Source organism: Artibeus jamaicensis, unplaced genomic scaffold, assembly GCF_021234435.1.
Source record: "Artibeus jamaicensis isolate MK-2021 breed Jamaican fruit bat unplaced genomic scaffold, CSHL_Jam_final scaffold_1019, whole genome shotgun sequence".
In the NCBI taxonomy this organism is placed as follows: Eukaryota; Metazoa; Chordata; class Mammalia; order Chiroptera; family Phyllostomidae; genus Artibeus; species Artibeus jamaicensis.
The window spans coordinates 30,369,886-30,487,141 of NW_026522025.1; the positions used below are offsets into that span (position 1 = coordinate 30,369,886).

Below are 117,256 nucleotides of genomic sequence, written 5' to 3' on the forward strand. Positions count from 1 at the left end.
GATAGCCAGAGGGGGACACCACAGGGTTTCTGTGCTATTCCAGCCAGAAATGCATAACCTGAACCTATTCACTAGGAAAGATCAATAAACTCAAATTAAAGAGTTCTATGTAAAATAATGACCAGTATTTTCCAAAAATCTCGGTGTCATAAAGTAAAAGAAAGGCTGAAGACGTGTTCCAGATGAAAGGAAAGTAAGGATGTGTGACCTGTTCCTGGTTCAAGTGCTGTACCGGGGAGGAAAGAATGCTATAAAGAGAGTTACTGAGACCATCGAAGAAATCGGATTGTGGGCTGTAGATGTGACCCCCCCAAAAAGCATTGTATCAATAGTAAATTCCCTAAATTTGATTATTGTGCTGTAATTTTATAACAGACTTTTTTTTTTGCACAAATCCCCATAAGGGAAGAATTCTCTTTTATTGAATTTATTGGGGCAACATCAGTTAATAAAATTATGTAAGTTTCAGGTATACACTTCTATAATAAATCATCTGTACACTGGATTGTGTGTTCGCCACCCCAAGTCAAGTTTTCTTCCATCACCATTTACCCCACTGACTCTCTTCTACCCTCTTTCTCTTGTGTAATCACCATACCATCTGTGTCTTGATCTTAGAAGATACAAACAGAAGTATTAAAGCATAAAGGAGTATAATATTCTCCACCTGGTCTCAAGTGGTTCATTAAAAAATTAAATAAATCAGAGAGTCAGAAAATGTGAAGGGCGTTTTCCAAAAGGTACACTAATTGAGGTGGGCGTACAACTGCTGACTTCGTCGATGATCAAACACTGCATGGAGGCATGAAAAGTACATGGGCGATATTAAAACACGTTACGTAACACCCACTCTCCTGACTTCTGGGCAGCGAGCTGGAAGAGGTGCTGCACTGAGGTTTTATGGGATGGCTATCTGTTTTCAATCACAACTATTTGGTGATTCATTATCGCTCGTGCCAGAAACTCCACCCCAGTGGATGCATTATCTGTTTTCTTTTTCTTTTCTTTTAAGAAGTAGGCTAGATAAGAGTCTAATTGTGGGCACGCTGACTCTGCGTCATTAATCAGTGCGACCATACTGGTTTACATAAACATGGAGGCAGGAGGGATGACCAGTCTGCCAGTGGACATTTAAGCTACAGAAATTAAAAATCGATATTAGGTCAAGAAGGACACACCCAGGCATCTGAGATGTCCCTCTCAAGCTCTTACTTTCACAATTCTTGCATCAAAATAAAACTCAGGCTTATAATTTTATCTCCATTCACCAATATGTCCCATGTATCCTTTTCAAAGCTTGCTTACATCCATTGTCTCCTAGGCATTAATCAGCCTTGTGAACTATCCAGCTCTGAAAAGGGGCTGCCTGGGTCTGAGCCTAGCTCTGGTAGCTATTATCGTGTGACCTTGGACAAGTTACTTCACTCCTCTGTACTCTCAACTTTATCATCCCTGTATTACAGATAAGGATTCAGGGGCTTGGAGCAGCTTAACTAACAACTTGTCTAAATCACTTAGCAATTTAGTGTTAGAGCTGGGACCTTCTATGGAGTTTTCAACTCCCCCAGGAAGATACGGATTCTTCTTCATTAGCACCAGCATTGTGTGAGCTCAAGGAATGTTGCTTTACAAGGTGTTGTTTGAAAACGCAAGTCACATTTCTCATTAACTAGGTCAAACATTTTTTTACTGACATTTAATTCTATTCAGTCAGTATTATTTAGAAGGCAGACAACAGAAAGGGAAAGTGGGGGAGGGCTTTGGGGTCACAAGCGTTGGAGTTGAAGCCAGGTTCTGCCGCCTACTCTGTGCCCAGTTTTTTTTTTTTCCTTTGGCAAACGGAATCCTGATACGTACATTGTGAGTCTGTTGAGATGGGTAGCAATAATACATGTGTATAGTAGGCACTCAACCAAATAAGCTTTAAAAAGATACAACTGTGAGTGCTTGCTACACCTAATTTGCTACGGGTGTGAGATGCAGACACAAAATTCAGTCCTTGCCATTGGGGGCAGCCCACCAGGACTCCGTGATGGTTCCGAGAATGTAGTGAAAATACGGAGCCAGGCGTTTGCCTGCCTTCTTAATTCTCCAAATTTTTTCATTTTTACATAGTAAATCTGATTGTTCTTTGATGGTTTATTTGTAGCTTTAAACTCAGAAAACCCTTCTCTACTTCTTGGATCAGATCAATATTCATCTATAGGTTTATCTGGTTCTTTTACAGGTTTAGTGTTTTACATTTAAATTTTCAATTCATCTGCAATTGATTTGGCTGCATGGTTGTGAGGTGGTAAATGGTTATCTTTTTAACACACATTCCTGATGATAGGGCTGGTGACACTAGTCCGTGTGGCCTGCACCCATTGCTATCCCAGTAACTTACCCTCTGAGCCACCTGCTGTTAGCAGGAATGGCCATTCTTTAAAACGGTCAATGGGGAAGAAACGTATGTCTATGGGTTTCATCTTATGTAGTTGCTTCAGCTTAATAAATGTCTATTCTTTTGTCTCAATCAATAAATGTGGGAACTTTGACAGAATATATTGCTTAAGGACTAAAGGCCAGGGCCTCTCCTCTCTAAGGAGAAAAGTGTGAGGGAGGTGAAGTCCTGCCATCACCCAATTAGCCACGGCCACACCTCCCTCATCTGCCTTCTGCGCACCTGTTCCAGATGGACTACAGAGCCGTTTGTGCAAGGGGGACAAAAGTCTAGTCGACCAATCCTCACTGACCCACCCACCTCTTCCTCAGTCTGTATATGTGGCTCCTTAAAGGCTATTCTAGGAGCTTGACCTTCTGCAGAACAGACACGGAAGCAGTCTGCAGGCTGGCCGGCTGGAAACGCTCTTGCATTTTCCTCAGAGATAGGACTCTGGGCGATGGGGGGATGAGAGACCAAACTGGGCTGCCTCACTGCCCAGAAATGATTGCGGACCTGATTGCTTTCCCACATTGTGTCCGGCTGGCCAACCAGAGTGACAGCACTGGCGTGGATCGCCCTAAGGCCATGGCTTGGCCCTCTGAGTACAGGGAGAGGGTGACCCCCAGCGGCCTGCAGGAGGCTACCCACTGCGCTCCTCAAGGCTCAGATCAGTCCCCTGCTCTGCGGTCGGTCACCACCGATGCACCAACCCCAACCTGGCTCCCCTGCCCTGCTGCTTTGAGAGGTGAGGAAACCCCCAATGAGACTTCGGCTCCCCACTCCACCCCCCCATGGTACCCTCCCACGGTCCCCACAGCAAGGGAGTGTTTAGAGTTTACCACCTCTGATCCTCATGGGGTGAGTTTCCCAGAGGCAGGTAAAGCTCGAAAGGAGACATCTCTGGGTTGGTCTTGGCACAAGGCGCTGGCCTTCCCCGCAGGGCTCTTGAAGTAAAGAGGCAGATCAGCTCACATGCACTCAGGCACTTGCAGTATTTCATGTTTGTTTGTTTTTTTTTCCCCATTTGTGAGGTGGGACCCTGCCACCCTCTCTGTGCTGACCCCGACCTGGGTCCACCTTGGCAGGAACGTTCCTCTAACATGACTACGTTCACCACCACCCTCCATATCAAGGCTGTGGGGGTGGACTCAACACAATCCCTTCTCAGAGTCCCTACATTGATTAACGTCCCTGTCCCTAACCCTCAACCTCGCCACACACTGCCCCAGACTTAGGGAGGCATACAGACATGGCACCTCTGTGCTCTTCCTTGCAACCTTCCTTTCCCAGGTGGCCACAGGCAGCTCTGAGCCTCTGCGATCACTTACCCATGGGGAGGGAGCAGGGGATGGAATCTTCAGGAAGTCTCAGTGCAATCTGTAAGCTTCAGACGCAGATGTCAGGCTTCGTTAGCAGTGACACCACAAGTCTTGCTGCCTTTATAGACACGAGTTGCAGTTGGCAGGGGGCAGAGCACTTCAGAATGTGTGCGTGTGTAGGGCACTTGGGGAGGGAGGGTGCAGAATCAGGACGCTTCTTGGAAATATGCCGATGGAGAACCGCTCACGTCACAGAAATGCACATGTAATCCACTGGTTCCAGTGAGTGTGATTCTCCACAATAAAAGTGATAAAGACAGACCCTCCCCTCTAAATGCATAGTCCAAAAGCATGAACTCCCAAGAAAATGACTGGGCATTTAGCAGAAAAGTCTTTCAATAAAGAAAAAAATACATGTGGTGATAGATAAAACATATATGTGAGATCTGGTATATTCCCTTGGGACAGTTTTCAGGCAAGTTTTCATTGTGTTTGCTGTGTTTCATTACAGAATTACAATATCACCTTTAAAAAAAACCAGGGTGATCACAGCTTGTCCCATTCTACCCCTATCCATCCTTCACAGCTGTGCCTCTTCCGGCTCGGCAGCTCCCAGGTCTAAAGCCCTCCCACAGATTCGCAGCCGCGTGGCCTTCTCTTGTCACTTCTCTATCAGTTTTCTATTATTTTCCCAAGTTATAATAACCTATATCCTAACCGTCCCACAACATGGTTTTCCTAACCAACTGGATTCTCTCTCAGATGTCCAAGCCTTGGCCCCGGTATTCCCTTTATCCAGAAAGCCCTACCTCCACCCCACACCTTGGCCATCTGGCCAAATACAATAGAGTATTCAAGTCTTGCTTCCGGTACTGTCTAATTCTCTTCAAGGTGCCTTAATTTATACTTCAGGAAGGCAGGAACTATCTAATTTCCCCCCCAAAGCAACCAGAAGCTAAGACCCAACTCACCATCCTGTTGCCAGAGACAGTTCATGCAAGATGAACTATCAGCACAACCCCCCAGTACTAAGAGTGAAAGTCACTATAACTCCCCTCCTTCTGCAGACCTAGCAGGGCAGGCTCACAAGTGAGGATGGAAATTCACTTTGTCAGAGCAAACACTCCTCTTGGGGGACATCCATTCAACCTCAAGGAGAGAGTAATGACCACAGCCCACAGGCAGCAGGGGATGAGTAATTTACTGCTGCTAGGCAATTAGTGTTGCTAGAAAAAAATTGCTTTCATTTAAAATTCTCTTTAAACCATATGTATCATGGCTCATGGGATAAGTTATGTGTCATTAGAAACTAGGAAACATACATCACACTAATAAATTGTCTCTCCCATTCACCACAGTCAATAGCTCCCAGGGGTCTTTAAAAAGTCAGAGTTTTGCTGCCCTTGTTATGTGAGGTGGTGAACAAACGTTCATGTGTAACTCATTTAGCTTCTCATTCACCCCCCAGTTCTCTGGCACAGACAGATGGCAAGAGAAATATTTGCCATTTTTTTAACCCACTGGTTTGCAGGAGCATTTGCTGTAAATGAGCCCATGGTAGAACAACCACGAATTGCATTGCCTTCCCCAACAACCTGAGCATCTATATTGAGATTTGGTGAGTTTGAACTCTTCCTGGTGTTCATTGGTTATTTTCTCCAATGCACAGCATGTTTAACAATTCTACACATTCCCATTCAAAGACAGGCCCTTCGTGCTAAAAGCAGGTGGCTGGGAGGCGGTGCCGGAATGGCCAGTGTGTGGAGCAGGTCCCGAAGGGCTTTGCCATGTGAGGTCGGAGGCCACATGGCAAGTGGGCAAACATGCTTAAGCGCAGGAGATGAACCACCCTTCACTGATTCTGTCAAGCAGAAAACACTAAATGGAAAGACAGAAAATGAGGCTGTTCGTCAACTGGGATGAGGCACAGAGGAAAGGTGAGCAGCCCAGCATCCAACCTGCCTGTGTGAGCAACATGGAAACGATACTGCCCAATCATGCCTCCGACTTTGTGATACAACACATTTCATGGCTGCTTATGTGTGAGGGCAAGGACTGAGAAAATGGTGTACCCACAGGTCTGTTCCCAAGCAATTCTACTCAGGTTCACACTTTCCTGTCATTGTACTGAAATCGGTTTAAAGAAGCAAGTACAATGTTGATTTCCTAGCCTTCCCCTAAAAGGCCATGTTTTATCACTGAGCCAATCACTGAGTTATACAGTCTTATCATCAGAATTTGGGGGATACCTTGCTCAAACACTATTAAAAAATCGCAAGACCGTGACAACAGAGCATTAAACCAAGTGCGGGTCCTTTGGGAACACACAGGTCAGAGAGCCACAAAGCTGGCCAATATTTGATCAAATATTGAGAACCCAGAATACGTCAAGTGGGGGAAAGGGAAAAGCAGAGGCGTTGAGTACTCATTGCAGCAGGTCAAAGGGTCCATTTCCCATGCCCATGCCTGCGGTCCACTGCCCCCCGTGCAGTGCCCACAGTCTGAATGCTGTGCTTAGGGCTCACGTGTGAGGTCCTCAGTCACCTGTCACAAAAGAGCTGCTTCGTGCATTTTTTACAAGTAGTGAAAAGTTCTAGATGTCTGGTAGAGGAAGACTCGCGTCATTGGGATACTGTGGTTGAGATGTTCAAGTTCCAAGTCAGGAGTAGCAAAATAAAATTTGCTCAAGTTATATCAAAATAAAGGGGAAACCAATTAGCAGTAAAATGGGGTCGAGGACGGCAGATGGGCTGCAGACTAAATGTCTTCATGTCTTCACCTTTCCCTGGCCCTATGGGACCTGCCTACTCACACGTCAGAAAATCAAAACGAAGGAATGGCTTGGGTTTTCATTCCATGCCAGGCTTTGCATGAGTTATCTGACCTAAATAAAAATCCCACAGGCTTATCATACCCACTTCCAAGTGGCAAGTGACTTGCCCAGGGCCACAGAGCTAAAGGGTGAGCTAGGATCTTATCTCAAGTCTGTCTGGGTGGTTTCCACACTCACGTTCATTTCTACCACCCCAGTCAACAAGCTTAAGGATGTCGCATCTGGCTTTCAGGGGGTCATTGCCAACCAAGAAGGTACATTCTAAAAGAGTTGCACATCCCAAAATGAAATCAGTAGGAGGAAGGGACATGTCTCCTAACTTGCACAGTGAACTCTCCAAGTGGCGGCCGAGGGGAGGAGAGAACAAGTGACAATTGGTAAAGTGACAATTGTTTAAAATTATTAGAAAGAGAGAAAACAATGCTTTCATAGCTACAAGGTAACCTTGAGAAAAGATTTTTCTTCTGAAAGTATTCTGTCCAGCTAGAGGGAAAAGAAATAACAAAAACCATAAAAGCCAGTAAAAGAAAAACATGAGCAAAAAAGACCATCATTAATCTTGTACTTCAATGGTCATCACAGCTGCAGATTTCGCAAAAGGCTATAACAGCAACTCTATTCAGAGACAATTGAGGATAGGGGGTATTCTCGAAGTATGTGATCTAATTGCATACCTGATTCTGGAGTCAGCAATTGACCACAGAAACATCAGTTAAATGATCATCAGCTTAAAAGCCAAAAATAACTTGACATTTTTTGGTAACAAAAGAAGTTAATCAAAAGTATAATTTTAGCAAAGTATTCCATGTGTCCACATGAGTCACTCACTTTATAAACTTTAATGGTATTGCTGTTAAGTTTCCCAGCCTAGCCTTGGTGCAGGGACAAGAAGTGTGGGACAAGGAGGAAGGAAGGGGTGTAAGATGGAAAAGCTGGGAGGGGCGGGGCTGGGAGGGGCAGAGGGAAAGAGAGAAAGCCCTGGGGTGAGGGTCCTGCTTCATTCAAATTTTATTCTTCAGCAATAAATCTAAAACAGTTGACCCCTGAGATAGCTCAAGTATGAAATAAACCTATGTACAGAGTAATCTTACTCTCTGAAGTATCAATATTAATTAAATAAGTTCTATTTACTAGCCCCCCTTATCTCCTTTGCTGCTTTTAAGAAAGTGGGGAATCCCTTTTGGAGACCAGAGTTGACAGAAATATGACGTTAATTTTTTGCTAGGTAGACAGATGTTAGGAAATTCTACATTTAAAATAAAATACTAGTCATTCCGTATGTTATGATAAAAATAAATTTATTTAGGTAAAAAACACCATCTTTCCTTGTTTGACAAGGGTGGCTCCCCACCACGGGGGAGACTGTCCACTGTTAAGAGGAGCGAGCACGGCTGCAGGTCACTCCCGCCTGCCGTGTGCAAGCCATCGGCAACGAGCTCAAGGGACATGGTGTTTTCTGTTCATCTCACTCACTATGCCGACGGTCGCTCCATATCCTACTGAAGAAAACCACAGGAAAACAGGCCAAGAAATGTCCACTGCCAGTGGCCTTTCTGTGGATTTAAATGTCATCTTTAAATGGCCTAATCATTTTCCAGCTCCAGTCTCTAATTTGGTTTTGCAATCAAACTCATCTCTGCGCAGACCATGAATTAACAGACATTTTCTAAGCCAAGAATCACTTTTAAAACAAACTCCTATGTGAGGATAACCACACATCTTTAAATGCGTGGTTTCCAACACCTTTCTTTTGCACATTCTGAAATATGATTTTCTGCATCCTAACACTGTCATGTCATAAGTTAAAAGAATTTCATGATCACTGATCCATTGCACTGATGCCCGGTAGTTGGCGTGGTCTATGCTTCACCATCCAAGTGTGCAAAAGGGAACTTTGGAACTTCAGTTGTGGTCAGCTGGCTGACAGTCTTCTTTCCTACCCCACACAGAACATCAGTATTTTCGGACATGCCAGTCCAAGCCATCTGGGGCCCTTCCACATTGTCACTGGATAAGGAGCCTGCAACCTGATTATCTTTGGCAAAAGAATTTTAGTTAGGAAGTATCAAGTGGTCATCACTTTCTTTCCTGCAACAGAAAAGGGGAGGAGGAAAGAGAAAAGAGAACAATGACTCAAAAATCTTTGACAAGGAATAGGAACACTCCATATTCTAGGTGTATGTAGGTTATCAACATGCTAAGTGAAACGTTAAAAAGCAAAAAATTAAGAAAGCCACTTTGCACTATTTTTGGTTTGAGCAGATGCTTTCGGCAACTTCGAGGAGCTGCCCGCCTCTCTGGGACCCTGCATCTCCCTCCTTTGACGGGGCCTTCCTAATGCCTAGAATAGCAGACTGTCCTCCGCTGCAGGAGAGAAGGGGAAAGGTAAACTCTGCATCTGCTCAGCTGAGCACATCCTTCCTGAGAACCACGTTGCAGGAGAGCTGGAAGGGTGTCAGAGGTCATCTGCTCATCCTGATGACACCGAGGAACCGAGAGGTTTGGGAGAGGTGGTGGGACACGGTGGGTAACTGGCAGGGTCCAAAACAAAGCCCAGGTGTTCTGGTGAGCAGGCTGGAGGCTCTGTTGGTAGTTGGAGGGAGGATCAGTCTGTGGTGGGAGGATCAGCTGGGCTGCCCGGGGAAAGAGTGAGGAGGGGGCAGAGCTGTGACAACCAGGGCTGCCCGTCACGGTTCTCACAGTCCTGGACGGGAGGCCCTTCCTAATCCCCAGGCTCCTCAGGGAGGGCTTTCTCCAACAGCTACTCTTCATTCAGACCCTTCCTCAATTCCTGCTCCATTCTTTGGCTCCTAGCCTTTAAACACATGCAGGTGTACCTAATTTTCTAATCCTCCCCTGAGGATATGTTTATTGATTTTAGGGAAGAGGAAGGGGTAGAGAGAGGGGAACAATGATATGAGAAAGAAACACTGATCAGTTGCCTCCCGTACGCGCTCCGACCAGGGATCGAACCAGTAGCCTCTCGGTGTATGAGATAGTGCTCCCGCCAGCCAAGGCACCCAGCCACCCAAGTGGTATTTAATTTTTGATAAAGTCGAAGCCATCACTTGTTCTGAAGGCCCAGTACAATCCAGTTCCTTCCTCATGCCCTACGATCTTCATTTACTCTCTGCAGGGTCCATCAAACCCCCCTAGATCCAGGCTTTGATAGGAGTGTTCAGCTAAAACTGTTCTAGCTGATTTCACGAACGACCACCTCAGGTAATAGCCACTTGTTTTTTTTTTTTATAGCCTCTTTTTTCAAAACTTTCAGCATCCCCATTTTTCAGGTGATTTCCCTTAATGGACTCTCCTGCCCTATCTAATTCCTTCATCAGAGATGGGCCGGGCCGTCCTTTTGCACCAGGCATCTTCTCAACAACCCGCACGTAGCGCATGCGTCTCAGCGCCAACTGTCCGCTGACAGCGGTCCCCGCCGCTCAGACCAACCACATGGCTAGTCTTCAAGTCCGCCCCTCACATCTTTTACTCACACTACATGGCTGCACTGGGAAACATGTAACAAACTCCTGGGGCTTTTTATGGTGCAAACCAAGGGCTAAAAAATCAAACACACAAAACCTATCAGTAACTTTCCAGAATTCACAACTACATTCTAAGATGATTTTTTTTGTTTATGGTTAACTTCATATTAGAAAAGCAACTTTGAAAGACTTTCCTTAAACAAGGTGCCTCTTAGGAAGCAGCTGCCTATTAAAAAAATTAATTTCCCTTTATTCCCAGTTTCCATGGTAACAACTTAATGCTCTGAGAGGATAAAATGTGACTTTAAAAACTTAACTCTTCTCAGAAGACCTCATTCCATAGTTGCCAGACAGTCTTTGGAAAGGCTTCAGTCATATCATTTCAAATCCGAAGACGGGGTAGGAACTGATTAGTGGGAAATACATCCTGTGGTTTTAAGCTGCAATCATGTTCCCCCGTCTTCCTTCAGAAATCTGCATTAGAAAATCTTTTCTCCAAACACACGGGTAGGAGATACTCTGAGTTAACAACTGCTACCCTGACTAGAGATGGAAACAAACATGGGTACAGGTAAAACTACTAACCTCACTGGCTGGAGAGGCTCAGTTGGTTGGAGCATCGTCTCATGGACCGAAAGGCCCAGGGTTTGATTCCCAGTCCCGGCACAAACCCGAGTTCCATCTCTGGTTGGGGCCCATTTAAGAAAGCAGCTCATCAATGTTTCTCTCAGTGTGTGTGTGTGTGTGTGTGTGTGTGTGTGTGTGTTCATTTCTCTCTCTGAAAGCAACAAAAACCAATGTCCTTGGGTGAGGATAAAAAATACTGTCCTCATCTGACCCCCACTCTAGGCCCCAAACCACTAGACTTCGCCACTGAGGTGCCACAGGGATTTGTAAAACATGCAGTACCTGACCACTCAGTCAGGGGCACTGACCTCTTTTCCCTTAGATGGTCAAGTAAAAAATGACAACAGCCAACACAACAACAGCCACCTGGTGTGAATGAATCAAAATTATACTTTTTTTTTGTCATATCAGCAAAAAATACAAAATATTTTTGGTGTGCTGCAGAACTTCAGTACTTCGTTTCTGTGGGCTATGAGATGCAACACACTGAACAGCGCTGGTCTAGACTGTTTTCTTAAGTGTCCTGAAGAAGAGGGAGTGACGCGCGGTTGGTGCACGAGGAGTTGCTGGCAGGCGTCTCCAGCCCAGGCCGTGCAGCCTCGGGGGACGGGTCGTCTGCACCACACGCTGTGCAAGGGAAAATGCCCTTGACATTTGGGGGGCTCCACCTCCAAGATCAAGAGCTTTAACCTCTTCCTTTGGTCACTTAAGAAAGAGTTCACCCTCTTAACTTTAGAGACATAATTCACACCTTCTCATAATAATCTCATAGTATCCCCATGAGAGTCCAACCATGCCAGGTGGTCTTCCACCCGTTTTGTGAGAATTCACTTCTAAAGCTGATTTCAGTGGGAGGAAAGCTGAGTTCTCTCCCACAATCAGCTGATTTCCGAGTGCAGGGCTCACCCCACAGGCCTGTTTGTCAGGGTGCAGAGCCCCTCACCTCGGGAGCAGCGCGGAGACCTGGCTACACACAACACTGACCTCCTCCGACGGCAGGTGCGGCACAGGAGGGCTGAGGGCTCCCGCCGGCACTGCCCCCGGCGGCCACGCTCCTTCAGGAATGCCTGCAGGTCCGTCACGGGAAACCCATTCTGTTGGAATTTCTTTAAAAAAGTGCACAGCATTGTCACTGTATTATTCCTAAAGCACGAGAAATTGCTCCCTTTGTCAACAAACCAAACCCACCTCTGCTAAAATGAAACTCTCCCACATCGCCAGCTCAGCTCCAAGAAGTGATATGAACAGTGATGAATCAATGTGTCAGTCCCAGAAGGCCAAGCCGAGGCCACCGGGGCGGGTGGGTGAGTCAGGGGAATAAAGGAGATAATCTAGAGCCTAAAGTTTTAATGCTAATGCGAGACCAGATAAGATGCCCCTCACTGCCAAAGTGCAATCTGCCTGGGAAGTAAGTAATCTCTGTTTCCTCCACTTTTATGGAAGGTGGTCACTTAGTGGGGCAGGAGGCAGTAGGTTCTTCCCAGCAGACACCAAGACTCTGAGACCCCCTCCCCTCAGGCTAAGTGAGGCCGTCCACCACATAACTGAGGCTTGACCCACGCACAGGGACGCTGTCACGTCAGAGACAGGGACCATGCGGCAGAAGTGAGTGGCAATTCTCTCTATGTGCCCGGTGCTACTGTTAGAGCCAACCACCATTCCCACGTGAAAACTGATCTCCCCACGCACACAAACAACTGTGCTCCGGAGCACTTCCAATGGATGGGCTCCTTCTGAGTCAGTCTGAGAAGTTCAGGAGGACAACGCCCCAGACGCTGCCACAGTACACTGCCCTGGTTGCTCTGACGCTGGTCCTGAGACAGGACTGTCGAAGCACAGCTGTCTGCTGCTAACAGCAGAGCTTCCGTCAAGCTACCACCCGGTCCAGTGGACGTAGCCGGAAAGGACGCAGAACCCCATCAGGCAGCTTAGGAAGACAGGAAGCTGAACAGCCACCAGAGCCTCAGCTTCCATAATTTGAAGGCAACAAGCACCACGCAAATGGCTGTGTCAGCCAGTGCAGAGCTGTTCCGGGATCTGTACAGTTGTCAGGTGGCGGTCACCCCTTACCACTGAAACCTACCTCTCCAAACCGAAGTTCTAGGACAGACGGACATGCCTGTCTGTGCCAGGACCAACAGCCCAGCTACCAGATTCACCAAATTCAGCCCGCCCTCACCCACCGTCTCTCTCCTTCCCCCCAACCCTCCCCACCAACCTGGGTGATGGGGACAATGTCCTAAATGCACATTAAAAATCAACCTCCAACATTCAACAAGTTTCTTTTCTATAAAACCTCAAAATTTAAGTAAAATGTAGTGTTTTCATTTAAAAAAAAAAGACAAAAAACAAGTAGTTCCAATGTTCCAATATGTACAGAATTTACAATTTTCTTGGCAGGAAATAAGTGATAATTACTTACCTTAATGGTGTCATAAGAATCTGTAATAAGAGCAATGAAGAGGCTGAGGATCATATATATGAAAAGGCTGATGAAGGAATATAAATACAGGCGACTGAACAGCCACACGAAGATGCTCTTCTGCTGGATCTGAGCAAAGGTTGCAAACATATCATCACCGTTGACCAGAGAGAACAGACACTCGGAAACAGTATTCAGACCTACAAACTGAAAGGGGGAAACCAAAATTAGCTTCTAAGATATATCACCCAAAACAGCAGAGAAGTGTCCAGCGGGCTGTTTTGTTGAAGCTGCAGTCACCATCATTGTGAGGGACAGTCATTTGAAGACAGCAAGAATGCTGCAGGTGGGGAAGCTTCATTCAAAACTCCTTTGCACACGCAGTCTCTTGACATTTCCCTCGGTTTCCCCATGTGTTTTATATATATATGTAGTCATATCATCTAACAATGTTGGATCTTGATCTTTTCCCACTTAACAACATCTTATGCACACCGAGCATTTGTTATATAACAGACCACCCTTAGACATGTCAAGTTTAACTATTTCCTGTCACTGGATGTCCCAATAATGTTTATCATTATAAAGAACAACATAACGAACATTTCCAAGCTAACACTTTTTTTCCATTTTGGGGTCTAAGCAATTCACATTTTTAAGGCTACAATCTGCCCAACAAACTGCTTTCTGAAAGAACTGTAGCAACTGTATCCTACCATCAGCCAAGGTGGACAGGCCTGAGACACAGCATAGGCTCAGGAAAATTTTGCTACACGAATGGTTTCACTGTAGCCTTTCCAACCACGGGCCTGGGTAACGTCAGCACATTAAAAACTGAAGGCTGTCGGTGACTGGAAGTAAAGGATGACTGACCTGCCCGGTGCCTCCTAGGGCTCCCACACTGACAGAGGACCGGCCACCACCGAGATACAGTACAGTGCCCCGTGGGAGAGCCTGTGTGGGATGTACTAGGAAGGCGCCCCTCAGACCCAGGGCCTGAAGGCTGAGCTCCCCGGTGAGAGGAGAGAGGGGAGGATTCGCTCAGTGACAATGGGGGAAGTGCGGTGCTGAGCCTCAGTGTCTGCAGAGGCACGTCTGTGCCACACTGCCAAGGGCCTCGTTTGGTCTTCTACATACTTGAAACTATTGCAGGCCAGGCCTGGGAAGCAGTAGGAAATTGCAGCCAGAGGAGTGATCTGATGTATCCCTAAAGGGCACCCACAGCACGTGGAAGATCCCCTACCATGAGAAAAGCCCAGAGCAGGGAAGCTGGGAGGGAGGGGTACAGGAGCCCAGGATCGTAAGGAGCGCAAGTGAAGCTGGAAAAGGAGGAAATAAGTCTGGGAGGGGACGAGGGCAAAGGCCTCTGAATGGACTCAACTTAGACAAGACAAATTTGATGGGCCAGGCAGACGTGCTGGTCTGAGGTAGCTGGAAGCATACACCTGGGGTTCCAAGCTGGTGTGAACACCAATGGATCCTGCGGCCAGCATCCTCGCTTAGGTGGCTGACCACCAGCTCCCGCCACATCGACTGAAGACAAACAGCAGGTACTTAATAAGCAAACATCCTAGGGCCAGAGGGTTAGTATTAGAGTAAAGCTTCTAAGGGACAATAATGACCTAATGCAGAAGATAGCATGGTTTTCAGGAACACAGAGAGAGCAAGTTACTGCAGAGTTTTGAAACAAATACTGCCCTTAGCGGTGGGGACTGTATGTCCTGTAAGTCTGTGTGGCTTTGGGGACAGCCAGGTCTCAGGTGAATGGAACATGTCTACTTGGAAGTCGTGCTATTACTTCACAAGAAACAAATAAGACCTCCCACCACACTAGCCCAGAACTGGGCTTTCCTTCCAAATCTCCCTATTCCTGTCGGTGATCTCAGTCTCCTACCCAAAAAACATTTACTCCAAAATAAGCAGGGACTTCAAACTATGTGTTGAGTTGATTGATCTCGCCCCCGTTCAACCTGCTCAGGGCTGCTGCTCCTGTGTTTCTCTGACCCAGTCTTTCTCCTCCACTCTTAAGTCAACACTTTTATCTGGATCATTACAGAAACCTCCAGGGACGCCTTCTTCACGCCAACCTCTCCGCCCTCCAGCCCAGGCTGCAGTAAAACCTCAACTTTGCCGAATACGACCTTCTGATCCTTTCTCTTGCACAGGAATATACACCGTCTGGATGCAAAGCACAGGCCCTCCCCTGCGTGGGCGGCCTCTTTCCATCTCTCCGTGGTCACTACTGCCCTGGGCTTTTCTCCCCCCACAACACCAGACCCACTTCTCTGTCTTTGCCTCATGGGGTTTATTCTCTTCATCTGACAGCTTCTTCCTCTGTGTCCAACAGCAGCCAGTGTCAAAAGGCTATTTCAAAGTAGTACCTCAAGACCGGTTGCCTTGGCAGCTCCAGTCCCTTCGCTGTCTCAGTAAGAACCACATGTAAACTGCTGGTTGGTCTTCAAACTGGTTTTGAACCCACCTCTCCACACCCCAGCTGGATGGGCCAGCACCATGTCCGGCCCTCCCTCCTCCACGCCTGGACATGCAGGGTAAAGTCTGTAACCAGGGCGGCGGACACAAATTTAACCCCATGCCCAGGCCTTTGCTGCCCCAGCAGCAGCTCTGAAGCCGCTCTCCACAGAGACCTGGAGGGAACATCCAGTTGAGCAAAGTGCAATATGCAAATTATTTAACAGTAAGACAGGAAGTTCTCAGAGTAAGTATTTTGCATCCCCACCACTAGCCTCCAGACAACGAAGTTAAAGTTGGTTTCTGTGGGCGTCAGTTACAACCCTAACAACACCACTAATACTTCTATTTCTCAGCTTCTTTTGGAACCTGGCCAGTTCCTTCCTTTCGTCTCAAGAACCCCTAACAGTCCACACTTCAGGCTCCAGAACCGAGAATGACTGGTTGGTCGGCACACACCAACTTCACGCCTTTGCTTCCAGTGCGGTGACTTAGTGTCGGGCTGGACACAGTGCCTGTCCCAGCACTAATGTCACTCACAGTCACTATACGGCTCTCTCCTCTCTGCCAGTGACATTTATTCTAACTCACCAAAAAGTGAAAACAGAGACTCGGTGAGGGAAGCGACTGGTATACACCCTGTCGTTTTGTACAAGTGGCTGCGAACCAGCCAGTTTCCCTGACCAAACTCCACAGCAGAAGGGAGCATTCGAAACACCCAAGAGGAGGAGAAATAGGCCCTCAGGTGCGGCCACTCCAGCAGAACTGCTTTTACAGGGAGTTGCCTTGGTTCTTAAGAGCTGGTAAGCCCCTGGGAGGCAGGGAATGCTGTCTCTCTGCTTCTTGTCCATGCAAATGACGTGTTGAATCCCTACCAGGCCCTGTGCACCACGCTGGGCGTGGGGAATGCGAACCACAATACACCACAGTCACTGCCCTTCAGGAACTCAGCCTGGAATAACTGACAGTGCTCAGTGCTCGGCCAACATTTAGTGAACAGTAAAGGTTTTCCCATAAAGGGCTCCCCCACCCACAGGTTCTGCCGTGACCACAGTGAGAACCCAAGCATTGGTTTCACAAATGATATTTTGAAATCAAGCCAGAAAAAACTTTTATTTGAATGAAAACATACCGTGCAATGGCTTATGTCAGAGAATGACATAAAAATTGGCTATAAGAGCCACATTTAGGTTAAATGTTTTCACTGGCTAGAGTTCTTCGGAATAAGAGGGGTGCTGGGCTAAATGAGAGGCCCTGGGGGGAGGAAGATGTGATGCAGGTTCTGCCAAACGTTACTCACGGCATCAGCAAAGTCCGGCAATGTTTCAATACCTCGGTCTCCTCCCTTGTAAAATGGAGACAATGCAAGACTACCATTTATTCCTCACAGCGAAAAAATCCTCTGGAAACGTAAAAGGCACATTAGAGTAATGTTCTTCCAAACTTTCATCTTGAATTATTAAATCTCAACAGTCTCTAGCCCTCTGAGCCCAGACCTCTTGAAAGGGCTCTGTGCCAAGGTCCATTAGTGCTGGAATCAACATCGGCCGGACACTTCTTTTATGTTTTCCTCCTTCCAGCTGGACCGTTGAAATCCAATGTCCACTAGGAACACGGGAGGCTGAAATGTGGGTCCTGCCCCCCATCGCACGGCAGTATAAAACTAGCTTTCCTGACGCCTCCCCTTCAGAGTGATTGGCTTGTTTAAAGAAAGAGTTAGCTTCTACACCTGAAGCTTGCTACGATTCTAGATCCTAGAAAATGCTCGCTGTGGTGCCCAGCCTTTGAAGGCTTCAGGAACTACCGAAGACCTTCCGATGCAACAGACACTGGCTGGCAGAACCTGAAAGTTCTGACAGTTTGAGCTCATTTGGGGGGTGGGGTGCGGGAGCCATGCCGGGGGCAGGAAACATCTCTAACTTCAGAGTCAAAGCAGCAGCAATACAGAGAAGGGAAGCACAGAAGCCCCGAGTCGGACTGAAGGTTTGCTCCTTCCACTGACCAGTCCACTCACTGCACTAACTGGATGACGCCTTTCCCCAGTGTGTCGGCCTGGGTAGAGCTGGGAGGCAGAGCCATCAACGGACCCGCTCGCAGCCCTGGACACAGCCCTTATCCCCGCTGCTGCTCCGGGAGGAACGGAAGGCTGACGTCAAGTGAGAGACACAAGGCGAGCGGTGCCACGTGCAGAACGGGAACCACCAGCCACACGATGACTGCAGAGCACTGGACGGGTGGTCAGGACAAAGCGCACCCTGGATTTTGAAGATTTAGTATCAAAAAAAGGGTGGGGGTAAAACATCTCACTGTTTTCTGTTAAGTACACGCTGAAATAATATTTTGGATATATTGGGTTAAATAAAATATATAATTTAAATCAATTTTATCTGTTTATTTTTTTAAAAATTATTTTAATGTGGCTACCAGAAAATTTTAAAGCACACATGGGGCTCTCATTTGCAGCTCTCGTTGTGCTTACCAGACGGTGCTGGCCCAGGGCATCCCCATCTCACCCGAATCTTTTGAAAGGAGGACAGAATTGAACATATGGAAATGCAGTCGGACTCACAAAGCAAATCAGGTCATTTCCCACAAGGTAACCCTGACACAGGCTGAAAGAAATCCTCTCACAGTTGATCTATTCTTTGGCCAGACCAAATGCTGTTTTGTAATAGTCTGTTATAGATAATACCAAGCAATGCCCTACTGGGTATAGGTCGAAGCTTCTGGATTGGACCCGGGCGTGCATCCTGTCTCTGCCAGTTACTATCTGTGTAGCCTCAGTAAAATTATCTAACATGTTAAGATCCCCATTTTCTGTAAAAAGATAGTATTTCCCCACAGGGCTACTAGAGAGTTAACATGGCATAGAGCACTCAAGAATGATAGCTATATTAATACAATTCAAGCAACATTATCTGAGCATCTTCCAGAATAATGATGGGGCAGGGGAGATGAAGGGCAAAGGAGACAGGACCGCTTGTCAGTAAGGCCTTGTAGGCAGTCAGTAAAAGCCAAAAATCTGTTAACTTGGTATTTACTTCACATAGTGCAACACTGCCCTCTAGTGACCAAAAATTGGAGAAGCATCCACAGAACAAAGCGAGTAAAGAAGAAAAATGTAAATTTTCCTGGGCACTAAGACAGTAAGTTCTCTGGATCAGAGAGATCTTATCAAAGAACAGTTTTTACTCATAAGTCACCTCTAAAGCAGTGGCATGAAGTTGGAACAGCGATGACATTATCCAGATTTACTATTAACCCAGAGACTGTCGTGTTGTTGATTATACAGTTTCTCAACCAGGAAAACAATAATTCTCTTTGGATATATGAAACGCAACCCTTGCAGAGGAGAGAGCCTGTGAGTGTGCCAGATTACAAGCACATATTTAAGTAGAACGACACAGAAAGCTTAAACTGTGTGGATTGCTCAGGTTTTGTAAATTTATAAACCAGATTCAATCACATAGTTTGTTTAAAGCAGAAATCAAGGTCAAAACTTCAGGCTGCGCTGTTACGCAAGCTGCAGCTTGCTCCTCTGAATGTTACCTTTTATTTTCTTGCGCAGCAACTAAGCCAAGATGACAGAGCCTGGGCTTGTGCGGAGACTAAAGGAACGAGAAGGCCGTGCACAGTGCCCGACATGCAAGCACACGGTGTGGGCCGCTGCTATTTTTGTCGTCGTTCTCGTGGTTCCAACTGCAGAGGCCCGTGGAAGGGAAACCATCAGATGTAATAACTCCTTTGACTTTTTAGTTTGAAAACGGGGCCTACCTAATTTCATTTCCTGACGCCTCTACCAATCCAAGTTACTACTTTAAGACAAGGAAATAAGAGCACAACTTGGATGTCCCTGAGATTATGATGCTGACTGAAGCCCAGCGCAATTTAAAATTCAGATGTTGATCTTTAATAAGGCACAGAGGTGTGTTGTCGTCAAAGCCACTGCGGAGACAGGGCGTGTTATCGTTTTACTCACACACCTAATACGGTCCCTTGTGGGCCCTCTCTGTCCACCTTCATTCTCCTCGATTAATTTGGATCAAAACCCTAATACTTTAACTTAGATGTCACAGTAATTTTCCCCATTCTACTTTCATCTTATAGTGATCTCACATCCAAACATCTGTTATCTGATGGTCGGCTGGGTGGATATGTTGTGGGAGCAACTACTTTCACGAGGTCCCCCCGGTGCCACGGACACGTGTGAATAAGTAAATATGGCCAAGACTAGATGAGATCTGTTTGGAGATGGAGGAGTGGGCTGTGGCCAGGTTCTCTGGGGAAAAAGAGGCCAGCAGCTGCCAGTTTCTCCGAGGAGAAAAAGGCCCTGAGCGCCCTCTTCCATAGCCTTTTATTGGGCTGTAATACACAGGAATACAGGGCGGCAAGGATCAAACAGTAGATAACATTTCAAAGAGATCTGAGGGCTTCAGAGTCAGTGTCTGTCATGAAGAGAGTTGCAGAAACTTTGGGAGACATACTCATTTCCTCTCTGACCATTATCATATGAATAAAAGCACTCTTAGCAGAGCAGATTTCACAGGTTAATCAGCAAGTCTTTGTGATGCCAGATCCCCCCCCCCCACCCTTGGCCAGGCAAGGAGCTGCACCTCTCTCCATCAGGTGTTCAGGCTTAAGGGGATTACAGCCAGGAAGTGCTTCTCCCAGAGAACATGGGGACTCGGGCTTTGTCAAAGCTGGGGGGTGAGAGTCCATTGCTCTCTGTTGCAGCCCCCAGAGTCCTTTCATGAAGGCCTCCCAGGTGATCGAGTCTGGCTTAGGTTGCCCCCCGCTGTGAGGGGTCTTACCCGTCATTGACTTCCGACCAAGCTCTGGGGGCAGGGAGAGGAACTGAGGCAGCGTTTGCTACCAGAGACAGGCTTTGTCTCCTGTGGCTGGCATTCCAAAGGTCATCTCTTGCCCTTAGCCACAAGGGGTAGAGACACAATTCCTAAAATCAGGCAGAGCAGTCTACTACATCACGTGACCCGTGAGCCAGGCCCAGACAGCTCTGAAATGTGCTCTCTAGTCTCTCACAGTAGCCTCAAGACGCTAAAAAGGAAAAGGGAAGGAACACCATTGCAATGATGTGGGCTTCCTGCATTCAAGGGAATGTTCTGGAGGAAAGTAAGAAGGAGGTGAAGTGCGGGGAACCCAATTTTGGGGGGTTCTCAAGTGCCTAATTTGCAAAAGGAAGAATCGGCACTACATACCTTATTGTGATATGGGCCTAAGACAATCCAGCCACAGAAGGTGTAGCCCAGGTAAATCATCCCAGCGCAGGCGCAGAAGCGAAGGACTTTCGGCAGTGAGGCTTGCATCGTCAAGATGAGCACCTGAAAACACATTGGCAGACAGGGGGCACGGAGAAGGAGCGACGGTACCCAAGGGAGAAATGAATCGCAACCCCAGCGGCACTGCCCCGGGCCACATCCTTACATTATATTTTTGGAAGTAACCCAGGTATCTGATGACTCCAACCCAGACGAGAAGTGTGGATGTTCCAAGCAAAATGCTGCACAGGTCATAATTTGTGAGGTTCTAAGGAATGGAACATAGAGATATGAGTGAAATATTCTACTCTGTTTATTAATCTCACTTCAAGTTCACTGGAAAAGAACAGACAGCCTGCCTCTCTGTGGCTGATAGGAAGGGTTTTTGGTTTTTTTTTAACTTGAGGATAATAGAGAGCACAGCATGGGCGTGACCCAGGGCAGAGCTGGGCCTGCAGGGTAGGCTAGGGGACAGCACTGCAGGTGAAGGACCAAAGGCTGAACCAGGCCCGATGCTGGAGGCCAGAAAGATCTCCTCCAGGCACAGCATCGCTGGGTCAGTGAGGGTCAGTGAGGTCCAGGGCAGGAGAGGGCGGCAGAGCTACATGTTGAGGACCCGAAGGCCACTTCACCCAAAGGGGCTCCCGTGAGAAAGGACTATAACAGCAACACAGACACTTCCAGAAACATTCCTCTGACAGCTGTGTGGACAGATCTGAGAAATGCAAGGCCTAAGGAGACAAGCAATGAGGAACTGGCTGTAACAATCTGGACTGGAGAGAAAATTGGCCTGAAGGAAGCCAGAGGTGGTCGGAATGGATGAGAGGGAGGGCCATTTGTGTCAGGTGGTGAAGTTGGTAAGATTTCCCCACTGATAGCAGAGCGTGGAGCAGAGAACAGCTGGGAGGGAGGAGTCAAGACTTCGTCATAAGATCAAATCAACGGAGTTACACCTGGTGTCAGGCTTGTCCTAGGTACCCCGATATTCCTGCCCTCACCCCCCTCTGTCAGAGCACCTGCTGGGCAGGGACGGTCACCACTGGCTCTTAACGCGGCTGGTTCATGGGCCAGCTATTCCTTCTGTGACTTAAAAAATAAATGAAACCCATCCAAACAACCAATCTTCTCCCTATTCTCAAGATGCTCCCAAGATTCCTGGGGATAGTCTCAGAAATATCACCTTTCACAGATCATCAGCTTTCTTATTGTCCCTCCATGAGGTGTCAGGTCAGGCTTCAAATGTAGGGGTATAAGAAAGAAAAGATGAGAATCAAGCTAGTCTCCACAAGGCTTCTGTATCTTGAACGACATGATGTCACCCAAGAGGAGAGGAACAAAAACAGATTTAAAATGGGCTGCCCCTCACCTTGACTTGAATTTCCATTTTCAGGATGGATCCAATCACTGTCATTAGGTCGCTGATAATCACCAGGATGTACCACCCGTTGACGAACTCCCACTTGTCAGCGCTACACACATGCCGCTTGTACTTCTCCAGGAAGAAATTTACAAATCTCTGCAGCAGACAATTTTAAAAAGCATTTCTTACAAACCTCGGTGCCCTCTGGAAGGAGAAGACCGGTGCAGCACAGGCTCTGGCCTGTGAAATGATACAGCATCACCTTTTCCTGTTCGCTAGATCCTCTTCGAGGCTGGAGATGACGGCCCACTTTCTCCCCTCTAACCCCCCAGCCAGACGTGGGCGTTCAAGTGCCTCCCGAGGGAACTCAACCATTGCAGGCTACGCGCTCACTTCAACAGATTCCTGTAAGAGCTAACCCAGTACATCTCAAATATTTTCCGTGTTATCAGCTCATTCAACCTGAGAGCAGCCTATGAACTAGGCATCGTTAGCCCGACCTTGCAGAGCAGAGAACTGAGGCACGGAGAGGTAAAGCCAGGATCGGAGACCGGGAGGTGGTCCAGCTCCACGGCCTGTGCTCCCAGTGCGCCCACCCCACCCTGCTCCGGCAGAACCAGGACCCTGACCTGGGATCAGAGTATCCGGGCACTTACATTGTGGGGCGGGGCAGTAACAGACATGGATATTTACAAAATAAGTTGACCAAGGTCAAGAATGAGAAAGATAGGACGCAGGCTGTTTTCTTGCTCCACAAACAGTATTCAGACGACTTCCTGCACCTGGCCCCTGTCTGCATTTCCACACATGCCACAGACCAGGGTACGTGTGTGGGGAGCTGGGTTATCCATATAGGCACAAGAGCGCTGAGAGTAAAAAGGTAAAATGAAACTCAGGGGAGAATTTTGAAACTATTAAAAAATTGAATAGAGTATTTTATGCTTCATTATAACCCATTTATCCTGCCTCCCTGTCAAAATGAACTCTGATTTGAAGACAAAAGACGAAACCCACATGGGCTATTATTCTGTTCTTCAGATCATGCCTGAATTCCAAAGGGTCTCGCTTATTCTAGAAACAGTCAAAAGCCTGAGAATTCACCATTGTGTACCTGTGCTTATCAGCTCAGTTTTAACAGGATAATTATCGGACCCCACCTGACGTGAGGTGAGAGCTTTTGCTCACCCTACGCACCTCAGGCTGATGAATGCCTTCCAGGGGACACCACTGAAAGGAGCTCATTTAGTCAAGGGCCCCAGAAAGTGCAGGATGAACCAACATCAGGGTCCACTGTTCAGATACATGGGGGGGAGGGGCGGTGGCCAAGAGGGGAGGGAGAAAATTCGAACACAAACTTACCTTGCGTAAACTTAGAGCAAGGAAGATGGATCTTGTGCACAGAATCAGAGAAGCCAAGCAAATCACAATGACAAACGCATCAAATGCCAGTACATACTGAGTATTCTTCTGAACTGAGGAACAAACACAGAATTCAAAAGTCAAACACACCTTACCTGGGAATAATTTCTGAACAAGATGGCAGTCAAAAAAGAAGTTCAAGTGATAAATTCTTAAACAGCAGAAACAAATCACAAAGCATTCACTCAGAAGTCTACAAATAAGGTAAAATACCACCTGATGTTAAGAATTATACACATAAAGACATAAACTCAATATATATACCAAATGCATTTGTAAATATTCACTGTAGAGTTCAACAGAAGGTAGTCCATTTGAGCTCCACTCAAAAGAGGCAAAACTACTGACATACTCTGAATTCTTTCACACAGAAGCACAAACATCATGATTTCCATTAATGAGGGAAAAAAACAACTGAAAATACTGCCAACTCAGACTCTGCATTTCAGCTTTGTGACCTTACTGCGCACTTCCCCAGCAAAGAGTGCCCTTCAGTAAGCTCTCTCTGTGCACAGAAAAAATAACCTCTCGGAATGGTAGTAAAAAGGAGAGTAGTAATCAGATTTATGTCTTGGAACACAGTAGTCTGGGGAACATACTAGAAGAAGATAAAAGTGTAACCTTAGCTCCTCTAAGACCTCATGGTGCTGTCCCAAATCTCAGCCATGGTTCTCGCCTGCTTGGCCCCCTGCTCCCTGCCTGCAGTCTCATCACCTGGCAACTGCTTCTCTTCCCCTACCTTCTCTACCCTGAGGCCACACTGGTCTTCTTCCTTCCCTGCTCCCGCTGGGTTTTCTCTCTTGCCTCAGAGACTTTGCACATGCTGATCCTTCTGCCGGAACAGCATCCCCTCCATAACACATGTTTAGGTTATTCTTTTTCAGCCTTAGGTTTCAGGTTGAATATCTTCCTCTCCAAATGAAATTCCTGAGATGCCCATGTTTATGAGCCTTGCCCCTACTCTTTCAAACCATTCACCATAAGTGTACACACCGATAGCTCCTTTTAACTCTCCTTTGCTTGACGACCACTGAACTTGTAATTATGTCTTCAAAACAGCACAGCAAGGAACAGAGACAGTGTAAAATGAGAAAGAACTTGGCCTCTGGAACCTGAAAACCTGGGTCTGATTCTTAGCTTTGCACTCAGAAGCTGAGTAGCTTTGGAGAAAGTGCCTCAGTTCCCTCATCCAAAAAATGGGTATAATAAAAAAATACCTAAGTCATAGGGCTGTTGTGAGGATTAAATAAGTTCATATAGGAAAGCGCAAGAAACAGCCCCTGGTAAATAACAACACACATTTTCCATAGTTACTATGGAATCATTCAATGCTCATCTTCCCCTCCAAATGACTGGCTCTGGGAGGCAGGGACCATAAGTATTTTTCAACATTACAGTGACTTTGCTTAGCATAATGCTTCAATATGCTTATGAATAAGTGCAGAGACTCCAGCAGAACATGAGAAGAGCACTGAATAATCTGCGTCAGAACTTGTGAAGGTCTGAGCTCAGTCAGAGGCAGAGAAGGCACAGGAAAGTGGCAAGAGACCGAGGAGAGAGAGGCAACACAGTCTCCAGTGGGGCCCAGGGAATAAGGAGGAAGGGCCAACCGGGCATGACTCCTGGCTCTCTGTCTTCAGTAAACTGAGCTCAGTCTGGACGTTCACGACAGGAGAGGATGACTCGGGGGCAGCTAAAGCCATGGGTGTGGGCACAGCCACTCAGAGAGACTGCAGAGAGACACAGGCACTGGGGGGAGGCAGGCAGGAATGTTTAAGAATTAGAAGAGGAAATGAGCTCAGGAAAGAGATGGAGAAAGGGCTGAGAAGGCAACGGGACTGGGGACAGGGAACCTTCTGAGGAGTCTGAAGGCAGAGTGCTCCTGAGTGACATCCCTGCAGAGGAGGTGGTTAAGGGAAAGAGCAGAGTGTCCGCACTTATTAAAAACAAGGGCATGAGCAACAGCCGCATGAGTGTCTGAGATGAAGCTGCTCACCCAGTGGGTTACGACCACAGCCCAACGATAAACGGACCTCAGTGAATAAATGCACTTCACTGTGCAGATCCTTCATCCTTGCTGAGCCTCAGATGCCTCGGCTACAAAATGGGGAAGCAACTACCTCACGGCTGTCAGGGAGCCGGGTAAAACATCCAGGGCTAGGCCTGTTAGAACCATGCCTAGAACGCACCACTGCCACTTACCCTTCATTTTATACTTCAGAAGTTTGTACAAGTTACCTCGAGACAGCACCTATGGGTAGGTAAGGAAGCAACCTAACCCAACCCCAATCCAAGGCCACTTCCAGTCTGTTTGTTTTTTTCTCTTTCTGGACCATGGAATGAGGCAGGGGGAATAGAGGCAGTTCTTGGGCAAATGGGACGGACGATCTTGTAAAACACAAGGACAGCACCTAGTACCTTCCTTTCTAACATATAACTAGAACAAATCTCAAAGACTGCCTGCAGTGGGAAAACTGAGGCCCAGATCTAGAGAGATACACCATCCCTCCTAGAAAGAGAAACCAGTATAGTATTCTTTTCATTTTATCTATGGAGAAGACGAGTTTGGTGTGCTACAAAAGGTACTTTATGAGCGTTGTAATTGCTTTCTGACTCTATTGGAGCTCTGTTACCCCTATGAGGACCTTTCCCAAACCTGGGTTTGTAACACACTAGTCCAGAGAGATGCCTCAGCCAGGCTGGCTAGGGAAGCCCTTCACCCTGCCCAGTCCTTCCAGAGGCCCCGAGACGTCCTACACACACCACCCCTGCCCACCTGCGTGGCTCTCACCCGGGGCTGCCCACACTTAACTCCTTTTCCCTGGGCCACCCATCACGACACCCATCGGTGGGGAGTCCTGTCCACCAATACCTCCTCCAGCCTCTCATTCCCAAATTGCTACATTCATAAAATCAAGTTAAAGGGAAGGTTAGCGGCACTCTCGGGAATGAGTATTAGAAAGAAACATTTGGTTTGTATGTGAAAATGGACGTTCCCTCCTTTTTCTGCCTCGAGGTAACAGAGGCAAGGATGAGAGGCAGAGAGAGGCCTCAGGGGTAGGTATATGAATGTGAATGAACTCAGAACATTTTGGAAGTAGTGCAAGGTTCCCACCAGACGTTTTCCTTGTCTTCATCCCACTTCCTGTCTCTCCACTTCCCCAGTCCAGGCAATCAATCCACCGGCCTGTAGCAGGGGATGGGGGAGGCTCCATTTCCTAAGCTAGTTTCCAAACTTCTGCTTTTTAGGGTTTCACATCATTTTATTTTAAATTCGCGTTTCCCTAGTGACAGAATCTGGTTTCTTCCGGCACAGGTCTGGAGGCCTGCAAAAATATCAGTGTCTCTCCTCACTGGCCACAGGGGGGAGCCAGACCTCCTTTCTTCTTTTTTAAACTTCTTTAAATCATTTTATTTTTTTTAAATTACAGTTGACATACATATTATATCAGTTTCAGGCATACACCCCAGTGATTTGACATTATACAACTTACTAAGTTCTGAGAAATCTTATTCCCATTTGACACAATATATAGTTATTAGAATAGTGATTGTATTCCCATTGCTGCACTTCACATCCCCACGACTGCTCTGTAACTGCCAATCTGTGCTTCTCAATCCCTTCACCTTTTTCTCCCATCCCTCCCCTCCGGCAACCATCAGAATATTCTCTCAGTCTATGAGTCTGTCTCTGTTCTGCTTGCTCATTTATCTTTTTTTTTACTCATTTGTTGCTAGGTATGGATTTATTGCCATTTTATTGTTCATTTTTTAAATCTTTTTTCCTACTTCTTCTCCTTCTTCTTTTTCTTCTTCTTCTTTCTTCTTTCTTCTTCCTTCTTTCTTCCTCCTTCCTCCTCCTCCTCCTCGTTGTTGTTGTTATTCAAGAACAGCAAAAAGAAACCCTTTAACATTTCATGTAATACTGGTTTGGTGGTGATAAAAAAAGAACCAGTCAGAAATGAAGGATACACTAACTGAAATGAACAATAATTTACAGGGAATCAACAGCAGAGTAAATGAAGCCAAGAATCAAATCTGCTATTTGGAATATAAGGAAGCAAAAAAAAATACCCAATCAGAAGAGCAAGAAGAAAAGCAAAATCTAAAAAAAAGAGGGTAGTATAAGGAGCCTCTGGGGCAATTTCAAGCATACCAACATTTGCATCATGGGGGTGCTGGAATGAGAAGAAAGTATGAAATTTAAAACCCATTTAAAGCCCTGGCTGGTGTAGCTCAGTGGATTGAGCGCGGGCCTGCAAACCAAAGGGTTGCAGGTTCTATTGCCAGTTAGGGCACATGCCTGGGTTGCAGGCCACGTCCCCAGTAGGTGGTGCTCAAGAGGCAACCACATGATGTTTCTTTCTCCCTCTCTACTCCTCTCTCTAAAAATAAATAAATAAAATCTTTAAAAAAACCTATTTGAAAAAATAATGACAGAAAACTTCTCTAACCTAGTGAAGGAAATGTGCAGAGAATTCCAAATCAGATGGACCCAAAGAGGCCCACTTCAAGACACATCACAATTAAAATGCAGAAGGTTAAAGACAAAAAGAGAATCTTTTTTTAAATCTTCATCTAAGCACAGTTTTTTAATGGCTTTTTTAAAATTTATTTATCTTTAGAGAGGAAGAGAAGGAGAGAAATATCAATGTATGGTTGCCTCTCATGCGTCCCCTGCTGGGAACTGGCCCGCAACCCAAGCATGTGCCCTGACCGGGAATCGAACCGTGATCCTCTGGTTCGAAGACCCATGCTCAATCCACTGAGCTATACCAGCCAGGGCTAAGCAGTTTTTTTAAATAAAGATTTTATTTATTTATCTTCAGAGAGAGGGGAAGGGAGGAGAAAGAGAGGGAAAGAAACATCAATGCATGGTTTCCTCTCACATACCCCCTACTGGGGACCTGGCCTGCAACCCAGGCACGTGCCCTGACTGGGAATTGAACTGGCGACCCTTTGGTTTTCAGGCCTGCACTCAATCCACTGAGCTACACCAGCCAGGGCTTAAGCATAGTTTTTTATTATTGATTTCAGAGAGGGAGGAATGAGGGGATGGGAGAGAGAGATCAGTGCGAGAGAGAAACAGCCATCGGTTGGCTCTCATAAATGCCCCAACTGGGGATTGAACCCACAACCTTTTGGTGTACGGGACTGTGCTCTAACCAACTGAGCCACCTCACCTGACGAGATAAAGAGAGTTCTAAGACTATTAGCTAATTTCTCAACAGAAACTTCTGTAGGGATTAAACCAGAGGGATTAACAAAAAACATTCAAAGTGATAAAAAGCAAGGACCTACAACCAAGATTACTCTACCAGCAAAGCTATTGTTTAGAACTGAAGGACAGATACAGAGCTTCCCAGACAAGAAAAAGCTAAAGCTCAGACCTCCTTTCTTCTGAATATAAGGGTCCTGTGGGAGGGAAGGAAACCATGTGCTGCCAATATGTTTGACTGACTGAGTCATTCGATCATAGTGACTATTCCAAACCATGGCTCACATACGATGAAAGTTAGCTTCTTTTGCTTAAAATAGCTGCAACCCATACATGGACTTGAAAAATATGCATCTGATCTGCGCGTTTTTGTGGAAGAGTGTGTCTGCTGAGGAATAGTGACCATTTTTTTTTAACAGAAACCAAAACCATATTCTAATGAGTGGTTTAAGTCAGTTACTAGAACTTCGAAACCAAAACTTCAAAATCATCAGGGCATAGAACTGAAGCAACAGGCTACAACCTGAATCTAGTTTTAAAGTGATCTAACCTAGTTAGGAACCACAGGTATCTTACATTTAATTTTGTCCTGATAACCTGGTCAAAGGCAAGTCCAGTTAAACAAAACTTATAAATTAATAAATACTGACCATCCATCATAACATCACCCCAAACCCTCCAGGAGAATAGGCTGTGTGTATGTGTAGTTCCACTTAAACTGTGGATCAAGGGGTGTTTTCTGAGTCGTGACTGAGTAAGCGACCTGGTGCTTGTACAGGCTGTTCTCTGGGCTCTGAAGTCCCGATCTCTCCCCACTGTCCAGGGCTCAGATCAACGCACACCTTCTTCAAGGACCACTGCTAGGTTTTACTTCTCACTCTGCCCCAGTCCGAATTGACCTTTGCTTTCTGCACCTTCATGCCTTTTTGTATTTCTAACACTTAATGCCATCCGCAACACATTAGAGATTTGATAAGCATGTCTAATGCCCTGACAAAGGCGTTTTCTTTCTTTTCCAGAATGCCTAGCAATGACTACATACCAACTTTATTGTTTTTCTTGATTTTAGAGAGAGGAAGGGAGGACGGAAAGAAAGAGAGAGATGTGAGAGAGAAACATAGACTGGCTGCCTCCCTTATGTGCCCTGACTGGGCATCGAGCCCACGCCCTGTTGGTGGACAGGGCAGTGCTCCAACCAACTGAGCCACCCTGCTAGGGCTAAGTGCCAAATCTTGTTCCCAGTGCTTTGCTTTACATTCTAACTCATTTGATATACAACCTACTGGGAAGTAAGTACTGTTATTGCCCTCATTTTGAAGAGAAAAATAATGAGACAGAGAGGTTCCCTAATTCGTCCAAGTTCACAGGCACAGTAAACAGAACCAAGACCCAAACCCGGGCAGTCTGGCTGCCAAGGCTCTGCCCCTGACCACTGGGCAGGCTGCCTCTCCTAAGAGGGGCCCAATCAATATTCGCTGAACTAAACAAAGACACAAAGCTTTTGGAGATGCTTTAAAGAATCTAATGCTCAAGATGTGGTTTTCTGGAGTCCTTTCTTCCTATCACCACCCAAACGAACCATCTAAACACCTGAATCCTAAAATAAAACACTAAAAATCATCCAAATCCACAATGGGCAAGCATATAACATACTCACCAGATCCAGATATGGTTAAGTCTTTACATTCTTCAATGTTAGCATTGCTGTCAAAATAGATTTTGATTTTGCCGCTGTGAGCTTTGTTGTCGAAGGTGATCTGGAGACACAAATGTACAGAGAGCAGAAAGTGTGATTGCTAGACGGACGCTGCTTAAAATTTCAATGGCATCCAAACAGAATCTACTCCAAAAATTGTATTGATGAAAACGTCCTCATCACATGAATCCTTCGCCATTTTTATTTATGAAAAAATACAGTCCACACACTGAACGTATTAAGTTCTACTAAATACACAGGCAGATTCAGAGAAATGCCAAAGCAAAACAGCCAACCAGTCCCAGGAACAAACATGGGATTCGCCGGTCTTTGACAAGAGATCACAGTGACCTCACTGTTTACACAGAATGGAATTTAAAAGCACTTGCTTCCACTTAGCCCTTTGGGTATGAAATTCTAGATTTTTATTAGGTTGGAGATTATTTTTCTGTTTGCCTCAAGTGCTACATATAATGCTTTCAGAAATGGCAAAGATTACTCCAATGCTGCCGGTTGAATTAAGATTTCTAAATATCCCCAATCTTCCGCATTACATTTCTATCACTTAAAATTTGTGAGTGAAATATGCTGAGTATTTTAGACCTTGAGGGAAGTATTTTAGGTATTTTCCTTGGGGAAAATGAGGCCTTGAGTGCCAGGCTTAGTGGAGGTTCAGTCATATAGCCCATAGGTATAGAAAGGAGGCTTGCAGGCTGAATTCTTGAAGCTCTGGTTTGGTCATAGTGAGATTCTTGGATTACACAGAGTGTGGCTTGTGTCCAGAGATGCTCCAATGCTTGCGGATTTAATCATAGATCAGCTACGCTTTCAGCTCTCAAGGTCTTTGCCTGTGATTTTTTTTTAAATTTTTCAATGTGTTTTGTAATATGTAGGTCACTCCAGGGCAGTGAATCATGGTCTTCTCTGCCAGAGACATTCTTCCTTACCACCAGTCACAAGTAATCATCACTTTTATTTCTTTGTTCACTTGCTTTTCTGTCTACCTCTTCCACTAAGCTGTAAGCTGCCAGTGCACCTCCAGAGCATGGCAATGTCTGGTGCACAGTAGGGGTTCGTTAGCATTTACTGACTGTTGCATAAAGCACTCTTCTGAGTTGCTAAGACAATTATATACAACTTTCAGCTCAGCATCCATTTTGCTCTTCCATAAACATGAAGGAGGGAAGAAAAGAGGGAAGGAAGGAAGGGTATGAAATTTCACGAAAGTGAGAAGACAGGTTACTCTCCCCACAAAAGTGAACGGTCTCTTCTATTGCACACGCCTCCTCCTGAAATGAAAAAGGCAACAACTGGTCCTTTGCGGAACGGCCTTCCGCCTTCAGAACGAGGGGGCCGTTCCTGCCTGCAGGTTTGAAGGCATTTGCTATGTTTGTGAAGACCTTCCTCTGAAAGTGGGAAAAACATGATGGACACTGAAAACAATCATCATAAACTTTTAAAAAATGTATTAGAAGAGTAAAAGGTCAAAGTCAGTTTTGAAAACTTATCTTTTCAACTGAGAAATTTAGTTTTTGAAAACTTAGAAAGGGCTTGCTTCATTTTCAGGAGTAATCATCACTGGATCAGCAATGGGTTTAAAACACAACTACATCTAGCACATGCATAGGCTGGTGTGTTTTCCACTCCACATCTACAGAAGGAGGAGAGAAAAATGATTAAAAAAAAGCGGCTCAGTAAAATAGACACTTGCCGTATTCTGAAAGTCATAACAGTCTGGTAACTCTCGGGACAGAATCGTCTGCAGGTCGATGCCTTTGAGGTGAAAGGAGATTTCAACTTGCAAGAGCCTGAAGGAAAAATAATACAAGGTGTAAAATGTCAGAATCTTACCGTCTACTCTCCTTTCCTCCTCCCTGTCTCCTGGGAAATGAAACTTAAAATCTTATTTACCTATAAAACTCCAGTCTGAAGAATGATGAGTTCCTCCAGCCCGGAGGGTTCTTGGAGAAGGCCTGGAGGTCCAAGAGAAGGCAGTCTGGGCCAACGAAGAACAACACTGTTTCAAGCAGGAATCAGATGCGAAACCCAGAGGGCTGAAGCGTAATGAGGGCAGCACACTTCCAAAGCATCTCCCCACAGAATACTTATGGATCACACCAGGAAGACCAGGTGCTTCACAGTGGAGAGGCTGGCGGGTAGCAGTGCCCTGCCCAAGTGATCGCAGTTAACATCGCCAGTAATGAGACGCAGAGGCATCGTATACCTCCTGAAATCGTGGACTGCTTGTGTGGTTTTCCCACCAAAAGGCACACCCCCAATCCAGTCACAAAAAAAAACCAAAAAACAGAAAAACCCAAAGTGGGGGACATTTCACTCTTTAAAATGTCAAGGTCATAAAAATAAAAACAAACAAAAAATCCCAACAACAAACCAAGGAACGATTTTGCTCCTGACTAAAGGAGACTAAAGAGGCACAACAATATGTGATCCTGGACCAAGGAGGTTGCAGGGAGAGGGGGGCTTTCTTTTGCCAAAGAGAATATTAGGACAATTGATGAAATGTGAGTAGGGTTTTAGATGACAATATTGTACCAACATTTATTTGCCCCTAGGAGCACTGCACAGTGCTTATGCACGAGGCCATTCTTGAGACATGCACACTGGAGTGTTTACAGGTAAGGCGACAACATTTACAGGTAACGGGTCACCCTCTTGTTCTTATACATTGCAGGAGGAATATTTAAACATAGGAAGAGAGAGAAAGCCAACATGGTAAGATGTTACCATTTGGGAAATCTAGATGAAAGGTATACAAGGAAATCTTTGTGCTGTTTTACAACTTTTCTGTGTTGTCTGAAACTTTTTCAAAAGAAAAAATACAGAGAAAGGAAAGGAACTTAGGTTGTATTCAAATAAAAACAAACTGTAACCTCTGAACGATAAAAGAATGATTCCAAGAGCCTCATGTAAAAATCCATCTCGTGACTGGCCAGCCCCACAGCCTGGCAGGTCTGGAGCTGGCAGGAGCCTTTCGGGGCCACGGGACCCTCACAGGCAGGGCAGCTGCACAGCCCACCCCACTGCCTTTATCCTCCAGGGAGCGCCCTCGCCTGGTTCTCAGGAGGTGCTCCAGAATCTTGCTAGACTCAACGGCCAATTCTTTAAGAGTCTTCTCCCACAAATGCAATTCTTTATTTGTTCATCTATCCCCTCCACTAGAGGATAAGATCTTTGCAAGCAAGAGCACACTCTGCTGGGTGGTTAACTGATTGCCTAGCACGCAGCTGACACCCAGAACATGTCCTGATATACAGGATACACACATTTTGTGAAAAATTATGTTTCCTGGGCCAAAAACAAAGCCATGAGCTGAGTGAACAACTCAACAGGCACAATATTTAAGAAAAGTAGGTGTCAGGGCTGGGAAGTGTCTCCCTGTGTTTAGCAAATAGTTGATGTCAAGAACCAGTGTAACACTGGTGTTCTTGACTAGATCTTGATGAATATGGTAAGGGCAGTTAGTCAAAAGAAACTCGATCTCTACAGGCAAAGACTGATGATGATAACAATAGCAAAAAATATATCAGGCACTGTGCTAGGGGTTTTATATGTTCTCTCATTTAATGCATCATCCTGTGTAATCCCCAAAGCAACCTTGTAAGATAGGTACTATTGCTGCAATTTTACAGATGGGCAAACTAAAAAACAGAGAGGCCCAGAGACTTCCTCAAGGGCACACAGCTAGCTGGAGGCAAACCAGCATTGAAATCCATGTGTTCAGTTCCCGAGCCTGAGCGCTTCACCAGTAGATGGATGAGGCGATCTGTGAGTATCTATTTCAAAAGAACGTCAAAAGACCCAGGTTGCCTACCCAAATCATTCATTTACTCAATAAATATTTGCTGAAAGCCTTTATGCATCAACCACCGTGCAAGGCACTGAAGGTAAGGCAGTGAATAAGACAGATAACTTCTGTGAGGAGCTCACGTTCTAGTGGAGAAGATAAACCAAGAGTGAAAAATACACACAAGATGATTTCACAGTGTGAGAAGAACTGCAAAGACAAAGCAAAATGATGGAGAATAACCGGGAGGAGTGGCTGGGGAAGGGCGCTGAGGTACTGGGGACATGTCAATGGACAACTGTGGGAGGAAGGAGAAACAGCTGCGTATAAATCTGGCCCAGAGGTGGGGGTGCTCTGGGTAGCACAAAAGCAAGCACTAAATCTCCCAGGCAAGAAAGAGCTTGGCTTGTTCACCAAAAAAGGATGTTAGGACAGGGGAAAGGGGATGGGAATGAGGGGCTTTGGAGAGGCAGGTGGGTGGACAGCTCCTATAGGGACTCATGAGTTTCATTCCAAATGAAACGGGAAGCCACTCATGTTATTTAAACCAGGGACTGATATGACTCGATTTACATATTTTTCTGATTGTTGTGGGACAGGGCAGGGGAGAGAAGAGGCAAAACGTGAAACAGGGAGAACAGTCTAAAGAAGAGATGATGCTGGTTTGGACTATAGCAATGACGATGGAGATGAAGATCAAGTCTGGGGCTTGAGTGATGGCATTATTCTAGCATGGTAGGAAAACACTGGCATCGTTTTCTGAAATGGGAGACTACAACACATGCTGGGCCAGGGGCAGGGAATGGGGGAGGCTTGAAATGCTGTGCTTTGGATGAACATGCTTGAAATCCCTGTTAGAGCCACAGTGGGGCTGTCAAGTAGCCAATCAAATACAAGAATTTAAAGCTTGGAAGAATTCAGCTCAGAGATGTAAGTCTGGGTGAGAGGAAAGGAGCAGCAAGACTTCTCAGAAGCTATGCAGCCTCCCCTCCCCTCTGTTGTTCGTTTGTTTATCTGTTTGTTCTATAACATAGGGACGCTGTGCCAGGAGCTTTGGAGACGTGGCGGCAAGATGAGCATGTTCTGCTCTGGCGAGCTTCCCCTGGCAGCATCAGCTGCTGGAGCCTTAGGGCACAGGTACGGATGGAGCAGCCTCATGCTGGATGAGAAGGCCCAGATGAGAAGGGAGACAGCAGCCTTGTAAGGGAGTGGCACTGACGGACAGAGGTCTCTAACCTGGATACTAGAGGCACTGAGGCAGGTGGAGATGGACCGGGGTGGGGGGGGTCAGTAAAGGAGAGGTCTGTGCCAGGTCAAACACCCTCACTGGAGAGTGGTGAACCAGTGCTTCCAAAGTTTAACGTACACATGAATCATGTAGGGATCTTGTTAAGATGCAAATCTGGACTCAACAGCACTACAGTGGGGCCTGAGATTCTCTGTTTGTCACAAGCAACCAAGTGATGCCCAGGTTGCTGGGCTTGGAGGGGCACAGACCTGCCATCACTAAGTCATTACAGTGACCTTGACTTAGTCACCCAGCCAGACTGAGCACCAGATTCCTCAATGCAAAATGAAGGCCAACTGACTGTTCCTCTAACATTCGTATTCTAAGGTGAAGTAAACAAAGAAAACCAAAAAAACATTTAAATTAAAGTAAATTAAAATCACTCTATTCTGAAGGAAGTAACCTGTTCAAAATCCATGTGCTAAATACTGTTCTAGGTCTTTTTTCTCTTGTATTTTATTCATTATGTTTATTTTTTCACTTTTAAACATCTCTAAAACCGATTAGTCTTTTAAAAAATTGATGACATCTTAGATTTAGAGAAATATGACATTTACTAGTTAATTTTACACTACATGTAAAATTAGCCTTATACAAGCTTATTTGGTTAGTTGAGTTCTGCATTGTAACCATAGAAAAACACTGTCCAATACCCATGCAGAACTCTCTACAGCACAGGTGGCAGACACAAGGCCTGTGGGCCAAATCCAGCCCTCCACCTTGTTTTACATGGCCCGGCACCTGTTTATACCCGGCAGCAGCGTCAAACTCCTCGCCCCTAGTTAAGGAGTAGTTACATGTATACAGTCCTAAAATGACATTCAGCCCTTTGAAGGCAACCACGAGGCTGCTGTGGCCCCCAGTGAAACTGAGTTTGACACCCCTGCTCTAAAGTCTGGCTGACCTTATACTAGAGTCGTTGCTAACAAGGACAGCAGGAACCTGGTGTAGCAAAGACTAAGAACTGAGACGTTAAAAGAATGGCAAAGCCCTAGCCAAAACATCAAACCTCTAACAGAACAAACTAGTACTAGAGTAGCAGACTCATCATTCCCACAGATCTCATTCACAGAACAGAATACTCCAGTAAATGAAATAGCAACTCTCTAGAGACCAATGGAGGGAAGACTACATATGTTTTTTTTTTAATGCTGGAAGAATAATGAAATGGTCATAATGTTTTGTGCTAAAAGAGAAAATGAAACACTATATTAGAATAATAACTATTTAAATATATTTTTAATTTGTAAACAGGATTTATAACAGTCCCACAGGTAAGGCTGAACAGCAAAGCCACAAGTCCAGAGGCAGGACTACAGAGATGGCCCACAGCACGAATTCAAGGAAACCCTGAACTCAAAGTGCACGGTCATGTAACTAAGTATTAACCTGCAGAGCGAGCGGGCACACAGGCAGATCTCTGCATTTAGCCCAGTGAAGGATGATTCTCTTCATAGGAAAGATAATGCAGATTCATGAAGTAGAACAGCTTCTGCTAATTGACCTATTGTATTGCCAAGACATCTTAAAATCAGATCACAGTTTCTTATGGCCAAACGAATGGTATGATGCTTTTATTTGCATGAAACCACTCTACATTTAAACTGCTACTAGCATCCCTACTCCCAAACTGTTATCTATCTGAGAAGCTGTGACTGACGAATCTTTGCCACCCCAGTACATTGCACACACATTATCACAGGGTCACATTCCGAGAGATGTGTGAGGCGATTTCATCATTGTGTGACATCACAGAGTGCGCTTACACAAACCCAGGTGGGCAAACCGGGATGGCACAGCCCCCCACACACCAAGGCTCTGAGGTACCGCTCACCGCTCTGCAGGAGAGGGAAACAGTTTTCCCTCTGCCCTTCCACTTCTTGGCGGAGACATCCCTGGAATAAGACACAGACTGACAAGAAAAACAAAAGGGTAACAACATGTACACCTGCTGTATACAGAGACCCAGGAAAACTGAAGCCAACACCTTAAATACCATCTTCAGCTGAAGACAAAAGATGTTGGGGTGGGGAGAATCAGCTAAGGGAGGTGACCAGGGAAAGCACAGAAAACAGGAGCCTATAGAGATAAGGTCAACCCGTTCTTGCTGGCTCAGCCAGGGAGACACTCTTACAAATGGGGTGTCTTTTACAAAGAGGATCTTCTACTTGGTTTTCAGAGCTTCTTCCATGTTTGCTGTTTCTCAAATTAACCAGCCTAAAATAATCCTTATGCCAGATAGACATATTTTGGGGTGACAAATTGTCACCCCAGTTTCTAGGCTACATACAAACCTGTGTCGTGTTAATGTACTAAATATTGTAGGCAATTGTAACAATGGCATCTGTGTAATGCACTGCACTATGACATCACTAGGCCACAGGAATTTTTCAGCTCCATTGTAATCTGCCGACACCACCGTGGTCTGTGTGGTCTGTCACTGGCTGTCAGTCATGCCACACATGACTACAGAAACAGCCAGTGCTTTGGGAATGGTAGGTGTGCACCAGAGGTTTGCTGAGCAAAAGACGGAACTCCCAGAGCCTCAAGTTGAACACTTTGCATTTACATAAGGCCGTCTTTTAAACTGAAATCAGAACAGCACAAAACAATTCCGCTTGTTTAGATGTTAGCTTTCTGCCAAGCAATATCCTAAAAGAAGAAATAAGCTACTAGTCACAACTTGCCTTTGAAGAGCATTAATATATTTTGCAAATAATAAAAACAAGAATACAAAGCATTTTAACACACATTATCCATTTAATAAATACAGACTCATTTTTTCCCAAAAAGTCTAATTGTCCTTTCATGGAAGAGGCGAGACAGGATAGCAGGAAGCTAGGAAAACTCCTTGGTGAGTGGAATAGGGAAACTGAGAAAGATGGCTGAACACAGTGGGGGAGCAATTTACAGCCAGGTGCAGATGGTCACCAGGGGAAGGGCCCCCAGTTCTTGGCAAGGGGCAAAACTGGAAAAATAAGGACCTCACCCCCAAGGTAACCTCTCCTCCTCTGGCCTTTCCTCTCTAGAGATCACATCCAGGCACCAGAACCAACTGCGATGACTGAAGAGCCCCTGCCCTCTCACTGACCAATCAGGGGAGACCATGACCCTGAGGGCGCACCTAGAGAACAGATGACTGTTCAGCTGAAACCCTCCCCTAAGACCTGCCCTAAGATGCCCTCCTGCAAGAGATAAAGGCCTCAGGACAAAGGACCCAGTGCACACCCTCTCCCTCAGGGGAGCAGCCACACCATCCCCTTTCTCTCTCTTCTTTCCCCAAAGGCAGGGCATCTCCTAACCTCTAAGGGACCCTGAGAGGTACAGTCAGCAGTCAGGGGAGCAGTGGACAGGGGCAGCTTGTCCCAGGTTGACCTCCTGAACTGTCCCCAAGACCCCTTTTCTCTGACTTCCCAGTGAGCTGAGGCAGCCCAGCCTGGGCTCTCCTGTCACTTCTTCTGTGCTAAGCCCTTCCTAGTTTCACTGTCCCAGCTTCGATAAATGTACCCTCACAGTCACATGGACTCATGGTGAAATCTTTTCCACACAAAGTCAAGAACCCACATACAACAGCGGCCCCTGGGCAGACCCGCTCAGGGCCAGGTGCCCTGTTCAGTAACAAAGGGACAAAGCAAAACAAACAGGAAACATCTGGGCATCTACCCCCAAACTAACAGCCTTGAGCTGCACCTAAAAGATCTGCAGATTCCCGGGTCCTACTACCATAGCCCTGTATTTTCCTGAGCCAAATCCTTTGTAGGCAAATCCTTTGCCATGACAGCTTCAAATAGGTTAGTAGTCACAAACACACAGAGTTGTTCATCTGCCAGCACATGAGGGCATTTTTGCTCTTACCACAGAAGAAGAAATAGGCATGTAATAAAATGACCCATCACCTGCTTCAATGTTGCTGTCAATATTCAGTGTCTCGTTAGAAGGAAACATGGTCCCTGTCTTGTAGTGCTGCTTACAGACTTTTAGGCCAATTCTGTTTTCTTCATTTTCTCCATAGCTCAGGGTCCCCAGGGATATGTTCTTTAGACGATGGTACTATTAAAAATAGTTAAACAAAAACAGTTAGGAGCTTCCAAGAATTTCACCAGTAGTTACAGCATATAAAATATCCTTTAACTCTTTTTTACTGTTTGTATCATATCACTCAACAGAACTCCCCAGTGTAAAAATACCAGAAGGCAGTTTCCTCCCTTGGGCAGAAACATACCGCCTCTCAGAAGTCAAAACTCAAGTGACCATGTGGACAGACCTCCCACCTCGCTCCAAGCCAGAGCTCAGGTCCTGCCCACCTCTCTGACCCCTTGGCAGACTTCCGGCCCGTGGCTCCACCTCCACTTCCTGTAGCCGCACCGGCCTCCTGGCAGTTCCTGGAGCTCCCCGGGCACACTCCTGCTTGTAGCCTTGGCTGTTCCCTCTGCCCAGATCCCAGGCTTTCTATCTGCCAGGGTTGTTGCCTCAGGTCCGTGAGGCCCCCGCTCACTGTGCAGGGGAACCACACACAGCCATCACCAGCGCTCAGGCACCACCAGGCCCCTCCAGGCCCCCCCTCCCCCACCCACACTGCCACCCAGCAGTTACCACTTTCTGACACACCACCCATGCCCACACCTTCTGCAGCCCCCAGCTTTCACTAACACTTGGATTAGCGTGACTTCACCAGTGGCCTCTCTGCATTGACAGGGCTTTACTGGACCCCATCTCCACTAATTTGACTTTGTTAGTCCAGGAAACATTTGCCCAGAAACAGCAAAGTTGCAAATAACTATATTGTTTATTTCAGGAACACCCAAAATATCATTTAAACAGTTGGAAGACTTAGTCTGGTAACTCTAAGACTCTTTGAAAACCACCCCCAGCCCGCACCTGGCTACGTCCACCAACCCTCAGCTGTTATACCACCATCTGCACCCGATTTCTGTCAAGCTCCCACGCATTGAAAGACAGCCCCTGCTCCTTAAATCGGACTTCAGAATCCAAGTCTGGACTTGGCCCCCTTCACCCAAGGCACAACTGAGAACAGTCAAAACAGCGCCTCCCTTACTGCTCTAAGCAATAGGCTCAGTTTTTATTATCAGTGTATTTTTTTGGTGGTGTTTTCACTTAATACTGTACATTTCACTTCTTTTCATTTGTCTGGCTCTCCCCTCTAGAATTAAGTTCTACAACAACAGGATTTTGTCCTTTCTTCAGGGTGTATTCCCAGTGTTTGGAAAAGTATCCGGCACATACTACGTACCCAAATATTTATTGAATTGGATGAATGAATGAATGAAAATTACAGAAGGAATAAGAATAACAATTTTTCTCCCCTAAATGCTTTCTTCGGGCCTACCAATGTGGTTTCTCCACACCTGCCTAGACTCAGGTATATCATGTCCTACTCCACAGTCTCAAGATTCAGCTAGGCTTGTTTAGGCTGAGACAGCAAAGTTGTGACCCTGGAATCTCAGATCTGATTTCTCATTCGTCAAACCTTTTGAAATTATAGATCTGCTCTTGGCTATTTGATCTGGCCAAGAGCCTGGCCATGGTTATTGTAATCTCTCAAAAGCAGTGGGTGTGAAAGGATAAACAAAAAGCGTAACTCTTAATAAAAATGTTAAATATACAAAATCTGTTGTGAGGAAATGTAGCTACAGAAATAACAATAAATAGTTCTTGGCAGACTATGCAAGTTTTAATTAGAATATTTTAATATATGCATAATTTTCTTTTTTGGCTAAGAAAACACGATCAAGTGTCAATACATTCTTCAAATATAGGTCATTCACAACAAAAAACTTGCCTGATTAATAGCATAAAATATGCTCTCATAGGCATCCTCTTGAGTGTATACACTGCAACTGTAGTTATCTTCGTCTACGCCAGAATATCCTTTCAAAAACAAGTACTTAAAAGCGACAGTGTTTTCTTCCTTGAAAGCAACCACGAGCTGGTTACTTAAACCAAAACGAACAAGCTAGAAAAGACAATCAAATAGACATATATGAATTTTACCATTTATATGCCTTCTTCTTGCCCTGGTTGGTATGGCTCAGTTGGTTGGGCATCATCCCACAAACTGAACAGTCCTGGGTTTGATTCCTGGTCAAGGCACAAGCCTAGATTGCAGGTTGGGTCCCGATCAGAGTACGTACGAAAGGCAAATGATAGGTGTTTCTCTCTTACGTGAATGTTTCTCTCCCTCTCTTCCTCCCTAACTTCTCCTCTCTAAAATACATAAGCATGCTCTCCAGTGAGGCTTTTAAAAATTAATTAATTAATTAATTAATGAAATGCCTTCTCATCATCAGCTCTCACCTATAAACATCAGAAAGAAAAATCTCACTGCTTTGGTTTTTACTAATTATATCAATGTTAAAATATAAGTCCCAAAGAAGAATAAGCTAATTAAGCTAAATGAGCATTTCTACATAGCATAAAATTAGAAGAAATTATCACTCTCAGTGACTAACTGGCCTGCTGGCTTTTAATGAAGGAGAAGAAAAAAGAAAAGAAATCCAAATCAGTTAAGTCTGAATCCACTTTTCTTATACTTGGGTTTCAAATTAATTGTTTTAAAAATTGGTGTAATTAGTAAAGCAATAATTCATGTTGTACTGACTTAACATTCAGAAAGTAGAACTATTTTTAAAATCACAACTATCTTTTGCGTGTGGCTTTTAAGAATGTTTTTGAAAAGTGGCCTACATAAACTCACTCCAGCTAAGAGCAGATAGTTGTCAAAGGAATTCAGGTGCTCCGGTTCTGTGGGAACTCTTCTGGAAGACTTACACCTCCAAGATCCCTCTCCAAGATCTATGGCATCCGAGCAGCAGAAAGGACAGCCGGCCCCGCTTTACCTCTCCAATGTTAACACCGTTCATTGTCATCCGCCTTCTGCGGGTGAAACTCCTACTCATTCTCCCTCACACTGCATCCTAGCATGGTCGGGCTCTCTCCATCCGGAGTGAAAAGTATCCCTTCCGCCCCCAGTTTTTTTCTTGGAATCCAGTAAGTGGGGGAAATTAGCAAGCACTAAAGGTTTACAAAAAAAAAAGAACAAACAAACCCTCAGGAATCACACACAGCTAGACTTTCTCAATCACTCTCTCACATGCACACTTACACTCACACACTGTCACACACACACTGCCTAACACATTCTCATGTACATACACTTACACACACTGTCACACACCTGCACAAACACAGGGCCCCTCCCTCTCCCTCTCTCATTCTCTGTCTCTCCCTTACACACACACACACACACACACACACACACACACACACACACACAGTGATGGAACAGAATCAAACCCTAACAAGCCCTGACCGCCTCTCTTTCACCACCTCCCCACTTCATTTTCTCACCTGCTTGCATATAATTTTTAGCCAATTTAAGTTTTGTCTGACTTTTTAAAAAGGCTAACTAATGAATAACAATAGCTACCATTCTACTGCAGGGGCTACACTAACTGCTTTACATGCATTCCCTCAGTTACTAACATAACAACCCTATGAAACTATTACAACTGTGTATCCCCACTTTTTCAATGTAGAAACTGAGATTTAGCCTCATTAATCCATCCTAAATCTCCAAACTGTTGTAGAACAAAAGCCAAACCTAACTTCAAAGTCATTTTTATTGTGCTATGCTATTTCCTTCTGTTGAAAATTTTGTCTTTAAGGCTCTTATTGCAGAAAAGAATTAGGTGCCAGCTTTCCAGAATTGCAAAGATTGTTTTAGGATGTTCATAGATGACACTGGTTAGTGCCTGAGCCTTGAGAGGTCACATTCCTCAAATACCACATCAGAGCATGGAGCCATTGCTAAAACCCAGCTATTTTAAGAAAAGTATGGAGATAAGAAGTCCCACATCATCCAACATGTGCTGGAAATCAAACAACAGAAGCTGAAGTCTTTGCAAGAATGTGATGTTTGCCCACAGTGCCTGTCAGGGCAGCAGAAAAGTCCTGCTGTGTTTCGAAGGCTATGAAAGGAACCAGAGAACCAACACATGCGATCACTTCAAGGATTGTTCAAACTACTGACATGCGCATGAAAAAACCTGGTACACACACGGGGATGAACTTTGTCGAGTGCCTACGCTATGCCAAACCAGGGTACAATGCGGGCAAGATCGGCCCTGCGTGGTGTGGAATAACAACTCTCAGCTCCTGAGTGCCAGGCACTGTGCCTAAAATTTGTAATTTCTGTTTTTCATTTAATTCCCCAACACTCTATGAGGGATATATGACATTGGGAACCACAAGAACAGGATATTATTCTTTTTTCCCAACTCATACGTATTCAGGAACTGGAATAGTGTCCACCACAATGTCAGGGTCAAGCCCTGAATTCACTGATGAATATACTCTCATGTTATGCTTGTGTAAACTGAAGTCACACAGTGTATACAGGTTGGGACAGCAAGAAAGTGTCCGAGTGAGGACCCAAACAGGTCTGTGTGACTCACCTGTTCATTCTCTTGGCCACTTGTTTACACTGCCTCTCAAACTTAAATGCTGCCCACTTAACTCTAGAAGCAGTTTTAGGAGGCCTGTTCCCACCATGCTCGAGTGAAGCTAAACAAACACACATACACAGTCTAAAGGGGGATGGATAACTTGACCAGGAATATGACTCACAATGTGCCGGTATTTTAAGGCACCATCTTATTTAAACTCAATGCTCATCAACTCCCCTTTGGGAATGAGAGAACTGGAGGTGTGATCCTGCTTGGAACCACGCCCATCTGGCATCAGGAACAAGACAGTTCCTCCATTCTACTGTTCACAGAACAAGCCGAGACCCACATGTCCAGCCTAGCATCAGGTAAGGGTTGGGACTTTCAAAGCTGCTCTCAGTGAAGGAGAAAAACCATGAAGAGGAGACTGTGAAGTCCCCTTCCTGCTGTGGCAAAACCAAACACTTCCCACAGAACAAGAGTAAGGAGATGATAGGATTGGGCAAAAAGGTTTTTAAAAAAGAAGTTGACAGAAAAATGCATCTTATCCCCACTAACTAGATCCTAAGGTTTGCTGAGAATATAGGACAGAAAAATAATTGCACCGTTAAGTAGAGCTGGCAAAGATTGTGAATTTAAGATCTGAGTATGAAATCAATCAGCATAAAAGAAAATATTCTGTACTAGATAAAAACAAGATACTACTTTAATGGTGTACAAAGAACATGGGAGGGAAATAGTAGAACTAGCGAAAGAATGTAGACACCCCTCTCAAGAGTATAAAGTACCGCAGAATGAAAGTAGAAATGTCTAACAAAAGTTTCCTTCTCAGTGACCCTGATAAAATGCCATCCATCCCACTAGCGTTGAGGGTGGAGTGCTAAGAGAGAGACTGCAAAAGGAGAGGAGGGGGAAATGGGATTTAAAGAAAGAAAATGTGTTCAAGAAATCTGCTCCAATTAGATATCACTCAAGTAGCAAACCTTATTAGCATGATCCTGCAGGTGAACAAAAGTTTAATAACTCTCCTGCATTTTGTTAGGGGAAGCAGGGTACACCTGCACACAAAGTGAATGATCAATTCTAAGCAATAATTTATTAAAAGTGAAATGAGTGAGGTGCACCAGGGGTACTAGGGTATGAAAGAAAACCATGTGCTGAGTGGTCATGTGCAAAATTGGTGGGGGAGATGGACTTCAAATAGTGCCTGCAAGATGAGTCCCTGGCTGGTGTGACTTAGCGAGCATCATCAGGACCCTTGGTTGGAGCATCATCTCGTACACAAAAAGTTGAGGGTTCAGTTCCCGGTCAGGGCACATAGTGGGTTGTGGGTTTGACCCCTGGCCAAGGTGCATATGGGAGACAATCAATTGGTGTTTCTCACATGGATGTTTCTCTCTCTCTCTCTCAAATCAATAAACATATTTTTTAAATAAAAATAGTGCCTGCAAGACGAGGGAGATACAAGAACCCCTCTGGACTTGGTGGAACAGAGTAGGTAACACTGGGTGGAGCCACCTGGTCAGGATTCAGGGATGAAATGATAGATGAACACTTGTTGTGAAGGCAAGTGGAAGGGGGCTGCGGACATCCATGAACACTGGGCTACGGAGCCATGAGTTTCTTCTGCGGGAAATGGGGTCCTACAGAAGTTTCTGAGCAGGAGACCAACACATGAAGGCAGGCTAAGAAAATTAAACCAACGGTCACATGGACTAGACTGGTCTGTCTGTGGATAACAAAGGTAGGCATAAGCTGAAGACTAGAAGTAGCCTAATTAACTTCTCTATATTACTAGACTGCAAGCTCTGAGGACCTATATCAATAAAAGTGTGGAGTCCAGATCTAGACAGGTGGGGCCCAAATTCCAGCTCTCCCACTTACTAACTGACTGTTCGTAAGCAAATTACTTCACTCTCTCTGGCCCAGTTTCTTTATCCATGAAAGGGGGTAATAACTGGACCTACCTAACAGATTTGCAGGAAGGATGAAACTGAGCGAACATACAGAAAGCACTTACTGTGCCTGGCACATGGTAAACGCTATTCCAGTCATTGGGTTAGCTGCCCAAAGCAGTAGTATATCTACAACTGGATGAACAACAGAATGCATGGCGCACAAGGTGCTTCATACATATTTTTAATTAACTAATGAAATCAAAGTCTGCACTAGGAAGAAAACAATGAGTATGGCAAAACATGAGTAGATGCAGTTTTGAAGGAAGAACCCACAAGACTTAGTAGATATCAGGACAAAGAAGACAAGTTCAAGGATAGTGATAATGTTTTATGCCTTGATAAGATAGAATTTTAGTAACATTATCAGATCAAAAAACTGAAAGGAAAGCTAGTTTAGCAAGAGAAGAAATTGGGAAACAATTAAAATTAACCAAATAACAAAAGGGGATATTACTATTTCTCCTTTTTTTCAAGTAATACTAACAATGTGCCTACTTTATAGGTTACCAAAATAAAAACTTCAAAACAAAGAATTAAAATGAAAAAAAACAGAAAAGAAGAAAAAAGCTAGCCATATACATTTAACCATAGCCTTGCATCTCAACCTTGTTTTCTTTGAAGTAACTTGGTTACCCTCAAACTTGGCGAGCTGGTATAGCATGTCACATAATAAAAAGACTCTTTATGAATGTAGAATAAAGATGCAACTTCAGTTATGGCAGAAATCTCCTCTTGCTTCTAAAACTATATAGAGCTGTTTTTAGAAAGGTATTTATTTGGGGGTTCCAGAAATAACATCCTTGCAAACACTTTTACATTGAATGGACGATTATTTGCCAGTGGAGCCAAAAACCTCACATCAGTCCTGTTTTTAAAAGAGCATGTGTTTCCAATGTAGCTATCTAGAGAGACACCTCCCTGAAAATGGTTGCATACCACAGGTCCCCAAACTGGATGACAGAGCAGATGGCTGTTGGGGCCCTGGCAGGTAAGGGCTCAACAATATGGACTTAAACAAAAGGTCTCTATATAGCCTTTCATGCTCCTTAGAGTGCCAGGGGTTAGCAATTCCTCAGAGCACTCAGACACTGATAGAAGGGAAACCTAGCATTCTGTAAGTTTTTAAAGTCAAAACAGTCAAGATTGCGAATTTCAAAGTGTATTTAAATAGGATGAATTTGAGTGAAGATGAGGGATTTCGGGAACAGGACAGAAACCACTTCTATTGACCAGGCTTCAGCAGCCTATGTGCCTCATTCAGACATGGAAACCCACACTCTGAAATAGAGATCGACTATTTTTCTAGATTTAAGAACATGTGGAGCCCTAGCTGGTATGTGGACTGAGTGCTGGCCTGCAAACCAAAGGGTCACTGGTTCAATTCCCAGTTAGGGCACATGCCTGGGTTGTGAGCCAGGTCCCAGGACATGTGAGAGGCAACCACACATTGATGTTTTTTCTACCTCTCTTTCTCCCTCCCTTCACCAGTCTCTAAAGATACATAAATACAATCTTTAAAAAAAAATGAAAGTAAAAAAAAAAAAGAGTGGAAACAAGGCATAATCCCTTACAAAAAAAAAAAAAAAAGGTCACATCTCAAATGAACTTCAACCTACCATCTAACCTCCAAAGTCAACATAGTTGTACAGTTTTGTGAATTTGAGTGTGGACTTCCCACAACAAAAGTCAGTGGCAGGACATATCAAAACAGTTTCACCTTGGAGTATAGGGAACAAAAAACCCCAAACAAACTCATAACATAAATTACCTGGGTGGTAACCATGACTACCTTCAAAATCTGGAGACCCAGTTTCCATGGGATCTGGTGTCTGGCTCGGAATTTTTCACACGGATTCATGAAGTAGAACTTCAGGTCTTCCCTCAGACATTCTTCTTTCACATCAGCATCAAGATGAGCCATCGCGTTGCTGCCACAAAAGATCAATTTTTAAGTACGAGGAACAGCCCGTTCACCAGGAAGCTCCTAAATAATACTTTGCATTCACATGCTTAACCCACTCTCACAAGCAAAACTCTCCCCGCAACCAGTAAACCTGTGTTCTCTCTAGGAAGGTGAAAATCATTCAGGACCCTTCTATTATTTGCCTTTCCACAGAGCCACTCATCTTGTTCAAAATGGCCATTTTCAAAAATTATACAATTGGAACTTTTTTGCAAAACTCGTCCATTTCTCATTTTCACACAGAGCACTCACCTGTCGCTGGCGTCCTAACAAAACTAGATGGGGTGCTTTCATGGACTCGAGAGTGAAATCACAGAAATTCAGTATAGACTAATGAAATAGTATAGACTAATGAAATTAAGTTTGTATAGAAATACAGAATCTTTCTCTATAACTTTGTACAGAAGGAAGGATTATGTTCCCCTTTATTGATAACATATAAGTGATTATAAGATCCTAAAACGTCAATATCTTTAAAAAGTTAAAATAGCATCTCTGTATTTCTGCCTAGTCAGATTTCTGTGTTGCCTTACATTAGTCAAATTTGCTTTTATTCTCTCATAGGCTATGGCCTCAGAAGTGGGCATGTGACTCAAGCGAGGCCAAAAAAGCCAGTGACATGTGGTCACAGGACTATGACTATAACCAGTGGGAGAGATGTGGTCTTTCCATTAAGTAGTCCTCAAGGCGGGGTGTGCAAAACAAAAAATTGAACTCTATTAATAAGGAATATACCATAACATACAGAAGAACAGCTGCATGTAGTAGCATTTAATTTTTAAACATACACACGTTGGGGATATATGCTTAACTCTTACTGTTGGATACATAACCAACCAAGTGTGGAGATCATAGATGGACGTGAGGCACAGCCCGGGGGTCTGACGTCCTGGAAGCCGTCCTGCCATCTCGGGAGAGCGCGGCAGAGAGTGAAGCTAACACAGGAGGACAGACAGTGGACAGACACTGGACCTGATGCCAGTGTTTGAGTCCCTGGGTCCAGCGGTATCTAAGGCCATCATCCCAACACTTTCAGTTTGAGCTAAAAATACTCGTTGGTTTTTAAGCCAGTTTGCATTAGAGTTCTGTTTCTTGTTTCTTACAACAAGGAGTGCCTAGATGGTAAATTTAATGAATAAATTCTATTTGGTTCAACCAATCAGTCAGGCTACTCATTTCTAGGGAAGTTTTTATAGTTGGGGGTCATTCTTGGGAATCTTTTCACCTGAAATGTCTAAATGACATACCTTTATACTGACTTATTATCCACAGTCTCTACCTTAACTAATAAGTTTAAAAGATGTCCAGAGGGAAAAACTATTCTAAGACTTATTTTAAGACTTATATGAAGTTGTTAATAATTTCCCATTTTTAGACAGATTTTTAGACCTCTTATTTACAGAATTAGTAGGCTAGGTTATTTAGAATTTTCCTGATGCAAGGGGAGGAAGGAAGGGAGAGAAGGAAAGAAGGAAGAGAAGGAGTAAGGGAGGGAAAGAAGAGGGAAGGAAGAGAAAAGAGAAGGATGTTGGATAAAATGCACCTTTTGGGGGAGAGGTGGAGGAAGTAGCTTGTAAGAAAAACAGCAAAATGGAGTTGCTGCTGTCGGGAGAACAGTCTAAAAAGGAGCTGGGAGGCCAGGAAGTTGGGCTCGTGACCTCACCTCATGGGAAGTTGAACTTTTGAACTTGGCCAAAACCAAATGGCTACTTCCTGATATAGTTCTTGGAACAGGCTGATCCCCTGAATTCTCTATTAAGAAATAAATTTTCACCTGACAGCAGACACAAGAAATTAATTGCGTAGAGCATATCACGGGTCCTCTTGTGAGCACCAGTCACAGCTCTTTCAAAGTGACTTGTGTACCTCCTTTGGAAGTTCCCCCTTTCTGTCTTTATAAATTCTCTCCCCTTCCTTCCCCCTCAGAACACAGCTGGGTTTCTGCCCAAATCTGTGTATCCTGGATTGCAATGTCTAAAAAATGCCCCCAAATAAAGCTTTCGTCTGCCTTGCAGTTTTGGTCAAAATTGATTGACAAACTGTAGAATACTGAAGAGTTAAAAGTTGACAAGCCCTGGGGATCTAACGCCCAGTATAGTGAATACAGACAACAACACTACATTATAAATGTGAAATTTGTTAAGCAACTAGACCTTAATTATTCTCAGCACAGAAAAGAAAGAATGACAGGACATGAAAGAGGGGCTAACTGTCACTACAATGGCAATCGTATTATAATACAAAAGTGTATCAAATAAACACATTGTACATCTTAAATTTATACAATGTCATAAGGCAAATATATTTCAGTTGAAAAAAGAACACTTGAAATAAAGATGTTTCTAAGAATGCTTAAAAATTTAAAGAGAGCAAAGATCTACCAAGCCAATCTTGGGGGAACTGGTGAAGTTGGAGCCCATTCACGTACACTTAGGCTTCAGTTTGTGGCCCCAGGACAGGAGAATAAAGGAGCCAAGACTTAAGGCCCAAAGTCCATCCAAGTTATAAAAGGAGACCTCCTCAAATTTAGGGAGAAGCCCCAAAGAGCTAACTCCTCAGAAAAACAACCAGCACTCACTGAAACTGCCTGGCCCCCCAAATGTAGAAGACTATAGAGAAGACCAGAGTAACTTCAAATCAAAGGAAACAAAAAGGAAATTAAAAACGTAGACCCATCCTGAGAAATGACGGCCAAAACCCAGCCTCTGGGACCCATGCCTGGTGAGCCCAAGAACATCATGCCATGCGCCTCGCTCAGGGGGCTCCAGGCTGGGACAGCCCTCCGCCTCCCAGCACACACACGGACCTCTCCAGAGGTCCATCCTGCGACTTGGGGTGCTCTAACAAACCACTTACAGAACACATTTACCAGCTGTAAAACAGCCAAACACATGAGAAAACCAAGTAACATAAAATAGTCAACTTAGAAACAAGGGCCAAGAACATGGAACCAGACTCAGATTAGAAAACAATCACTCTTACCTTATCGAAAGACAAACAGAGGTAAAAATATCCACTATGAGATTAACTTGGTAAAACAAAAGAACTTTCAGAAATGAAATATCATTTCCCATAATGAGTCTCATTTCAAAAGAATGAGAAGCCTTTTTAAATGTGTTTGCCCTGCACCTGTTGTAATTACCTCTTGGTTCGATCTCCTGACCTTTTACCATGAACATTTACTGTGCGGGGCTACTGTGCTAGGTCTCAGGACAAAACTGAACACATTTCCTGAGCTTCAGGTGCTCCATGTCCAGTACAAGACATAGACTTGTGAGTGCGTGTTCACAAATTAGCAAGTAACTTAGTGAAGGCTGTATCGCAAGGGTAGAAAGTATCGTGGAAACAGAGTCCTAACGCTGAGGGGAAGGGTTCACAGTCACACTACAGGGAGCGGTGGGTGCTACGGGGACGCCTGAGGAGCAGCGTTGAGGGCGGCTTTCCAAAAAGAAGGTGGCATCCTAACTGTGCGTGAGAGCAACATCCTCCGACACAGACCTCCAGGTTTCTGACAGCACGGACCATTGATTGTGTTAGATTATTTACACTACTGTACCCTTCTGCAAGTTTTTCACTTAGGTATTCATAGGGAAGTTGTAATACTTCTAGCACTGTGGGGGGGGGGGAGAAAAACTGAAAAAGCTAACATGAAAACTTTCCTCTTTGGCATATAGGAGCCACTAGGTGAAATACAGGAATGTGCTAGGCAAATGTGATCAACTAATAATAGGTATACAGAAAAAAGTTAGTTTATATGGATAATAAAGTTACAACACGAGGCTTCTGTTTTTTAATAAGTCTAACTTAAGTTTAGAAATAATATCTAAAGTTTGGAAGAAAAAGTAATGATGTTTTGGTTCAAAAAGTCTAATATCTCAAGGAAAATGTAAATGTGTAAGCTTTCTAATCTTTCTTTTCTGAAGGTTCTTTCTTGCTCCCTCTTTCCAGTTTGTAGATTTGGCCTAGTTCCCTGGAAATGAAGGGTATTAAACATACAAAGATGCAATCAGACATCTTCTTCCTATAACAAAAATACAATGGTGAAAAAAAATAGTGCAAGATGAAAACAAGGAAATTTACTAAAAAAGAGAGACAGACAGACAGGACAATATCATAACATTAAAACATTCTGCATTTGACCCATACTTATCCAATACCCATGAATGCTGAGCCCCAGGCCAGGCTGGGTGTTTGGTACAGGAGACTCGAGCTGCAATCACCACTTCATAAGCAAGAATTAAGTCAGGAGCCCTGGCTAGTATAACTGTGGATTGAGCACAGGCCTATGAACCAAAGGGCCACCAGTTTGATTCCCAGTCAGGGCACATAGCTGGGTTGCAGGCCAGGTCCCCATTTGGGGCCGCATGAGAGGCAACCACACATTGATGCTTCTCTCCCTCTCTTTCTCCTTCCCTTCCCCTCTCTCAATAAAATAAAAATAATTAAGTCAGTAGGAGTAATACTACAACTTTCACTACAAGTGATGAAAATCACCATCAGGTTTAGAAAAGGACAGAGAGATGCTAACTCGTAACACAACTCAGGGGTGACAGGGAGTGAAAGTGATTAAACCATAAAACCATTTAAGGAATAAAAACCAATGAAGATCTAAATTACGGTCACCCATCCATTGCTGGGTAGTCCTGCAATGGAAATTGCATGGAATAAATAAAGGCAATCATGAATCTTATGAATTATTTGTTTCACTAAACTATAGAAAATGAACGACCTGGATTTGTATGAGTTTAATACAAATATCAAAGGAAGAAATATTTGCAGAATATTTGTAAGCATAAAAACAAGATCTGGAATAGAAAGAAAAGTCACTCACACAGTGGGCTACATAAAAGCTAGAGGTGCTTGAATGGAAAAGTAAACAGGACTTGGCAAAGAAGCCTGAGCCTGGCACTGAGGTGAGAATTCAGGGAGAGCACATCAAAGCTACCATCGGTCATTAAGAAAACCTACTCTTTCTCCAAAGAATCAGAACTGTGTAATGTCAGCTACTTTTAAGGCTATCACATGACCAAGGGAAATTCTAGCTTTATCAAATCAGAGACTAAAAGATTCTGGAAGAATGAGGTTTTAAAAAAGCAAAACCAGTTGCCAGCAATTCTTAGCCTCACTGGGGTCATGAGCCCCTGTGAGAAGTTGTGAAGGTTCTTGGTCTTTCTTTGCCCTAGAAAAATGCACACACCAGTTTCAACGATGGTACCTTGCTCCCATGGGCACGGTCTGCTCAGCAAATCAGCTGACTAGCCCAGGCTGCTGGTGCTTTTAAGCTTGCATGACCCTTACCCTCAAAAAGAGATGTGAAAGCTTGTTTCCTACTGTCTGTTGCCTTCAAAGTGGGGTGCGTTCACACAGGGGGTGTGCAAGACCATTCACTGATTCATGAGAAGAATTGCAGCTGCTAACTGTATTAACCTAGCAAAGAGAAGTTAAGATTTGCACATTTTAATTTATGAATTGTTACATATCACACATAAGAAGCTCTCGCTTGGTCAGAACGCCAGATGCCTTTCTCACGGAGGTAAACAAGGCACCCAGGGGGAACAGTGCACGTCCCTAAAGTAGGGGCTGATGGCGGCTCCCTCACTGGTTTTTGGCACACCCCTACAACTTAGGGTTTATGTGAACCCATGTAAGCATTTTTTAGAGCAGGGGTCCTCACCTCCCTGCAACTGGGGCCACCGACCGGTACCCAGCAGGAAGTGAGCGGTGGGCCTATTACCACCTGAGCTCCCTGCTCCTGTCCCACCTCCCAACCCCTCCCACTCCCACCTGTGGAAAAACTGTCTTCCATGAAACCGGTCCCTGGTGCCAAAAAGGTTGCGGACTCCTATACAGTACACTATCCACTTTTGTTAACCCTCACAAAAATGGGCAAGGTACATAAAGATTATTGCAAAAAGTTCGACCCATCCCAAAATTAATGTAAGCCTAAATTAACATCAAGAAAAATAGGGAAGCTAACACTCTCTTAAAACAAACTTCCTTGACCATGACCAGTTTTTTAAAAAAAGATGAAAAGCAAATCTGATCTGAAAAATAAGTTGGGGAAAAAAGACAGACTTATAAAAAAACCCTATTTAAACTATAGGCTAAATCTACTACTGTTAAGTGATGAACCTGACCCTGAGGGTACATACTGTGCCTTAACACATTAACTAGTGACACTACGAAGTCAATGATATCAGGAAGTCACTGCATTTAGCAATTCATGTCAACATCTCCAACTGTCTCACTTCTTAAAATGTTCATTTTAGTTGTTCTAGAGCATTTTTGGTTCTGTATACAACATATAAATAAATACACACTGAGAGATGGTAGCTGTTCTTTTAAGTGATGAGGATAAATTATCAAAAATATTTGGGACACTACTCCTCTCATGTTTCAAAACTCCCACCACACCTTGTGGGAGTCCTTTTGTGATCCCAGCTGATATTATAAATTCCTGAGTTTTGGAGAAACTGGTGTTTGTTCTCCTGGCTCCAACAAATAAATAAAAAGCAACCTCGATAGGAATTCCTTTTCCCGTCGGACCCGTTCAGGCGTCACGTCTGGATGCAGTGACACTAGAACAGGATGCTCTTTGGAATTCACAGCTAGCTCTTCCGCATCCCAAGGATGGAGCAGGGGAGGTGGGACGAACCACTCCGCAAACCTGTCCTTCCCCCGCACCCTCTTCACAGCGCACGGCTCCGCCAGCGCCCAGACACCAAACCGGAGCTGACATCGGCGCAGATCTGCACCTTCTGGTCCCACCTGCCTTCCCACTGCCAGCCCCGCCCCGACCTTAACGCTGTACATAATTTCAAGTAAACCATAACAAAACCCTAATCTGATTCCTGCTTGCAGGCAACCACTATTCCCTGTTTTTCTCAGTTATTTAATATTTCGCAATAATAGTGTTCCACTGTTTTTCCTCTTTGGGGGTGTACTACCCGTTTACCTCCTCCTGTGAAAACTATAGAGTCAGCTCTTGTATCCGCCCCCCCAACCAGCAAACACACCCATTTCACCTCCCCACTCATCTTCCCAATAAAGTTTTAATTAAAATTTTGGGAAAATTAACATTTATGATTTATGAAGCAAATATGCAAATACTCTTCACAGTTGACCTATTAGTACACCGTGGTTTTATATGCTTTCTTGTAAAAAATTTTTTGGAGTTAACTGCCTTTTCCCATCTTTGCTTAGTTTTTTACATACACCCAGGACCTTATGATCCCCAAATTCTGGCTGAGTCTGACAGCTCTCTTCAATTCACACAAACAAGCTGGGGAAATCCTGTCGACTCCCTTCTTCTCCCAGGACTTCATTCCTGGAAGCCTCACGCTCCTGCTCCAGCCTACACTGGTTGCCTCCTAACCCCTTTTCAGGGCCATCAGTTTGGAAATGCCCTTTACCTCCTGCCTAAGCCAAGTTCCACACCTTCTGGATCCCATCTCTACTTTTCTTTGCTCCCTTGTTATTGTGGAGAGTATCCTTCAATCCCTTCCTGTGACAGAAGCCTGGAAGGTCAATTTTGAGACTTCCTGGGACAGACCCCGCTAGCTGCCTGCCCAGTCTTCATTCCTCCACTCTTCCTGATTTTGTTGAGGGCAAGAAATATATTAATATTGAAGGGTAGAGAAATTCAGTGTCAGAACTAGAGAAAAACTTGGCCCACTGTTTCAAACTTGGCCGCACACTGAGTCACCTGGAGTGCTTCAAAATACTGGTGCCCGGCATTCGCCTGCAGAAATTCCAGCCTGGTTGACGTGGGTACAACCTGAACATCTGGGCTTTGAAGAGCGCCCAGGTGATTCTGATATGCACCCAGGTTGAAATTCTCTGCCCTGGAGATTTTACCTGTTTTCGTCTCTTCATTTTACAAATGAGACAGCTAAGGTACCCTGAGGGTGCAACTTGCCCCGATGATGAGAATCCAATTTCCCTCCCTGACCACTTTGTCTAGCATTCCTTCATCATCCCCGAATTAATATTTTTTTAAATTAGTTTCTTAATTTAATTTTATTTTTTAAAGACTTTATTTATTTATCTTTAGAGGGGAAGGGAGGGAGAGAGGGAGAGAAATATCAATGTATTGTTGCCTCTCATGCGTCCCCTACTAGGAACTGGCCTGCAACCCAGGCATGTGCCCTGTCTGGGAATCGAACCATGGTTGTTTGGATTGCAGGCCCGTGCTCAATCCACTGAGCTACACCAGCCTGGGTCAAATTAACCTTTTTGAAGTAGTAATATTTCAAACACAATTTCTCTTATTTGAAATGTGTGATCCTTTGGTAAACAACAGCATTCTAGTCCATAAATTCAGGAGGCTTCTCAATGGTCATGTTATTGCAATGGAAAGGAAAAAAGAAAGAGAGCTACGTGATGGAATGAACTCCACATTTACCCTCCTCAGGTTACCTTTGTGCCTCCGATTCTCTAGCGCAAACACCGGGTTTCCATTCTTTCTCCTCCGCTGAAACTGCTGCATGTTCCAATGGCTGCTTCTCAGGTCTGGACTGAGTGGCTTGACAGCACTGATCCCACTGACTACTATGTCCATGGCACAACCTCTTCTCCTTGCTCCTAGAACACCCCACTCTCCTAGTTTTCTTCCTGCCTCACTGGGCATTTCTCAGCTGTAATCCTTTGTCCAGTCAGTCGGTGGTTTTCCACCTTGGCTGCACAGTAGAACCACCTGGAATTTTCTAAGGTTTCAGTGCCTGGCTTCCTGGCCCTAGACATTGTGATTTAGTTGGTGCCCAGGTATGAGGTGGGCACTGAAATTCTGCTAAGCTTTCCCAGTGATTCTAATGTGTAGCAGAGAACAGGACTTTTTGTCCAGAGGCGAAAAGCAAAGGCCACCTTTGATTTCTCCATTTCCTTAACCCTCATATCCAATAGATCAAGTCTTCCTTCAAACATCATGCGGTGGTCTCCATCTCCCTACAGCCACTGCAGCCTCCCAATTCTCCACACAGTGGCCAGAAAAAGTAACTTCTAAAGAAGAGATCAGATATTACTTTCCTGTTTAAACCATTTAGTGGCTTCCCCCTGCTCTCAGACTAAAATCCAACCCTTCTACCATGGTCTGCAAGTCTCCTGCCCACTCCTTCCCACACCCTCTCCCCACCCCTCCTCACTACCCACAGCCTCCTCCCTGGCCCTGGAACATTCCCTCCTCTGGCATTTGCATTTACTGCTTCATCTGCCTACTGCTATTCCTCCAACCCTTGGTAGGTCTGGCTTCTCTCATCCTTCACCTCTCAAGTGTCATCTCTTTAGAGAGGGCTCACTGACCATCTTTTAAAAGCGACCTTGCCCATTGCTCTCTTACAACTTAATTACCTTCATAATTGAGATCACAATCTTTATTACTCTCCCCTAGAACAAAATTTCATGAAGACTCATCTTACTTCACACTATATCCCACACAGTACCCGACACATAACAGGTGTCCAGTGAATCTTGGTTGGAAGAAAGAAATGAGTCAATGAAGGAGACAGTGATGCTGAGTACATGAGCTTCTCCTTGGCCAGTACAATCAAGATCAAATAGTAATAATAATAACAAATACAATAAAACGACACAATAATAATAGAAAGTCTGAATTAAAAATGCACTGAAATGTTTTTGTTTAGTCAAGTTACATTAGAGGGTTTTAGTAATTTAGTTGATTAGTTTGCTGATAGAAACCCTGTTTTGTTTCAATTAATGTTCCTAAAGATCATCCAAAAAAATGAATTAGTCAGTGAATTGTTATCATGAATATCTGGAATCCACTGGAGAGAGAGAGGGTTAGAGACCTCCCTCAAACCAAATACAAACATAAAATTTAGACACATTAAAATATAAAAGCATTGGATATAGGTTTTTAATATATAATTTAAGATGACTTTCTAATCATAATATAATTCAGAAGCCGTGAAAATGACTGACAGATCTTAATGCAAAAATTTGACTTCAAAAAAAATTAAAAGACAAACTGGGAAAAAAGGTTTGCAATATATTTAAACAGGCCAAAGTTGACTATCTACTACTTGTAGAGAGCTCTGAATTATTAATAAGAATAAGACAGCCCAATATAATAACAGGCAAAAGATCTGAACAAGTTAATGAACATTTAACAATAATAACAGGGAAAAAAACTATGGAAGAAAATGTAAATTTTTGAAGGGCACTTGGGCAGTTTCTAAAAGAGTCTCTGTGATGTAGAACTCAAACTTCTATGAATTTATACTACAGATGTTAAAATAACCAGTGAACAAAATGATTTTAAAATGTTCACTGTAAACTTGGTATTGACTTAAGATATCTATGACATATTGTTAAATATTTTTTAAGTTATAATGGAAATATGTTGGGGTCTCATTTTTCAAAAAATGTTGACATTTTATTGCTGTATGTATACATTTTAAAAGACTAAAAATATATAACAAGAAAAAAATCTTGCTACTCCCTGTGAAGTAGAACTATCAGTCATCTTAATTTTCTTCAAGTCTGTACTTTCTTGATTTAGGGCAATTAACATGTGAGTTTTTATGAGTAAAAATGAGCTATTTCCAAAAGAAAGGGCCTAATAACATGTACCAGGTAATCAAGTACTTCCCTGCCCTTAGTTCGTCAGTGGTGGGTGGGAGGTGGAGTGGACAGAAGCAGTCCCGAGACTGAAGGTCAGCGCTTCCACCACAGCGACCATGTCGGCGCAGGTGAAGGACAGTGCCATCTGGCAGATGGAAGACTTCATTTGGACCAACCGCTAGCAACTCCCATACCAGATTTTAAATTTTATTCCAAATTCCTACCATGAACTAATAATTCATGATTTGCTAATCTCATGAAAAAGAGAGAAAGAGGAAGGGGGAACGAAAGCAGAGAAATGTTCAGTTCCCTGAGGCTCTGGGGTAGCTGGGCCCCCCATAAAAGGAAGTTAAGAGGGGAAAAAGTCAAAGAAAGAAACCGTGGTTACCTCCTCACACAGCCCTCAGAATATAAATAACATGGGTCATTTTGCTCCTGAGGAGCACCCAGAAGAAAGGCTGTAGGGGCTTTTTGTTTCCCACCAGAGCCATGCACAGGCACAGAGGATGAGCATGCTACAAGTTCTAGGAATTTCCCTGGAGACAACCATGCTGCTAAGCTCCTATAAAATCATCTCCCATCACCACCTGTGGCCTCAGGCCAGCAGGAAAGCCAAACCAGATCTGTACTTCTTTTAATCCTCACCTGATGACATGCTAGGACGTGCTTATTATGGATTTTTAGAAAGAGGGGAAGGGAGGAAAAGAGAGAGGGAGAGAAACATGGATGGACTGGAGTCCTGTCATATGTGCCCCAACCAGGAACGAACCTGCCACCTAGGCAGGTGCCCTAATCAGGAATCAAAACAGTAACCTTTCGATTTACAGGACACTCCAACCAACTGAGCCTCACCAGCCAGGGAAAGAGCTACACTCTTTAAAGTTTTAAAGTGCTTATGCTGAACAAGCCTCCCGCCTTTGAAAATATCTTGAAAAAATCAGCTGTCTGGGTCAGAGACAAATAAAGTAAAACTCCATTTCTTAGCAATATGGGATGTCACATGCGGTGAAAGCTGAAGGTGATGAGTGGGCACAGGGCATTTCCTCACAGCTGTCTTCCTCTAATAAGTGCCCAGTTTAACGAGGTCATGCTAAGGACGCTCTCTAAGTGCAAAATTAAAAGAAGTTATAAAGTTATACTTCATATTTTTTCCTCGAAACACTGAGTGTAGTTTATTTTTGGACAGCCCACTTCAGTGGCAGTTGGGAAATACCTTTAGTCACACTATTTCTCGAAATTCCCTCTAGCTGCTGTAAGTGACACAATTTTCTTCAAAAAATCACCATTGGAGTTGCAGATCTTTTGGAATTACACACGCCAAGGACAATTTCCCAGAATCCGTAGCCTCACTAGTCACCAATCATTGCCCGACAGATGTTGTAAGCTACCACCAGATTTATTCAAGGGGAGGTGATAAAATACAACCTTCAGAGAAGAAAGCAAGCAGGCCCTCCAGTTAAGGGGAAAGAAACATTGGCAACATGCCCCCAAAGCTGTCTTGTCACACTAGGAAGGAGGATGCAGGGGCCCAAACTCAAAACAGAGTGGAGAAAGCTCAGCTGCAGGTAGGGTGAGGAAACTGGGAAGAAAAAAAAAACCCAGATGACTGCCAGAGCAAACGAACAAACAAAAATAATAAAATGCTTTAAAACACTAGTAGGGAAAAGAATGTTGCAGTTTGATAAAGAAAATGAAGTCTGGGAATATAACTACTTTTCTCCCTGAAGCCCATAACAGGTGATCTGAGAGCTCAGGTGATCTCATTCTTCAGAACTGACCTTGGATTCCAGACCTCAGAAAAGGTAACAGTCCGCCTCAGGGAGGGTTCCACCTTTAATCTTCATAGCCAAAGGAGTTTTCTTTGACCACTGTTTTTTGCTTTGAAAACTGTAGCCAGAAGAAGCCACCTGTTATTCCACTAAGTTTTAAAAATTGTCTTATTCTGGGTCTCACTTTACTGTTAGAGACCTAGCCAAAGAGATTAGTTTGTAAATATTCTCATCCCTTGGTTCTGTATTCTCTGCCACTCTGTTCAAAACTTCACTTCCTATTCTTTCAACTTGCTTCTTTTTTACATATTATTGTGTTAAAATAACACTTTTGATGTGCTCCTCCTTGGGAGAAAAGAATGGAGTCTCTTCAAACACTTCATTGGGATTTATCATTTTTTAAGTGCAGGAGATTAAATAAAATTGGTATTATTATGGTGGCTTCTGCACAGTAATGGTCAGGGGATGTGTGGAAAATGCGCCTGGTTTTAAAGGGTCCAGGCCACAGAACCCAGTTTACGGAAGGATCTCATGAAAAGAGAAGGGAACTTTTATGGCAATGGGAGTTTGACTCATCTTAAAGTATGAACAGGAAGAAGAGCTAAAATCTCGAGACTGCTGACTCATTTGGAGGAAGGTACCAGATTCCCCCAAACTTGTGCTGTTTGGTTCGCTGCTGACCATTATTAGCACATCACAAAGATGGTCAGCAGTATCTGAAAGAGTGAAACCCATATTCCACCTCTGGGGAGAAGGAGGTAACTGGTCCCTTCAACATAAAACATCAGAATCTGCGTCCTGACATCCATAGCCAGCTCCTGCCACCTCACTTTCACTGGCTCCTTCCTCCGTTTTCAGTTTCAAAGCCGCACAACCCGCTGTTCCCCACTGGTGTCCTACAATCAGGCATGTGCACACCTCAAACGTGGATCCCTTCGAAGGCGATTTATGTGCACACCCAAGAGTGTGTCCCCCCCCATGCTGTAAGAACAAGAACTTCTGAAGATACTCCCTGGATACAATAAAACCGTTTAAGTCCTGAAGGAAATGTGCTAAGGAAAATACTGACTTAAAGAAAAAAAACAGAGAAAGGTTATACACCACGAGCACACAGCTGTTCATCAGTGTCAGCAGGAGACGGTAAACAAGCCCAGAGCTGGCTGCTCCGTAGGTTTTTAGGGCAGCACTTTGAGGGCTAGGGCAGATGGAAGGAACGTGTATCGTACCTTCCCCATCTGCTTCATTACAACACACACCTAGCATTAAAAGAGCTTGAAAGTTGCATGATACCTGGCCATTGTAACATCACAGGTATCCAGCTGTCAAAGAAGTTGCACCCACAGTGTATCTTCTCTTTCAAAGTTGGTCTTTCAAACGTCTAAGAAATACATGCCACTCTTGCTTGGAATTAAGTACCTCCCTGGACAGTCACCAAAGATCAAATGACTTCTCTTGAACTCTTAATTCCTTGCTAGCATTATTAAGTCCACTTACAATACTGAGAATATTGCCATGCGGAAAGGCAGGAATATCTCTCCACTATTTTAAGGAATTTTAACGACCTGCCGCTATATTTGTTTTGCGAGAAGGAAGGGGAGCCAAGGCCCATGTAGTCCTCAGGCTCAGCGGCGCGGCTGGCTGGCTGGCTGGCAGCCCCGACCCCTGGCGTGGGGCCCCCTGGCAGTGCCGCTGGGCTGAACTGTACGCCTTTTCATGCAGGCAGAGGAGCTGAGGTTAACTGCACCACACTCTCCCACCTGAGGAAAAGGCCTGTTTGTTCAGGAAGGCACAGCCCGGCCTTCTTGAAGTCACTGCTAGCAGTTAACAGGAGCGTTCTCAAGGCAGCAAGAAAGCTCTGGTCTAGAACCAGAAAGCCGTCACTTGAGGATTTCTCCAGAGCCCGGTATCTGGAAAGACGCAGCTCAGGCGCTTCACCTGAAGGTTAACCTGAAAACATCTGATCCTCTCCTAGGCCACCTGGCCAGGGGGAAGGGGCAGACTGCCAGGTCAGGCCTCGCCTTCCACACTTTCCACAGCTCTCGCGATTCGGAGCAGGAAAAACTTTCAGGGCACAGGCTTGTCCGCCTTGCTGGACGGCCTCCCTGCAGCTGGAACCTTCCGGGCGCGCCCCCCTCTCTTAGTCGTCCTCTCACCGGTCCCGCCTGCAGCGGGGCGCGCGCTGGCCGAGGCCGAAGGCAGCACGCGGCGGGGGGCCGCGTGCAGGGGGCTCTGCTCCGAGGCGTCGCGGACCCGGCTGCACGCCGGCCGGTCAGTGCGCGCGGGACCGGACGGAGCGTGGCCAGCCCCGCGTTCCCGCCCCCCCCCCCCCGCAGTCACCACTCCGCCCCTCGCTTCCCTGCCGGAGGAGACTTCTTCCACGCGTCCAGAGCCAGTCTCTCGGGCTCCGGGAGGCTGGACGCAGCGAAGCGGGTGAGGCTGGGGCAGTGGGAGACGGAAAGGGGTACAGGCGCGAGAAGACCGGAGCAGGAGGGCAGCCTGAGCAGGGCCCGGGACGCGCCCAGTAGACGGCGCCGAGCGCCCCCGGGGGACTGACCTGCGGCGCGGCTCCCAGGACAGGTCTGCGGCTGAGATCCTCACGGGCAGGTCTAGCGCCTCCGCTCCGCCAGACGTGGTGCGGCCCCGGAGCCGCAGCAGCCAGAGGTCAAGGGTGGGACACTGCACCTGCCTCGGCCGCCCCGGGCTCCCACGCTCGGGTCTCCGGTGCCCCGCGCGGTCCCTCCACTCCGCCTCCCGCGTGTTCACCGGGCGGCAGGACTGCGGAGCAGCGCCTTCTGCAGAGGCCGGGTCTGCCCGCGCGCCCTCCACACCGCCCCCGGGCGGCGGGGCCGCGCGCGTCCAGCCCCCTCCGGGCTCCGGCCCGTCTTCGTTCCTTTCTCGGTTTCTCCATTCTTCGTTTCCCTCATCCATTCCTGTGTCCATTTCTTTAGCCATTTCTATTGTGATGCGTTCAGGACACCTCGGAGAGCGCCAAGCTGAGCGCTGGACGCTGGATACACGAGGAAAGAAAGACGTGGCCCTTTCCCGCTAGGATTTCACATAAACCGTCAAGTTCATTGGATGCGCTTATTTTCCCCTCCTGAAGGGCAGGATCACAAAACTCCGTGACAAGGTTCATGTTTCAGGTGTGAAAAGTGCTACTGGAGCACAGGGAAAATAAAACAAATCGCCTTCCGCTCGCGTGGGGACACTGGAGCGGACCTTCAGAGCGGGCAGGGCGGGTCCGCGCGGCTCCAGGCTGGGCCGGAGGGACGGCGACACACGCACCGCCTCGCTCTGCCTGCGCTGCAGCCACCGCTGCTCTGCCCTCCACGTGTACGACAGGAACACACGCGCCCCTGGGAAACCAAACATGAATCTTAGAGATGAGGACCGCGGACCCATGCCCAAATACCAATGTCAGCTGAGGGTGATGTTGGCTCGGCAGTTTGGACCCGGCCACAGGCCCTTTCCCAGTCTGTTCCTACTCTAGTCACGTGGTAGCAGCAGCGCTGAAGTCCCGAGTTCCAGGCCACTTGGATGAGCAAATGTTTAAAAGGTCTCTGAGTATACCTAGGGCAAAGAATACCCTGCCAGATAATTATTTTAATATGTGTCTCCAGGTAGATACAGTTGGACAAAATACTGTCTATAAAAGCATGCATAATTGACCCTCGTTTGAAAGATAGTTCCAAAAGGCTATTAGGTTTAAAAAAAAAAAAAAAAGGAAGAAAGGATAGAAAAGAAAAGAAAACCTTACTTTATTTTATTTTTTTAGAAAACCTTATTTTAGAACCCCTATTATCAGAGCCACCCCCTGGATGTAAACAAGCTTGGAGGACCCCGTTTGCCTAGTCACAGTCCCCACAGATGCGTGCGACGGTGGCGTGGGTAGGTTCCGTTTTAGAACAAACGGAGAGGAAATGTCACAGCGTTGTACTCGTGGGGAGCGGGGGGATTCCCGTGATAGGCTCAGACTGTGGCTTGACTGGAAAGTGTTGGAGGAAGTAAATTGTAAGTATAAAACATTACATTTATATGTTATGTACCCATATGTATCATATATAGTTTATATCATTTCTATGCTGATGAGTCTTTAAGCCTTTTTAATTCAAAGAAAAGCCACAATAAAGGGACAACCTATTAACCTCGAAATGCCAGGACTCCACAAGGAACAATAATTCCTTTAGAAGGGGATTTTAAACTGGAATGACTTTTTTTATCAGCACAATTCTCCTTATGTCTTTTCTAAGCCTCTGGCAACTCTACACAATAACTTCTGGTCAGGTAGTTAAAAACAAACATAACTGTTACTATTGCATTTACTAAGAACACTTACCATGTGCAAGGGATCTGTGCTTCAAAGAGGCCAGAAGTACAGTGCCTACTAGGTAGGAAGGCTGATGTGTGTGTTATCTCATTGAAAACTTGGCACCCTGTACTGTCATCTCCCTTTTGAAAGGAGGAAATGGATTCAGAGAGGTTGAAGTTACTTCTGGGAGGTTGCCCACAGAATATGTAGTAGGTCCAAGATTTCTATTCAGGTGGCTGAGTCTCCAAAACCTTTATTCTCACCATACAACTGGACTGATAGAGGCGAGATCAGCAGTTACTGCCCTTGGGCAGCATTCCTGACCCGGAGAAGTTTCTGTAAACAATTGCACATCCGTAACAATCTATCAACAGTTGCACAAAATAGAGATGAGGTACATATACATAAATAGCTGGATGCATATATTATCAACAGATACAAAAGTATCACTTAAAAAAAAAGTAAGTAAATTTTTACAGAACACTGTATAGGGAAAATACCTGCAGAAGAGCTGAAGTTTCTCAAATGTTAATGTGCAAACGAAACACCAGGGGGGTCTTATGGAACCCAACTCTGATTCAGTAGGTCTGGAATAGGACTCGAGATTTTGCATTTCTAACTAGAAGATGTTGCTGATACTACTGGTCCGTGTACCACTCTTTAAGCAGCACAGTTCTAGGAAGTATTTAATTTCAGTGGTGAGGGACTTGGGGTTGGAGAAGAGAGTAGGAGAGTAATAATGGAAAATACTTGGAGTCCAATAGCTGAAAGTTGTGAATATTATACAAAGTGAAAGAAATGAATTATAGTTTCTAGGTACCTAATCTAATCATTTTTTAAAGATTTTATTTATTTTAGTCACAGGAGAAGAAAGGGAGAGAAACATCAATGTGTGGTTGCTTCTCACATGCCCCCTACTGGGGACCTGGTCCACAACCCAGGCATGTGCCCTGACTGGGAATCGAACCAGCAACCCTTTGGTTCACAGGCCAGGGCTCAATCCACTGAACAACACCAGCCAGGGGTCATTTTTAATTAGTAAATTAGTTCACAATAGGCATTAGATTTTTCACTTTCAAAAGTCACTGCTTATGGTAAAGATCTAACTCATTTCTCACTGGTAACAGTCATTTTTCTGTGCTATGCTTTTGTTGCTTTCTGTGTTCTGATGGAGGCGTAGGTGGAAACACTGTGCCTCCTTGCACAACCAAGTTTAAAGACAACAAAGTTTTAGTAACAAAAATGCAACCAAAACACAGAAAATTGAACTATACAGAAGCCTGACAAAAACCATTCAGCCAGACCAGTAAGAGGCGCGGAGCCAGCCACTGGTGGAGCAGGGTTGCGCAGGATAACTCAACCAGACCGACCCAGGAGCAAGGGCGGCGGTTTACAGAACCCAGGCGTGGGGTCGAGAAGGACAGACCCAGTGAGGGCGCAAGGTGGCAGGCTGACCGCGGTCACACATTGGTGGGAAGATAAACCAGCAAAGGAGTGGGCAGTGAGACAACCGCACAGACCCCAGCGTCGGGAAGCAGCAGAGGTGACCGCTAGTGCCCCTCTCTGACCACACCCCCACATACAGGGTCACAACCCAGCGACCTGGGTAGCCCCGCCCTGGGGAACACCTAAGGCTCCGCCCCTCATACATAACAGACACCAACAGACCAAAATATTATGGCTCAAGAAGGACAGCTCGAAGCCCCAGAGTCAGTACTTCTAAGTGACCAAGAGACAGCCAACCTATCAGATGCACAGTTCAAAACACTGGTGATCAGGATGCTCACAGAACTGGTTGATTTTAGTCACAAATTAGAGGAACAAATGAAAGCTAAACTAATTAAAATGAAGGGAAATGCACAGGAAACCAATAGTGATGGAAAAGAAACTGGGACTCGAATCAAGGGAGTGGACCAGAAGGAAGAAAGAAACAACCAAACAGAAGAGGATGAAGAAACAAGAATTCAAAAAAAAAATGAGGAGAGGCTTAGCAACCTCCAGTACATCTTTAAATGTTCCAACATCCAAATTATAGGGGTACCAGAAGGGGAAGAGGAAGAGCAACAAGTGGAAAACTTATTTGAACAAATAATAAAGGAGAATTTCCCCAATCTGGCAGAGGAAATAGACTTCCAGGAAATCCAGGAAGCTCAGAGTCCCAAAGAAGTTGGACCCAAGAAGGAACACACCAAGGCGTATCATAATTACATTAGCCAAGATTAAAATGAAGGAGAGAATCCTAGAAGCAGCAAGAGATAAGGGGACAGTCACCTACCAGTTCATGTTGCTCCACTCTCTCATCAGCAGAATTGGTTTTGTTAGTGTTTTGGATTCTGGCCACTCCACTAGATGCCTAGGAGTATTTCACTGATGCTTTATTTGCAATTCCCTAATGCCACATAACATTGAAAACATTTTCATATGCTTATTTTCCACCTGCATGTTTTCTTTAGTGAAGTATCTATTCAGGTTTTTGGCCCCCCCTTTTTTTAAATTAGGTTGGTTGTTTTCTTGTTGAATTTGAGGAATCCTTTGCATATTTTCTATAATAGTGTTTATCAGACATGTCTTCTGCACATACTTTTTTCCTAGTCTGTGGTTTGTCTTCTTGTTCTCTTGATGGTATCTTTTGTGGAGCAGAAGTTTTTGTTTTTTACAGATTTTATTTATTTTTAGCAAGAGGAGAAGGGAGGGAGAAAGCAAGGGAGAGAAACATTAATGTGCATGAGACATCAATCAGTTGCCTCTCACGCACGCTCCCAACTGGGGACCCGGCCTGGAACCCAGGCATGTGTCCTGACTGGGAATCAACCCAGTGACTGTTAGGTTTGCAGGCCAGCACTCAGTCTACTGAGCCACACCAGCCAGTGCAGACGTTTTTAATTTAATGAAGTCTTATCAAATTTCGTTTTCACAGATTGTGTGTTTGATGCTGCTTCTAAAAAGTCACCACCAAACCCAAAGTTATCTAGATTTTCCTCTATGTTGCCTTTTAGGACTTTCATTGTTTTCATTTTACATATACATCAACGATCCATGTTGAGTTAGTTTTGTAAGATCTGTGTGTCTACATTTATTTTTTTGCAGGTGGATAACCAGTTGCTCCAGCATCACTGGTCCTTCATCAAAGATTGACTATATTTGCATGAGTCTATTTACTTACTATGCTAAGTTGCCTCCATTCATGAATATATTATCTCTGAAATTATTCAGACTGTTTATGTCTTGTAATGGAGTTTTTGAAAGTTTCTCTGGGAAGGCCTTGCACATTCTACCTTAGGATGATTGTTAGATAATTTCTAATTTTTGCTATCTTTTCTGGAAGATTATTCATATAGCGAGGAAGCTTAGAGTGTTGTTAAATTGATCTTACTTCCAGAACAATCTCACTGAATTCTTTAATTAGTTTTGAAAATTTGTTAATTTTATTAGTTTTTCTATGTAGATCATCATATCATCAATTAACAAGAATTTTATCTTTTTTTTAAATCTTAATTTGAAATTGGTATGCTGGGACTAAAAGATTAAAATTCAGTATTTGATTTTTTAAAGCCTTATAAAGTGATCGGAGAAAATAGCAGCTAAATTGTTTAAAGAAAATGTGGCATCAACAAATCAAGTTTTACCTAAAAAGTGTTCATAACAGACAACACATATTCTTCGATAACTATTTTGATATCTATAAGCTTTCCCCTAAGAGTTCTCCCCTGACTCATGTGGTCCAGACACAGAAGGGCAGCCTGAATCCCGAGCCTTTTGGACGGGTCCTTGTTTGTAGCCCCAGTAAAGGGATTTGACTGTTCCTGGTCCTGCCCCGGCCCATGCAGCCACCACAAAGCACTCGCAGCAAACTTACCTCGTGTGCATGGTAAAAGTGAAAACTCCTGGCCTCACTACAGGACTTGAAAAGTAAGAAGTCTCTGCTGGAAGTGCATGCACATCCACAATTTTAACGTGAGCCCTCCCTTCTGCCTCAACAATTCTTATGTCTAGGAGCTTGGGAATCATTATGTGGGGGAGAGAGATGATGGACCTCACCAACAGAAGTCCCACCCCCGTCTCCCCCTTGTTCCCCAGTCTAGAAGCCTAGGAGGAGAAATGGAGACTTCCATTCTCCCTTCCTTTTTTTCTTGTCTTTTTTAATCTTCCCCTAGGATACGTTTATTGATCTGAGAGAGAGGAGAGAGAGAGACACTGATGCAAGAGAAAAATTGACTGGTTGCCTCCCATACCTCAACCAGGGATTGAACCTGCAACCTGGGTATGTGCCTAGACTGGAAACCGAACCTGCAACCTTTTGGTGCACAGGACAATGCTCCAACCAACTGAACCACTCACCCAGGTCTCTCCATTCCTTCTTACAAGAACCTTGGCATTCTTTATGGCACATATACCATATTGTTCGAATTATAAGTTGCACTTTTTTCCCCAAATTTGAGGGGAAAGAGGGGGTGTGTCTTATAGTCTGAATGTAGCTTTACATTTACAACAGTGAAATATTATTTATGTTATTAAATATTTACCACACTTTTTGCTTCCATTTTTTTTCCTATTTTCCTCCTCTAAAATCTAGGTGTGTCTTATGGTCCAAAAAATACAGTACATAAGAGAAAAACATGGAAATGACTGGTCCATAATGACTGCCTACCCAAAGCAAGACTGTACTGGTTTGGGACCAGTTCTAAAAAGTTAGTGCTGTTTCTTTTAGGAAACAGTAGAGATGTCTTCTCATGGGCATCATTACTAACAAATAGACCCTAAGATTTATTAAGGACCCACTCCTGACACAAGAAGCAAGCTTGGGAATCGCGTGCCAAGTCACTGGCTCTAATTCCACAGCAGGAAAATGATTTCAGGGCAAATCCTAACACTAGCACTGAAGTATGATTGCTAGTCCAAAAATTTCACAAGGAGCACAAAAATGGTATTTACCAGATAATAAATAAAATTTAAAAAATTCACATTGTACTCTCGTAAATTCTAAAGATGATCAAGATACAAACACTAGAACTAAGGAGAAAACTCCCCTAGGGGTTTAGATTTTTATCACTTCTACAAAGCCAAAGACAGTACAAGCACAGCATATACTAGAGGTAAAACCTCACTTTTCAACACCTGCACTCATTATTATGGTCATGATTAAATAATAAGATTCTAGTGTCTCAAGCTTATCTTCACTTAGCCCTTAAACCTAAATTAACAAATTAGTTCTTTTTTTAAAAAAGAGTTTGCTTTGAGAAAACCTTTATTGCACATCATCGAACTCATTTCTATTTGAACAAACAATACAGAAAACCAAGATCCATGTCATGAAAATGCCTGCAACTTCTAGCCCGCATTTGGTTAGAACAGAGACTTTGTTTCTGTCTTTTAAAGGCATACATTTCCCACTCATGTTTAAGTTATGAGGATAATTATTTTACAAAACATTTTAATGTGAGTTATGGGACCTCTCCCCACAAACCACAGCTCCTAAACCTAAAATGCTACTTCTTTCCATGAGACCAAAGGTGCCAGTGCAGGGACAGTGCATCACACCGCGTTCACAGGGCCACGTGAGTGTGAATAAATCATGCTGTGGGCTCGGGCATGCATTCGATATGTGCTTTCATTTTCATACATGCATAAGATACTCTTTCAAGTTCTTTACGTTAACACTGGAGAAAACTTATACATGAATACTAAGAAGCTGGGTCCCCTCCAGCACTGAAAGAACCTGCATATACGAGTCGTCCCTCACGACCAACTACTGCACTGTTTGCTGGTGATGGCCATTTCTCATTCTAGCCTGGTCTCAAAACTCAACGACTGCTGGACATACAGCAGCCATCCCGTCTCCCTCGTCGAGAGTGGCCCAGGCCCAGGTTAGGGAGTCGTCTGAAGGCACTGCCAGGCAGGGCATTGTTTTCCACTGAGGACACAATCAGCAGTAAGCAACAGGCCAAGAGCTAGAGTAAAGAGTGGCAGAGAAACACCTTCTAAAGCTATAGCAAATTAAAGACCAAGAAACCAATAGCTTCTCTAATCAAAGTTAGGGTTTTTTTTTAAAAAAATGAACTCAACATAAAGCTGAAAGACATTAAATATTGCTTTTAAAAATTATAAACCTAATGAGTTCTTAATAAATTATAGCTATCAATTTGCTCAAAATAGTCGTTTTCAAATATACTCCACCAGATCTTAAAATATACTTAAAAAGTCTCCCGACGCAGCTACACGCCATGTTTTCCTCTAGAGCACACAGAAGCCTGACAGCTACTTTTTACAACAGCAAAATATGGACACTGGAGGGTCATCATCCAATCTGTACTTTCCGGAGTTGGGCAGATCTTTGCACTCTGATATAAACGTCCGCAGTTTGGTCTCCGGGAAGCCGTTTTGTTGGTAATGCTATACAAAAGAATAAAAAACAGCTCTCATTAAGAAACTCCTCGAAAACAGCTCTATTCCAAACTTAAAATAGATCATTTTGCAAGGGAGGGGATCTTCCTGGAGGAGTAAGTCAGTAACTTCCAAGTATTCAGGGAGGTGTGGTCTCCAGAGCCACTCTGGTTGGGCTAAGGCAAAGTGGGTCTGGGCTTCTGCAGTGCCCTCCTGGCCTCTCCCTTCTGGATCTGATTCAACCCAAAATAAGCATGTTGAAATCTCAGTCAGCCTTTGCCCTGCTTCCAGGAAGAATCCAGCCAGTCCTGTTCCACGTCTGAGATCCTCTGTCATGGCTCCACCCTGCAGCCCATGACCTTCAGGCCAGTGTATAGCAGGCACCTTGGATGGCACTTCATTCAGGCCAAAAGAAGCCCAGCTGGTACAGATTAACAACGATGCTGTTGGAGGCTGAGGGGTAGGTATACCCAGGCTTCTTCGGAAGACCTTGGCATACCTCTGAATGCTCCTACACTAGTCCAGGTGTCTGGACCAAGATCTGGATGCTGTAAGGGATCTTCTAGTCTGCACACCCTTTTGGAGTCTCTCTTCTGGATAGACAGGCTTGGTTAAGGGCCTCATATGTATATCCATTGGGAGTCTGAGGCCTCTAGAATGTGCCCTGGCCAGAAAAAATCAGAAATAACTTAGATTTCCCATTTGGAAGTCCTCTGAGCCTATGAAAAGAGGCTGACATCTAAACTATGACTCTCAGACTTGTGTCATGGAGAGTCATCAAGTCACATAACTCTTAGAGATGTTGGATGTCGCCTTTAAATAACACAGTTCTCTGCATGCAGAGTGGAAGGTAGTAAATTTTTAGAGCATCATAGGGAGGGATCTGGACAAGTACAGCTACCTTCTTTGCCGGTCAGCTTGGCGACTCTAAGCACAAATCTATCTGCCAAGCAAGTTCTGAGGACAATCGGTTCCTGAAATCTGATTCAATAAGAATGAAGCCATGGCCCTGGCTTCATGAGCAAGGCACTTCACAACCCATCAACTCCTGGAGGCCTTCCCTTTGTCCCTGGATGGTTCACACACAGCATACTACCCAGAAGAAGTCTCCAAGTGGACGTGTCCATGCCAACAGTGTCCCCAACAGTATAAAGCTATTAGAAATTTAAATATATAGGGCTATTTGTTCTGCCTTTCCATATTTCAAAAGGTTAAACTGATTTTTTAAATATTCCTTGTGAATGATAACACCAATAATAAGTTTTTCAAATCAAGTTTCCAACAGGGGAGAGGATCACGCATAGCCTTGCAAAGAGTAATGTGTTCAGTTACAACACACTCTAAATGAACAGGTCAGTTTTTGTTTACGAAAACTGCATTTTAAAAGTTTCTCACCCCCAATTTTGGGTTTTTGCAATGACATTTGTTTTACTCACCCAGTACCTACTGGTTCTTATAATTCTAATAAAAGGTTAGAAAGCTTGTACAAAAAGAAGCACAATGAAGTGAAGATAAAAGTTTCAACATTCTAGAAATTCTATTTCTCCTTCCTTTTTGTTTCTCAGGACCTAAAATTGAAATCACTCTTCTCCACCCTGAAGAAATTAACATTCCATCAGTGCCCTTCCCCCACAGGTACTATATTTTATTGCCACTCTGCAAGGTCCAGGAAAATGCTGCCACTATGGCTACCGATGAACCTACCTTAATTGTTTCATACGTATCGGTGATCAGTGCAATGAAAAGACTTAAAATCATATATATAAAGAGGCTGATGAATGTGTAGAGGTAAGTTCTGCTAAATAGCCAGACCAAGTAACTTTTTTGCTGCATTCCTGCAAATGTGGCAAACATATCATCTCCATTTATCAGAGAAAAAAGGCACTCAGAGACCATGTTCAGAGAACGGAACTGAAAAGAGAAAAAAGAAAAGTTCACTTTATTCCACATTCCTCCCCAGGGGAGACTTTATTCATGACTTCATATTAAAAGTAATGGGACCAAATATCTCAAGTTACCTTTTCAAAGCAATAGGCCGAGGTAACTACACGCATTTGCTTGGCAATGCACACAGAGTGTCCAAGCCTGCTATTGTCCTGGGACCTGCAGCGGCTTGCTGGCACTCCAGCTGATAGGGGCAGGTAGACTTGAAGGTAGAAGGGGGCGGCCTACACCCTCAGTCTTCTGTGAGTCAAGCCTTATCCTCCCCTTTACCTTCGTGGAAAGAGACCTTTGAAATGTCTCTTCGGAGAACCCAGGCCCCTTCCATGCATGATAATACTTCTCATTTTAAAGTTCACGCCAGTTAAGATAATGGCATAATAGTCAAGGCTGTAATTTTAGTAACAAATATTCAAATATTTCTACAGGTTTCTCTCTATACTTTTTAAATAAAATCATATTCAAGACACCTTACCTAAATAGCCAACCCTAATATATATTAATGAATCAAACTGATTAAACTTTACTTCTCTGGTAGTAAAAATGACTTAATTATTTGACACATTCCATAAGAGAAATTGAGGAAGTTGAGCAAATCAATTATTCTCTCAAGTTGGTCACACCCTCCTGGTTTATAAACATGGCAGCAGAGGTTACCACCATCAACATTTTTAAGGCTGACTCACAAAATAAAAGGAGTTCATCTGAAAGGAGAAAACAAGCCTCTGGCACTGTTCTAGGAGCTCAATGGTACCAAGAAAAAAACTAGGCATCAGTACCTTCTCGTGGTAGGGCCCCAGCACAATCCATCCACAGAAGCAATAGCCAAAATAAATCATGGCTGCGCAGCAGCAGAACCTCATGACGTTGGGCAGCGCTGCCTGAAGGGTCAGGATAAGGAGCTAGGAAAGAAAGAGAGGTCCTTAGAATGCTTTTCTCCTCCAGCCAAAGCACAACTTCAAAAGGGAGAAAGACCAAGAGCACAGAGAGCCAGGAAACTCCTTACATTGTACTTCTGAAAGAAACTGAGGTATCGGATGACGCCGATCCACACAAGCAAGGTGGAGGTCCCAAGAAGTATGCTGCAGACATCATAACTTGTTAGACTCTGAAACAGAGTGGGAACAAGTGGTCAGAAATTCAACGGAGCAGGAACTATTTATTGGGTGGCTATGAGTTGGGCACTGTTCTGGGGCTGCAGACAAAACAATAAAAAGACAAAATTTCCTACCCTCATGAAACTTGCATTTTAATGGGGGGGGTGAGGGGGCAGCATTAAATTAATAAACACTTGATACATTAGCTGGTGATACATGCAGAGGAGAAAGTTCAGGAGAGGGGATAAGAAATGGGCAGGGGGGTGCATTTTAAGTAGGATGATCAGGGAAGGACTCACTGAAAAGGTAGCACTTGAGCAAAGACCTGAAGATAGTAAGGGAGCAAACCAAACAAAGTCAAGGCCAAGAGCCTTCCAGGCACAGAAACCAGCAAGTGCAAAGGCCCCAAGGCCGGAGGGTACCTGGCAAGATAGTGAGTCTGGCTGGGGTGAGCGATGAAGTCATAGAGGTAAGAGGACAGGTAGTTAGGGCCTTTTGGGTAATTGAACAACTTTACTTATAGGGTAGGGCTCTGGACAGGAGCCATATGATCCAATAGTGGCTGCTGTGGTTGAGAGCAGGTTGTCAGAGGAGTGAGAAGCCTACTGCAATAATATCAGTGAGGGCTAATGGTGACTTGGCAGAGATGATGAAGTGATTTTTGTAGGTAGATCAATAGGATTGCCTCTTGAACTAGATGTGGAGGAAAGGGGATTAATAAGAGAGAAGAGTCAAGGGTGAATCTATGGCTTTTGTCTTGAACAACTAAAGACAGCTGGCATTAACTGACGTTAGAAAGGAGAAGCAGGTTTGGACTGTGGAGGTGGGGACCTTAGGAATTCTGTTTTAGGTATGTTAAGTTTGAGAGGCCAGGCAGACAACCAAGTGAAGGTGTGGAATAGACAGTTGCATCTTTGAGACGAGTTGAGGGAAGAATTCCAAGCTGTAGACACAAATGTGGACATCACTGGCAGGCAGATGCTATTTGAAACATGGAACGGAATGAAATCACCAAGACAGTGGCAGTAAACAAAAGATGCCCAAGCATTACGCCTTGAAGCACTGTCACTTTAAAAGGTTGGAAAGATGAGAGGAACTGGCAAAAGAAAGTCAGAAGACCCACCCCTAGTCTTCTTAGGAGGGGAACCAGGTAAGTGATAGTCCAGAAAAAAAAAAGCATCACCAAAGGGGGAGTGTTCAAAGTGATATGAACTACTAATAGGTCAAAATGAGGATAAATAATTGATTCTTGGCCTTAGCAACATGGGAGGTCCTTGGAAAGAACACTTCCTGTAGAGAGGCGGGGCAGCCCAGACAGAACAGATATGAGAGAGAATGGGAGAGCAGAATCAGCAAGACGACAAACTACTCTTTTGAGGTCTTTTGCTACATGAAGAAGAGCAGGGAATTGGGAAGTAACCAAAGGGAGAAATATATTGACGTTTTGTCTTTTTAGAAAGGAGGAAAAACACTGATGGGAATGATGGAATAGAGTGGTAAATTGATGATGCACAAGTAACGAAGGAAACATAGTGGGAACTATGAACTTGAATGAGCAAGTGGGGACAGCATGTGATAGGCATACTGCATCCATAGTAACAGACAAAAAGCAGAATGTATGGGTACTGATGCTGGTAGGTAAATCAGTGAAGTGGGGGTTTGTGGAATATTTATTTTTTTCCTATTGTTCTTGTAAAACAGAAAATGAGGTCATCACCCGAGACTGGAGATGAGGCAGAGGCAGTAGAGGTTTCAGAAAGAAGAAAATATATGAAATTATAAGAGAAAGGCAATAAATGGTCTAGGAAAATGTGGAGAGAGCTCACTGAGGTCCATGTAGTTGAGGTTGGTGAAGACAAAGATTTGCTGCCAATCCGCCCCTATTCCTGCCCCCTGGATTTAAGTGCTCTGATGATTTACACAACAGCCATGTAGGGTGGCAGCTGCGCCGTGTTGACCTAAACCTGTTCTCTCCTTCTGAAGCACATGCACCCCTTGCAGTTAGATGTGACTAAATCCTCTCCGGTGGAACATGAACAGAAGTGAAGGCTACCACACTGGAGCCAAGGCTGAAAGACTGTTGGAGAACCACCCCCAGACCACAGCATGTCTGCGACCTATGTCTGAGACAACCCGGCATCAATTGTACAGTCAGGACGAGCCCATAATGGCTGGCAAAAAAAACAGATGGGAGAAATTTGGTTCCCTGAATTTGGGTGCCCAGAACTGAGCAACTCGCCAACCCCGAAAATCCACCCTGACTATTTCATGAGGGAGAAATAAACTCCCATCTTATTTGAGCCATTGCATTTGGGGATTTCTGACCAGGAATCTGAATGAAAACAGGATTATGCTCATTTTGACCAGGAATCTGAATGAAAACAGGATTATGCTCATTTTTAGTCACAGCCAAAGCTAGAAAACAATACATTTCAACAGGATTACTTTAAACAACATTAGTTTTTTAATAATAATTTTTGCTTTGGGTTGATTTCTAGTCTGGATTAGTCGTAACCCAAAATGAAAAACCTTATAGTCCATCAGTGGGAAAAATAAGAATATGGAAACATTCTCAAGTTAAATGGACAGGGAAACAACTACAGCACTCACATAACCATAGTTGGGCCTCACCCTGCACCCCCAAGCCCTACTCTGTTCTTGTTGAAGATTCTATCATGTCTAATAAGAAAACAAAAAATACCTCCTACCTGAGATAATACCTTAGTGTGTTTATGAATTTGGAATGTGTAAGAAAGCTCAGATTTAGTAGGCCTAACTGAGGCATTTTTACCAGGTACCCCAGTGACTCTGATGCAGACTTCTGTGGATCACACTGTGAAAAACCGCCTAAAGGATTTCCTGACTACATCTAAGAAAAGTGCTGCCACCAGTTCCGGGTTTACCCAATACGACGTTTGAAAGAAATCATTTACTCTACAAATTCTCATACTCTGGAAAAAAGAAATTACAGATAATGCAATCTGATACCAACAATGGCATACATAGGAAAAAAGTTTACCTTGGCTTGGATTTCCATTTTCAGAATTGATCCGATGATCGTCAGTAAGTCACTGATTATAATCATAATATACCATCCATTGACAAATTCCATTCGATCAGAAAAAGAGACCTCCTTCTTATAATGGAGGAGGAAAAAATTGACAAATTCCTTTGGGGAAAAGAAGGAGGTGGAGCACAGTGAATTTCTCTGTCGATCAAAATGTCTGTAACATGCCTAGAAAACAACCTCCGTACCTGTTGAAGTTGAATTCCTTTAATCACAGACCGAAAGCACAGGATTAAGGAAGCCAAGCAGATCAGAATGACAAAGGCATCAAAGATCATCATGTAGTGAGTGTTCCTCTGAACTGGAAGGGAAAGGATGACCTGTTTATGAAGTGAGACATTAATACCGTGACAGCTACTTCCTTTTTTCCTTTTCGTTCTTAGCCTCACTTCTTTTAAGTGCTGCATTGCATACCACATTGTATAAATGCACAATATGTTAAAGGACACTCAGGTTGTAATCTGACTGTATTGGTTTTTTTTTCCTACGAGAAGCAATTCTCCAAGCCCTCTGTGCACAGGTGCAAGGGGTTCTTTAGGTGAATGAATATGTAAAGGAGGAATTGTTGGGTCAAGGCCCATGTATATTTCTAAAACCAGATGCTAAGTAATTGTTCAAAAAGATCGTGCCTCTTTACCTACCTACACATATCTCCACATCTTCTCCACCAATGGATATCAGTAATCTTTTGTTTTCCCAGTAAAAATAGCAAATCTATTATTCCCAAAGGTTTGAAATGCCATCTTTATCACGTATATTACCCTTCTGAAGTTTTTTTAGTATTTTGGTGCCTAAGACAAATATCTCATTATTTTTTTCTGGAATCTTTACAGGCTATTCTTGCTTTTTTAATTTTTCCACAAATTACTCAGGATCAGATTGTCAAATTCCAATGAAAATCTTACTGGTAATTTTTTTGAAGGGGCCATGTTGAATATTTGGTTACTTGAGGGAGAACTGACATACTTATGAATCCATTGTCTAAAAACATGATGTGCCTTCTCATTGATTCACGTCTTCTTTTAGCATTCTTTGGAAGAGTTTTCAAATTTTGTATGGACCCTCCACACCCCTTTTTAGAGTAATTTAAATAATCCAAGTATTCCTTAGCCAAAGACAACACAGAGAAAAAGCCCTGATAAATGTTCTTCCTATAAGTATCTAGAAGGCTCAAAGTCCTTCTTTTAAAAATCACCAAAGCCACGCCCCTGCAGTGCCACTGCCTGGTGGCCCTCACCCGGTAGGTCAGCCTCACTGCGTACTTAAGCCACACCCGTCCCCCCAGTTCCCAGGCCCTTCTCAGATCGCAGCCCTGCCCCACCCCTGGGCCCCCTGTTCCATCTTCTGCCTCTTAGCGGCCTCAGGGCCCTGGATGTGCCGGCACAGATGAACCCACTTAGAAGATGGTGTGCTTGGAGCAAGGACTAGGGAGGGGCGTCGGCAGGGCAGTGTGGGGGTGGCAAAGGTCTTAGGAAGGAGAGTTGAAGGGAAGCGCTGGCTGATGTCTGGAGAAGTAGTTGCTAGAACACAGCCAAGTGAGGGAAGGGAGGGACAGAGGAGCAGGGCAAAGGAGTGCAGCGTTGGTAAGAGCTTAAATAGGGCCCAGGCTGCACCCAGAGCGGGTATTACCAGGGCGGAGGTGAAGGTGCAGCTGCGATCACACCCTTCCCAGCTGACCTGGGTGGCATGTTTGGAAAGAGGACTGGGCCCTTGTGAGCAGTGTTGTGAAGAGGTGGGTAGAGGAGAGGGTTAGACTGAAGATGTCCGGGGGCAGATTTTGAAAGGGTTTAATGGGCGCTGGGGGAAGGGGACACAGCAGAGTTTGTGTGGAACAAAGAGAACAGAGGTTTGCAGAAAGAAGAGACCTGTTGGTAGGCAGAGGTAATGGAGAATGTGAGAGCCTAGGAGGAGAGGTGGGGGGGAAGGACAAGAGAATAGGAGACAGGACACTGGGGCCGCATGCTCATACAGGTTTGGGGGTTCCCTTCAGCTGTGGGAAGAAAGAGAGAGCAGAGTGGAGCAGCATCACTGCAAACAATTCTACTTGCCAGGCCTTCGGCCTCTAACAGGGAGGGAAGGGCATGCGGGGCAGGTCAGGTGGGTTTGGAGAGTTGGAGCTGGCCGACGGTCCAAATGGATTTGCTTTTCAGTGCTGCCCAGCTGCCTCTCCCTTTCTTTCCTGGTTATGAAAGGAAAAAGAGAAAAGAAAAACTGGTGTCCCGGGAGTGTGGTAAAGGAGTGAAGGACTTTTCTAGTTTTTAGCGGTGCGAGAATAGGTCGAGTCCTGCTGTGCCGGACCCTATATGCTGCGCCGAGGCTCTGGCATCTGAGAAATGGACCAGCTCACACAGGACAGCATCTGGGCAGCAGGCTTATGAAATGAGCTCTTTATTCTCCAGACCTTTCCTCTGCTATTTAGATGCCAGTGGGGAAGTCAGCATTCATATATCAGAAATATCCCCAGTGAAATAAATGTCCCTGTCCCAGTGGATGCTGCCCCAGTGGGCATCTTGTTCTAACTGTGTGCTTGGCAAGGGGAAGGGCTGAGGGAGTTTGGGGGATGGTTCTGGTCCTGTAAGTGAAGTGATTGATGATGGAAAGGGTCTTCTTGGCTGTAGCCACTTTGACCAGTTCTCCCTAAAGATGAAAGTTAATGCTAATATTGTAACAAAATCAGGTGGCTCCCCTATGGATTTGAGGAATCAGGTGAGAAAGTGTCGGAGGATAATTGCTTTTCCCTCCTGTTGTTAAGTTTGGGACCTTTCTTGCCACGAGTTACTGAGTCTAGAAATCCTGAGTTGGTGTGGTTTTGTGACTGGGCATTGCTGAATAATTCAGACCACGGTGCTTTGTACTCTTCCTTATTTCCTAATGGTGAGTAATGTGCGGGCAATAACACTTCATTTCCTAGGGTTTATAGCTTCCAATTGGACTTCAACTATTTTAGGAGTAGTCACAGAATATGCGGCTCCATTTCAGCTTGAATTTTCCCAAATTTAATGGATTTAAACAGGACCGCTAGAAGGGGACCTAGAAGCTGGCCCCTGAACTGTGAGGTGCGGGCTGCAAAGCCCCTCCAGGAGGGAGTGCCCGGGCCACCTCTCTGACCCACATGGCACTTGTGCATTGGTCTGGGTGGTGGCACTTCTCCAACACCCAGGATAGCTCTGTCCTGTGGCTTCGTGCAGTGCCGTTTGGCTGAAGCAGTTTAAGTGGCATCGGCAGCTCCCGGGAGGCGTCTCCATGTCCCACGTGGCACTTGTGCATTGGTATCGAGGTGGTGGTGTCTCGAAGATGCCTGAGGAGAGCTCTACCCTGTCAGGAAGCTGGGGACAGTGTTCATGGCTTCTTGTGGTGCTGTTTGGCAAAGGCGGTTTAAGTGGCTTCAGCAGCCTCCAGGAGGCATCTCCTGGGACCAGGAGGAACAGATGAGGCAGAGGGAGCATCAGTCTACAGAGGACCAGCAGAGTTGCAGCTCAGTCTTTGGTTACTAAAGAAGGCAATCTTCTCAACCATAAGAACCGAAGATGTGGTAAGAACATATTGATCCAGAGCCCATGTGACTGAACCCTGGTTCTCTCAGTTTTGGTGAGCCAGCTATGTGAAGTTGATGGCTGGGACACTAACTTCTGGAAAGTGCAGCAGCTGAGAGATCACGGACATCTCCCAGCAAAAAAAAAGAGGCCATAAAGCTACAAATGATCCTCACGAACAACTATTGACCTCTGGGACCGGAAGCTCCAGGCCAATGGAAGGACACTTCCCTCCACCTCCCCTGACCAACATACAGCATCCCTCATAGTCTCAGCAATTGTTCACCAACTCCTAGATAAAATAGGGTAGGAGTGTTGTGGTTCTCAATAAGCAGGGTCTACTGTCCCATCCAAGCCTGAAGTAGCTACAGGAGACAGAACATCACCCCTCAGCAACCCTAAAAAGAAATTTGAGAAATGTACCTCTCAGAGGGGAGTTGTTGCAGGAGATAGCACAGGAAGAACTGTGAGACTATGCTGTTGTTGCTGGCCAGAGGCTAGCATCCTGGTTGCCAGGCAATGCCTTTTAGCACTTACACAGCAACTAGGAATGAGCGGCCAGAGGGGAAATAAAGGCAAGGCCCTCACTACTGCAATCTAACAAAAAATGTAATACAAGAGGCTAAAAGCAAAAGAAGACGTGTCTCACCCGTTGATCCAGTGGTCCTGAGCCTGGAGATAAGACTGCCAGGCACTCCGAACAACAAGCAAAGCTGTGATAGTGCAGAGGGGGGAGCCCTTGAAAGTGTGTGTATCATCTCCACCAGCTGGGAGAAGGAAAACTCTGAGACTGGGTATTCATCCCAAGGCTTAGAAGGGGAGGGATCTACAGTGCCCAAAGAAAAAGCCCATAGACAGCTTTGGTTAATTGCCTCCTTTTGCATATACAAAATGAACAAATGGAGCCTGGAAAAAGATAAGGATTCAGGCTAACAGACCCCCACACATAACCTTTGGGTTTCCTGTGGGAAACCTGGCACCACCTTTACTCTTCAATCAGTATGTAACTTCTTCACCCCCATCCTGTCAACTCTGTAAGTCCTCAGAACAAAAGTTTGCTCTCTTGGCTCTTTCACCATACGGGGTGGGGGCCAGGGCCTGGCCAGACAGCTTCTGGATGGGGGTCCCTGACCACCCCCTTTTTTGGCCACCTGGCCTCTTACCACCCTGGTTTTTCCTCCCCCATTAGAACTTAGCACTAATAAACTTTGCCTGCACACTTAAAAAAAATCACCACAACCATCAATCAGAAATCTTTAATTAACAACTTGTGGTGTCTTGTTCTTAAAACAGTTAGCCACACTGCATATCCTATGAAAATATACATATCTAGGTATAACATGTTTATTAATAATCCACCATGTGCCAGGTGAACAATGATGAACAAGATAGACAGCATCCTTATTTTTTTACAGATGAAGAAACTAAGGCTCAGAAGAGAACTCACATAGTCATCTTCTATCCAAAGTCAAAAGGTGGACTGAATGCCATTGAGAATTTTGGAGCTGAACTGGAAAAAGCCTAATGGAAAGACTTAACCTCATTTTCTAGCCTCTTGTAAGTAACTAGTGGTATGTTGTGCTGGACTTGATGAGTAGGTCAGGGACTCCTGGATTCCGGGGAGCAGAAGAATCACTCCAGGAACCTAAGATGCAGTTTCCCTGCTCCATGTGCACAGCCAGTATGTCTGGGGCGGGGCCTAGGAATATGCAGATAGTCCTTACTCATATCATAGTTGGGTAATAATTGCCTTAAGGTTTCCCACTAATTGATGCACAAAGTTCAGAAGTAGTAAAATGAGATAATAAGAATAAATAAAGTGAAATTTAATCATTCCAACATTCTTTTCACTAATAATAGGGGAACTTCAAATACATGAGGCTCTTGAATCACACCTTTTTTTTTTATCACAAATTACTTATTTGAAATCCAGCCTGCTTTGTCATCATCAGTAAACATCATAATACTTCTCCACAAACTGTAGAATAGGGAAACTGAGAGCCTGTGAAAGTGCCTGAAACACAGGCTTTCTTGCAAACACTTGTTTCTTGGTTTTTAAGTTTTTCTAGAGTAGATTGAGACCTTTGTGTGACCGTTACATGCCCCTTGGCCAATATAGTGGGCCGCCTCATTACAGAGCAAGTCGTCAGTGCTTTACCAGTAGAGAGCAGTCGGCTCACTAGACAAAGACACGCTCTGCAGCGGAGTGCACGGCGGCTGAGATCTCCGCCCGCCTCTCTCCACCTGGCTCCACTCACGCCGGCCAGGATGCTGCACTTGCACGTCTCCTCCTGGAGGAGACCCTCTCTGCATGGGTGGCTCTGTCTTGTCAGTCGGGTCTCACCTAAAATCCGCTGCCCCCTCGGGGAGGCCCTCCTCCACTCTGCAATATAAATGATCTCTCTTCTCCCCATTCCCCCACATTAACCCCATGCATGGGGAGCTCGCACGAACAATTTCTGATTCAGTGGGTAGGGCCGGAGAATGTGCATTTCTTACAAGTTCCCAAGGGAGGCCAAGAAACACTAATGTAGAGGGACAGACACTGGAGACAGACTGCAAGGCTTTGAAACCTGCCTCTGCCACTTACTGGCCATGTAACCTTGGACAAGTCTGTAACTCCCCTGTGCTTCAGTTTTCTTGCCTGAGAAGTGGGAATAATGCAGCCTGTCTCACTGGGGAGGCCGTGAGGATCAAATGACTTAATTCACACAGAATGCTTAGAACTCTGTGTAGCATGTCAATACACATTGGCTATTGTGCTTTATTTTCTTCATATTCTCCTATCTGAAAGTATTTTCTTCATTAACTTGTTTCCTTCCTTGCCTGTGTCACTGTAGTAGAATAGAGTTCCACAAAGTCAGGGATCTTGTCTAGCTGTAAAAATAGCAATACTGCCTATCTCAAGGATACTTTAAAATATTAAAATGAGAGAAAAATATAGGTAGAAGCACTTATGCAATAAGCATTTAAAACATTGGTTTGAGTGAGATTTTTTTTTTTTTGCTGGGGGGACTGTAAGTATTCTTCTTAGTAAGGAGTGAGCCAATGAGGGCACATGGAGAAGACAGGAAAAGTCATGATAAATACTCATAACTCACTGATCACCTGGAACATCAGGTATCTACAACGGATTGATCTACTTGCAGAGAGTTAGGGACCTGGAAATGGTACGGTCTTTCAGTGGATGCTCCGCATATCCCTGAGAGCAGTAATTTAATGACCGTTTTGGAAAGTAGTAAAATATATCACTTACGTGACCCAGACACATGCCAGTCTTTACATTCTCTGATGGAAATGTCGTTATCTAAGCTTATTTTAATTCTTCCACTATGGGCTTTGTTGTCAAATGTTATCTGCAAGAAAAAGGCAAAGGGTCAAAAACATACCTACAGTTTTTGAGGCCAAGACACCTCCATGCATTAATTAGAAAGCAATTCTTTCAATGTAAGAAGAAACCCAGAGTCTCATCCCTGACCTATTGCTAACTCTGTTCAGCCCTGGGAAGTTCGCTTTTATTTCTCTGTGAAATTTGAACTGTATCTTCCCCAGAGACTTTTCAGTCACAAAATCCTGTGTTCCTAGGACAATATTCCAGTCCTAGACAACTTCTAAAATAAGAGAACTTCCCCTCCTTCCCATTCTAAGTACCTCTAGATGCCCTCTTGATATGAGCAAGAGCTGGCACAAAGCTTCTAGTTATAAAATAAATAAGCCACAGAGACACAGTGCACAGCAGAGGGAATACAGTTGACACTGTAATAACTTTGCATGGTGACAGATGGTTACTGGATTCAGTGTAGTGATCACTTCGCGGGGTATGTAAATGTTGAATCAGTAAGTTGTACACCTGAAACCAATGCAATATTGTATCCTAACTACACTTTAATAAAAAACAAATTTTCAAAGAGCTCGTACAACTATGCTTTTCTCCACTATCCAGCAGTTCCTCAGCCAGGGGTAGGTTTTTAGTGCTGCTGAAATTCTGACTGACCCAGAGTTTCGTTGTTTTTCCTGAGACATTTCAGGTGGAACTTTTTTGGTTTTCCTTCTGGACCTAGATTCCCTAGTCACTGTAGAACCATATGTATTTCCAAGGATGTGGTCCCAGGGAACCCGCTGCCGTGGTCTGTCTTCAGGGAATAACTAGGGACGCCAGGCACACAGCGGGACGGAACCATGCCAGAACTCCCGCCAACCTTCCCCTGTTCTCCTTCCAGTTCCCTCCACATCCCCCTTGCAGGGTGAAGAAAAGCAAGGCAAGAAAATCTCTTTTTAAAGCACCTTCTCTCTTGAGTCCTTTAAAAAGTCTGTCATTTAAGTAAGTTTTATCGTAGCTTCTGCATGTAGGGTAATCGGATCAGAGGAAAGATATCACATCAATTTAATGTGTGGTCTCTTCGTCTCAGCATATTGGATTGTAAGCTTTTTTCCCTTGACAAGCAACCAAGGCCATTGTCAGTGTCTGTCTACCTCCACAGCTGCTGGAGTACCCAGCCTATCACCTCACACAAGGAAGATGCTCAGTATTTTTTGAATGCATTATAAATCCTTACCAAGGGAAAACCATGTTTTCCCAAAGAGCCTCAGGGTCTTAGGAAATATTAGGTGCTCACTAATATCTGTTGAGCAAATACACTTTGGTTTAATGTCAATCACATCTCACTAAATTCTTTAAACAAAGAAGAAAAATATTGGATGAAATTAACAGATTAAATAGTACAAGGGGAAAGATTAGTAAATTTGAAGGCATAGCAATAGGAACTATCTAAATGAAACAGATAAATAAAAGAATGAAAAATGAAGCAAAAAAAGAGAGCATTGGTCAGCTGCGGGACAACTTCAAATGCTCAGATACACATGTATACTTGAAAAAATTACACTAAGTAAATGTCAAATATAATGAAAACTATAAATCCACAGAACCAAGATGTTCAATGAAATCCAAACACAAGAAATGTGAGGAATAGTACACCAATGATCAAATTGTTAAGATCAAAGACAAAGATAAAAAATTGAAAGCATCCAGACTGAGGGGAAACACATTCCTCACAGAAGAACGAAGACTAAGATGACAGCAGATTACTCACCAAAAACAGTGACAGCGGGAAGCGCACCATCTTTAGGGTTCAGGGTGAAAAAAAACAACCTAGGATTCTATACCCACTGAAACTGCCTTTCAAAAATGAAGGAGAAATACTTTCTCAGACACACAAAAGCTGAGAGAACTCATCACCAGGCATCTGCACTACGGAAAGGTTACAGAAGGCCCTTCAGGCAGGAGGAAGTGACGCCAGATGAAAACCTGGAGCTGCGTGAGGGCATGAAGCACCAGGGAAATGCATAACAAGTGCCCTTTTCTTATTATTTAAATTGTTTGGAAAGGCAATTGACTGCTTAAAGCAAAAATAATAATAATTCTTATAACAAGTTTGTAAAGCAAATTGTATAACAACAACGTAAAGGCCGTGACTGAAGAAATGGAAACATATTGTTAAGTTCTTGCACTAGTTCTGTAATGGTGTGTTGTCTGAATGCAGACTGTAATGAGTTAAATACGTGCACTCTGCACCCAAAAATAATACGACAAAGAGTTATAGCTAGTGAAAGCTCACAAATGAGATACAATGGAATCATAAAAATACTCAATCCAAAAGGAGGCAAAGAAAAAGAGAAACCATATTAATAATCACATGCAATTGAATTGGTCTAAGCACCCTAATTAAAACAGACTGTAAGGCTGGATAAAAAACCAAGACTCAACCACATGGTATCAAATAAGAAACCCACCCTAAACAGAAGCCACAAATAGGTTTAAAATGATGAAATAAAAGAAGATATACCATGCTAATATTATTTTTTAAAAGCTGAAGTGGCTGTATTAACATCAAAGTAAATTGTAAAGCAAAAAACATTACCAGTGTTAAAGATTGCTATTTCAAAGTGACCAAAGAATTAGTTCAATTGAACACAAGAAGCCTAGATGTTTATACACCTACTAAAGAGCTTCAAAATACATGATGCAAGAATTTATCAAACTACTTTGAATGAATACTAATGTACTACTTTTACATCATAAACCAAACAGAAAAGGTTTAATAAATAGCTGTTAAATAAATTCAATAAATACTACATACTAAATACTTTGGTTGGTCCTTTATATATATTATCTTCAGTCTTGACAACAACTTTGTCCAGTTTGTGAGCATTAATCTCATTTAACAAGTGAGAAAACTGAAGCTCAAACCAATTAAGTAATTTGCCTAAAGTTACATAGCTACTAACTAGTGAACTGGAATTAAAGTCCAGGCTTGTCTGACAGCAAAGTCCCTGCATTTTGCCTCAGTTGCATGCTGCCCCATTCGTGTTTACCTATGACAACAAAGTACCCCCTAGTGGCTTTTATTATTAAACTACCGGAAGTTCTACCAGAGTCCTATAAGATGCATTGTTAAATCCATAATGCACAGGCATAGACTGAGATGATTCTACAATAATGATGAAAATCTAACATCTGCATATGTCTAATAGGTCAGGTTGCTTTTAACCATCATATTGAGTCATTTAAAAGGATCTCGCCCTGGATGGTGTAGCTTGGTGGATTAAGCACAGGCCTGCAAACCAAAGCATTGCTAGTTTGATTCCCAGTCAAGGCACATGCCTGGGTTGTAGGCCATGTCCCCAGTATGGGATGTGCTAGAGGCAACCATACATTGATGTTTCACTCCCTCTCTTTCTCCCTCCCTTCCCCATCTCTCTAAAATAAATAAATAAAATATTTTTTAAAAAGTTAAAAAAAAATAAAAGGATCTCCTAAGTCAATATTCAGAAATTGATGGCATTTTTATACACCAATAATGAACTATCAGACAGAGAAACTAAGAAAATAATCCCATTTACTATGGCAATTAAAAAATAAAGCACTTAGGAATAAATTTATCCAAGCAGGTAAAAGACCTGTACTCAGAAAACTTGAGGACACTGAAGAAAGAAACTGCAGATGATACAAATAAGGGGAAGCATATACCATGTTCATACACAGGAAGAATTAACATCATTAAAATGTCCATACCAACCAAAGCAATCTATAGATCCAATGAGATTCCTATTAAAATACCAATGGTATATTGCACAGATCTACAACAAATATTTCAAAAATTTATATGGAACCAAAAAAGACCCCAAATAACCTCAGCAATTCTGAGAAAGAACAAAGTTAGAGGGATCACAATAACTGATTTCAAACAGCACTACAAGGCCACCATCATTGAGACAGTCTGGTGCTGGTATAAGAACTGACACATAGATCAATGGAACAGAATAGAGAGCCCAGAAATAAACCCGTGTCTCTACAGTCAATGAATATTTGACAAAGGGATCACAAGCATACAATGGAGTAAAGACAGTCCTTTCAGTAAATAGTGTTGGGAGAACTGGACTGGTCCATACAAAAAAATGAAACTAGACCACCAACTTATACCATACACCAGAATGATCTCAAAATGGATAAGACTTAAACATAAGTCATGATACCATGAAAGTCCTAGAGGAAAACATAGGCAATGAAATTTCAGATAACCCACATAGCAATATTTTTGCCAATATATCTCCTAGGGCAAAGGAAATAGAGGAAAAAATAAACAAATGGGACTATATCAATTAAAAAGCTTCTGCATGGCTAAAGAAAGCAACATTGAAATAAAAAGGGAACCAGCAGTATGGGAGAACATATCTTCCAGAAATACATTGGACAAGGGTTTCATCTAAAAAATATATAAAGAACTGCTACAATGCAACACCAGGAAGACAAATAATCCAATTAAGAAATGGGCAAAGGACCTAAATAGACACTTCTCCAATGAAGACATATAAGATGGCCCATAGACATATAAAAAGATGCCCAACATCATTAACCATCAGAGAAATGCAAATTAAAACCACAATACAGTGTTATATCATACATGCCAAAATAGCTATCACCAATAAATCAACAAACAACAAGTGCTGGTGAGGATGTGGAGAAAAGGGAACCCTAGTACACTGTTGGTGGGAATGCAGACTGGTACAGCCACTGTGGAAAACAATATGGAATTTCCTCAAAAAACTAAAAATGGAACTGCCTTTTGACCCAGTGATCCCACTGCTGGGAGTATACCCTAAGAATCCCAAAACACCTGTTCAAAAGAATTTATGTACCCACATATTCATAGCACTATTTACAATAGTGAAGATTTAGAAACAGCTTAAGTGCCCATCAGTAGATGAGTGGATCAAAAAACTAGTACATTTACACAATGGAATACTGTATAGCAGAAGGAAAAAAGGAACTCATACCTTTTGCAACAGCATGATAGAAATGGAGACTATTGCCCTGGCTGGTGTAGCTCAGTGGATTGAGCATAGGCCTGCGAACCAGAGGATCACAGTTCGATTCCCAGTCAGGGCACATGCCTGGGTTGCAGGCCAGTTCCCTGCAGGCCAGTTCCCTGCAGGGGATGCCCAAAAAAGGCAACGGTACATTGATGTTTCTCTCCCTCCCCTCTAAAGATAACTAAATAAACAAAATCTTTAAAAAAAAAAGAAATGGAGACTATTATCTAAGTGAAATAAGCCAGTTGGTGAAAAGACAAATGCCATATGATCTCACTTATTTAAGAGGAATCCAATGAACAAAATGAACTAATCAACAAAATAGAACCAGAGCCATAGAATCATAAAACAGACTGACAGCCACATGAGGGGAGAGGGGAGGTAGTTACTGATTGAAAGAAAGTGAAGGGACTAGTCAAAGAACATATATGAAGGACTGAAGGACATAGACAATGGTGTGGGCACTGATAATGGAATGGGGGGAGCGGGACTCAGGCTGCATTGAAGTGGGGGAGGCAAAGGAGGAAACAGCTGATCCTCCACAGAGGGTGGAGGTTGGTGATTAAGTGGTCACAGCTAATCCTTGCAGTTGACTGGCCTGGGTAAATTCCTCCCATTGATCTGCCAACAGCAACCAAGGCTCAACTACAAGAAGAGGGTACCCTCAGCCCACATAAAGAGCACACCTTGAGTACATCAAGCTTGAGTGATGGGGGGGGCTGAGCTATTGGACCCTACAGAACACCCACTTCATTAAGGCACACTATCAAGACACAGAATCAAAACAGATCTACCTATTACATAGAAACAAACACAAGGAGGCTGCTGAAACAAAGAGACAAAGAAACACTGTCCAAATGAAAGAAGAGATCAAAACTCCAGAAAAAGAGCTAAGCAAAAGGGAGATAAGCAATCTATCAGATGCAGAGTTCAAAACATTGGTTATAAAGATGCTCAAGGAACTTAGTACCTCAGCAGCATAAAAAAGATCTAGTCAGAAACAAAGGATACACTAATTGAAATAAAGAATAATTGACAGGGAAACAACAGTAGAGTGGATGAAGCCAAGAATCAGATGAATGATTTGGAACATAAGGAAGCAAAAAACAAACAGAACCACAAGAAGAAAAAAGAATCCAAAAAAAATTAGGATAATGTAAACAGCCTCTATGACAACTGCAAGAGGTCCACCATTTGTATCATAGAGGTGCCAAGAGAAGAGAAAGAGACCCTGGCTGGTGTAGTTCAGTGGATTGAGCACAGGCCTGCAAAGCAAAGGACATGGTTCGATTCCCAGTCAGGACACATGTGTGGGTTGCAGGCCAGTTCCCAGTGGGGGATGCAGGAGAGGCAACCATACATTGATATTCTCTCCCTCTCTCCTTCCCTTCTCCTCTAAGGATAAATAAATAAAATCTTAAAAAAAAAGAAGAGAAAGCAAGAAATTGGAACTCGACTTGAAAAAATAAAGAAAACTTCCCTAACTGGGTGAAGGAAATAGACATGCAAGTCCAGGAAGCACAGAGAGTCCCAAACCAGATGGATGCAAACAGGTCCACTCTAAGACATATGCATAAATAAAATGCAAACAGTTAAAGATAAAAAGAGAATGTTAAAAGCAGCAAGACAAAAGCAGTTAGTTACTTACAAAGGAGTTCCATAAGACTGTCAGCTGATTTCTGAAGAGAAACTTTGCAGGTTACAAGGGACTGGCAAGACATATTCAAAGTCATGAAAAGCGGTGACCTATAGCCAAGATTACCCTATCCAGCAAAGCTATCATGTAGAATTGAAGGGCAGATAAAGCACTTCCCAGACAAGAAAAAACTAAAGCAGTTCATCATCACCAAACCATTATTACATGAAATATTAAAGGGATTTATTTAAGAAAGAGAAGATCAAACTATGAACAATAAAATGGCAAAAATACATATCAACAATTTAATCTAAAAAAACAAACTAAGCAAATAATAAGAACAGAGATAGAATCATGGGTATAGAGAGTATTTTGATGGTTGCCAGATGGGAAAGGGATTTGGGGGAATGGGTAAAGAGGTGAGGAGATTAAGAAGTACAAACAGGTAGTTACAGAATAGCCACGGAGATGTGAAGCACAGTACAGGAAATGGAGAAGCCATAGAACTTATACCCATGACCCATGGACACAAACAATGGAGGGGCAACTGCCTGAGGGAGTGGTGTATGCTATGTGTAAGGGGGAAAGGGAGAAAAATCAAGACAACTATAATGGCATAATCAAGAAAATATAATTGAAAAATTAAAAAGGATCTCCATTTCACAAGTGTTTATTCATTCGACAGATATTTGAGACACCTACTATATTTTTTGAGGAATGGAAAGATTAATAAAATGGTTTCTGCCTTCAAGGAGCTTTCAGTCTAGCAGAGTTGATGACAGACCACTAGAAAATCCTAAAATAAATGAGAAGGTGGTAAGAGCATAGGAAATACAAAAACAAATAAAAATCTGGGAGTTCAAAGCACAGAATGTATTTCTAATTGAAGAATCATGTAAGGGTCCATGAAGGAGGTGCAGTTGAGCTAAGCCTTGAAGACTCATAAAAATTTTGAAAAATACCATTTCCCAACTCGAAAGAGAGAGAGAGAGAGAAGACAAGACAGTGAAAAAGTCAATATTTTTAAAAAATCAAGTAATATTGAAAATTCATAAACCTGGTTAATATTAGGATGAAAATTTGTAGCTTAATTCAAAACAGCCTTGCAGTATCAGTACTTTTTCTTATCAAATGTTATGAACAATTACTACATTATACTATATTCTTAACGTTTTTTAACCTGAATATCTGAAAACTTGATTTCTTACAGACAATTAGTGGAGTTCCATGGACACAGCTTTCGACACGGACTGCCGAAGTAACAGAAATTTGCATCACATGAAGGCAAGTTGTATACAACACTTTCCTGCATATGACTCTAGTCCTCGTGAGGCGACAGACTCACATGACAGGCATCTTGTGCTCTCTAGAGAACATTAATAGCTCCATTTACAACTGACTGTGGAGAACACAGAAGTGATAGGGTGGGCTGACGGGGAGAAACTCACCAGAGCACTCAGAGACAGCACAAGGAAGGCACTGTGAGCAATAACCCAGAGGTTACAAACGTTCCTTCATGGTGAGGAAACTCCACAAGAACCTTTGACAATGATCGCAAGCACACAGCCACAGAGTGCTAGATGCTGACCACACAGAACCTTCTGTATTTTAACACGTACCCTGTGCCAGACACAGGTTTTGGTACTGAAGACACAGCAATAACTAGGCAAAGTCCGTGTGCTCATAGTACTTAGGTTGAGGTGCAGAAGACAGATATTTAACAAGTAAAAGTGTTATTATAACAAAATAGAACTAGCTGTACTAATGCTTCCCTTATGCACTTTCAAGTGAAAACATCCTATATATTTGATCATGACTTAATACAAGTAGATGAACATACAAGTAGATGAAACATTTTTCTCCAGGCTGAAACCAAATTCAGCCCAGTCCACACTCACAGTCAGAGTAAAGTCGTAACAGTCAGGGAGCTCGTGATGACGAATAGTCTGCAGATTAATGGCCTTCAGTTTAAACTTCAGCTCCACAGTGAGAAGCCTAGAAAACAGAGGAGACCTCAGTGCGGTGAAGGCGTGCATGCACGCACCTGAGCTCACTTGTGTCTGCTTCCCTCACCTGTGGAAGTCCAGCGTTAGGTTCAGTTTATTTTCTTCTAGTGTTCCAATGTAAAAAGACTCATCTGGGTCCACAGAGAAACATTCTGCCATGGAAAGCAAGGAAACACAACAGAACAGCCAAAATGAAAAAAAGTGCATCTTGAAAAGAGAATACTATATATATTTAAAACTAGACATTCAGATTCTAGTATTTTTTTGGATCAAGACTTTAAAGGCTAGACATCTATACTACTTGGTTACAATGATGCATTTGCTTTTCTGCAGTGGATGGGAGAGAAGGAAGGTCTGAACTCCATTTCATTAGTCTTCTAGAGACTGCGATCTTCCTCCCTGTCCTTTAAGCCTAAACTCTGAGTCCTTCCTACACTCCTTTTCTTTTCTGTACCCTAAACATAGGTTTGAAGCACTTACAGTGTCAGAGACAAATTTTTCTAAGTAAAAAAAATCTACTTTTTTAATATTATGTGTTGACTATTTTTCTTCAATAAGCACTTAAAAGAAATGAAGATGGCATCTTAGAAGTTTTACATCAGTCACTACTTTATTATCCTTCCCCACTCCCCCCCCAAAAAAATCCCAGTGGCTATTGTTGGAATACTTTGTTTTCTAATACTTTATTTTCTTTATATTACATTTATTGAAGTGACGTTAATTAATAAGACTAATACCTAGTTGTTTTTTTTGATGAACTAAGCTAATGTTTTAGGTACACATTGCAAATAACACTTTGCTAATAAGAAAAAAAATGTGCTCTTCTTAGTTCTGGTTCTTATTCCTACCCCAACTTACCCCCATAAATACTGAATAGTGAAATGCTATTGAAGGGAGGGAGTTTAAATACATCAAGAATTTACAAGCATAAGTTTTTGGAAGGATAATATCTGCCTCTTTAACTAGCTTCTGCAGCCTGAGAGGCTGTGGACTATCTGGTTAAGAGCCCAGGCAGCCCGGTCACTGCCCCCTCCCAACTCCCCCTTGAGCAGATTGCTTCCACTCTCAGAGCCATACTTTAGTCTTCTATGAAACAGGAAGAATAATAAACCTCACTTTGTTAGAGCTTTTCTTTTTAAGAATCATAAGTTACACACTGAAAGGCTTAGAACAGCACCTGACACACAATAATGTCTTCGTGTTTTTCCTAATGATCTGTTCACAGGGACCAAATCAGTATTTTCAGAGATGCAATTACTGACTTTAAATATAAATCAAGGAGTTAACAATGGAAGTTCCAGCTTATAGAACATTACCAGTTTCAATTTTGGGATCAATATCGAAGGTATCATTTCCAGGAAGGATGTTTCCTTGCTTGTAGAAGTGCTGACAGATCGCCATACCGGACCGCTCTGTGCCCCTATTCTCATAAGCATGGTTCCCAACCGAGATGTTGCGCAGCTGCAAGTACTGTGGCACAAAAGAGAGAGAGAGAGAGAGAGAGAGAGAGAAGTGAGGAAGAAAGAAAGGAAAGAAAAGGAGAGAAAAGAAAAGAAAAAGTGAGCACACCAGCCAGGGTGGAAGCAAAGCCATAGTTCCCTCCCTCCCCATCGGGACCTTGGCAGGCTCCCTCCCCCACTCTGGGTGGAGACCTTCGCACTGATGTGCAGTGTGAGCCACGTGCTACTTACTGTGCCCCCAGACAGCAGAGGAGCTAAGAGCATATGAGAAATAGCAATCTGAGTTCAAGTCACCTTTTGTCAGCCTTAGGCAAATCACAAACTGTCTGAGTTTCCGGCCCCTTATCTACAAAATTAAAGGCTTAAATCACATAACCTTTTTTCCTCCTTTAAAGAATTAAGTTCAGGAAATGGTTTTTACACCTTAGACCTATGTCCTGTAAGGTCAGAGTTTTGCTTTAGTACTGCACTATAGGAAGGGGGATACAATGGTTCCAAGCTGACCAGCAAAACATCTCATTAAAAATATGTCAATATTTATCTTTGTAAGAATACAGTTTAGTCACTTTCATAGCAATATTCCCCTGTCCTAGCCAATCCTTTAACTAAAACACAATGTTGCTTTTACTAATGGAGTAATTTCCACCTAAACCACTTAATGAATTTCTGTAGATGAAAAACACAAAACTAAGTGTTTCAGGCTTATTTTGAACAATATCATTGAACACAACTGGAATACAAAGATAAGGATATGGTATTTGTTTCTTCAAATTAATAATTTAGTGGGATAAACACAGAGATAAATAATGCTACTAAAAGAAGCATACAAGCCCTGTCCGTTGCCGCTCAGTTGGTTGGACATAGATAGTCCCACAAACCAAAAAGTTGCTGGTTCGATTCCCAGTCAGGGCACATGCCTGGGTTGCAGGTTCGGTCCCCAGTTGGAGTGCACACAGAAGACAGCTTCCCTCTCACACTGTTTCCCTCTCTTTCTCCCTCCATTCCCCTCTCTATACAATAAAAATAAAAAGATGCCATCATCATTGAAGGAAATCATGTACAAAGGAGGGGTGCAAAAAACAGACTATATATAAAAAACTGTGTACTTATTCTTACACGTTTAAACTTCAGTCTCCTTCAAAGTACTCGCCATTTGATGCAATACACCTATGAAGACTTTTTTCCCACTGCTTAACACAGTTTTTAAACTCATTGATTTTGATGCCTTTTAGTGCTTCTGCCATTTTTTGTTTCACCTCTTCCACATAAGCAAAATGTTTCCCTTTGAGGACTTTTTTTATCAGGGAAACAAACAAAAAAAGTCACTCTGGGCAAGAATGGGTGAACAGGGAGGGTGGGGCATGGGGGGGGTCATGCCATTTGGGGTCAAAAATTGCTAAACAACTCAAATGCACTTGTAAACCACCCACCATGAAATGGGCAAATGCACTGAAAGAGTCTTCAAAAAAATTCACTGAAACAGAATGCAGCCTCTCACAACAACGCCAGTCAGTAGTTGATACAGATGGGTTCCTAGAACCCTCACTTAGTGGGAGAAGTCTATACTACAAGAGACCCACCCTCCAGAAGATAATTCCAGGTTTTTGGGGCTCCTCCCTCATAATATTCACCTGTGGAATTGATTCTGAGCTAGGCCTGGTCTAAACAGCACATTACCAAATGTGGTGTTTAGTTCTCAGTTCTTAGTGCTTCTCACTTAACTTTCAGTTCTCATCTACATTAACTTCCCCACAGAACTTGGTGCAGTTGAGTGCTTTCCCCTTCGTGGGGGACCTTCTTCACTTGACTTCTAGAACACAGGCTGCTCCTTCTCAGTCTCCTTAGCTGACTCTTCCTCTTGCCAGTCTCTACATCTCCGAGTGCCTTACATTAAGTCTTCAACTTGTTTATCCACATTCTCTCCATGGTGATCTCAGCCAGCCCCATGATTTATATACTGTCTCATACTGATGACTTCCAACTGTGTAAGTTCAGCCTTGGCCTCTCCACTCAGTTCCATATGCGGGTGGGCAGCAATCTACCTGTGGTGCCTACGATGAATCTTGAACATAAATGGACAAACAAGAATAACTGGCTCCTTCTACAATAATTATCTTCTCAGTAAACAATTCCATAAGTCAATCCATTTTCAGGCCAAGACTTGGGAATAATCCTTTAGTCTTCTTCTCTCACACTGCATTTCCAATCCACCAGAAAATCATGCATTACTTTCAGACTACATCCCAAACCCAATCACTTCACATTGCCTTCACTGCTACTGCCCTGGCCTGCTCCACCATCGTCGCCCACCTGGTTAACCTGGTTTTCCTGCTTCCAAACTGGACTCTCACCACACTCCACCTTTATAAAGAACTCATAGGACTGTTACAAATGTTTCCTTACTACAGTTACAAAGAGTAAGTGAATTAACGCACCTAGGACCCTTAGAAAAGTGATACCCAAAACATGAACCTGTTTGAGACTCTGCTGCTGCTGTTTCTTCCTTGAGAAGAAAGAGGCTGCCACAGGCTGCCTCTCCACTCTGTCGTCTGTTCCTCCATCACCTTTGCAGAGATGCCTTCCCCCACCACTTCCACTCTTTCACTCTGCCTGCTTCTTTCATATGTTTACAGTGTACTTAGAGCCAACGGACAGACATCCTTATTCACTGCCTATCTCTTATTGGAATATAACTTCCTTGACTGTGTCTATTTGGTCACCATTGTATTTATGTACCAAAAGCAATATCTGAGACATAAAATGCTAAAATTAGCCTTGGCTAAGGTGTATTAGAGTCTCTCCCCTACTGACAGCCCTTCCACGGCTTCCTGTCTCTTAGGGTCAACTTCCAAACTCCTTTCCAGGACAAAGGAAGCCTGAGACACAAGGCCCAGTCCCGCCTGCGTTCTCTGCACTTTCCTGGCCTGCAGGGCCAGTGCTGCTGCCGCTCCTTCAGCCTGAAATATTCTGCCCTGGCCTTTAAGTCCTCAGAGAGGCCCTTTCTGACTGGCCTGTACCATTAATGCCCTCTGCTACTTTATTTCACTTCTAGCACTCACTGTCACATGAAATCAAGTAATTTTGGTTAACCTTGTTTAACATCCATCTTCTCCAGTAAAATGTACACTCCACAGGGCGAGGACTTTATCAAGTGCACTGCTTGAACCCCAGTACTTAGAACAGGAGGAGCACAGAATAGGTGTCCAGTTCATAGTGAGGAATAAAATTATTATAATGCCACAGTGGCTCTTCATTTCCTGGAGCTGATCTAGGCAAGTAATCCACTGGGAGAATTTGTGTGATCACAACCCCAAGCCTTCTGTGAGCACTGGGACTGGGAAAATGAGCCAGGAATCTATGGTAATAGAAGTAAGCAGCACAAATTGTTAAAGGGCATTATGCCCTACATGTGGGGGGAAACAGGATAATGCTGGAAATATTTCATTTTGAGATTTTTATTTTCTATTCAAGGCAATAGTGTATTGAGTCTTTCTAAAGCCACTCTGAGCCAAATCGGTAGTTTTATAAGGGGCAGGGAGCAGGGAGGGTATAAGAGGTAAAAGTCCATTAAATGAAAAAGAAGGTAAAAGGTACTGGGTGTAGCGATCTACTTCGGCGCATGACAAGAAAGCAAAGTTCTTTGGGAAAACAATAGTGCTAGGAGACAGAGAAGGCAGCAGGAGGAGAGGGAGACCAAATGTGAGATGGACTGACCCCATAGAAGAAGCCACAGGTGTGAGTCTACGGGAGCCGAGCAGGGGTTCTGCGGACAGGGCACCGTGGACACCACTCATTCCTAGGGTCCTGGGAGCTGGAGCTGACTCAGCGGCACATCATATACACAGGTACCCAGCTGACCAGTGTGCCTGGAATGTGGGGATTGTAAGGGAAGGTAAAGCTGGAAAAGCAAGCAGGGGTCATGAAGTCGAGTCATACGCACCTGGGGTCCTGTAGGCCCTCTGAGTGCCCTCTGTTTGTGAGGGAAAGATCTGAAACTCCTCACCACAGAAACTGTGTATTTAAAGCTTGTAAGATATTGAAACACAGATCTGAGGCACAGGGCTGGAGGGACCTGCTGACTTTACAAGCTATGCTATGGCCAGACTACCTTGCTGTGCAGAGGGGTGAGCACCTGCAAGGGTGGGATGGTTGGGGGCAAGCGGCAGGGCTCTGTCCGGCTAAAGGGCAGCTCTGGAGCCCAGGTCAGAGGGCTCTGGGACCAGAATGTGGTGTGGGACCATGGCTGGGAGGCGAATGCCCTGTGGGACTGACGGATGGGGCTCCTACGTGGCCGTGGCCTCTGTGAGGCTTTACTCAGGCTGGGCACCTGTCCCACTTGGCTCTGCAGCTCTGCCTTGAGAGAAGTTTTTCACGTAGATGCATGGGTCACCTGTCATCTTTTGGGAGACAATATAAAATATATGACAGACCCTTATCTGACTGATGTGGCACCCAAGCAAAGCAGATTAGAGCCACTGCTTCTTTGTGATCCTTCTGTGATCACCTCATCCTAACACACATAAGGAGCTTTTGAGCTTATTTATTCATTGCAAACATGTGAGTGCCTCTTATATACCTCTGTCTTCAAAGAGTAAGTACATTCAGTGTTATGGCACTGAACACAACATATAGATACAGATGTAGATATAGCTACATAGATATAAATGTAGATAGAGGTAGATATGTAATGAATGAGGAGTGTTATACAATTAAATCTGTGATTTTTGGTGAATCCTATAGAAGACAACCAAGAAGTGGTAAGGCAGTGGGTGGGGAAGAAGGGAGGCCAACCAGAAGTAGGAATTTACAGACTACGCTTAAACTGCAAGAGTAAATGGCTCTAAGACTCTGAGGCTTTTATATATAAGCAACTGGCCAGGAAGAGAAACAAGTCTGGGGAGGAAGTGGGCAGAGACCATGAACCTGCTTTGTACGAAGCTGTCCTCGGGTGCTTGTGGCTGCCTCGCATGTCACAGAGTAAGCGATTGTTTAGGAGTCACCTCATCTTGCTGGTTAGGTGATGGCTACAAAGCTGCAGAGAAGAGGAAATTTTACAGGAAAAAGACAGCCTTTGAGGACTGAAAAATTTATGAGGCAGATGAAAGGAAGGAACCCAGGAAAGATGACCCGGGTTGAGGAAAGGCAAGATATAATTTAAAACAAAGTAACTAGTGTCTGGACATTCAAATATATAAGCATATATAATAAACATAAAGTGATGTTATAACTAGCATTGGATCAGAATGAGTGCTCTAGGTAGAGGACAGCTGAGGGCTAAACCCTTTGGGACAACCAATTAGTCATGGGACTATCTCTAACAGCTGAGAAGCCACAGTCCTACCAGTTAGTTCCCCTCAGGGACCATCACCTCAATCGTCAAGATGCTTCCTTACAGCAAACAAAGCTCCCTCTCTAACAGCAGCCCATATTGTCCCTCTTCAGTTCTCTGGACCCACACAGAACTGAAGATGGAACCACATAGAACATAGACGCCTAACCTCATCAACCACAGAAACTCTAGTTACTCATGAAAATTGTGATCAAGACATTTTTATCTTAGGCAAAAAAATGCCTATAGTTGCTTGGAAGATGGTGGGCAATCATTTGCCCAAGGCAAACCACCCCAATTAGTATTGTCTACTTGTAGACTAGAGTAAGGGATCTACACCATTTCTACAAAGAATATGGAAATCTGATAAACAGAATGGCATGAATGCCAAATAGTACTATATACTATATATAGTACTATATATATTTTAAAGATTTTATTTATTTATCTTTAAAGGAAAAGGAAGGAGAGAGGAAGAGAAATATCAATGTATGGTTGCCTTTTGTGCATCCCCTGCTGGGAACTGGCCTGCAACCCAGGCATGGGCCCAGACTGGGAATCGAACTATGACCCTCTGGTTCACAGGCCCGCGCTCAATCCACTGAGCTACACCAGCCAGGGCTATATTTTTAAATTAATTTTAAGTCTACTAATAAAGGTAAAAATGTTTTAGGAGGAATTTAATGAACTGTTTACTCCGTGCGTCTATCCTCTCCCCTCAAAAAATAACTACCAATTTGGTTTAGAGTAGCTTTAGAGAAGCTTAATAAACTTCAAACAAAAATCTCCATACTATCTCCAGTAATATACTATTTTTTCCTTACAAACTGAATGACATAGTTCTGTTTAACAACTTATGCAGCTTACTTCTATTCCTGTAGAGTTGGGGCCAAGTTTGGAATCAGAACGCTAGCAGAAAGCCACGGGGCTGTAAGTACATATCCGGCCTCAGCAATTTGCATCTCCCTGTGCAGAGCACCTTAGACAAGGGGACTGCATTGTAACAACTGTTTGAAGAAACATCGTGATAATTTTGAAATGTGGTCTGCAAAGTAACCCGTGTTGGAAATACTGACTTCAAGAACACTTTCTAAGATACCTACAAAACAAGAGATTTGGGATCTTGACAAACTACTGTTTATAGCAAAAGCAAACTGATTAGAAACTCAGAATAGGAATTTGACTCATCTGTATGAACAAGCTTACTTTTATGGCAGCTAATCAATATTACAATAAGATCATTGTCATGCCTGGCATAAAAGCCTTACTTATTTTTTAAATGAACTTTCAAGTCTGGGTTGCTATATATACTCTGCAAAGTGAATATTCTCATTGAGTGTTTAAGAGCCCCTAAAACTATAAACTCTGAAGACTTAATGACTACTTACAACCAGGGTCATGGTTAATAATGTTAAATCTTTGAGGCTCTCGTGGCAAGCCACAGTTCTGATTCTTTTAATTAAGTTGCTAAAGTTTCTGTCTCTGTGTTAACCAAAAACTCTTCTCTATTTCCAGTTTTGTAAAGTTTGTTGGAAATATTTTTTAAAACAATTTTTAAATGATTGTATACATGTCGTTTACACGTCATCACAGAAATGTTATCCTTCCCCATTTAAATGTCGGTTTCTGTTACACACATTGCTCACTATTTTCCAGTCTGTTCTTTCTCCCAAATAAAGCATTGCACAGGCACCTCAGAGAGAGGAAAATCAAGTGAACTCCATCACAGTATCTGTGGATTTAAAAAAAAAAAAAACGCAACACTTGATTTACCTGGTTCACCGCAAAGAGGATCTGATTGTACACGTCGCGCTGTGTGTATACTGCATATGTGTCATCTGCTTGGTCCACGTACTCTTTTAGGAAGAGGTGTTTGAACGCGACAGTGTTATCTTCCTTGAAAGCTACCACCATCTGGTTACTCAGCCCAAAAAAGACCAGCTTAAGAGAAAAAAAGAAAAAGTAAGAGGGTGAAAAAGCAACAAAATAAAGGTCTCCACATAATCAATTTCTTTCTATTCAAGATACAGTGTCTAATTAATCCTGAATATGTTCAATAGAAATTAATATTTGGCAGCTAGTGAATTAATTTACCCTTAAAGATGAGATTGGTTTCTAGATCCAAAGCAAAAGAAAATGGCTTTGCATCTTTTCGACATTCATTTTCACATATGATCGTACTTATGGCATTGCCCCAGCCATCTAAAGCTTTAGGAGTTTGGAGAAGTCCTTTTGTTCTTCGAGTGTTCAGAGGAGCAAAGCTACTTTGGCTACAAAATAGGAAGGTTTACTGAAAAATAAATGAGAGAAACCCTGAAGTATGTGCAGAACCAGGGCAGAGGACATCTGGGGAGCTAAGAAGGTAGTAGAGAACTTTAACACTTGGGAGGACATAATTCAACTAGAGGAACAGTGAGGAAAAAATATTAGTGGAACAAAGGGAGACAGGTGGTTCAGGGACTTGAACAGCAAGTAGGGAGTTTAAAAATGAATTCTGAAGGATATCAAGAAGGTATCTAATAGAATGTAAGAAACACTTTAAATAAATCTAAGTCCTACAAGCTATATTTCTAGCTCTAATTACCAAAACTGTGACAATAAGACCCAAAATAAAAAACATCCTTTGAACTCATCTGTAAATTATATTAATATAACATATCCTTAATATTCATGCAGGATTGACCCCAGACCTGCACATGAAACCAGCTGTTCACACACAGAAAGTCTGTTTAACTGCACCGCTATCCCAGTAACATAAACTCCGTCAGTCATATCCAAAACCTACTTTATTCCACCCTACTTTATTCCAGGTCTCTTTCACCTCTCTGTCCTTCTGAACCACCTCAATCTCTCTCTATTCCCTACGCCACACGGACTCGTACAGGAACGTACTCACGTGCACGTAGTTTAGAACAAACGCTCTGACGTCAGTCCCACAGTGAGCAGGGTGTATTTTGTACAGGAAAAGAGACGGACACTGAGCACCTAGGGGCGACACTCTCTTCCAGAACTTTCCTCATTCTAATCCCACAGGATAGTTTCTTCATGTCCCACTTTACGACACGAGTACAGAAAGGTTCAGAGAAGTTAAATAATTTTTCTAAGTCCTATTACCAAAAAGAATATAGTTAAAAACTTGAATCCATCCAACAGACCAAACCCAAGCTACACAAAGTACTCCAGAGTCCGACCAGGAAAAACAGAGAGCAGACAAAGCTTCTCCCCTTTCTCCTCGCCTTGCACACGTACGCCCTATACTCTACACATGTCCCCTCTCCTCACCTAACTCCACTCCCATTTCCCAAGAGCCTCTTTAAGTTGAAAGTCCTATTTAAATCCTAATAACTAACGTGGTTGGATATTCCAGGAATTTTTACATCTATTGAAACCGAAAACCAAAAAGCCTCCAGAGAATTCACAAACACATTTCTACCAACTCATTCAAATACAGGAAGACCTCCCATGTGCTGGTCCTGAACTAGATGCTGAATGAGAAGTCACCAGTCCCTGCCCTTTCGGGCCTACAGGCGGACAGGCGGGCCCCTGGCTGAGACAGAACTGCTATGACTAGTAAGCTGAGCCAGGACATGGGAAGTACTAGGATGCCCATCATTTTACCCATCTTTCTTTTGCTACCAAAACACAAAGTCTCCAACTTAACAGAAAATCCACCTTCTTTTTCTCTGAAAAGAGGGACTCTGTCACCAAGTCACCCTTGTTGATTAGTTACAAAGTTGTCTTTATGTAATATTTGCTTGATTGCTCAGATATAAATTAAGGAAAGATCTCAATTAAGAAACCCTCAGTTCATTTCAAAAACATGCTGAACTTACCTAAATGCCTTTCACATGTTTGTTGCTAACAGGCTTAACATTTTAAACTATTGGCTAATTTTCCTCTCGACCACTCTAGGACACACAGGAAGATGAGCTCCCTAAAAGATTAAGGAGTAATTAAGATCCTAAGTCTCAGAGGGAATAAATCTGTTGAAATTTCAGTTCTGTTCTTCTGGTTTCCTGACTATGAAAGGCTATTTTACCTCACTAAGCCTCAGTGTTCTCATCCATGAAATGGAAATGCCAGTATCTGTGATTTAAGAATCCAACAAGATGATGTTCAGACTGAAACACAATTCTCATTTAGATAGAAAATATTCATGTTCAAACATTTGCTTTGAATGAGAGATAATTACTTTCACCAACAGAAAAACGTATGTGCACAAGAGTAAATCACAATCAGTATGAATAAAGAATCGAAAAATATAGGCTTTTCCAACTTGTCAAATATATACTGAGAGCTGAGCATCCATTTTCATGGTGATACATTAGAGAGAGTGCCCCAGCCCCTGAAGTCCTGTTTCAGCCGCTGGTGCTCACCTGGATAGTCACCATTGCAAGTTTTATAATTTGAATGGCAAGTTTCCATGGTTTTCTACCTCGAGCCCAGAACTTCTCACAAGGATTCATGAAAAAAAATTTGAGTTTTCGCCTCATCTGGTCTTCTAACAGCAGCTGCTCGGAGGGAGATGTGTTCTGGTTAAAGGTGCAGCAGTTTTCCTCCTGGCGAGAGCTGCAGCTACTTATAACTACCTCGGGGTTCGCCATCTCTACAGGAAAAAACAAACAAACAAACAAAAGGGTTTCCATTCTGTACGTGAAGGCACAAGTTGATATTCTTTGCTATTGCAGGACAGTTGAAGGAGCCTAAACTACAGATCCGGTTGCAAACAAGCACCACTGTTTTCAACTGCACTTTAGATGGTTAGAAACTCAATTAGAATATTACAAGCCATTTTCCTTTTTGTTTGTTATTAAATGAATATTTATCCAGTTGAAATTTACCAAATGTTAGGGCTGCTTCTATTAGTAAAAAGTTACATGTACATGCACATATACACAGTACAATCACCTTCCTGTCTCATTCACTAACAGCTGTAGTTGGGACGTGGGGTGTGATCCAAAAGCCCAGGTCAGGGATTCAGAGGGTAGATGGGCCTTGAAACTACGTGCAAAATGTTTTTTATATGTGGACATGGCTACTTTTCTTGGGGAGGAACTTAAAGATGTATCAGATTATCAAAAAAAGTTTTAAATCAATGAGTTCTGTTTGGTTTTTAATCCTGGTTCTACTACTTGATACTTTTAGGACACAAGGCAAGTCACTTAGCCTCTCTGACCTCAGTTTTCTTTTCTGCAAAATGATGATAACAGTAGCTGCCCTCATGTGATCGTATTGAGCATTAAATGAAAATGCAAATAAAGCCACTGCATAGGGTCACTGCAAAATGAGGCTGCATAAAAGCAAGCAGCCTGCCCTGGCTGGTGTAGCTCAGTGGATTGAGTGCAGGCCTGCGAACCACGCAATCACGGTCTGATTCCCAGTTAGGGCACATGCCTGGGTTGCAGGCCAGTTCCCAGAAGGGGACTCACGAGAGGCAACCATACATTGATGTTTCTCTCCTTCCCTTTCTCTCTAAAAATAAATAAATAAAATCTTAAAAAAAAAAAAAAGCAAGCAGCCTCACTTTCCCTATAGCCCCTGCAGACAGAGCGGTTTCCTGAACAGCCAACAAGGCTCTAGGGGCAGGCAGTGTGTGCCCCAGGGACCTTAACTGTTCCACAATGTGGAACAAGAAACTGCAAATCCCAACGAGCACTTAGGCTGTTTCCAAATCTTGGCTATTATAAATGTCCATCAGTAGATGAGTGGATCAAAAAGCTGTGGTATATTTACACAATGGAATACTATGCAGCAGAAAAAAAGAAGGAGCTCCTGCCTTTTGCGACAGCATGGATGGAACTGGAGACTATTGTGCTAAGCGAAATAAGTCAATTGGTGAAAGACAAATATATGATCTCACTTATAAGAGGAATCTAATGAACAAAATAAACTAATGAGCTAAACAGAAACAGAGGCATGGGATTAGGGAATAGACTGACAGCTGTAAGAGGGGAGGAGAGGGGTGGGGACTGATTGAAAGAAGGTGAAGGGATGAGTAAAAGAACAAGCATGAAGGACCCATGGACATGGGCCACAGCGAGGTGATTGATTATGGAAGTGGGGTGGGGGGCGAAGGTGGAAAAATGGGACATCTGTAATAGCATAATAAAACATCAAAAATGAAAAAAATTCCAATCAGCCATGTCACTTGTATTTGCCTTTTATCGAAGGCTTTACGTTTCTGTAGCACATTTTACTTTTCAGTAGTACTTCATACCTATGATTTCTATTGTCCCTTTGAAAAGGATAAAGCTGGTTTTATTGTGTTTATGGTCAGCTTTTCCAAAATGACAAAGACGTCACTACAGAAACTGGGACCTATCTTAGATTTTTCCTCCAACTATTAGTGATACTATGGAAAAATGCTAAAAAAAATACCCCACACCACCAGGGAGAGTACTGTCCTGACATTTAAAAGGCTGGCTCTGATATTTTCCCACTGTACTTGGAAATGGAGGGAGGGTTCAAACTGTACTAACGCAGCATCTGACAAGCCACTGTTTGGCACCATGCTGTTTTTCATGACTAGACTCCCACTTCCGGTTCCGATTCAAACACTCTCAGCAAACAACATTTCCAAACAATAAACAGTGACTATTAAAACTAGGCATTGGAAAAGTTTTTAAACTCTTGATTTAAAAAAAAATAATAAGGATATTACTGAGTCAATGACACATAAGACATATTTACGATAGCAAACGAACACCTTCAAACCAAAATAATTATGATAGAACTCATTAAAGTGTGGTCTGTATGTTAAAATTCCTTTCACAGTGTAAGTACAATAATTCTTAGAGACATATAGGCAAGAAAAACCTTATTAACACCTTAAGATTTTCACTCAAGAACTAGTTATGCCCTTTTTCAAATAGGTATGATACTTTTAATCAGCATTTTAAAGGACTTTACTTATGGCACTTAAGATGAAGATGATTTACTTTTTTTGTTGTTGCTCTAAACTTAATATGAACACCAATACAATGAAGCTCTTCATAAAACATGTTGGTGAATTACAGATTTGAGGTCACATGAAGCCCTATTTTGATACACGGAAAATTAAACTTTAAACAAACTGGTCAACTGCCATGTAACAGTAACCCACAGGAACAAAGAGAAAACGAGCCATCCCAATTAATTAATTCAGCATGTGGCGCTGAGTTGTCCAGACATTACATTGTACAAAAACAGTAACTGCTAAACTTCCTGCAAACGTGAACTTCCCAGCATCACTCACGCCCTTCCGAGCAGTGGCCCCCATGACAACTGAAACCTGCCCAGACCCCTCGCTGAAGAAGGGCGGGCTGCAGCCCTGCACACCCGCCCCAGAGCTCAGATCGCCCCCGCACCCACTCCGTACCCGGTGGGGGCGCCAACACGCCCTGCCGGGCCTCCTCCAGACCCCCGCATACGCCCCCACTGACCTCGGCGGGGCGGCCAAGCAGGCGCTGCGCCCAACTGCTGCAGCTGGTGCTCCCCTGCCACCTGTGTCCCTTCCATCCGGCCGATGTCCGGGGACCCGACCCTCCCGCTTTCTGTCACCGAAAGCTCTCGACATCACAGTTCCTCCCTGCACCGCCGGCACCACGCCCAGGACACCTGATGCCTCCGGGCGGTGCAGGGCTGGGCTCACCTGCGTCCAGCAACGCGAGGAGGGGGCGCCGAGCAGGGAAAACCCGGTGACCTGGGCAAGCAAAGTCAGGGCGCCTTGTTTGGTCTCCTCTGCCCCAGGGGACAACATGTACCAGGGCGCTGCTGTACAAGTCTCTGAGGCCCAGCTCAACCAGGAGGAGCCGCTGCCGGTGGCATCCTTCCCCCTCCAGCCGCTGGAACTCGTGCGGGCCGCCCACAGCTCCGGTTCCCCTCCACGCCCTTCTGGGGCCACCGTCCAGGAGGGCGGGGGAGGCGTGGGAGTCACCGGACTCGGACACCCCCACCCCTTCCCTGCACGCCTCTCTGGTCCCAGTGAACTACTCGCACAATCCTACTGGAACTCTCGCTGGTCGAGCAGAAGCTGCCGCGAAGTGAGATGAAAGTACCCTCGCTTCAGACCCAGAAGGGCTCACCCAGCCCTCGGTCCCATTCCTCTCACGTGGTTGGAGAGGGGCGGGCTGCCCAGACAAGCGCACTGCACGGAATCTGGCTGCTGGTCGGAGTTCGTAGTCCTTCCTCTCTAACAGCTGTGCATGCCAATTTTTGTACACAGGGGTAATCATGACGTGTACGACTTTTCCAGCCTAAGGCCGGGACCCTCCCTTAGGCCTTCCAGTTTCACAAAATTGCTATGAAATTAATGAACTGTTGGCTAGACTCCTCTAGACCGGGTGCTGCGACATAAAGAGCGCTGGAAATCTCTAAGAAACGGGACTAGAAATATTTGAGGTAATGACAACGAACGTGTCTGTGCCTGGCCAAACTTTAGTCAGGCTCCTAAACTTTCTCCCAGGCTCATTTGTGCATTTCCTTAGTAAAAGTCAGTTTTAGCAAGAACTCTGCTAAGTCAGTTTACCAGAACCGCCCCCCCACACACACACCCTCAAAATCTGATGGGGTTCCTTATCTTCCACCATCCCTCAGGTGAGGTCTGATCAGCCTGGCCTGTTTTCAGGTGGGTGCGTTTAGCCAGAACCTCCTTCGCCCCTGTTGTTTTTCATCCACCGGACCATACCACATTTAGAGTTGATCCCCCTCTCTCCCCCACCGTAAAACCCCATTGCAGTGGTCCCTAGAACTGTCTCTACGGTCCTCAATAAAGTGCATTACACCTTTAACAAGTGCCACTGAGTATTTTTTTTCTTCAAGAATAGACCTCCAACCATAACCTTTTTCTTCATCATTTTTTTAAAAATCAAACCTGAGTTTACTCCCTGTCAGGAATAGATGAGGAACTTTGATTAATTTAAATTACAAGTGCTTTGGATATATTTTAATAGATTTTGAGGGTGGGTAAGATTGTAAAAATCACCGAATTTTCATAACAGGTAATTCCCCAAATTATATCAAGAGTTGGTGGACCCTTTACAAAATCTTTTTCCAATCCTAAACTAGTTTGCATGGATAACTTATACATGGAAATTCCTATTCTTGCAGTGGGGTACAAGAATTGCTTGCTGTTCATTAACCCGAATCCCAAGTGCTGTGAACAAAGTAGATACTCAAAAGGCAATAATTGGCACACTCAATTCTCAAGTGCAATTTGGAAAATATAATTTAATCTCTAATGCCCATTTGCCTCCACATGCTTTAACACCATTTCCTCACAATAACAGTGAAGTCATCTTGCCAGTGGGAGCTTGATTTTTCTGAAACAACCTAAACTTTGCAGAGGTTCACAGGTATAAATGATACCCCTAACTTAACCCTAGATTTGACTTAAGTAGACACATGAATAGGAAAAAGCCAGGCTCTGGACTCAAATGGTGGGGGCTCAGATTCCCTTCTGTCCCACTTACTGAGTGACTCAGGGAATTACTTAACCTCTTCACCTCCCATTCTTTCTATGTATAATCCAGTTAATAATAGGATGCAGGCAAAGCATTTATTACTGTGCCTGGCATACTGATTTTTTGGAGCGGGGTCTAAATTAGTAAAAAATCAACCATGTTCATGAATTGTAAGACAAAAAGATGTTAATTCTCAGCAAGTTTATTTTATAAATTCAAGCTAAGATCAATCAAAATTCCAGCAAGCTGTTTTGTAGAAACTGCAAAGCTGATTCTAAAATTCACATGGAAATACAAAGAACCTAGAATAAACATACAATTTTTTAAAATAAGGAAAAAATTGGAGGAAAGACTTACCCTACCTGATTTCAAGACAGTTTTGTATGTGTGCACAGATACATAGAATACATGTAGACAATGGAACAGACTAGAGAGTCCAGAAGTAGATTCACATGTATATTAGTCAGTAGATTTTTGACAAAGGTACTGAAAACAATAGAAAGGGAAAAATTAAACCTTAGCAATCAACATAGCCATACTACTGACTTAAATGAATATAGTCACACCAAGTCAAAAGGAAGACAGGAAACTCTGCCATGCAAGAGTCAAAGATTGAGGTCAACATCTCGGAAGTATGACAGGAGCACATCAGAGAAGCAGTTAAAACCTAAGTAGTTTACTTGTAATTGTCATGTTATATGTGTATGTACCTGGCCCTGCTGGTAATTAGTTCATGCAAATGCAATAGAGATTAATAAGTTCATATACATACTAATCCAATGAATGGTATTTCAAGAAATAACAAGTTTTGCAATCAAAACTCCCTAAATTGGTGATTTCAACGTATTTTTATGCAATACTATTGATCTTGCTAGGACCCCCAAAATGTACGTTATCTGAGTACTACCCAGTCATGTTTGCTTCATCTTCCAGTGTTTGAATACTCACTAAACAATATAGTTCTTTGCAAACAGGTTAAATATTTCCATTATTAAACATGTAAATGAGAATTCCGGTCAGATGGCAGAGTAGGTAAACTATGTCCTTGTCTCTTCCCACATTACATCAAATTTACAACTGAATTATACAGAACCACCATTATTGAGAACCACCTGCAGACTAGCTGAATAGAATTCCTATATTAAGGATATTTAGAAGTCATGTGGAGATGGAGGGTCAGAGACATAAAATGAGCAGGTCGCATATCCACGGTGGGGTGATTAAGAATTGGAAGGGATCCCTGGCCAGTGTGGCTCAGTTGGTTGGAGTGTTGTCCCATAACTGAAAGGTTGTGGGTTCAATTCCCAGTCAGGGCACATCCCTAGGTTGCAGGGTTTCAGTGGAGGTCTGGGTGTGTAAAGAAGGCCACAAATCGGTGCTTCTCTTTTGTATCGATGTTTCTCTCTCTCCCTCCTTCTCTCTCTAAAAGCAATGAAAAATGTCCCTGGGGTGAGGATTAAAAATGTCCCAGGGGTGAGAATTGGGAGGGATATCTCTGCAGGGGTCCTCCCTAAGGAGCAAAAAGTTCCAGCCTCACACCAGGTTCCCCAGGCAGCAATGCTAGGGAGAAGAGTACCCATGACATGTGGCTGTGAAAACCAGTGGGGATTGTGTCCTAGAAAGACAACAGGCTGCTAGAGACCAAGGCACTGTTCTTAAAGGGCCCATAAACAGACTTACAAACTCACTTGCTGTCACCTCAGCGCAGAGGCAGCAGCCCCAAAAGAGCCAGGACATACAGGGAAGAACTAAATTGACTAACTTCAGGGCCAGGGCTGGGGGCCAAGAGGTGGGGCAGCTTTTTCTACGGACAGAATCAGTGGTATATGCTCTTCATTAGACTGGCAAACACCTCTGCCCAGCCCTGATGACTCCCAACTTCAGCCAAGCCTTTGGCTGGAACTTCTTTTAGTGGTTCCCCCATACAAATGGCCTACCTCAGCTCATGCTGTAGACTTTCCCAGTATCTCTCAAAGATGCACAAACATCAAACAAGCCACTGTGTTCCGTGTAGCTCTTGCTAAGTGGTCTCATGTTCACCAAAATCAACAACTGGTCTCGACATTCATTGTAACTCCCATCAAGTAGCCCCAAACCTGGCATAAGCAGTGGTCAGTCTTGACCTAGAACTTAGGTTCAACAAAGTGGCCACAAGCCTGGCACAAGTGGTGGTTGAACTTGGCTTGCTCTAGAGACTCTATCAAGAGGCTTCCAGACTCAACAACCTGATGGCCAGCTTCAGACCAGACCAGAGCACCACCAAACCAGCTCAAGTGACACACCCTAAGGGTGGTTTCAGCAGGCAACAGAGCCTTGCTGAAGTGACTCTTACTCTATAGTGTTTGCTCCACACACAACAGTTCATTTGCTGCAGTCATGGACAGCCGTCCCAGCCAGAATGCCTGAAGGTCAATCCCACTCACTGACATGCCAACAGCAATTGAAACCCAGCTACATAAAAGGGCACACACAACCCACACAGGGGACACCCTGGAGCACTTGGCTCAGGGAGACTGCACCACAGGGCCCCACAGGATGCCTTCTACAAAAGGCCCCTCTGTCAAGGCCAGAAGATGTCACATATCTACCTAATACATAGACACAGTGAGCCAGCCAAAATGAGATGAAGAAACATGTCCCAAATGGGGGAAAAAAAAAAAGGACAAAACTGCAGAAAAGGAACTAGATAAAATAGAGACAGGTAATTTACAAGATACAGAGTTCAAACCCTGGTTATAAGGATGCTCAAGGAGCTTAAAAGAATAATAGATAAACTCAGTGAAAACAGCAACAAAAAGACAGAAAACCCAGAAAGAGCCAGTGAGAACTGGGAAATGCAACAACTGAAATTAAAAAAAAAAATACACTAGAGAAAATCAACAGCAGATTAGAGGAAGAAAAGGGTCAGTAAGCCATCTGGGAGACAATGCAGTGGTAAACACCCAATTAGAACAACAAAATAAAATAATTTTTTAAAAAATGAGGATAGTTTAAGAAAACTCTGGATCAACATCAAACAAACCAACTTTTATATCTTAGGTGTACCAGAAGGAGAAGAGAGAGGGCAAGGGATCAAACACCTATTTGAAGAAATAATGAATGGAAACTTTCCTGTCTTGAGGAAGGAACGAGACATACAAGTTCAGGAAGCACAGAGAGTCCCTAACAAGATGGGCCCAAAGAAGCTTACAACAAGACACATCATAATTTAAATGCCAAAGGTTAAAAACAAAGGGAAAAATCTTAAAAGTAGTAAAAGGAAAGCAGTTAGTTATGTACAGGGGAGCTCCTATAATATTATCACCTAATTTCTCAACAGAAATTTTTCAGGCAAGAAGGGAATAATGTGAAACATTTAAACTGGGAAAGGCACAGATCTATAACCAAGATTACTCTACTAGCAAGACTATCACCCAGAATTCAAGGAGAAATAGTTTCTCAGGCAACAAAAAGCTGAAGGATTTTGTCCCCTTTAAACCAGTATTATAACAAATGTTAAAGGAACATCTTGAAGTAGGAAAGAAATAATAAAAGCAATATGAAGTTACGTCAAAAAAATGAAAACTGGAACTGCCTTATGATCCAGTGATTCTACTTCTGGGAATTTATCTGAAGAAACCCAAACACTAATTTGAAAGAATATATGTGCCACTATGTTCATTGTAGCATTTTTTACAATAGCCAAGACATGGAAGTGGTCCGAGTGTCCATCAATGAGTAGATAAAACAACTATGGTACATTCGCACAATGGAATACTTCTTGGGTGTAAAAAAGAAGAAACTTTTACCCTTTGCAACAACATGGGTGAATCTGGAGAATGATATGTTAAGTGAAATCAGCCAGTCAGAGAAAGACAAATACCATATGATCTCACATCATTTGTGGAATGTAATGAACAAACTGAACTGACAAGCAAAATAGAAACCGACTCATAGATAGAGAGCAGCTAACAGCTCAAGGTGGGGGAACTTGGGAGGGGTGGAGGGATCAAGCTAAAAAGAAAAAGAACTCATGGACAAGGACAGTTGTGTGGGGGTTGGGGTGGGGGGAGGTGGAAGAGGGTATGGGGGGATAAATGGTAATGAAAAAATATAAGAAATAAATGAAAAATAAAGAAAGAATAAAATAGTATGAACAGAAAAAAGAAATGAAAAGATAAAAATATGAATAAGAAAATATAAGAGAGAAAAAAGTCTCACTGAAAAAGGCAAACACTAAAAGCAGTAGATCAACTAACTGTAGAGCTAATACAAAGGTTAAAAGAAAAAAGTAAGAAGATTGCACATAATCACAAAGATAAATTAAGAAATACACACATACAAAAGAAGTAAATAATAAAGATAAAAACAAACATAGAGAGGGTCAGTAAATATCGCAGTGATTTTAGAGTGTGTTTAAATTAAAGCAATCATCGACTCAACATAGCTTGGTGTATATGAAGCCTTCTCAAAAACCCGACCGTATGCTTTAGAGTAACAGAGCTCAGCTGAAAGTCTCAGGTAGCATAGGTATTAAGTCCCGTATATGTCACCCCTATCTTTCCCCTTTCTGTCTCTTTACATTTATGCCACTGATTTTCCTTCCATCTTAATTCTATCTCTTTTTTTTCATTAAAATGTTTATATATTCAACACATACAATCAATAAGTATTTATTGAGGACCTCCCATATTCTGGTAAAGGTATTAGGTATTATTGATAGAAATATGAATAAAATATAAGCCCTGCTCTTAAATATCTTAGAGTCTAGAAGATAACTTTTTTAATTTTGAGAAAATTTCAAATACAGTGAAGTACAAGGAAGCAAACATTATCCCACTTAATACAACCCCTAAATTCAACAAATTTTATTATTATTCATTTTGTTTCTAGTCTTTATATTTTATTAAAAATGATACAATAAAACATTATAAAGGTAACCATTCCTTTCCAAATGCAACCTTCTGTCACAAATTGGTATGACTCTCAATTCATTCACAATATTTTTTTCACATACATGTATCCATTATATAGAAATCATTCATGCATTTTTTTGTACACAAAGATGGCATCACTCTTTACATGATCATCAACATTTACCTCATGATTCTGATTTTGAGCTACATCTAGGAAAGGTTATTTATTTTAGCCACTTTGTGGTAATTGATTGCTATACCATACCACTGTATCCATTTTCCAACTGATGGACATCTAGATTGCTTGCATCTTTCACCATTACCAAAAAATTCTCTAGTGAACACCTATGAATCATTTCCCTCTACACATGGGTAAGAGTTCCTCTAAGGTAAATATCCTAAGTAGAGTTGCTAGATTATAGAATATGTACATTTTCAGTTTTAATAAATACTGCCAGATACTCTCTGAAGTGATCATTCCAAATCATGTAATGAACATGTCATATAGAAGGTGCACCTTCCATATGACAGGCAGATTTAGGCACTGGGGATGCATCGGTAAAAAAGACAAAAATTTCTGTCTTCATTGAGTTTACATCTTAGTAGACAAAGTCAATGACCACAATAAGAAAATTATAGAGTGTGTCAGAAGGTGATAAATACTATGGGAAAAAATAAAGCAGAGAAAGGAGAATCAGGAGGGAACAGTTGCCATTTTTAAATAGGGTGGGGCAGGACTCATTGAGAAGTTAACATTTAAGCAAAAACTTGAAGGACATCTGTTTCAAGTGCTCGGGAGAGAGGGACTGCCCAGTGCGAAGTGGGAGTGCGTCTGCTTTGTCTGAGTAAGCCCAAGAGGACAGCGTGTCTGCAGCAGTGTGAGCCACGGGAAGGAACGGCAGGGAAGGAACGGCAGGGAAGGAAGCTAGAACCCACGGCCAGGTTATGCAGGTTGTGCGGCCGCTGCAGGCCACTGCGGGGACTTCAAATTCAACCCAGAAAGAAATGGGAGCCGCTGGAGCACTCTGAGTGGAAGACTAGCGTGATCGGACTTCTGTTTTAAAAACATATCCATCTTGCTGCAGGATTGAAAAGATTTCCCCAAAGGGTAAAAGAGGGAAGCAGAGTGGTCAAGGATAACTCCCAGTTTTTGCCTGGGCAACCATAAAAGTGGAAGTGCCATCCGCTGAGGTGAAGAAGAACTGCAGGAGCAGGTCAGCAGAGAGGTCTCAGAGCACAGCCCGGAGTGTGTTTGACGTGTCTGCTGAGCGCTTCTCGGCCCAGTTGTTGCAGGCTACTTGGTTTGGTCTTATTTTTACTTCTCTCATGAGCTGATAATTCTGTAAAATATAGTTCCAATAAATTGCTAGGAAATTGGAATGAAGACATTTAAAATACTAATCTCAATTTTGTTGATACATAGCAAAATAATTTTCTATCAAATTGCTATCAAGTTTTAAAAACTTCAGTTTCTGTACCTCCTTTGCTGCAGACAGATAACAACCATTTGATGGACTAGCGGACTAGTAAGGTAGATTTCCTGGCCGGCTCCGACACCGGGACACCCTTTGGATAACTCTGCATTAGATATCCTAGTGGAAATGTCTAGTAGACAGCTGAATGTTCACATCTATCTTTAACCATCACCGAAAGACAGAGGCAAGATCTATAAATTCACTTTGAACATAATTAAAAATTAAATCTGGTTCAACAACTAACTGTTCATTAAGTATGTGCCTCATTTGAGACACTGTGCTGGCCGTATACCTAGCAGAAATAGGGGAAAACTGACTTCTGTTAACAAACATGCATTCTCTCTACTGACATTTGAAATAATTTATTGAGCACAGTATTCCAAACTGGATAATTTACTGGGAGCACAATGAACTATTTAAAGTTTAGATATTAAAACTGGCTGAACTCAGAGATGGGAGCATTATCTTCTGATTGAGCCTCGTGATTTGTAGCCTCACATGACAAAACTGTTTAACACAGATTTTACTTGAAATCTGAAGCTGCCTGCTTGGTAGAGAGAAGAATTCGTTTTCTCTCTCTCCTGCTCTGTGAGTAGTTTCCCTGGGGAAAACCAAACCAATGGAAAACCTATTTCCTGTTCATTACTGGGAGGCTTCATTTCTCTTGAGGAATCCCCCCCCCCCCCCGCAAGACAGCATCATGGTTTCCCTCCCTCCCTTTTCATCTGGCGAGGCCCTGGTTGTGAGCCCAGATTTTGCAGATGTACAACTGAAATATAGACAGTTTAATAGCTTGCCTGATGTTGCTTATCTAGCAAGTGACAAATACAGGCTTCAACATAGTATTCTAACTTTAAGGACAATATTATCTGAGCAACTCCACTTTAAAGATTATTTCAAGCACCCTCACAGTAGTAGTCATTATTTGTGTAGAACTGAGATTGCACCGGTTCTTGATGCCTGTGGATATTGTGTTAATAGTACCATCACCACCATACAATGGCTCTTCCACAGCCAACTGTTTAAGTATAGAGAGTAGAGTCTCACCTGTACTCAGGAGCAGTCCATTCTGCTCCCACATGGCCCTGTGTTTTCCTTCTCAGCTCCTGAATTTGCCCCTGTACAGACATTGCTGCCCACAGCCTGCAGACCACCTGCAAGGCCCTGAATTAAACCAGCCATTCAGGGCTGGGCAGTGGGGGGGGGGGGGGGCTGTGTCTTCTTTAGTCTCCCTTAGACCCAAATTCAGTACAGAAATGGTTAAGAATGCCTTTCTCCTCACTTTAGTGTTGTATGTATTCCAATTTCTTATGGAAGTTTTAGTCCTTTTTTTTCTTTCTAGAAATGCCACATTTTGCCCTCTCCTCCTATATCTAAGCTTTGTTCTCAAGTGGGGCTTCTCTGTCTGCTTTCTTGTTTCTGAAGGTGACCACTCTCCTGGGATGCGGCTCAGTCCCTCACGCAATCGGGTGTGACAGGTGCCCCAGGCAGAGTGTCGAAATCCCAGCAGTTTAGGATTCAAACAGGGCAACTTCCTCCCCTACCACCCTTCCTCCCTCCCAAGCACACTGTTACAGACAAACAAAACAGAACATCTCCTATTCAGCATCCTCAACTCTTACTTTTTGAGCTGTTTTTTTTTTTTAATCTCCAAATAGACATTCCCTAGAGTGTCTCTAAAGAAAAGATAATGGAAGGCTTGATGGCCCAGCCAAATCACAAGATTATAATCGTTACTTCCTTAAATTTGACTGCAAAGCATTATGAATTTTTTTTAAGAAAAAGAAATTATTTGGAATAATACAAAGAAGGTTTTGTGAGAGAGCTTCTACTAAATTTGCTTTAAATGTAGTCAACAGATATTTTATTAAATATTCATGTCAGACACTGTGCTAGACAGTGGAAATATAAAGAAATGAGACACCATCCTTGCCCTAAAGTC

General features: G+C 43.5%; 2 protein-coding genes across 10 annotated transcripts; both read right to left on the reverse strand.

Moving 5' to 3' along the window:
• Positions 1–7,858: 7,858 nt before the first annotated feature.
• Positions 7,859–63,634, reverse strand: MCOLN2 (mucolipin TRP cation channel 2). 7 transcript variants are annotated; one of them, XM_053655478.1, is made up of 15 exons: positions 56,447–56,508; positions 53,327–53,455; positions 47,834–47,993; positions 41,443–41,616; positions 39,539–39,692; positions 32,461–32,545; positions 32,261–32,357; positions 30,511–30,610; positions 23,576–23,688; positions 22,223–22,372; positions 21,023–21,124; positions 20,797–20,919; positions 13,112–13,318; positions 11,674–11,795; positions 8,672–11,316 (listed from the first exon to the last, which is right to left on the reverse strand). In XM_053655478.1, exons 3-15 carry the CDS (start codon positions 47,984–47,986, stop codon positions 11,097–11,099), a joined length of 1,800 nt encoding a protein of 599 aa, XP_053511453.1. In that variant the 5' UTR covers positions 47,987–47,993; positions 53,327–53,455; positions 56,447–56,508; the 3' UTR covers positions 8,672–11,096. The 7 variants fall into 7 exon arrangements, with proteins under 7 accessions (XP_037019837.2, XP_053511453.1, XP_053511451.1 ...); XM_037163942.2 differs by lacking the exons at positions 8,672–11,316; positions 53,327–53,455; positions 56,447–56,508 and adding exons at positions 7,859–8,665; positions 62,930–63,628; XM_053655476.1 differs by lacking the exons at positions 53,327–53,455; positions 56,447–56,508 and adding an exon at positions 62,930–63,633.
• Positions 63,635–70,701: 7,067 nt separating this feature from the next.
• On the reverse strand, positions 70,702–107,587 carry MCOLN3 (mucolipin TRP cation channel 3). Of its 3 annotated transcripts, none has more exons than XM_037163980.2 (13): positions 107,135–107,220; positions 103,881–104,110; positions 101,278–101,445; positions 94,032–94,185; positions 92,783–92,867; positions 92,608–92,704; positions 83,960–84,059; positions 77,359–77,471; positions 77,123–77,272; positions 74,013–74,114; positions 73,786–73,908; positions 72,770–72,976; positions 70,702–71,074 (listed from the first exon to the last, which is right to left on the reverse strand). In XM_037163980.2, exons 2-13 carry the CDS (start codon positions 104,106–104,108, stop codon positions 70,940–70,942), a joined length of 1,662 nt encoding a protein of 553 aa, XP_037019875.2. In that variant the 5' UTR covers positions 104,109–104,110; positions 107,135–107,220; the 3' UTR covers positions 70,702–70,939. The 3 variants fall into 3 exon arrangements, with proteins under 3 accessions (XP_037019875.2, XP_037019873.2, XP_053511592.1); XM_037163978.2 differs by having other exon boundaries at positions 106,926–107,217; XM_053655617.1 differs by lacking the exon at positions 103,881–104,110 and having other exon boundaries at positions 107,135–107,587.
• Positions 107,588–117,256: the final 9,669 nt, after the last annotated feature.

Bases quoted from the DNA above. Each gene is read 5' to 3' on its own strand.
- MCOLN2 (XM_053655476.1), bottom strand. From the start codon at position 63,327: ATGGCTAAAGAAATGGACACAGGAATGGATGAGGGAAACGAAGAATGG. The intron at 32,546-39,538 runs GTGATGGGTCAT...TCGTTGGCCCAG, and splicing joins TGACAGCAACATTGAAGCAG to ACTGCCTTCTCTTGGACCTC. The intron at 20,920-21,022 runs GTAAGGATGTGG...ATGTGTTTTCAG, and splicing joins GTTACTTCCAAAAATATAAT to GTGCTCATCTTGACGATGCA.
- MCOLN3 (XM_037163978.2), bottom strand. From the start codon at position 107,001: ATGGAAGGGACACAGGTGGCAGGGGAGCACCAGCTGCAGCAGTTGGGC. The intron at 72,977-73,785 runs GTACTGATGCCT...TTCTCTTTTCAG, and splicing joins TGGGGCCCTACCACGAGAAG to TTCCGTTCTCTGAACATGGT. The intron at 71,075-72,769 runs GTAGGTTCATCG...TCTTTTGTATAG, and splicing joins ATACGTATGAAACAATTAAG to CATTACCAACAAAACGGCTT.